Source organism: Lepidochelys kempii, chromosome 12 (genome assembly GCF_965140285.1).
Source record: "Lepidochelys kempii isolate rLepKem1 chromosome 12, rLepKem1.hap1, whole genome shotgun sequence".
Classification (NCBI taxonomy): domain Eukaryota; kingdom Metazoa; phylum Chordata; order Testudines; family Cheloniidae; genus Lepidochelys; species Lepidochelys kempii.
The window spans coordinates 30271965-30416143 of NC_136391.1; positions in this window are offsets into that span (position 1 = coordinate 30271965).

Consider the following 144179-nt stretch of genomic DNA (forward strand, 5'->3'; position numbering starts at 1 on the left):
TGAGGGATCACCCTGTGGTGATGAGTCTGTAAAGGACCCCATAGTTGAACTGAGCTTCCCCATGTACCCTCAGAAAGGACCCACCCCTCTATCCCCCAGGCAGAACCCAGCCAACGTATAACCCCTGGAGTATCTCATTTCAAGGGTTGGCACTCACTTTAGTCCCAAAGTTACCTACTTTCCAAAAAAAGTGATGTCTTTTCCCTTCTATTGTTCAAAATTATTTATAGCAGAAATAGAGAATCCTGACATGAATGTTATACCAAGAACCATTTACACCAAAGGAAAAGAATCCCACTTGACTTAAATGTTATTCTGTCATAAACTTGATGTTCTTCACTCAGGGTCTCTATCATGTGTTGCAGCCCACATTTGGGCCTTTATAACATGAGAGGAATGCCCCAGGCACCCTAGTGCCTTCCATGGCACCCAGCTGTTCAGCACCTTCCAGACACTCTCCAGCTTCCACTCTCCTCCTTCAGACAGAACTGTCAGATGTAGTGCATCTTTCATGTCTTACCCTTGCAACTGCAGGAGCAAGGCATGTGTGGAAATCTGTGAAACCTTGTCTTCAGTGAGAAACCAAGCAGGTGGCGCTGCACAAAACAGGACACTTGCGATAAAGCGCCAGGTAAGTAATCTAGACTGGAAAAAATACATATTTCAGATTCAAGAAAATAATACAGAAAGAAAGCATATTAAGTCTTAGAGAAAGAGAATATGCAGTGACTCAGTAACATTTTGTATCTGAACAGCAGCACTAAATGGCAGCTGCTTCACCACTGCTCCTGCAGTAGGGTACTCTGTCAGAAACACAATGACAGCACCGCTGCTTAGTTATATATTACCCATTTTATGTGTTTTGTGCTATGACCCAGTCATTATTGCTGTAGCATCCAGAAGTCCCACTATGGTGGGGTGTAGTACCCCTTTAAGGAACAGTCTGGAATTTACAGTTGAAGCAAGTCTGAGAGCAATGAAGATTGCACTGTGCCCGCCTTTGAGCTATGTAACCAGGAAGAGGAAGCTGAATAGCTGGCTTGAAGCCATGGGGCTGTGGGTTTGTTCTCAGGCTCCAGGAGACTAGCCTGACTGGGCTCAGAGACTTCACTCACTATAAGTTTAGGAGTCCTGAATGAGGGCCCTGAGGTAGGGGCCTTATGAACTTTATTAAGACTACTCCTTCCAGGTGACTTTCTTAAAGAGGACATAATTGTTTGAAATAGTTTGGCTTGGGTCCTTTACACCCAGTCACAGACCAGTTCCCCGTTATGCTAAGTACTGTACAAACAGCATGAAAAAGATGACCACCGCTCTAAAGAACTTACAAGCAGTTAATACTGATTCTCATGCTATATATTTTGTGTATCCTGACTTCTTGTGATATTTAACTTTGCAAGCCATAGCTTTGTATTAACTCGTTTTGGTATTTAATTTTCTGTAGCACGCACACACACACACACACACACACACACAAAAAACATACATGGTCCTAACAACTGTTCAAGAGAACTGCGGCTGTGGGGAGTGTAATTTTCTGTAGCACACACACACAAAACATACATGGTCCTAACAACTGTTCAAGAGAACTGCGGCTGTGGGGAGTATGACAGTATGACAGCTACTGATTCTGCTAGATAAAGGAAAAAAATCTCTCTTGGTTTAGAGGCAGTGAGCAAAAGCAGCCAGTTAACTGCTTTCTGAAGAGCATGGTGCCAGGGTCCTGTGGGGCTACTCCACTCAGACCAGTGGGGAATAGAAGTGGTACTGGAGTGGTAAAGGCTATTGGAATAGAGAGGGCTTGGGTTGGGGTAATTTCTGCTGCAGAGCTCCAGAAGTAGTTTGACATTTTCTGAGTATTGATTCCATCAAATCTAGATAAATGTAGATTTCCTATTCTGGATCTCAATCACCCCACAGAGTTTCATACAGTCTCACATTTTCAGACTGCCTCCTTTCTGCGGTGCCCAACTTGAGACCCCCTCTGTCTGAAAAGAAGGCCTCTTAAAGGTATCTCAAGCGGGGCACCCAGAATCACTCATGACTTTTTTTTATAAAATCTTCACTATTATTTTTAACCATACTAAAGTAAAAGTGTTTTTCAGATGTATTTCTGAGTTCTAGGCAATAGCTATAGCTTTTCCATCATCTATTTTTAAATGAAGCATTTCTTATTTTAGAAATAGGTATCATGGAATTTGCCTCCACACTCTGGCGGGGAGGAGGAAACCCTTATTTTAATTGCACTATCATAATGGCCCGTTACTAGAGAGCTTTTCATACAACAGTGATGCTGTGAAGATATTTGCTGATTCTGTGTGTTGCAGGTTAACCTTTGTATGACACGACTTCTAGCCTGTAGACACAGGAACGCAAATTCTCCCTAAGTGACTCTGAATGCTAATAACAGAGCTATAAATGACAGCTAATGCAAGAAAAGGTACCTGAAATATTCAAAGTTTCTGGAAATATTTTCCCTCTGTTGCACGTAGCTGAACTCCTCTTCCTCCTACAATGCAAGCATTGTGCTCAGTTCCATTTGTCTGTTCGAATTAGGAATAATAATCAGATGGTTCAGTTATATTTTAGTAAATAAACTAAATAGTCCCTGTAGTTGTTCATTAAAACCTCCATGATATATGCATCAATTACCAAACAACTTGAACAAAACTGAGGTAAATTAACTTTCTGAAACCCATTGTCATAGCCAAGAAGTGTGTAAAGCATTAAAAGGGATTTCATGGCTTAAAGTTCATCCAAAGTGCTATTAGCTTTACGTCCAATTTTGGACTGTCAAGGGGAATATTTACAATAGTAATTTCAGATCATTATCTTTGCATTCCAATGCAAATAGCCACAATTTAATTCATTATCACTCACATTACATCTTTATTTTGCCACCAACTGGTGGCTGACATTTCCCAAACTACCAGGAGGAAATGCTAATTAGCCCAGAGTGCTCTCTTACCCTTTCTTAACTTCATCATGTTTTTGTCTTTGTCAGAGCAACATTAAACATTCCCATGCTTCTGGTCATCTGTTCCCTCCCTCCCCTACCACCTCACTGAGATAGGTGGCAAACGGAAATGAGGATCAGGCTATTAAAATACTGCCCCTCTGTCTGTCTGTCTTTCTGTGTAGTGTCTAGGAATGCAGTGTCAGAATGGTGTTAAAAAAAAATGACCCCCTTTCCTCAGCCTACCCACCCAATTTAATTTAGAAGATCTAAAGTGATCTCTGGAGTGGAATGGTACATGCATTAATATGCAAATGAACTGCCAAGAAAGTTCAGATTTGCATTTAGACTGGACAAAGGGGAAGGAAATGGCTTTTTCATGCTGTTCCCTTGCATCACCACAGTTTCACAAATTACTAATCCCAGAAATGATGCCAGAAGGAACTTTCTCACTACATTTCATTCATGCTCAGGTGGGTTTGATTCATCTCAATATGCCTGGCATTTTACTGTAAACCTGCAAATTTTAAGTGAGACAGCGAAGCTTCTGACGTTCTAAGAATTGAACGTGTCTGAAATAAAAATAATTAGTAAGCATCAGATAAAGGATCTCCTCCTGATGGGGGCAGAATAGCAGTAAGTAGGGGGTAAGGTAATCTTGTAACTGTTTCCCTATGAACTAACAATTACATCCAGGAGAACGTCTTCAGACCATTAGGGAATAATAATATTCCAGAATGCATATGAACCATGAATGAGAAATTCATACACTGAATGCCAAATTTATTGAAGGGAAAAGATCTTTAAATCAGTGCATTAAACCTGTATAACCACTTCTAGAGTGGATAGAATTTAGAAAGCTCATGCATGTCGCCTTATGTGGAATCAGGAGTTTAGACGGCTTTAAAATGAGGAATCATTTTTGAGTTAAAACCCAGTTCCTGTTCAGTATGTTCAGGATCCCTGCTGTATAAAATCCCAGGAAATTAAATGATATGTCAATAAATACTTTTTCCAGAGACCCTCTTTAGGTCTGAGATTTACCCTGATCAGAGAAACACGAGTAAACTTCACTGCAGCAGCTGAGTCGGAGATTCTAGATCTGAAAACGGTCCAGTATTTAATTACTGTGGAGCCTCACAGGGCAGGTACTTTTCAAAAATAGGTGTTAAAAGTACCTGCCCTGGGGCATCAACAAATAAGAATTTCCAGACAAGTTTTATGTTTGCTGCTTAAGCTTTCTAGGAGAATTTTCCCCCTTCCAGCTACTGCAGAAAAGAAAAATACCATAACTCATCACATTTCTGTTTGCCAACATTTATTTGGCCTTTGGTTTCTGACGGGGGGAAGGAAGGGCAGTGCCTTTTACTCCTGGGATTACACTTTGATGTGTCCGTTTTCAAATGCACAGAAACTAAAGTATTAATTTTTTGTAGAAAGGTGAGGAAGTTTTTCAAGCTAAAGACTCAACCTGTCTTTATTTTTCCTTTTGTTGCTTTATTGGAGGAACTACTCATGGAGTAGGGAGCTCCTTGGCAGGAACTAAGGCATTGGACTCTGACCCAAAATCCGCAGCATAGACTAGTATTATATGTATAACAGAAGTTATCTCCTAAACTTAAAATAATTTGTGTTAAGAGGTAATTAGATGAGGAGAATATCCTGGGCTTAATCCTCCATTGCCCTGCATCTTGCGTCATTAAATGAGCATGTAATGAGTGCAAAGTGGATGTAAAATACTACGATGTCGTAACATTTTACTCCCACATTGCCCAATGAATGCACTTGGTTTAGGGTGATGTGAAATCCAGCTGCCTCTCTCTTCCAGAGGTTTAATTGGTTTAACAGTGAGTTGTACAGAGCTGCACGGAGGATGAAAGTTCCATGTCACGGAAGATATGTTTTCCTTCTGAATTGGAGTGCAATCCAAAAAAATTGAAATTCTGTGTAAAGGAAAATTCCCAAGATAATTTATTTTGGGTCACTCAAAATGTTTTGTTTTGACAGAAATGTGTTGGTTTGATTTTTACTCTTTTTATTTTGTATTATGTTATAATGCTAAATAAACAAAATTTCAATTGATGTTTCATAAGAGAAATCAAAACATATTCTGAAAATGTTGAAAAGGGACATTTTGACAATCTCATTTTTTTCTGATTCATGGGGCCTTTCTGTTCTGATGGAATTGCATATTCATATACACTATGGTTCCATCAAAACTTCTTTGATTAGCTCTAGGGTTGTATGCAGTGTTGTAGCTGTGTCAATCCCAGAATTAGAGAGGCAATGGGATGCAGACCTGAAGAAGAATTCTGTGCACGCTCTAAAGCTTGTCTCTCTCACCAACAGAGAAGTTGGTCCAAAAAGATATTACCTCACCCATCTTACCTCTACAGATCTAGAGTTGTGATTTAATTTCTTTGTTTTTTCTCATGACAATAGATATTTTCCCTAGTTTAGTCTTTAATTTCTTTGTACCCTCCTTTTTTATTTGATTAGTGATCCTCTGTGGGTTGCTCCATGTGACTTTCATGCTGGTCCTAGTGTTGTCCACCATTCTTTTAAAAACAGGCAAACAAAACCAATAGTCTTATTGAGGAGACTTTCGGGCATACCATAAACTGCCAGTTTTCTTTTGATCTCTAATCATGAATGCAGTTCCTCTTGTGTTTCTAATGTAGTCTGTAGAGGCAGTTGAACTAGAAGATATCCAATGACTAGGTGGCCTTAGGTGATTCCCTCAATTCACATTGTACTCAAGGTCACTCACACAAGGAAGAAGGGGATTAGGGTGACCAGATGTCCCGATTTTATAGGGACAGTCCCGATATTTGAGGCTTTTTCTTATGTAGGTGGCTGTTACCCCCCCCACCTTCTGTCCCGATTTTTCACACTTTCTATCCGGTCACCCTAAAGTGTATGTGTGTTAAAGATAGTCCTTTTTAACTGATTAAAGAATCGGGTGGGATGGGGTGAAGATTAAAGCCAATAGACAATACTTTGTCTCTCATGTGTTCCCCATTATCTGCAATCCAAGCATCTGTGAGTAATCACCTCAGAAATATTTTTGTTTCTGCCATCTACTTGGAAAACAAAGCATATTTTTTGCACCAGAAATATGTTATCAAATCAAGTGTTGTATCTGTAGATGATGTGACTCACTTGACATAGGACCTGGTTGCCTGTTCAGTGGAAAAATTGGAGAATTGGCAGGAGAAGAGGAGGAAATCTCCAAGAACTTTTCCTCACAAAAGCTTGTCCTTTTGTTATTCCATTTTAGGATGAGAAGGATTTTCCCATCCTGTCCTTTCCACAACCCTCCCCCTTTCCGCACAGGGCTTTCCCTCCTCCTCCCCCCCCCCCCCAAAAAAAAAAGTCCTGGAGCATCATTCAGAGACCTTTCGCCTTCCTGCTGTGTCTATGTCCCTGGTGCCTGGTAGCATGTCTTCACTGGGGCAAAGGGGTCTCTAGAATGGAGCAAGGAACTCAGCACAGACACTGACAGTCTTTTCTTTGAAAAAGTTAGTGATCTTTTGTTCAGGGATATAGGATGGCAGAGAATGGGGAGGAAGATCTTATTAAGTTAGCAACTAAGTGGCTGATGGTGCAAGCATGGGAGTCCAGGAGGTTGGAAGAATAATGCTCTTTGGCAAGGAATATGGTAAAATTGTGAGACCAGAAGAAATGTTTTGTGTAGGAAATTCAAGTGATTGCTTCAGAAATTCATTTGATTGCTTCAGAAGTTTGTCATGCTTTTCTTGGTCTGAAAGCATCTGGTAGGAGTGCTTAAACAATTTCTCCTCTGAACTCACTGATCTGAATGTATTGCTTCTCTGGTAAGACTTGGAAATAGATTATTTTCCTATTTACATATTCTAACAACATCACTGAAGTTAAAGCAGGACATTATGGGACACATTGTACTTGTGGGATGTGCCGCAGATATGGTACAGCTGGCATGCAATTGACCAATCTGGAAGGCACTATACACTAGTTTACCAGAAACTGGCTGGATCATTAAGTTAGAATCTGTGTATTGGTGGAATGCCCCCCACTCCCAGGGATCAGGTTTGATTTTGTGGCTCTGATTTCTTGTCTCTTTGAACCTCAAAGGAAAAAGGAGGCTTAAAATAATTTGTTCAATTTTATCCATGCTCCCTGACATTGAACCCCCAACCAACGCACAAGGCAATGTTCTCAATAGGGCTCATAATGCAGATATCTAATTCTGAATGGTGTCCTGACTTCAACAGCTCTTCTGACTTGCACAAAAGGTGATTTTCTTCCTATTTTAAAAATTCTCTCTGCAGATTTGCTCTTCATCTCTGGTTTAGTCAGGGAACCACTGCGATCTCCTGAGCTTGGTACACTTTGTCACAATTAGAATCTCTAGTAAACCCCTAGTTAGGGCTCTAAATGAACAGCGGTACTCCGCGAGAAGGCTTTTATGAAAGCTAATCGAGGTATAGTTACAGTAAGGAATACAAAGTCTGATCCTGGCTGTAACTCCTCCTCCTTAATAAAAGAGGAAAAAAAGAAATGAAAGGGAAAAAAATAAGTGACAGTGAGAGAGCGCCTTTTCTCTTCTGAGTCCCTTAGATCTTCAGGAAAGCTTTGAAGAACCATTTTTTTAACATAAAAGTTGTTCCTTTTTATTTTTTGTAAGCCTATACCTTTTAATGAAATGACCGTGACCCTTCGTTTAAACCACTGTGTCCTATCTGAAGGGCCACAGCGGTATTAAGCCAGACTATATCTAGTGGTTAAGAAGAACTCTTTCCTATTGGTTTTCTTTTATTGGATATTTTTGTAATTCTCTCTCTCTCTCGCTGCTAAAGCAAGTATTTTAGGCTAAAAAATATTCACCTGTGTCGCTAAAATTTTAACAAGTATTCCCCACCAGATACTTTCAGAGGATGAAATTATGATCTCAGATCTACAAGGTGGATTTTGATTTTAATATTCCACGTTTGTATGCATGTCTATTAGGAAAATAGAATAGCCAGCATAACTGTCATGCAGATTTGAGAGCTGGAAATTACTGTAAATAAATAAAAAAGTAACTTTCCTATCTTTCAAATCCACACTGACTTCTGGTACTTAGGCTTCAGGAATATAGCAGGCTCCACAGAAGAACACATGCTTATTTTTACCTTTTGTCTTTTGATAGCCGGACTCTTTTATGGTTATCTGTGCATGCATTCTTGAGAAGCTTTATGTTAGGCTTTTTTGGTTTACAATATGATCAGACAGATGTATGGTATGCGTCTGTATGGTCTTCATTTTGCCCTAAGGCTTTTTAGCATGAACAAAACTACTCCGGCAAGTGGGAATTTAGCACCTTTTGATCAACAGCATTTCTAAAGAAACTGCTGTGAAGTCATCATGATACTGTTGTTGTCAGTTCCTCCAAACCTATTGCACACCTTTGACCCAGATCATCCCTTCTCCACATGTGAAGAGGAATCTCTGTCTCTTACTTTACTGTTGTCCAGCCTCTCTGTCTGGCCTAATAGTATATGGTGCTATTGTGTTTTCAGTCCAAGGTGGTATTTTTTTCCTTTGTGGCTAGGGGATGAACATTTAATTCCATACAGTGTGTTAATGTGTTGAACTCACCATTGTTCTATCCCGAGTGGAAGAAAGTCATAACTCAGGCTATATTGGGTGTCACTCTGTGGGGAGCTCTTGGCAGGACAGTGCTTCCAATAGCTCCAGTGAATTCAGAAGAATCCTTACTACTGGACCATATCTCCTGGCTGGTGCAAAGTAGTCAGGATCCTGGTGCTGATCCTTTTCCTACCCACTTTGGGAGTGATGATAGTATGGTTGACATTAGCCTGAAGGAGTCTTGATATCAAGGTAGTGTAAGGCCCAGATTGTACCCACCTGATGATAATGTTGTGGGGGGGGGCAGAATGTCCTCGTGCCCTCTCCCCTCTCTTGGGCCCCCACACAGAGCCAGAGGCAATCAAGCTTATGTTTTGTTAAGTGACAGTCTTGTGTTTAATCAATTGGCCTTGATTCTTTACATTTTTATAGTTAGTTTAGTTTCCAGTGCAATGCTGTCTGAAGAACCTCAATTCTTTCCTATTCTAATTATGAAGAAAGACTTTCCTATCTCAGTGGCTGTTTGGGTATGCTGACTCTTTTTAGTGGTGACTAGTGCTTGTCATTTCACAGGAAACAGCCAGTTTTACTTCTTATCAAGACTTAAACACTTCTTGACAAACACAAGAATCTGACACTGCTAAAACTGGATGTACCCATATCATATTGTTTTGCCAAGCTGAGCTCTATAACCAGCTACCTAGAGTAGTGCCTCCACTTATCTTGTACTTTAGTCATGATATCTAAACAACCTTCTGTATGTATTTATTCCTCTCTTGAGTTTGGTGGAATGTAATCCTAAAAACTTGTCATCTGATAAAGACCGGAGTTACCGAGGACATTGGAAATGCAGTACTGGGACTTTTCCTCAGTTTCTTTAACACATACCACAAGGAGTTGGCAATTGTTAGACATATGTGAGTCAGGCAATATTTGTTCCAGCTCTGGAAATGTAGTTTAAAACACTGAATCCCAAGATAGCTCCCTGTGAAGTAATTCTGTGGGTGAAAGGGGTGGGGGGAGAGAGAGAAGGACCTTTTACTGTGTAGGACATAAGACAGATGAGTGCAGTTCTGGGACCGCTGGACTCTTGGTTACCTGTAACACACACTGAACAGGGATTTAGTGTGGAATGTCAGTGAAGAGTGAGGCTGTAGGATAAGGACCAGCTGCAAGTAAGTTGTAAGATGTAATTTCAGTAATCCTTTTAATATTATTAAATCTTGCATGCAATTAACTCGGCCAATTAAAGACTGATGTTCCTACAATAATAATCTTTCCATTTGCTTTTTGCAGTGCTTTCACCTATGCCATCTGTGGTGTTTGTATATCTTGGTGACCTTTTCAACAGTTTATTGTTCTCATTTTGCTGTCCATAGGAGAGAGATGGAATTCTCCAAGGGAAGCTACCTGAACATGACAATATTACAGTGTAGAAACTGGCATTCAGGACTGCCTGTGCATACTGTAACAAGATCGACTTAAGAATTTTTCCTAATTTTCTCTATTGGGGAGGACTTTGTTATTTTGAAAGATTTTCAGCTGGTGTAAATCAGCATACTCTAGCAGCTTTAATGGAAGTAGGTCAATTTACACTAGCTGAGGATCTGGCCTCTTTTGTGTTAAGCATGACATTCTCTCAGTTTTCAAGACACACAAAAAGGCATTCTCTGCGTTGAAGAGCTTATTGTATAATACAATGGGATTTGCTAGGAGACCCAGTGAATATGGGTTCTGGGTCAGAGTTTTTTTTTACTTCCAGTTTTATTTTTTTTTATTTTTTGAAGGAAGGATTTGACTGTTGTGGGTTACCATTTGCGAGTATCATAGAAGAAGTTTCCTTAAGAAGAATTTGAATGAGGAAAGGGTGGGATCCATGCCTTGGGGGCACCATGGAAGAAAGCATGACAATAGGAGTGGGAGAAGAAAACCCAGGACGTGATGAGACTGGTGGTGGTGAAGGGTGGGAATGTGAGGCAAACTGTTGTGGGAAACAAGACTCAAGATGAAAGCTAGGCAAGAATTGTGCAGAATATGAAAAAGATGAGGAATTCAGTTTGATACGATATACACAACATGGTCAGAGACAGAATAAAATATGCCACATAGCCTTATCAAAGCAGGTCAACCATGAAATAAAGAAGCCAACATTAGGGGTAAGAAGCCATTTCATTCTCTATACCCAATGAATCCTTGGACTCCTCACTAAAGAATGACAAATTGTGTGTGTGTGCGGGGGGGGGGGGGGGTGGAAATTAGTGATTTGTAATTGTATAGAGATCACTATCAACTGATTTCACTGAAGAGCTGGATCATAACTTTGACCATCACTGACCTGAGCAGATCTCCAGCAGATAACCTAGAGTGAAAGGTGCTGTTCACTATTGTAATTTTATTTAGTAATCCATTTCCCCAAATGCCTGATGTTTTTTGGTTCGTTCAGGAAAGCTGACAAATGTTCACTCTCCACAGTGAGGTTTATTTTCCTTATTGTATTCAAAGCTGGAACATTTTTAATTAAACATCATGAATAGCATAGTTAATGAAGTAACTGAAATTTGGATCAAAGTGGCAGATGACCTGACCTGTTTGTTGTGTTTGAAAGAATAAGATCCCAAATCAAATATGATAAAGAACCAGAACAATAATTTTGGGCTGTTCCCATCAGTTTGTAGCTCTGACTTCAAGGGAGTGACACTAATTTACAACAACTGAGGATCTAGCCTTTTAATTCTGTAACTTCAAATTCCAAATATATACTAAAATGGTGGGGAGCATGTGCTGTAGGCAAATATTTTCAAAAATAATTCTGATTCTCACTGTTTGCTTAGTCCATGGAGTTGTCTCAGAACACCAACTACAACCTGTGAAAACAAGATTCTTTGTTTCCCTCTGGAACCTGCTTGCATAAATATTTCAGTGACAAGATACATAAATTTACAAAAGTTTGAGATAAATTGAAAAGAGAAAAAAAGACAGACTGTCCTGTACACCAATAAATATTACATTGCCTTTACAAAATCAAGTTCTCTAAAGGACACAGAATTATCAAAGATACCAGAAGATCTTATACAAGGGTGGAAATGAATTTGAGAGACCATCTTGTAATACAGTTATTGATTTTATACATCTGTCTTTTAATGGCAAGCTCTGTGATACCCTATTATTTCCTGATTTTTCTCTTCTATCCCTTTATCTCTGTCATAATCTCTTCTGAATGATCATTTCTTTAAAAAGTAAAGATGGTCCTAACCATTGCCAATATCCTTGTTACTTCTTCACCCCCCATCTGATGAATTTCACTGAATAAAATGCAATGAATCTGATTGAATTTAATCTGATTTACTTCAGACCGTTTCTCCAGTTTGTCCAGATCATTTTGAATTTTAATTCAATCCTCCAAAGCATTTGCAAAACCTCTAAGCTTGGTATTGTCCCCAAACTTTGTAGGTGTACTTTTGATGCCATTATCTAAATCACTGATGAAGATGTTGAACAGAACATCACATTGAACAGAACATCATTACAGGACCCCACTTGATATGCCTTTCCTGCTTGACAGTGAACCACTGATAAGTACTCTCTGGGAATGGTTTCCCAACAATTAATGCACCCGCCATATAGAAGTTCCATCTAGGTTATATTTCCTTAGTTTCTTTATGAGAAGGCCATGTAAGACAGTATCAAAAGCCTTACTAAAGTCAAGATGTACCACATCTACTGCTTTCTCCCATCCACAAGGCTTGTTACCCTGTCAAAGAAAGCTATTAGGTTGGTTTGACATGATTTGTTCTTGACAAATCCATGCCGACTTATTTATCACCTTATTATCTTCTGGGTGTTTGCAAACTAATTGCTTAATTATTGGCTCGATTATTTGCTCTATTATCTTTCCAGGTACTGAAGTTAAGATGACTGGTCAGTAATTCCTCAGGTTGTCTTTATTTTCTTTTTTATAGATTGGCACTATATTTGCCCTTTTTCAGTCCTCTGGAATCTCTCCCATCTTCCATGTCTTTTAGAAGATAATCACTCATGGCTCAGATATCTCCTAAATCAGCTCCTTGAGTATTGTAGGAAGTATTTAATCAGGTCCTAGTGACTTGACACCTAACTTGTCTAAGTAATTTTTAACTTGTTCTTTCCCTATTTTAGCCTCTGATCCTTCCTCAGGCCACTGTCCTGACACCCAGTCCCAACCACTTCTCCAGATCCCAGACCAGGGATTCTGTAAATAGCAGCCACATGCTGCATCCCCTCCAACCCCTCATTCTACTTCCTTGGGACACTTCCCCAAAGCCCCTGCACCTTCTCCACCCTTGCCTCAGGGCACCAGCAGTTAGCCAGGAGTTGCTCTTGCTCCCGCCTATCATTGCTCTGTCTAAGGTGCTAGCTTTCTTCAAGGCAGCCGTTCCTCCCTCCTTGAGCTCCAGGGAGCAACTGAAATGGCTGTGCTCAGCAGCCCTTCTTATGTGGGCAAGCCTGGCCCTGATTGGCTGCTCCTTGCAGCCCTTCTCTAATTGGATGCCTCCTGTGCAGCCTCCCTAAGGCTCTATTAACCCCTTATGGGCCAGTGTGGGGCAGATGCCCCATCACACAGCTTTTCACTTTTAAATTCTGAGCCATTATCAGTGGGAAATGACTGCCTAGGAAGGAGTACTGCAGAAAGGGACCTGGGGGTCATAGTAGATCTCAAGCTAAATATGAATCAACAGTGTAACACTGTAAAAAAAGCAAACATCATTCTGGGATGTATTATCAAAAGTGTTGTAAGCTAGACATGAGAATTAATTCTCCTGTTTTACTCTGTGCTGATTAGGACTCAACGGGAGTATTGTGTCAGCTTCTGGGTGCCACATTTCAGGAAAGATTTGGACAAAGTCTAGAAAAGACCAACAAAACTGATTAAAAGTCTAGAAAATATGATCTCTGAGGGAAGATTGAAAAAATTGGAGAAGAGAAGATTGAGAGGGGGCATGATAACAACCTTTTATGTACTTGAAAACTGTTACAAGAAGGAGAGAGAAAAATATTCTCCTTAGCCTCTGAGAATTAGGATAGGAAGCATATTGCAGCAAGGACAGTTTCGGTTGGACAGTAGGAAAAACTTCCTAAGTGTCAGGGTGGGTAAGCACCAGAATAAATTGCCCAGGGAGGTTATGGAATTTCCATCACTGGAGATTTTTAAGAGCAGGCTAGACAAACGCCTGTCAGGGATGGCCTATATAATACTTAGTCCTGCCATGAGTGAAGGGGACTGGACTAGAAGACCTCTCAAAGTCCCTTTGAGTTCTATGATCTGTCACATTTTGCTCTTTCCAAAACTGCAGTTGTGGAGCACTGCTTTGGAACAGTTTAATTTTCTTGAGTACAGTTTATTACTAAACACCATACTGTCATCAAAACAATTCAATATGCATGACCTAAATCTCCTTTCTTTCTTCCTTGCCACTTCCAAGGTTGGTTCAGGTTTGATGACTTCTATAGCCTTCTTCCAAAACTCTTGCTTGTATGCCCGCAGTCATTCAGAGTGATCTCTCTGAGGTCTGCTAATATCCAATCCATATTCCAAGCATTTGGTATCCTGCTTGCTTATCTTTCAGCCACGATCATTGCAAGAGTCATCCTTCCGACACAGTGCTTAGGTCTTCACTGTATATGCCCATACCAGTATATGGGCTTCCTTCAACTTGTCTTCAATTGGAGCAACCCTCATTAGGCCCCTTTACAACCTCATTTTGTTTCCTATCACTGTTGATCATCTTTATTTCCGTGGTAAAAAGCATCCTGATTTCTTTTCTTGTGGCTGGCCAAGTCTGTTCCATACATAGGATGGGTTGAATTACAGTTTTATATACTCTATCTATTAACCATATTAGCATCTTTTTGTCATGAAAAACTGGGGTTGTCTCCTGCCATTTCTCTGATTCTGGGCATCACTCAGGAGAGCATGACTGTCAGAAACCATTGATTGTAGGTATTTAAAGTCTTTTTCACTCTTCTAAGCTCTCTACCTGTGATATCCTTTATGTGACTCTTTCTCCCTTAGTTATCATAGCCTCAGTATTACCAAATGTTCACTCTAAGTCCAGCCTGCTCAAAACTATGTGGCCACCGCTCAAAGTTGGCTAGTAGGGTCTCTCAGTCTACAACACATATCACTAAGTTGCCAGCAAACAGTATGTTCCAAGGCCACTTCCTTTGTATATCTTCACTTATGACAACCACAAATTAATAGGGCTTGATGCTGCTCCTGATGCAGGCCAACACTTCCTGGAGATTCTCTACTGTAGCCCCATTTAGTTTTGAATATGGTAGTTGACTTCCATCATACATATCCTGGATATGTCCTTTTGACACACCTCTCCATCACAAACTCTGTCAAATTAACTGCCTTGACCATTATACGTGACCATAGACCACAAAGACCAAGCCCAGTTGCTGTTTGTTGTTCTCTGAACATCTCCATGAGGATTCATAGTGCAAATATGGCATCAGTTGTGCTCCTTCCTGGCAAGAATCAATACTGGCACTTTACAATCATCTTCTCTCATATTTTCATCATACTCTAGCATGTGGCATCAGCTTAACTGGGCAATAATTAGTGCACAGTGTAATAACTCCTTTCTGTTTAAAAATAGGCACCACAAAGCTTTTACTCCTTTCACCTGGCATTTTCTTTTTCTTAAGAGAATATAATTTGAACAGATTTCTAAAATGCTTTCTTTCCTTCTGTAAGAGACTGCGGAAGACTGTGTTACGGCCTAGCTAAGGAACTTCCGCTTCCTCGAGGCCGCCTGGTTACTGCAGGACATGGAGAACCAGCTATAACTGGCTTTAGGCCGGTTCTGTCTGCCCTGTGTGGCCTCTTGCAGTTTGCGGAAAGCCACTGTTGGGAAGTACCTTATTATATATTCATGAGCTGCTTTTGTGTACTGCTTATTAGGGCTCGCTGTTTACCCCTTCGTTGGACTCCGTCCCAGGCAAAGCTCCAGTGTGCTTGGTTCTCCGCCTCCATGACAGCAACACTTGGAGTCTCCGTTGCGGGTGTGTCACTAACCTTCAATAAAGCCAATAACTCGCTTAGCTGCATGTGGGTCTCGTTTTCCAGAGTACCTCTGCCGGCCTGCGGTGCTTCGAACACCTTGGCCCAGAACACCTTCCCAATGACTTCAGCACATCCACTCATATTTAATCTGATCCGGAAGCTTTCTCCTTTTTCATTTGCCTAAGTGTCTCTGCAACAACCTTTTCCGCCTGTATACAATCTGTCCCACCCTCATTTGGCTCACATGTCCTTACTTTCTCCCTTGGGTTTTCCTCATTCATCACTCTTTCAAAATAATAACTCTATAATTGTTGATTCACCATTTGTTTGCAATCTACCATTTTCATTTCTAATATAAGCAAACTCATTGACGTCCCTTGTCATTTTCTCTCTTGCCATGGCATACATTTCCATCTCTCTCTATCTCTTCCTAATGTCCTTCTCTTCAGATTAATAGCTTGTCACAGGTCATACTTTTAGATTTTGGAATGCATTTTTGGCCTCCCTTTTTGCATCCTGACTTTATTTCTTCTCAAGGAAAAAACAAAGGATCCACCACCAGATCTTGCTTCTTATTCTTTTGAGCTCTGGTTTAATCACTCCTAGGGTTTCATGTGCCATCTCCAGCAAAGTTGAGTTTAGTTTGTATCAGTTGTTCTCCACACATCTTTGTGTGTAATTAGGAAGCCTGTTTATTACTCCTTGCTTGAAGGTAAGTTTTTTAATATTATTATTATTATTTATTATTCCCATCTTTAAGTCTCCACCACTTATGCCTTTCCAAGGTCCTGAGGTTCAGGTTCTTTTGAGGTGTCTGCATTCTGAAGTTCCTAAGGTGAAGTCTCCTGTCTCTCAGTACACTTGCTGGGTATTATCTTATAATCAGTTAATCACGATCTACCTTCCTTTTGTTAAGAAGAGATCAATTTGAGACTTGTGTCCCCCACTGGCATATGTTATGAGGCAGCTTTCCCTCTTCTGAAAGTGTTTTGTGATCATCAAGTCCAGTGCCAGACAAGTCTGTAGGACTGTTTTCTCCTTCAGAGTTTGTTGTTCCAGTGCCATGCCCTTCAAATCCAGCCTTCACAGTATGAACGTGTGCATTTAGATCTGCTCTGATAATTCTGTTCTCATTAGATAGTATGTTTCCAAAAAAGAACAACTCATCCAAAAACTCCTCTTTTGCCTTTTGCTCCTCTCCTAACTGATACGTACTTAGTATATTGATAGTGCCCTCTTTCCCACACAGTTTAACACTCACCAGTTGGTCCGACTTCCTGGTAACCTCTATCACATGTCTTTGCATACTTTCATCTAGAGTAATTTCAGCACCATTTCAGGAGGCTTGAACTCCCTGAGTACTAGCCCTCTGCCAGCATCTTGGCTTTCCAACCTTTCCATTTGTTTGTCTGTACATGTGCCACATTTACTCTTTTCCTCTTTAAGTCCACACATAGCTCCAAATTTCTTCCAGAGTTCCTGCATTCCAATCTGCACATCTCAGATCACTCGCTTCTTGTAATCAGGCAAGGGATGCTAAAGTAAAAACAATCAGGCAAGACTTGCAGAGAATGCCCTAGCCCTCTGGGGTGCATTGAGATCACATGAGCATATCTATGGGCTGAGCTTTACAGATCATCTGTCCAAGTCTGACACTTTGGTATAAAATCAGTTTTTCTACCTGCCTCAACAAGGCTTACTTTAAGGAGGCCTTGATATCCTCATCATAGGGCCTATGTGACATATTATTGATGTAGCTGTGCCACCAGCTACCTTACCATGCCTTGCTAAGAGATGTGTGACCTAACTCTATTTGCAGTTAAACAGTAAGGTCTAGAGGTTAATGCGAAGAGCTGGAGCAAGCCGTTCACAAGATATTGCAAGAACTGTGGAAAAGATCACAGATCTCCAGCCATTTCCCCCCATTAGACTCAAGGGGGGAAAGCAAGTAGAACAGTTATTTCTATCCCATTATTCCTATAGCAGTGTCTAGAGAGATTCCATTGTTTTAGCCAAAGGCTAGGTGAGTGGGGAAAGTGACCAGTAAAACCCACTTTACTATATAAAGTTTAGCTGATTTTGTTTTTCTTGGTAACTTTCCTTTCATCTTTTAACTGAAATCTCAGCAGGTTGGGAATATGGGTTGCGTGACCAGGGAGGAGAAGAGAGCTAAATCAGCTTTCAATTCAGAATTTTAAGTAAGCCCAGCCACTTCTCAATTGCTGCTGAGTGTCACAGCAAGAATCGGAATGGAAGTGGCACCAAGCAGCTCCAGAGAAGTGGCCAGGCTTATTAAGTCCTACTTTAAAAAGTTGATTTCAAAGCTAATTTATGGCTCTGCTTTCCTGCCTTTAAGGATGAAGAAAACCTTAAAAGGAGTCTTGCTGGCGGTAGCAGAGGCAGAGTGGCACTGAGGGTGGAGTGGGAACGGAGAAGGTCATAGGAACTGGTTACTTTTGGAGAAAACACCTGCACATTTCTCTTAAATGTAGAATTGAAATAGGGGAAGGTGAGGGCTGAAGGACACTTTAAACCAACCTCCCTTGATTTTTCTACCCACTAAACCTAATGGGCCCAATTTTTGTTATTCTAAAATCCCTTTACGGCTCTGGCACTGTAAAGGGGCCTTAAGGTGGGTGTAGAGGTTTCGTTAATGATAACAAAGTCCCATCTCTGTCCCATTGACACCAGGTGCATGGCTGTAATATCACCATAAGGCCCACCTGGACCATCAGAGTATGACTTTGGAAAGTATGGTACGTAGACTAATTTATAATTTCATAAAATTATAGGGTGAGAAGGGACCACAAGTGGTCAACCTTAAAACTTGGTGTCTCAAACTGAATGTTTTCCCATTGTGAACTCCCTGTCCTTTTAATGGAATTGTCAGTCCTGTAGAAAGCTTTTGTTTGAGGAAACATTGGGTAGATAATTCTCCTAATGAAGATCTCCTTCCTTTGTCTTCATGCTTGCCCTCTCTTTTGTTTTGCTGCACAGAGACAGCAGCCAGGACTCTTAAATTATGAAACGGCTTTTCATTTTCACAGCTGTTTTTGTAGACCTTCCTGCTAATGCATTTTGTCTGCCTTTGTCTTCCAGTCTCCCATTTCTTTTGTCTTCTTTTAAAATGACAGCAGCTAGGGCTTTCTCATTAGGCAAAGAGCTAGGAGGAGTGAGTACAGATCAGGTCCAGTTTAGGAGAGAGAATACAGCCTTAACTATTTAATTTTAAACTTGTTACAGATACTTTTTAAACCAAATATTGTTTTATGGCCGTGAAAGATTTACTAATTGGAAACATTTTTAGAGCAATGAATTTGAAATCTGTCTTGTAGCCTTGATTCTTAAGTCTTTTAGCACAGGGCCTGATCCAACAATGATTGAAGTTAATAGGAGTCTTGACACTGAATCCTAACCCTACTGTTATTAGTGCATATGCCTATTTCAATAACATTCCAGTAACATTGGTCAGTTATGTACCAGTATAGTAGCTTTTAAAGTTAATACATCACTCTGGTGCCCTGGGAACTGGCAGAGTCTCCACCCACCCAGTGCATGTGTGCACCAACATTGCCCATCTTTGTGATTCTTCCTATATTCACAATTTAAGAATAACATGACATAACCCATAGACTGAGCTTTGTCCTGTGCTTGGCTGCTCCTAAGGCTTCTCCCTGCAAAATCTCTTCCCTCTCACAGTAATCCCTCCTCTTTCCCCCTTCCCCCATGGTGTTCTGCAAGCCCCTTTCTTAGGCTGTTGAGGCCTCTTGTCACTGCTCCTAGGATGAGCCAGCTGAATAGTTCTGTCTTCAAGGTCACTGTCAAAGCACCCATATCCATATTCTGCAGCTATCAGAGGACAAGCCTAAAGTATACCTACAGATGGTTGATCTTTACCATAACACACCATGGTTACTTTTTCTCATAAGCTGCAAACTATAAAAGAGGATACGTTCCCAATACCAAGCATTAATTGAAGCACCTTAGCCTGTGATTAAATAATGCCACCAGGTGTCTGAAATTTAGACATAATACACCATCTGCCTTGCATCAGGGGATTCTTAAGATGGAAGAATTGCCTAAAATGCCTTGTAGTGAGTGAAAGTTTACACTTCATTACATGTAGTAATATGTGTATCTGTAAACTCACACTCTTTGCCCTTTAAGGTAAGACTGCACAAGCCCAAGTACGGATTTTTTCCCCTCGGTTCCAAAGTACAGAGTGTACAGTTAAACCTACAAGCTGAACCATGGAAAATCAGGATTCAGAGTAAATAGAAAACATATCATTCTGTCCCTGGCCTATCACCAAGAAAATAATTGCAGCTGACCCCTCCAAATATCAAACACTGTGCTCGCCATACAGAAAGAAAGGCTTTTATTCATAACAAGAGAAGCCACTTGATCACAGACCCATTAGAAAAATCAAGTGAGTTAACCCACTCTCTTATGGTATGAAACTCTGCATTGTCTTCTCAGTTCAAAGCCATTTTGGTAACAAACTCATTATTTGTATTTATTATTATTATAAGCAGGAAGCTGTTTTCATTTCAGTTTAATTGCTCCCATTAGCAGTTTCACTTACTTTTACAATATTACTGAACCTGTCTGAAAAGAGAGACAGACTAACTTTATCGTTAATGATAAGTTGAAATGGATAAAAGAAACATTATTCCTTCAATGGTTCTGGTTTAAACAGCTCCGCAAAATGTTGAATATGCAAGACAATCCCCTGCCATTGAAAAAGTGACTTCCAGCTGTGACCAGCTTAGCATATACTTAACACCTGCTGGTTTACCCAGTGGGAGGCTCCCTTTTGACTCCTCAGGCAGAGCTGCTTCCAGGGCACCACTTGAATCCCATTTCGAGAGTCAGATGCACTAATGTGTAGGCCAAACATGCAGCGTGACCTTCCACCAGATGAGGGAGGACTCCACTAATTGGTCAGTCTCCCCTAGTTTCTGATCACCAGTTGACAGACACAATAACATCTCAAAAGGAGGAATGGCAATGTCAAAATGAAGCAAACTGCAACTGCTCACAATGGTTTTCCAGCATCACATTCCAAATTTGCACAAAATAATAACCTCTTGTGGGCTTGCGCTCAAGAAGTACCTTTTTGAATTCACATATTACTCCTACTTCTGTCTGGAATCCAGGCTCTGGGGTTTACTGGAGCTTCTGTGTCACTGACTGCTTGTCCTCTTTGGAAATCTAGACAAACTCTAGGGACAACTATATTTGTCCTCTGTAACTGACAAATAGTGTCAGCCTGGGTGAAAGTGTCTTGGGTAATTGTCTAAGATGCCACACTGAAGGGAGCACCAAAATTCCCTCTTCTTTATGCTACACTTCTCCTCTTCAGTAACACTGTTTTGGTCTATGCTACTGTACTACCTCCTGGTCAGATGACTATGATAAGTGTTTCTCCCATCTCATGATCTGCTTAACTGGATTAATCTCAGCAGGAAACAAAAATGTGCAGGGGACAGAGTGAGGGAAGCATAGATGGTGAAATGTATCAGAGAAGGGAGACTAAAAATGAGGGAGAGGATGGCAAGACAGGAAAGCAGAAGACCTGGAATGGGAGCATGATGCAACAGGACTTAGAAAGGACTAGAAGAGGGAAGTAGACCCAACGTAGGGAGAGAGTGTGTTAGTAGAGAAAGGAAAGGAAACAGTGTGGGAATGAGATCTGTCAGGCATGGGGGGAGGAGAGAAGTGAATGAGGCCAGAGTGGAACAAGAGGAGAGATGAATATGACCCTTTATCCAGATCTCGCTTACAGACAGTCTCCCAATCTGAAGCAAATACTCTCCAGCAACCACACAACAAAAACACTAACCCAGGAACCTATCGTTGCAACAAAGCCTGATGCCAACTCTGTCCACATATTTATTCAAGTGACACCATTATAGGACCTAATCACATTAGCCACGCCATCAGGGGCTCGTTCACCTGCACATCTACCGATGTGATATACGCCATCACGTGCCAGCAAACCCCTCTGCCATGTACATTGGCCAAACCGGACAGTCTCTATGCAAAAGAACAAGTGGATACAAATCTGATATCAGGAATCCTAACATTCAAAAACTAGTAGGAGAACACTTCAACCCCTCTGGACACTCAGTAACAGACTTAAAGGTGTCAGAGCAGCAGCCGTGTCAGTCTGTCTTCGCAAAAAGAAAAGGAGGACTTGTGGCACCTTAGAGACTAACCAATTTATTTGAGCATGAGCTTTTGTGAGCTACAGCTCACTTCATCGGATGCATGCCATGGAAACTGCAGCAGACTTTATATATACACAGAGATCATAAAACAATACCTCCTCCCACCCCACTGTCCAGCTGGTAATAGCTTATCTAAAGTGATCATCAGGTGGGCCATTTCCAGCACAAATCCAGGTTTTCTCACCCTCCACCCCCCCACACACAAACTCACTCTCCTGCTGGTAGTAGCCCATCCAAAGTGACAACTCTCTACACAATGTGCATGATAATCAAGGTGGGCCATTTCCTGCACAAATCCAGGTTCTCTCACCCCCTCACCCCCCTCCAAAAAACCACACACAAACTCACTATCCTGCTGGTAATAGGTCATCCAAAGTGACCACTCTCCCTACAATGTGCATGATGATCAAGGTGGGCCATGTCCAGCACAAATCCAGGCTTTCTCACCCCCCCCCCCCCGCTTTTTTTTTTTCCGGGGACACACACACACACACACAAACTCACTCTCCTGCTGGCAATAGCTCATCCAAACTGACCACTCTCCAAGTTTAAATCCAAGTTTAACCAGAACGTCTGGGGGGGGACGGGGGGGGAGAAAAAAACAAGGGGAAATAGGCTACCTTGCATAATGACTTAGCCACTCCCAGTCTCTATTTAAGCCTAAATTAATAGTATCCAATTTGCAAATGAATTCCAATTCAGCAGTTTCTCGCTGGAGTCTGGATTTGAAGTTTTTTTTGTTTTAAGATAGCGACCTTCATGTCTGTGATTGCGTGACCAGAGAGATTGAAGTGTTGTCCGACTGGTTTATGAATGTTATAATTCTTGACATCTGATTTATGTCCATTTATTCTTTTACGTAGAAACTGTCCAGTTTGACCAATGTACATGGCAGAGGGGCATTGCTGGCACATGATGGCATATATCACATTGGTGGATGTGCAGGTGAACGAGCCTCTGATAGTGTGGCTGATGTTATTAGGCCCTGTGATGGTGTCCCCTGAATAGATATGTGGGCACAGTTGGCAACGGGCTTTGTTGCAAGGATAAGTTCCTGGGTTAGTGGTTCTGTTGTGTGGTATGTGGTTGTTGGTGAGTATTTGCTTCAGGTTGCGGGGCTGTCTGTAGGCAAAGACTGGCCTGTCTCCCAAGATTTGTGAGAGTGTTGGGTCATCCTTTAGGATTGGTTGTAGATCCTTAATAATGCGTTGGAGGGGTTTTAGTTGGGGGATGAAGGTGACGGCTAGTGGCGTTCTGTTATTTTCTTTGTTAGGCCTGTCCTGTAGTAGGTAACTTCTGGGAACTCTTCTGGCTCTATCAATCTGTTTCTTCACTTCCGCAGGTGGGTATTGTAGTTGTAAGAAAGCTTGACAGAGATCTTGTAGGTGTTTGTCTCTGTCTGAGGGATTGGAGCAAATGCGGTTGTATCGCAGAGCTTGGCTGTAGACGATGGATCGTGTGGTGTGGTCAGGGTGAAAGCTGGAGGCATGTAGGTAGGAATAGCGGTCAGTAGGTTTCCGGTATAGGGTGGAGTTTATGTGACCATTGTTTATTAGCACTGTAGTGTCCAAGAAGTGGATCTCATGTGTGGACTGGACCAGGCTGAGGTTGATGGAGGGATGGAAGTTGTTGAAATCATGGTGGAATTCCTCAAGGGCTTCTTTTCCATGGGTCCAGATGATGATGTCATCAATGTAGCACAAGTAGAGTAGGGGCATTAGGGGACGAGAGCTGAGGAAGCGTTGTTCTAAATCAGCCATAAAAATGTTGGCATACTGTGGGGCCATGCGGGTACCCATAGCAGTGCCGCTGATTTGAAGGTATACATTGTCCCCAAATGTAAAATAGTTATGGGTAAGGACAAAGTCACAAAGTTCAGCCACCAGGTTAGCCGTGACATTATCGGGGATAGTGTTCTTGACGGCTTGTAGTCCATCTTTGTGTGGAATGTTGGTGTAGAGGGCTTCTACATCCATAGTGGCCAGGATGGTGTTATCAGGAAGATCACCGATGGATTGAAGTTTCCTCAGGAAGTCAGTGGTGTCTCGAAGGTAGCTGGGAGTGCTGGCAGCGTAGGGTCTGAGGAGGGAGTCTACATAGCCAGACAATCCTGCTGTCAGGGTGCCAATGCCTGAGATGATGGGGCGCCCAGGATTTCCAGGTTTATGGATCTTGGGTAGTAGATAGAATATCCCAGGTCGGGGTTCCAGGGGTGTGTCTGTGCGGATTTGATCTTGTGCTTTTTCAGGAAGTTTCTTGAGCAAATGCTGTAGTTGCTTTTGGTAACTCTCAGTGGGATCATAGGGTAATGGCTTGTAGAAAGTGGTGTTGGAGAGCTGCCGAGCAGCCTCTTGTTCATATTCCGACCTATTCATGATGACAACAGCACCTCCTTTGTCAGCCTTTTTGATTATGATGTCAGAGTTGTTTCTGAGGCTGTGGATGGCATTGCGTTCCGCATGGCTGAGGTTATGGGGCAGGTGATGCTGCTTTTCCACAATTTCAGCCCGTGCACGTCGGCGGAAGCACTCTATGTAGAAGTCCAGTCTGCTGTTTCGACCTTCAGGAGGAGTCCACCTAGAATCCTTCTTTTTGTAATGTTGGTAGGGAGGCCTCTGTGGATTAGTATGTTGTTCAGAGGTATTTTGGAAATATTCCTTGAGTCGGAGACGTCGAAAATAGGATTCTAGGTCACCAGAGAACTGTATCATGTTCATGGGGGTGGAGGGGCAGAAGGAGAGGCCCCGAGACAGGACAGCTTCTTCTGCTGGGCTCAGAGTATAGTTGGATAGGTTAACAATATTGCTGGGTGGGTTGAGGGAACCATTGCTGTGGCCCCTTGTAGCATGTAGTAGTTTAGAAAGTTTAGTGTCCTTTTTCTTTTGTAGAGAAGCAAAGTGTGCGTTGTAAATGGCTTGTCTAGTTTTAGTAAATTCCAGCCACGAGGAAGTTTGTGTGGAAGGTTGTTTTTTTATGAGAGTATCCAGTTCTGAGAGCTCATTCTTAACCTTTTCCTGTTTGCTGTAGAGGATGTTGATCAGGTGATTCTGCAGTTTCTTTGAGAGCGTGTGGCACAAGCTGTCAGCATAGTCTGTGTGGTATGTAGATTGTAATGGATTTTTTTACCTTCAGTCCTTTTGGTACGATGTCCATCTGTTTGCATCTGGAAAGGAAGATGATGTCTGTCTGTATCTGTACAAGTTTTTTCATGCAGTTGATAGATTTCCACTCCATACGGCTAAATGCAGTGCCTTGCATAATGACAGGTTTCAGAGTAACAGCTGTGTTAGTCTGTATTCGCAAAAAGAAAAGGAGTATGTGTGGCACCTTAAGGTGGCAATTTTGCAACAGAAAAGCTTCAAAAACAGACTCCAGGAGAAAATTGCTGAGCTTGAATTAATATGCAAACTAGATACCTTTAATTTGGGTTTGAATAGCCCAGCCACTCCCAGTGTCATTACACATATTGAATCTATTTCCGCATGTTAAGTATTCTCACACCTTCTTGTCAACTGTCTAAATGGGCCATCTTGATTATAACTACAAAAGTATTTTTTCTCCTGCTAATAATAGCTCATCTTAATTAATTAGCCTCTTACAGTTGGTATGGCTACTTCCACCTTTTCATGTTCTCTGTATGTGTGTGTGTGTGTATATATATATATATATATATATATATATAATCTTCTTACTATAAGTTCCATTCTACGCAGCCGATGAAGTAGGCTGTAGCCCATGAAATCTTATGCTCAAATAAATTTGTTAGTCTTTAAGGTGCCACAAGTACTCCTGTTCTTTTTATAGAAATGACAGGAATTCTCTAACATAACATGTTCTGTTAGTGCATATGTTGAAATGTCCTTATTATTTCAATGATTAACTTCCTTTCTGGCATCTATCAATGTATGTTCATAGCAACTGCAAGCAATATCTTGTCAAAAGCAATCTACTGTAAGTGATCCTAATCCATTTTGCAATCCTATTCAAAGCCTCTTCACTTGACTGAAAAGATTGTTTTGTTTAGAAAAATTCTTACTAATGTGCAAAATTGCCCTTCGTTAAATCCCTTGTAGGAGCTGAAAAGGAGCACTAGTTTAATGTTCCACAGCTGGAGTACAGATAGGCAAGGCAGTGTGGCTGTAACTTACACTCCTCATTTTTCACGAGCAGCATATGCTTGGGGAGTCAAGAACAGATGCAACTTGCTTAATGGGGCAAGCCTCATCCATTTTACTTTAATGACTTCACATTTGGACACTGCACTCCCTCTTTATATAAGTCTAACGTAACCCAAGATGCAGATGAATAGCAATGGCAGAATATCAACAGGACATAGTATACATTAGAAAATAGAGGTTACATGGTGGTCCTGTTTGGAGTTCATTAAAAAGGTATCATGTGGCATACAGGTGGCAGTAGAATGCAGCCCTACGTTTTTTGACTAGGATCAGGCTCATGACACAGAGGGCTTAGCACTAGTGTGAGTGCTCTGTTATGATCATCCAGGGCAGGAGGCCATGGCTTCACCTGCTGGTCTGGTCTCCTGCCAAGCAATATCTGGCACCATTTGAGGCACTCTTCCATGCTCCTTCCTCCACTGGCAGATTGGCTATGTTGTTGAGGGAGATAAAGGCAGACCAGTCAGACTGCATGCAGACTTCTACCAGCCAGGAGTCCGAATAAGCAAAGCAGCTGCAGTGAACAGGGTTCCCACTATTTTCAGAGGCCTGCTCATGAGGAATTTGCCAAAGTTCATGACTGGTGGAAACCCAGCAGATATAAATATCCACTTTCCTCACGAATCTAGAATTGGAGATTGCTTCCACAAAGCTTCAGTCTGAGGATGGGAATTTTTGTCTTTCCCCCAACCTCTTGTGTTGAGGGAGGGGGAGGGGCTTGGGCTCAAAGGGAGGGACAGGATAGCCCTACCCACAGTAACCGAAAGTAATGTTAAAGCACTCTCAATGCAAGATATCTTGGGCCAAATTCTGCTTCTAATTACACTACTATAAATCTGGAGTACCTCCATGTGCTTCAGTAGCAGTGCTCTAGATTTACAGCAGAATCTGACCCTTTGAATATTGCCTTCTCCTAACTAAAATTTCATTGTACTGTTACAAAGTATAAATAGCTACACTTTAACAATGGGGGATATGGTGTATTAATTTAGTGGCTGCATTACACTACGTGATATGGGTTTAAGGCCATTAAATGGAACATTCAGGGTTGGGCAAATGATTTGGCCTAAATCATGTTCAATTTTCAGAGATTTTCTTGGATTAGGAACTGGTAACACTGGGATAATTTAACACAAAATGTTTTCTTGGCAGAATTCCAAATGTAAAGCTCTAAAAAGTTATATTTTCTATCTCTCATTTTGTCTTCCTTGCCTTGCCTGTTGTTGATGCACATAATAAAGCACTAGGAAAAAAAAGACAAATCCACCCAAAAGGTCAAAATCAATGATCCTTTTACAGATGGCACCTTTGGGAATCTTAGTACTTTACCATTAGCCTGTGTTTGAGACTGTTACTTGAATACTTGGTTTTTGATGACAAAAATCAATGACTCCTTTAAAGAAGACACCCTTGGGGCTAGAGGAATGCAGACTTTGAAATGTTTACTAGTCTGTGTCTGTCTGTGAAAGACTAATAAACATATTTATAAGTTTATGAGCTTCTATTTAATTTTATGGATTGGAAACAGTGTACGGATTTGACAAGAATTTAAAGTTAATGTGTCCCAATGAGCCTTAACTCTCTGATGTCTTACAAGTTGGCGTAAATTAGCACATAAGAGCTGCTGATAGAAAGACCATTGGGGTCAATGGAAAGACTCACAATTTTATCCTATAGTTGTGTAGGATAAAATGTGTCCCTTTGGCAACTTCTTTGAAGTCCAATAGAATTACCCCAGTAGTGCATATGGCCCAATATGCCAGCTACTGAATTAATGCTGTAAAGGCTTAGAGGGAGACCAGTACTCTAAGAATAACAATCCCGCATGTAACCTCTTTTATTCCATTTCTCTATTGTAACATGTATTTTTATATTTTCACATTTTGACATTCCTCTGAACCATGAAACCATACATTTTAACCAAATTATTAATCTTTTTTTTCTTTGCTCCTAATTTGGCATCACAATTATTTATGGCACCATGACTTATTTTGATACCAGGGCAAAATTTCCTTGATATTCCTGAGTGAGCTGGATTATAATAGGCTCTTGTAACTCAATAGGACACTTGATCTGGATATCCTGTGATGTGGTGAAGCAGCAGTGCTGGAGTCTGGACAATCAATTTTCTCACCAGCTGTGCAGATATCGGTTTTGCCAGAAATTCTCCTCCTCCCCCTCCCCCACTCCCCTCAGGGATTTAGCATTGTTTTAATTGTGTATTTTGTGAGCCTGCTTCTGAGGAAGCAGCTACAGAGATGTGTTTGGAAAGAGACTGTCTAGTAACCTTGCTGTAATTAGACCAAACCCCTTCATTTGTATTAATTTTCCTTTTAACTTTAGATCTAATCAGCAAATACAGTCATGTAGGATAAAATGTCAACCCTAAACAAACAAGTGCATTGAAAAGATAATGGTAGTTAATGTCTCATATAAATTGAAAATTGAGAGAATATACATGAGAATAAAAGGGCTAGCATATTAGACAGTCCACCCCACAGTTTACTGATTCTGACTGAAGGCTACTGATCTCAGTCTAATAAATCAGCATTAATCTGAACCCCTTCACGAACACTGCACACATGCTTTGCTCTGGAGTACAGTAGGGAGAACTTGGACTAGCTAATGGCTTCTCTGCCACAGCAGTCTGTAAGGGACAATGCAGAGCCACACTACCATGATAAGCACTGGGAAGAGAGACTTTGCTACATGCTGGCACAGGGAGGGAGTTGAGTAAAGTCCAAAAAGTCTTATGCTTCCACTGACGCTACTCTGAGTCACAAAGACCTCTCACAATCTGACCCTCAGTGAACAAGCATCCTCTGTTGTCCATAAGCCACCCTGAAGAGAAACCACATTTTCTGTTATTTTGGAATACACTAGTGTCCACTATGAACCATGTCAAAGCTAGCAGCATTCACAATCCAGAATCTTACCTGGGAGGCTGTCATCTGCCGAACCTATTATTTACAACAGAGGTCATTACTTATTCCCAACAGGTAAAATGGGGATATTAATACTACTTTTCTCCCATGCTTTGTCTATTTAGACTGTAAGCTTTTTCAGGGTAAGAAATGGTTCTATGTGTACGTACAGTGCCTAGCATAATTGGCTTGCGAGATCTGGTGTGGGGTACTTCTAGGCATATGCCATTGTATAAGAAATACATTATATCATAACTCTGCGATTTATCACTTGGATATGACCTCTGTGTATAGATATTGCTGCATCTGTGAAAATCTGCCCAAATTTGATGACATTATAAGCCTTTGAAAGGCAGAGCAGGGGGGAAGTTTTGGGGGTGAAGAGGTGAGACTAATACAACTTGTTAAATTAAAGAGGCCCTTAGTATCTGATGTTTCTCCCTATGAAGATACTTAGACACACTAATCGAGTCACCTCTCAATCTTCTTTTTGATGAGCTAAACAGATTTAGCTCTTTCTCTCTCACTGTATGGCATTTTCTCCAGCCCTCAAATCATGTTTGTGTCTCTTTTCTGCATCGTCTCCAATTTTTCAGCACCTTTTTTTTTTTTTAATGTTACCACCAGAACTGGACACAATGTCATATAGAGATGAGATCACCTTCCTTCTCCTACTCCCTACTTCCCTGTTTGTACAGCCAAGGATCACATTAGTCCTTTTCCCCACAGCATTGCACCCCAGCAATTCATGTTCACGATGAATCCTAAATCATCGTCAAAGTAATTGCTTTCCAGGATACAGTCTCCCATTCTCCAAGTATGGCCTGAATTCCTTACTGCTTGGTTTGGCTGTTTTAAAACCCTTGTTTGAAGGGCCAAACTCACCAAGTGATCCTGATTGCTCTGTATGATTGCACTGTCCTCATAGCTTAACATTTTGCCAATCTTTGGGTAATCCACACGTTTCTTCAGTGGTGATTTTATATTTACTTTCAGATTACTGATGAAAATGTTGATTGGAGTCCAGCCTAGTACCGATCCCTGCAGAATCCTACTAGAAATAACCACATCCAATGTTAAATATGATACGCATTAGATGGTAAGTAACTTCTATATTTGTTAAGCCGTTCCTTGTACTAGGCATAGTACCTTCGAGCAGTTTGCTTTTAAATCTTTCAATCTCAATCCACTATACAGACTAGTATTTGTTCAAAGAACTAGGTGTTCTTTTCATATGCAATAGGGGATTTGTTTTGTTTGTTTTTCAAATTGGATTTTCATCTATTTTGTTTTATTTCTGGTGATGTTTGTTTTCTCCCTGCTCTGAATTGGGCATCTCTAGGGGGAAATGAAGTATACTTGAAGGTTTTTGATTGATCTAAGGGAAAAGAGTCCTTTTTGTGAATGGTAGGAATCCTCCACGTCGTAAATGGAAGCAAATGCACACATTTGCCAACTCTCTGAATAACGGGACAATGGAAATGTTGCTGTGAAGCTGAGTCCAGATTCTGATGCCCTCTTGAAGCTTGGGAACACATTATGCCATAAGTCGACCCACTGACTATTCATGGTGTAGGTGTAAATTATAACTAAACAAAGTAAAGATATCCAAATCTGTTCATGATTGTTTAAAATTGTATATAAAGGCAGCATGGTCTAGGGCATGAGCACAAGATTTCTAAATTCAGCTCTGGCGCTGACTCACTGCGTTTCCATATCTTCAAAACAGAGGTGATAATGCATCACAAAGGTGTTATGAGAATTAGTTAGGGTGAGTTTTGATACTCATGTTAAGTAGCCCATTAGTCCGCAAATGATCCCATTGATTTGAATAGATCGGCCTTCAGGCAAAAGTACTTACTATTCAGTGTAAGGAAGGGTATTGGAATCTGGCCCTTAATGGTTTAGCTGTATTTAGAGATGATATAAGTGCTAAGTTCTATTGTTATTTAAAGGGGAAAAAGTATAATTTCCTTCCAACGCTTTCTTGAAAATCCTAACATTACAGGATTCAGCACCCTGAGGCAAGTACGTGAGCTCTTGTGTTTGTCTTCTATCTACTGTACTTTAGCTCAAATACATTGCAATAATGTCTGGAGACTGTGCAGTTTAATATCTCTGACATTATTTCCCTTTAAGAGGAACAATTGGTTGTACTTGTTTAACATTGGGGAAAGAGTTGTGAATCCCAATAAGGCCATGAATACATTTATTATTAATTTTTGTTCATTAATTTTTAATTGTCTGTCAGACAAAATCAAAGGCTGAATTGGTAGCTTCAATGTACTTTATCTTAATGTGCTGGCTTCATAACTTTTTTACTAAGGTAATTATTCCAGACATCATTGGGAAATGAATGGTACAGAGGTCGGGGGTACCCAAATCTTGTGGTGCATTAATGTATATAGTAGTCACATCATTGTGTAGGTCCCTAGTTCATGCCTGCAACTGTTAGTTCACAACCAGACAAGATGATAAACAATTGTTTATTATTATTATTATTATTATTTATTATATATTTTGGAAGCATATAAAGCTCTGGGTGGGGAGAAAGCACCAAAGATTATTGTTAAAGAATTCAGTCAGTTGGAACCAGCAAAGAAGTTACAGGATCCTGCTATCAGGGAGCAGGATGACTCATTGTCCTATGAAGAAACAAGCAGAGAATATTTGTGAAAGATCAGGTTCATGCCTGATAGCTTTTGAAGGAGACTTGATACAGTAGTGTCCATATGTCTGTCATCCCCTTAAAACAAGAGTGAGTAGTAAATCTGACCCTACAACAGGTTTCTTATATATAGGATGAAATCTTGGCCTCACTGAAGTCAATGGCAAAACTCCCAGTGATGTCAGTGGGGCCAAGAGTACTCCTACAGTGTATTCAATGAATAATCCTACTCCAATAAATTTTGAAGGATGGCTATCAAGTATACAGCAGATGGGGAGAATCAGGAACTGATGGGGAAGGAGTTGTTCAGGAAAGGAGGGCCTGGGGGTAGATTCCATAGGTCCTGACAGACAAAAGTTTTGTTTTTTATCTGAATAAAAGTCTGTACTCTTTAAGTTTGCCACTAGTTTATATATGTGGCACACTCATTTGTAGCCACATATTGACCACATGTACATTATCTAAGGGCATCAGTAGGGGGTTCTTCCACAAATGGAGCATAGTAGTTGTTCCCTTCAGAGGATTAGTCTGTATACACATGTGAAAATGCTATGCTTTCCCATCTCTTGCTGGTAAGAATCTTCTTCATTTTCTTATTTCTTTTTTGCTGATCTTCCAGCATCCACTGAGATGCTGGCTGGACCAGGACACCAAAGCAGACAGCACTGTCAGACCTGATATCTGAATTTTCATATTTCAAACCTATATTCTAAAGTTAAGAGTTTCAGAATCTTCTTGCCATGTACACTGAATTATTATTGTCACACTTCTTAACACTTAGCTTCCTTATTATAACAATGCAATATTTTAAATATGAGTGATTCAGTAATCAATACTGCTTTATTTTAATGCTGTAGGTTGAGCAAGCATCTGTTTGAAAGCATTTAGCCATGTGCTCTAGAGACAAAATTTGATCCAGTCTTTTTGTTGTCTAATCATTTCACTGATGAGAATCCTAGCTTCGGAGAAAAATAAATATTGTACAAGACATCATAAAGTTTTATTATGCAATTATTACAGATATAATTGTTCAGAGTTGTAGAGGTCTATAGATGCCTCACTGTTCATAGACCAATGCCCTTTTATACTCCTTTTTTATAGTTAATGCAATGTCTCATTTAATAATTTAAAAATAATTTATTGGAGTTAAATTGCTTTTTCAGAAGGCACAATCTTATCTCTCATTTTTTATAAGAATCTCATTTTAATTTGTTTGCTGTGCCATTCTAACATGAATTTAGGAATTTAATGGAGTGAAAATTGAAGGCTGATGGCATCAGTGAAATTATTAATTTGGTAACTGAAAGATTTATTTGGTTGATAGAATTTTCAATAGTCAATTATCTTTGGACTCTATTAAAAGATGAAGCCCGAGACAAATAACAGTTCTCATTCAGGGTTCCCCAGGATAAATTCAAAAAGGCATCTTCATTATTGCTATTGATGTTAACATGCAAATCGCTTACCGTTAATAATCCCAATAGACAGATAAATGCTTGTTTTTCCACTCAAGAAACAAGATAAGAAACCCTAAAAATGTTATGCTAAGAAATTAATAGGACCTGAAAATAGCAGATTTAGCCATGCATAATATTTTAAGTTTATCTATACCAAGTCCTAATAGAATAACTTCACAGAGGTGGTATGTCTTTAAGTCATTCAAATAAGAGTGTCTGATTTTATTTTTCTTAAAGTGGACTGTGTTGCAGTATGAATAGTTTATCTCCAAAAATGATATAGGCATATGCATGCAAAAGAAATGTTTGTTCCCTATTCTGTTTTTTTTCATGAACATTGCATCTGACAAGTTCAGTGTTTCAAACGAATTACTTTGAAAGTATCATGTTTGCCAATATAAAGATTATATAATTTTGTTCCTGATTTAATAGCAAGCAATGATATGTCAATACATTCTAGTGAAAGGGTCATAGGTTTTTTTGTTTGTTTGTTTATTTGAAAGAGGTATCATTGGCATATCTATAATGTAGTGAAAACACATGTGCATGAGATGGTAGGATTGATAAATGTAAATAGAAGAGAAAGTACTCCAGATTCAGCATTAATTCAGTCTTAATGTTAGTTTCACTTGTTAAAAGCTACCATAGTGTATTTAAAGAACACTTTCAATTGTTTACCAAATGGGCTAGATAAAAACAATTGTGATTTAATGAATTCTATAGGTTATGGTCTAAATCCCATTCATACTGAAGTCAAAATGGGATTTTTTCCCAAGTTGGGGCAGAACTGGAACCTATGAGAGCAATGTTTGTGAATATTGAAACCATGCGGTAATAAGCTACTTGCACAGCAATTAGATATGGTCCAGAAATATGACATGCCAGGGTACAATCTAGACTAATGAGTAGCGGTGTCGACCCTGCCCTGCAGCCGTGGGTGCCTTACAATATCTTGCTGAAGTAACTCCCACTTGGGTCGCACACAAAGAGCCTTCCAGCATGTGAGCCACACCCTAAGTGTCTGTGCAACTGCAGCCTGCCAGCCACGTTTGGGTTACACTCTGGCCCTCACCAGCTATGGTTATACTGCAGAGTGACCCCAACATACCCCCAGTCTTAAATTCCCTGCCCACCCACAAAATTTGTCTTGTACTTTGTCTTCTACTCCTAGACAATACAAGTTATGTTAAGTCTGTTATTTCTTTAAAAGGAATAATATGCACACACCTTGTCACTGCAAATAGTTTCCTAGATGCTTCAATTTCAACACGCTGGATTAGATAAAACAATAAAATAAGTTTATTAACTATAAAGATAGAGAGATTCTAAGTGAGTACAAGTAATGAGGCATAAAAGTCAGAAATGGTTACAAAAAAAAAAAGATAAAACACTACCGGTGCCTAACTTAACAAACTATGTTACATTCAAAGCAAAGTTTTCTCAGCACATGCTTTCAGCAGTCTTACTGGCCAAACTTCTTAGGCCATAACCCTTCCCCCAGTCCAACAGCTGCTTCCTTTGTTCCTTCAGGTGATGGGCGGGGGTTGAGAAGCATTTCCAGCTGAAAGCAAGGTGACAGGCAGTCGGTGTGGAAGAAAACTCCATGCTGTTTCTTTGCTAAGATTTATCTTTTTGCCTCTGGTCCATTTCCTGCCAAAGAATGGCCACTTAGCAGGTAATGGTCTATCAGACTTGTTTACACCTGTCTGAGGCATCAGCTTGCCCTTTGTCTCTGAGGATTGGGTTTGGCCACTCCCCAGACTTCTCTGGAAAACATTCTGTTAGTCATCATCTCAGCTTATGTTTGGAAGGTAACATATAACACCGCTACGTGCATTTAGCCATGATATTATTGATCAGCAAATTGAGTTTTTAAATGACACCTCCCAAGACATTCCTGGTATAAATATTACAGTAGTGTGTAGGGTGTGAACCCAGGGGTACATTCTGTCACAAGCATTAATAACCTAGTCCCCCAGGTATTCATGATTGACAAATTACATTACCTTCAAACCAAAAAAAAAAAAAAGAGTACTTATGGCACCTTAGAGACTAACAAATTTATTTGAGCATAAGCTTTCGTGAGCTACAGCTCACTTCATCAGATGCATTCAGTGGAAAATACAGTGGGGAGATTTTATATACACAGAGAACATGAAACAATGAATACCATACACACTATAAGGAGAGTGATCAGGTAAGCTGAGCTATTACCAGCAGGAGAACGGCGGGGGGAGGAATGGGGGGGGACCTTTTGTAGTGATAATCAAGGTGGGCCATTTCCAGCAGTTGACAAGAATGTCTGAGAAACAGGGGGTGGGGGAACGGGGGGAATAAACATGGGGAAATAGTTTTACTTTGTGTAATGACCCATCCACTCCCAGTCTTTATTCAAGCCTAAGTTAATTGTATCCGGTTTGCAAATTAATTCCAATTCAGCAGTCTCTCGTTGGAGTCTGTTTTTGAAATTTTTTTGTTGAAAAATTGCTACTTTTAGGTCTGTAAGATCAGCGACGGATTGTAGTTTCCTCAGGAAGTCAGTGGTGTCTCGAAGATAACTGGGGGTGCTGGTAGTATAGGGCCTGAGGAGGAAGTCTACATAGCCAGACAATCCTGCTATCAGGGTGCCAATGCCTGAGATGATGGGGCATCCAGGATTTCCAGGTTTATGGATCTTGATCACTCTCATTACAGTGTGTATGGTAATACCCATTGTTTCATGTTCTCTGTGTATATAAATCTCCCCACTGTATTTTCCACTGAAGGCATCCGATGAAGTGAGCTGTAGCTCACGAAAGCTTATGCTCAAATAAATTTGTTAGTCTCTAAGGTGCCACAAGTACTTATTTTCTTTTTGCAGATACAGACTAACATGGTTGCTACTCTGATTTCTTCAAACCAGTTATTGTATCTGGAAAGTGAAAGTTGGCTATTAAATAACTCATTCTAATGCTCAAATGTCAGCATGAGAATCGAAACTTTTTTTGTGGCTGAGAAGCATCACCTAAGCTGTATACCCTCCTCTAAGTCCACTCCTTATAAAAGTTATGCTCCATGAGCATCAAATCAACTTGTACAACATTTTTCAAGCACCACCCCAGTTGATGGCCCAGTGTGCACACTTCTGGGAGGATTTGTCAACCATAGATTTTGGCAACATAGAGCTAGCCTACAGGAGTTTACATGTGCATGGTTTCTCTGTTCATATTTACTAAATTTGAAATGAGGAAACAAGAACAAGCAGGTTGAAAGGTTTAAAATAGGTTTGAATGCAGCTAAATATCTATTACAAAAAGATACAACTGCTGAGAAAAAAGAAATGAACAAGGACCATGCGTTGTTCTGTTTCAAAACTGGATGTGCTACCACAATGAACTTTTCATGAGAAATATAATAAAATGGGTTGTCCTGCTGGACAAGCCCAGTGCCTCCAGTCTCAAGAGCTGTTCACCTCTTATGCAATCATCACCCAAAGGATTATAATTCCTCCGCCCTTTCCAGTGCTCTCATTTCCAAGATGCCTGGTCTCCATCTTTATCATTCCACTAGCAGCACCTTTCTGTTACCCTTGAACTTATTCCAGCCTATTTGTTCTTAAAAAAAAAAATCTTTACTTAGTTCTCCGTTCAGGAATAGCTCTACGGTTTACAACTTCAATCAACTCCTACCTCATCTATCAAATGTGGGGGAGAGACTTAAGCGAAGTCATGCTGGGCTCAACAGGGTTTAAAAAGTGTGACTCATACTGTGAACCAATGCCGGTCTCTGATGGCCACACATCCTGTATCCGCTGTCTGGGAGAAACACATATCTTCCAGAAATGAGTACACTGCAGCAACTTGAAGTCGAGAGGAAGATGTGACAGGGATCTCACTTTGAAAATGCTTTTGATGGAGAAATCCCTCCAACCTCCGCAAGAGATGTCCTCCAGGGAGTCTCATAAACCAAGATCTCTAAGCAGTGATAAGGCTCCGACTTCCAAAACTATCAGGAAGTGAGCCTCGACCTCTCCAACAAGGGAATCTCACAAAAAGAGAGCTTCCCCAGAGACGGCTTTACCCTCAGTGTTTAACTCATCCAGAGAGAGCACTTATGAGAGGGCTCCTCCGGCACCGTCCCTCAGCGGACTTCTGCCAAGCCCCAACGCGCAGCACCAGAGACAAGATGTCAAGTCTCCTCCATGGCACTGACGACCCTGATGCGGAGCGCAGCACAAGCATCAGCACCACGATCAATGCTGCAGTCACCGGCACCAACTCCTGACTCGATTCCAGCTAACAAACCGAACCCGGCACCGGTCAGCACTCCAATGGTCGACCGCAACACCAAGGCGGGACCAGAGCAACTCCTAAATCAGTGACATAGCGGTTTCTTCCTCACCGCAGTCACCACGGCTCGGCACCGAACACTCCCCAAGCTACATAACACGGTACTATCCTTCATCTCCTGCACTGATCTCCATGCATAGTGGCAGGGAAGGAGACATGCAGGACAACCGCTTCTCCTCCCAACGTTCATCGCCATGAAACCTAAGCCTCATCCCTCCAAACACTCACAGCCCTGGTATGCACAACACTGGCCTACGCATTACCACCTTACCCCATGTAATGGCCACAGTGGGATCCTTGGGCCACATACCAGAACCCATATTCTGCCCCCCCTTCCCCAGCCAGAAGGGGATTCAGAGTACCTCCATCCTTACCACACAGAGAAACCTCTGACCCTCCCCCACCCCGAGACAGAGACAGAAGAGGAAGAGATACTACCACAGGCAGACCTGGATGATTCACCACCTGCCCCACACTCCTCTTCCACACCAGAGGAAGTACTGATACCATCTACCCTGATGGCACCAGATAACCTGAAACAGTTCCAAGAACTCTTCAAAAGAGTAGCAAACAGCCAAGACATCACCGTACATGAGGTTCAGGAGAAACATAAGTTGTTAAAAATCTTACAGCTGGCATCATCGGCCAAGATCACCCTCCCCATGGATGAGGCTATAATGGAGCCTGCGGAGACCATGTGGCAAACACCAGCATTGGCACCACCCACCAACAAAAGGGCTGACAAGAAATACTTTGTTCCAGCCAAAGGCATGGACTTTTTGTTTTCACAACCTCAAGCCAGCTCTCTGGTTGTAGAAGCTGCCAATCAGCACAGTAAGCAACCCCATTTCTGCTCCACACCACAAGATAAAGAACACAAGAGACTGGACCTCTTTGGGTGGAAAGTTTACTCGTCAGCCACCCTTCTGCTCAGAGTTGCCAACTATTCTGCTCTACTAGCAAATTATGACTACTCTAACTGTAGTAAAATACAAGAACTCGTGGAGGACCTCCCCAAGCACAAACATCCTCCATTCAACGTCCTTATTAATGAGATTCAGATAATATCCTGCACAGTGCTGCAAGCTTCAATGGATACAGCTGACACAGCTGCCCGAACAGCCACAACAGTTGTGGTTATGAGAAGAGCATCATGGTTGCAAGCTTCAGGAATTCCAAAAGAACTGCAGTTAAAAGTGGAGGACCTCCCCCTCAGTAGGGATAAACTATTCTTGTCTCAAACAGACAACATGCTCCTTACCTTGAAGGACTCCCGAGCGATGCTGCGCACGCTAGGCATACACCCACTGCCTAACAAACACCCATGGTTTACACCATACCAGAGGTCAGGAGACACCTCGTTTAATCATCAACAACCACGGTATTTTGTCCAGAACAGAACCAAATACCGGGCTCAGAGACAACATGCTCCACAGAACCAGGCCTCATCCAACCGCCCATCTACATCTAAGCCACAATTTTGAATTATTGGTCGGGGGTATCCACAACCACCCCACACCTCTAGTGCCAATGGATACCCCATCCCACACTTTTGGTCACCACCTATGCCCCTTTTACTAAGCCTGGTCTGCGATAACGACAGACCAATGGGTATTGGAAATCATACAGTCTGGCTACACCATCCCTTTCACAACCATTCCCCCACCTTCCCCCCTGCCCCGTCCCTCCTCAGGGACCCTCTCACAAGCACCTTCTGCAACAGGAAGTAGACCATCTCCTACTGCTGGGTGCTGTAGAACCAGTACCTCACAAATACCGAGGGAAGGGTTTTTACTCCAAATATTTCCTAACAGTGAAGAAAGGAGGGAGATGGAGACCAATCTTAGATCTCCGAAAACTCAACAGGTTTGTACGCAACCACAGGTTCAAAATGGTCACTCTGGCCACAATAATCCCAGTGCTAGATGGGGGTAGACTGGTTTGCAGCCCTCAACCTCCAAGATGCATACTTCCATATTACAATACATCCTGCCCACAGATGGTTCCTGCGGTTCACAGTATGACCCAACCATTACCAACACAGGGTTCTTCCTTTTGGCCTATCCACTGTTCCCTGAGTATTCTCAGAAACACTCGTGGTAGTAGCTGCAGATTTATGACGCAAAGGAGTCATAATAGTCCCCTATTTAGATGATTGCCCACTCAAGGGTACCAATTGACAAGAAATGGCATACATGGTGAAGACCACAATAGAGCTATTTCACGAGCTAGGTCTACAGATAAATGGAAAGAAATCCACCCTAGAACCAACTCAGCACTTGGAGTTTATTGGAGCTGACCTAGACTCCATATAAGCCAAGGCAATATTACCAAACCACAGATTCACTACATTGGTCAATCTCATTTCCACAGTGACCATCAGCCCACAAACTTCAATGAGAACATGCCTTCAGATTCTGGGACATATGTCAGCTACAACTTTCATAGTAAAGTATGCCAGACTCCATATGCGCTGTCTGCACCACTGGTTGAGCACTGACTTTGCACCCCGCAAATACTCTCTCAACAGAAGAGTGACACTACCACCAAGGGTCATGCTCTCACTGCAATGGTGGACACAACTAGGGAATGTATGCTCAGGGATTCCCTTTCAACAAGACATGTCCCCCCATCAGTGACTATGACAACAGACTGCGGTGCCCACTTGGGTCACCAAAAAGTACAAAGCAAGTGGTCGACGACGGAAACCCGACTACATATCAACCTCATAGAACTCCGCACAGTACACAATGCATGCCACCACTTCCTCCCACTCACACATCAGACCTCAATCTCTATTCTCACCAACAATGTGGCATGAACGTTTTACATCAATCGCCAATGGGGAGACAGATCTCACTCACTATGTGTAGAAGACATGAACTTATGGAACTTATGCATCCGCAACTATATAAACATCACAGCATCATATCTACCAGGATGCCAAAACACTACAGCTGACAATTTCAGCAGGCACTTCTCATGGGAACACGAGTGGGAAATCCATGACAGTGTTCTGAGCATGATATTCCGAAAAAGGGGTCACCCAGCAATTGACCTGTTTGCCTCAGTGACAAATCACAGATGTCCACTCTTTTGCTCCAGCGCAGGCCTGGTGCCTTCCTCATCCCGTGGAACGCGTTGCTCATGTATGCATTCCTGCCGATACCACTGATCCCATGGGTCATCCTCAAGATACGACTCAACAGAGCATTCTCATTGTCCCCACATGGCCCAGACAGACTTGGTTTCTGTACCTGTCACCCCTAGTAGTCTGTGCCCCACAACTGCTGCCCTTACGGATGGACCTCCTGTCCCAGAACAAGGGCCTGACACTCCATCCAAACCCAGTGAAGTTCCATCTCAAAGCGTGGCTCCTGTGTGGTTCCAACATGGAGAATTTAACTGCTCGGAGAAAATAAAACGGGTATTACTAAGTAGCCATCGCCTCACCACAGGAATACTTACCGCTACAAGTGGAGAAGATTCTCCCTTCGGTGCCAGCAAAAACAGCTGGACGTGACCAAGGCGCCTCTATCTATGATCCTAGACTACCTACTAGAACTGAAGGAAACCAGGTTAGCCATAAGTTCTATTAAAGTACACCTGGCTGCCATCATGGCCCTCCATGAGCACATAGAAGGGGCTTCAATATTCACTCACCTGATTACACAGCGCTTTCTCACAGGTATACAGAACATGTACCCAAAAGTACACCAACCTACACTACCATGGGATCTCAGTCGTGCTCATATGTCTCACAAGACCACCCTTTGAACCTCTAGCAACCTGCTCTCTCTTACATATGTCAATGAAGGTTGTATTCCTGGTAGCAATCACATCTGCAAGACATGTCAGTGAAATAGGGGTGTTAATGGCTGAACCACCGCACATGGTATTTACCAAAGACAAAATCATGTTATGTCCTCACCGAAAATTCTTGCCCAAAGTGGTTACAGTTTCATATTACCCAAACCATACACTTACCTGCCTTCTATCCCAAACCGCATAAGGATTCTTGAGAAGTAATGTTACACATGCTAGATGTCAGATGGGTCTTTTACGTGGACAGAACAAAACCATTTCACAAGTCACCAAGACTATTCATCTCTACAGCAGAGCACTCCAAAGGCTCTACAATATCGACCCAGAGACTCTCCAAATGGGTCTCTTCCTGTACTCAAATTTGCTACCACCTACATAACAAAGAACCCCCTGCGGGCATCAGATCCCACTCAACATGAGCCATGGTGACATCGATCACATTTGAACAATGTTCCCTTAATAGACATTTGTAGAGCTGCAACCTGGACATCACAGCACACTTTCACAAAGCATTACACTATCACCCCAGGCCTTATCTCAGACTCTATCATTGGCCTCACAGTGCTCTCATCACACACTTATACATAACTCCAAACCCTTACCACCCCTGGTGGGGCACTGCTCTATAAGCACCTAGAGTGGAGCACTCACAGGGACACTACTTGAAGAAGAAGTTACTCACCTTGTCCAGTAATGATGGTTCTTCGAGATGTGTGTCCCTTTGCGTGCTCCACTACCCACCCTCCTCCCCTCTACTTAGGAGTTCACACAGCTGACATCTGCGGTAGAGAAGGAATGGAGGGGACAGCCGGGGGTGCGCACGCTATAGGAGGTGCCAATGGCTGCACGAGACAGCTCCTACACACGCCCTTTCCCTGACCGAGTACTGCTGCAAAAAATCTCTGATCTCCGGCGCAGGAATACACTGACACCTAGAGAGTAGCACCCACGGGGACACACATCTCGAAGAACCATCGTTACTGCACAAGGTGAGTAACTTCTTCTTTCACCATTCAGTAGGTATCACCTTTACACAATGCAAATAATAGTAAAAATCAAGGGGAGCACAAATTGACTATCACACAATGATAGTCAAAAACAGCTTTCCATAACCTGAAAAGCCCACCAATGTTTGTGTCATTCCATTGATTTAAAAGGGCTTTGGATCAGATCCTATGCCTGCTTCACCCTCTAAATAAAACTGCTTAAGTGTGTGTGGAGGGGTGGGGGCAGCCTGAAGTTCAAGTATAAGGAGATCAGTATTTGACATCTCCAAATGAACCTTTCAAAATGTGATCATCAGTGTTGTGAGTGCACCTGTTTGCTAATGTAAAACTCTACATTCACAAATGCAAATTGGTTAATTGAGCATGAAATGCCTGTTAGCAAGTGGAAATGTGAGTTCTGCAAAAACAAAATGGATGCAGCAAGCGGCTGCAAGGTTTGGGAATGGAATGAAATGGAGTATCTGATAATTTGGGCCATAGTGCAGCAGTATTTATTATCTGATGTATGCTGTACAGCCAAGTTCACGTGATACTTTTTGGATATCAGGGGTCAGATTTTTAAAGTATTTAGGCATCTAAAGTTCAGACAAGCACCTAGTGGGATTTGCAAAAAAGCAGTATAGGTGCAAACTGCTATTGATTTCAGTCTATCTGCATCTTTAGGCACCTAAAGACTTGAGGTGACCTGGCGTCAGATTTATTGTATTTTTTGTTTGTTTGTTTTTGCATTGGGAATAGAAATAAATAACTAGAGCTATGAAAGGCAGTGACTTGTTTCATGCACCCTCATGATGAAGTCTTTGACATTTTGTTTGTCAATTTTGTGTCCCTCAAACGTAATGTTTCTATTAAATAGTTGATAAAGTGGTTATTTTCATGGGCAAACACACATGTTGGCCTGTTTTTAAATGCAAAGCTACCTTCACTTGAAAAGGACCAAGTATTTCACAAATGGTCTGGTGTCTGTGGGATTTAGCTCTCATTCATTCTTTCGGGCACCCTTGTAAAACAGTGTAATAATGTGGTTTATTTTGATCTTCTGTGTTGAGATGGGGGTATGTCCTCTGTGATGGGAAGAGAATATCAAATGTCTCAATAAATAGAGACACCAGTCCTTTGATGAAACAACAGAATAGAATACTGATTTTTCTCAAGGGAATGTTTCCCTGTAACTCCAATATAATAATAAGAAGAAATGATATCAAGGTTAGTATCACAAATACTGGAAATGTACATTGATTTCCAGGCTGTATACATGAGGGGCTATCAAATGGCAATAGGGTAGCAGACCATTCTCCTTAAAGACACATTATCACAGTGGTGGTTTTTGTGACTGAGCAGAGAGAACACGTTCTATGCAGCTTCTTCCTCTAGGGACTGTTTGATAGTTTTTGTACTGGTATAAATGTATTGGTTTGGGGTATCATTTTTTACTGATAGTTATAATGGAACAGTCCTTGGTATGGATGCAGACATACCAGTATAAAGATGCCTTATACGGGTGTAGATTTCAGAGTAGCAGCCGTGTTAGTCTGTATCTGCAAAAAAGAAAAGGAGTACTTGTGGCACCTTTGAGACTAACAAAGTTATTTGAGCATAAGCTTTCGTGAGCTACAGCTCACTTCACGAAAGCTTATGCTCAAATAAATTTGTTAGACTCTAAGGTGCCACAAGTCCTCCTTTTCTTTATATGGGTGTAGTTTGCTCCATTTCCTTTACAGAGTAAGCTATACTGCTGTAAATACCTGCATCCTGGTATAACTGTGTTCACGCTAGAGAGGTTGTACCACTTTGTACTGGTATAGTTTATACAGAACAACTTTTGTGTAAATCAGACATAAGAAGGTGAGTCAAGATGGCTTCTGCACATCTCCTTAAGTACACATGGCAGGCTCGGGCAGCCTGGGAACCAAAATAAATGCTGTTTCAGTCAATCTAATGGGAATGCACCAGTATAAGATGCCTTGAACACTTTTTTGTAGACATCCAGATAGTACAAAATAGCCTGTCCTTCCTGGAGTCAACGAAATAACTACTGAGTAGAAAAGAACCCTAATAAAATGTTGCATGTTCCCATGAAGCTAGAACTTGAATTAAATCTACTGTTGAGTACTTGTTAAATCTTAATCAAATACTTTTCACACTTCTACTCCTTCAGATGCATCCCAGTAACATCATGGATTAGTATAGCTGATATCTACTGCATAGTTAGAATCTATTCAGCACTGGAAGATGGTGTTTCTCAGGCTGATATTTCAAAACCCATAAATCAGATTTCAAGTAGTGGAACTTACATATTTCCTTTTACTAAATTCAGCAATGAACCCTAGGAAACAGAATATCCCAATGCTAGCACTGGAAGCAGTTGCTTTCAGTCTTTTAGTCCCGAAGCTATTTCAGTTTTATATTGGGATGAGAGAGAGAGCAAAAGAATAAAGAAAGTTACTGTTGTCTACTGCAGGGTCCTTGAAATGTCTTCTGAAGCATCAAATACTGGCCTCAGTCAGAGAGAGGATACTGGATTAGATGGACCAGTGGTCTGCTCCAGTCTGGTAATTTCTGTGGTCCGAAAGATCAGAGTAATTTTTAGAGCATTTCAAATATCATTTTGGGGGTCATCCTTATCCATAAAACACACGGATGAACAGATTGAGCGCTGAACACTAGTGCAGGCTTCTGTGATACTTCTCATCTAATGTATTTACAAGTAAAATCCCACAGTGGCCACTTGTGCACAAATGAAATAGATTTTGGCCATGTCTCTGAAAAGATAAATCTGGTCTTGTCCCCAAAGTCTAAACAAAATACATTAATACAACCCCTAAAGTATTGGTTTCCGATAGTTGCAATATAAAGAATAAAATTGAATTAATTTTTAATGTTTCTTTTCTTGTCTAGAAAAATAATTTTGGTTCAGACAGGGCCAAAGACAAAGCAAAATAGAGGTACTGAATATATGAGTACTAGGGATGTGATTTCTTCAGCAATGATAATCCTGTCAGAGCTGTTAGAATTTACTCCTTTATCCATATGACATTTTAACAGGCTGGAAAGCTGTGTTAGAATAAGCAAACTATAAAGGACTCAGTCCACAATTACTGACATCAGCAGGCTCATCCATATAATATACTGTTTACAAATTTCAGCAAAATCGGTTTACCAACTACTAGATTAGCTTTTGTTGCTCCAAAGCTTAGACATAACTCTTCTGTTTCATTATGGCAAAGTTATAACAGGCAGTTAAAAATGTTGATTTAAATTTCACTTGGGATCCAGGGAAAAAGAGAATTCTGTAGGAAATATACCTTTTTGACCTCATGGATTTGCCCATGTTATCATTAATTCATTAAATAGGAACAGAAGATACAATATCCAGGCCCATTTACCTCAGCTTGCAGAGAGCTCGATTGTGCAACCCACACACATTGATTCCAAACTCTGGGAATGTCTCTGCCCCTGAGACTTCTGGTGAGACTTCTCACACATGTAGCTGCTCATCCGTGTACGTAAGGGGTTCACAGTCGGACCCAGGGCTATCAAGTGATTTCATGCATAGCTATGCTGCTTTACTAGCCTTAAGGCATTATGCATTCAAACGGCAGCAAAACATATTCCTTAATGGTATTTCAGGTTAAAGTCAGACGTCTGGCTGCTGTTGCTGAGTTTCTGGTCTGACTGGAAAAAAGGAATCACTAGGAGTCTCACTAAAAAAAACCATTCTCATGAGATTCGTCTTGCAGGATTGGATATTTAAATGGTACAGAAACTTCAGCTAAGGACGGAGATTTTCAGCTTCTCGTATAAATTGGTAGAGCTCCATTGAGTTTATTCCGCTTTCTTGAGGTCAGTGGAATTATGATTTACACCAGCTTGAGAAACCCCATCGGATGCTTCCTCAATTCAAAAACTTTAATAGTTAGTTAGTCTATAATGTACTTATGCAGGTGGTGGTACTCACAGAGGTGTTGATAACACCCAGGGTATCTTTTTTTTTTTTTTTTGGTCAGGACATGTCTTTACTGCAGACTAAGCTTGGAAAAACCCTATGATGGAGCCTATTAACACACACACTGTTTTCAAACATCCATATGCCTCTACCAGTGCTATACAATGAGGTAACCACCATTCCTTGAGCTATAGGCAGACCCTGAGGTAGCCGGTTGTTAATGCATATTGCTACCTTGAGGTAACTGCAGTGAAGATGGGCAGTCATGACAGCTTAGCCATAATGGCCAATAATCCCTCTGACCAGACATGTATTATAGTGGCTCCTAGAGGGGCAGGAGGCTGGCCGTGCTCTCCCCTCCCAGCATAGCACAGTATGTTCATGGCCCGTAGGTGATTGGAGGCAGGGTGAGTAGCTGGTTTACTGGGTTCTCTGCTCCAGGACAGAGTATGAGGGGCAGAAAGGAGAATTCCAGGAGGGGCAGAGACATTCCCAGAGTTTGGAATCGCTGATCTTGGATTTCCCAAGTCATAGGAGGGAGGCCACTCGCTCAGTATTTGATTGGATGGTCCCAGTTTTTGATTGGATGGTCTCCTATCTGGTATTGAGACAAAACTGGACGTGGTCTTGTCTGGTATTGGATGCAGGGATACCACTCTGCCCCCCTCTGCAACTTCAAAATGGCGCCCCCTGTGCGGCATGACCTTGCAGCACCAGGTGTACAAGTTCACGCTGGCAGGAGGTAGGGTGGCATGCTCTTAAAGACTGTGCCGTGTTGGTGTGACCTCACTCACACTGTCAGGTCAGTGGAGCCAGGGTCACTCTGGCAGGGGCAGGCCCACACCATTCCAGAAAGTACTGGAATGTCCTAGTGTTCGGAAACAAATGGTAGACAAGTGACCCCACTGGCACCTGAAGGTCATACATGGGTGTGGGACTGGGTGTGGGCAGCAGCCAACAGAATACAGGCCTCCCCAGCAGACATCAAACACCTCTGATTCTCCTCAGAGAGGAAATGCAGGACCATTGAGAGAGCTCCCCTGTGTGGAAGGGGGAGTATGGTGTGGTGAGCATTCCCTTTAGATAATAGTCTGTCTTCAGTGAGGCAGATCTAAACATTGGCTGCTTCATGCTGATGACTCTGGGGCAGTGGGGAGGGGGGAGGAAACCTACTCATATCCTTATAGAGACGAGCTAAGTGCCTTCTTTTACAAGGGAAACTGTGGTACATTTGAGTAGTGATGTGGCTAAGACCCTGGTTGAAATGGGGCAAACTGACATATCTCAGTGTTTGCTGTACCTCAGATTTCAGTTGAAAGTGGGAAAATTGAGGCAGCTAAGGGGAGAACTGCATAATATGTGATTCCTATTCAATTTCTCACCCTAGGTGTAGTACTCAAGATGGACATTGTGCATATGGCTGCTTCCTCAGTCGTAGCCAGATCTCATTTATTATCCAGGGCAAATTAAGAGACCAAGGTTCTACTGAGTGTTGGACAGTCCCATAATCAGTACAAACAGGGTTTCCTTGAAGAAAGGATTGGATGCCATAGTCAGACCTGAACATTGATTTGAATGCATTAGAAGGACATCTGGCATGAAAAGGAAACACTGACTCCATTAAAAGCAGCAGCTGTTAGTCCAAGTTATTAAGGAGTGCAGGATCCATATTTCTGGCACATACCTACACACCACGACCACTGCACCAGCATGGATCCTGCCAGAAAATGAATTTTGCAGGCCTAGACGTTTTCTTCTCACAATTTCCAGGGTGGGCACACAAATTGTTTCATAATACCCTGCAAATCCAAGCAGAGTAGCACAGTTAATTATGAATCTTGGAATATATGCACAGCTTGCTGTATTGGTTGTCACAGCCAGATTAAGCACCAGGGTGGACATGGGGTATGACAGCACAGTAATGTGATCGCACTATAGTGGATTAGGCTACCACAGGTTAACTTACTGATTTGCATACAATGAAGATATAGCTTTAGATCTAGTGTCTATTTGTCTTAAACTAAATCCACCTTTAGAGGCACAGAAACCAAACTGTCTAATGATGCATATCAATAAAACTGGATTATTGTCACTTCAGTGAGCGTTCACCATCCTCTCTGATTGTCCTTTTGATGATGTATTATCTATCATACTCTTTGGCAAAGCAGTCTTTGGGTGATATTTCATTGGGGCTTTTTCTTAAGACATAAAATTATAATATTATCATTGGAGATTCTCTAGGCAAAGAATGACCAATTTTGTCTTGGAAATAAGCCAAGAATTTCACACATGCTCTTGTCACTTCTAGCATGGATTATTGGAACTCTTATTTTGCTGGAGCCATTGCCAAACCATCAGAAGGACTTTGAATTTATGTATCTTTGTAATTCCTCCACTCCAAACACATAGCCCCCTTACAAAAATTCAAGGCACTTCTCTACACAGCTAACAAAGCAAAACCAAACAGATATTAAGATTGTAGGTCAAGCATTTTTTGAGACATAAGGAGCCAAAAAAGAAAGGAAGGTTTTCTAGCAGTGAATGACAGTGAAATATTTAAACCCTATGGGCCAGATTGTCAGGTGGTGTAAGGCAGTGTAGCTCCATTGACTATAATAAAGCTGTACTGATTTGCACCAGCTGAAGACCTGACTCCTTCATTTAAAAAAATAGATTTTTTTTTTTAGCCCATTTGAATCTGTATTTTAAAGTACCTCTAGGCTAAAATCTTGACCCCATTGAAGCTCATGGCAAAACTTACACTGACTTCAATGGGCCCAGGATTTCATTCCTAGTCTTTAGTCCTTAAAATATCCCTGGGAAGAAAAAATATAGCTAGAAAATTAAACAAATTATTTCCTTTAATTATTATTTAATATAAATGTCTCCAATTTTGGCTTTGAAACAAATATTTTAATCAGCTTCTTGTTAGAATTATCAACAGTGGGTCAAACCTGGTGGCTTGGGAATAGATTTTAGGCCTCTTCACTATCAGCCCTGAGCTTTTTCTTTTTCTTTTTTTTTTTGGTCAACCCCCCCATTTTCTGTCGGCAAAAAGATTTAGATGGAAAATTCCTAAACAGCTCTTTTTTCCCCACTGAATTTGTTGATTTCAGTGGGTCTGTCCATGAGTCAAGATATTATTCACTGGGAGTATGTGGGGGCAGAATCTTAGAGAGCTGAATGAATGAGACAAAGTGGAGAAGTCTTATTTAGTATATAACACCATGATTTCAAACAGGAAAAAAAGTTGTCATAAACTTGTTTCTCTTCCTTTCCCAAATTATATTTTTATTTATATAAACATATGTAATTAGAGACATCCCAGGTGAGTAAGAGAGGCTGTGGCTGAGTCATTGCTAGCTCATCGTCATCCCTCAACTGTGCAATACTCATAAGGGCCACTGAAACCAGGAGATACATTAGGGATACTCATTGTTGTTATTAAGACATAGGTTGCCAAAATCTCATGACAATTCTGCAGGGCTGTTTCTACACTTTTTCCCCCCTAATCCTTTTCTAGGATGTATTTTAAATATTTTAAGGGACTTTCTCCTTGCTCTGATCTTTCATCTTTTAGCTTTGGAAAGGATGTTTTTCAAGGCTTAATCTGGCATTGGTTAATGTACTTCATTGTACAGTATATGACAGCTAACCCTGCCAAGTTTTTTTAACCTGCTTCTAATTTTACAATTTACTAGATCTATTAGAAAATTCAGTTTTTCTTCAAACTGGATGCTTCATGTTATGTTCGTCAACATTAAATTTTAAGTGTAATGCTGTTTTATGAGGTCAGTGTTCCCCTGAACTTCACATACCATTACTTTTCTTTGGACAAGTTATAGTTGAAAATAGCTTGAAATTGAAAAAGTACCATTTGAGCAATGAAGTAAATTATATGACTGAACTATTAAAAATCTACTTTCCTTTCTAATATATAAAGTGCTGGTGTTTTAGTTAATTAAATCTGCTGTTTATTAAATCAGCAGAAGATATCAGTGCCTCTGTGTTGCCGCCTTCTATAATTATAAATATTGAATTTTTAAAAAATGAAATCTTGACAAAAATAAATGATTTAATCAACTCACCTATGCATTTGAGGCTCACAGAAGAGAGGAATCAGTTGATGGGGAAACAAGCCAATGACATTGTGCAGCAGTTAAAGGTAACCTTGCTGCACACCTTAATAATGCAACAAACACACAAGATATTGAAATTAAAAACAAATTGCCTAAGTGTGGCATCGAATAAAATGCTGCTGATTTTTCCCTTCTTGAGCTGTTGAGAGAATCCATTTCAAACTGTAACTAAGTCATTCTCCTAACATGTCCTTGTATTTTTTTTAACAGAGGGGTAGTCATGTTAGTCTAGATCTGTAAAAGCAGCAAAGAGTTCCGTGGCACCTTATAGACTAACAGACGTATTGGAGCATAAGCTTTCGTGGGTGAATACATGCACATGCATCCGACGAAGTGGGTATTCATCCACGAAAGCTTATGCTTCAATACATCTTGTATTTTTTGTTACTCTGACTGGCAATCCTGCAGTCTCCGGCAAAACTCCTTTGAACTTCAATAGAATTTTATCCTGTGTTAGCACTGCAAGATCAGGCCCTCAGTTCTTGTGCAGATAGAAGCATAAAGTAATGAGTGTTAAACAGAGTCTGTTTCCCCCACTTTGCTGTAGAAATCCCATTCACCTCAGTGATCCTTAAATCAGAGATACTGTTTGTTAGGCTGGAAGCTTGCTGATTGTCTTTAATGTGATTAGATCCATAAGATAGTAATGTATTTACATACTGGGATTTTGGAATGATAATGGCTGATTTATCATAGAGAAAGAGAGATGAAAATATAATTGTACTGCTATCAGAACACACATCCATCCACCCAGAACACATGGGTTTTGGAACAACTGTCTGAAGAACAAATGAAGCTTAAGCTACAGCCTCCAGTATAAGCCAAGAGACTTGGCCTCCCCGTATCCCTCTTTATCCCATCTTGCCAAGTATTAAAAAAGATAGATACCCTTTAGAACCATGGTTTGGGACGTACTTTATTTGTATGTTCAGAGACATGTAATTATATTTGCTGTTTTTAGTGTACACTGGAGACAGATTTCAGAGTAGAGACAGAAAGAGAGAGACAGCAAAAATTAATTCTCAATGGAATCCTTCTGAGAGCTATTACAAAGAGCCTGATTGCCTCTGGGCATAGTCAGAAGGTCCATAGTTGCTAAACAGTGTGTAAATTTCCCCTGAGGAATTATGATTATCCTCAGAAACTACAAAGCTCAAATAGCTGCCACACTATCCAGGATGACAGCAGTCATGAAGGATAAGGATTTATTAATGAATGGAAACCCAAATTAGTGTGTGTATTACACATTATTCTTGAACATTATTTTCAAATTATTGAGTTCCCCTGCATTTTGAAAGACAGAAGCACTGCAATGAAATGGCAAGGGTTTGCATAGGAGAATTGCATATATTCTTTTGTAGTCACGTGAGCTGGTCTTATTTGATGTCCAGAAATTCACATGCTGGGGACTGTGCCTTCTGAGAGATGAGGCCTCGTCTGTGGAGATCTCTTACGCTCTGGTTTCTTTACAGAGCACTGTGGTTTCATGCTGTGGCTCTCAACATTTCCAGACTACTGTACACTTTCAGGATTCTGATCTGTCTTGCATACCCCAAGTTACACCTCACTTAAAAAATATGTTGCTTACAAAATAAGACATAAAAAAGTGTCACAGCATACTATTACTGAGAAATTGCTTACTTTCTCATTTTTACCATATAATTATAAAAATGTCAATTGGAATATAAATATTGTACTTACGTTTCAGTGTATAGCATATAGAGTTGTATAAAGTCATTGTCTGTACAAAATTTTAGTTTGTACCTGTACTGACTTTGCTAGTGCTTCTTATGTAGCCTGATGTAAAACGAGGCACGTATCTAGATGAGTTGATGTACCCCCTGGAAGATCGCTGCATACCCCCAGTGGTACAGCTACACCTGAATGAGAACCACTGGTTTAGTGGGTAGAACACTACCCTGTGACTCGGGAGCCATGAGTTCTATTCCTCTGTCACTGCCCTGCTTGATGATTGTGGGAAATCACATCACCTCCCTGTGCCTCAGTTTCCCCATCTGAAAAATGGGAATCTTTATACTGACTTCCTTTGTAAAGCATTTTGAGATCTTTTGCTGGAAGGTGTTATATAAGATCTAAGCACTGTTATTTCCATCTACCCGTCTGTGTAGCTAGAGGAGGAGTTCAGGATCGGAGGTCTATAGGCAAGCATTTTATTTGAATTTACTAACACCCATATGTAAAAATTAAATTTTAAGTTTAATTAAGTTCTCCCTCTTTGAGTACTTACTGAAATTAAGTTCTCTCTCTTTGAATACTTACTGAAATTTTTAAATAACAACTAAAACCAGAACCTTTATGCCCAGACTTTTTGGTGGCAATTTCACCAGTTTATCAGACTAAAAAGACTTGCATTGCCTTGACAATGTCTCCTAGTCAATTTTGTTCACTCTCACCTGCCACAGTAGATTTTGGAGAACCCAAGACAGTTGTACGGCATGTTTACACATGCATGACTAAATAGTATAGCCCAGTACAAAGGCTTATAAGTTATCATTAAGAAGTAAAGCCTAGTCCCTCTGTACAGCCTGAGAAAATGGGATATGTGCAGGGGCAGTTCTGTGGAAAGTGAAGAAGAATGGAATCTCTAGCAGCTATTGCAGCCTTATGCCTATAGTAGCTATTCACCACCTCTCCATGGAGTACTTGGAAGATGGATTTTTGTTGGGCTAGAAGACATAGCTGTACCAGTAGGGAGCTCGGAGTCCCAGATGCAAAAGTCTGAAGAACCAATGGATGCATTTACTAGAGTCTGAGAACTACTGCTTTAAACAAGTCCCTATTGATTGGTACCAACAGTATTATTAAGAGATGTCCGCATTGCATAATCTTAGCAAATATTCCTTATATAAATACCTGATAGAGAAGCATCAGCATTGATAGCAAATTGCAGTGGTGGGACTCCGCCATTTAGAAATCATTATAACTGCGACCAGGTTTCAGGGTCGTCATGGCTAATTTTTTAAGACACCATGCTGATGAGAGTAATTGCCTTTAAGATAAGCTTTATGCTACTTAAAACTGATTGCTGGAAGCTTTATTATTCATCTAAAATTGCTTGAAAAGGGACATAAAATGTTTCTTAATGAAACTGATAACTATTGAGGCTTGCAGTTTGCTTTGCTAACCACTTTTCCAATACATGTATTCCATAATCTGTGTATTCAAGTGTTTTTAAATTCTCTGCTATTGAGCCAAATCTCTTTCCAAGTTATGGTCAGGCTTGAAAACTCAAATTTTCTCTTATTTATTTTATTGTATTTTTTAATTTTACAAATCACCAATTAATCAGAGAACACTAGGAAAGTAGGTACATAGTCCTTCTGGCATTTTTTACAATGTATTATCATACTCATTAAATAGTTACTACTTCCAATATAGGCTGCCATGAATAAGCACGTAGCCAAGTTTGTGAGTGTTAAGAAGCACAACTTCCACAGCTAAATAGTATGTTTCTTCCCCCTGCATAGTCCTTTCCAAATGAGAATTCTACACTCAATCAAAATGGCAGTCACATTTTACACACACATGGGCAATGCAATGGAGAATCAGATCCTATTTCTTATGATTAAGCACTGAAGCTCTTTGCTGTTCACTGTATGATGAGGTGGATTCAAACATTCTCGAATGAAAGGGTACAGAGGGAATTAGTAATCTGAATTGTGTCAATCATCAGTCTTGTCACATTTTAGAGCCTTAAAAGATGGTTATGGTTATGAATCTTTGTATTGTGGCAGTGTCAGAAGTCCTAACAAAATTAATTGGGCTGCACACCTAAGCAAGGACTGCAGTATCAATCAGACCCTATAACTTTGAAGCTTAAGGGCTTGATTGTGCCTAGCCATGTGCAGGTTTGAAAGAGGGGGATGGATACCAGATCATTTCCCCCGGCACACCTGATGCATAATATGGAGGTCCTTGTCCTTGCCTGGATTCAAGGACTGTTCTAAGCTTACATGTCTGTCTGTACTAACCTCCTATAGTTAAAGCAAGGACCATGACCTTGCCCCCCCCACTCCCCCAACACCAACCAGCACAGCTGGCAATGTGTGTGGGGGAGAAGCGTATTCTGCACCTGACCAAAGAATGTCAGACACGCTCTCCATTCCTGTTGTGGAAAGCATTGTATCTTCCTTAGGCACAGTACCTCTAAGCATCTGAGAGAGTGCATCTCTGAACTACCCACAGCCTCAGCCTCTGGCCTGAAGCCAAAATGAGCCCAAAATGTACATAAGAAAATGGACGATGATTGGTGATTTCTTTTTAACATACTGAGGAAAAAACTCAGGAATGATTTGTGCCTGTTCATGACTGTCCGGGTAATACATCTCCGCATAACGTAACCTTTTCAGTGGAAATGTCCTATATCACTATAATTGCCAATCACTAGTGAAACAAGAGACATGAAATTATTTGCATAGTCTGCTGAAATGGTAAATTGCAGGAGCAGAGTAGCCTTTACAGAAATACTTAAATCTCTTCTTTAAAGAAATATGGACTAACTGAAACAACTTCCATGACCTCTCTGGATGTTTTGGCTAATTACAATAGAATTATTAAATCAGATGTCAGCATCTAAAAGATTGTTTTTCTTCCAATATGGATTTTCCCCCAAAGAGCATTGAATTAGCTTTTGTGTACTCCTGTACAAAAGAACACAAAATCTATGCTCTAATTTATGTGGAACAGATACAATAATAAGAGGTATGTGTTTTAAAGAGCCACAGAGTCTTCAGGCCTAACATTCTTTTAGATGCAATAGTTACCCCTGGTGATGGTACTTAGCTGAAGTTTGAGTCCAATTTCTTTCTTAAATTTATATCTGAAGGGCAGGTCTTGCTGAATGGTGATATGGCTCCCTGTTTGTTCCGGCTTGTATGGCAGAAACTCATCTCTTGAGCTAAGTCTTCTAATTCATTCAATTAGAAATGCAATGAATATCTTCAACAACTTCAAAGCTGTGCATACATGCCACAAGTAGAGGTTCTGCTGCACCCCCTGGCTTGAAGTGGTTTCTATCCTACATAGGGTTTAGAGTTTGGTTCAATGGCTTTCACCACCCCCAGTATACAAATTGTTCCAGTGTCCGTGAAGCAATAATGACATTATCTTCTTGATGTTTTTTATCAAACTGTTGAGGCAGACCTCATTAGATGTAAGGCCAGAAGGGACAGCCAGGCCATATAGTCTGACCTCCTGACCACCAAGCACTTGCATGCTAAACATAACAACCAAAATTAGACCAAAGTATGACAGCCCGCAGGAGATTAGACTATTATGTTCCATAGGCAGAGAACAGAAGGGATTGAGGTGCTCCAGTGCTCAAGGCCACCCACAGTGTCAGAGGAAATGAGTGAGAGAGCAAGCCAGATAGTGCTGGCAAGTGACCCCTTACCCCATGCTACAGAGAAAAGTGAAATCCCCCCAATATGTCTGCCAATCTGACCTGGGGAGAAATTCCTTCCTGCTCACATGTATGGCACTTATCACAGTTCAGAGGAACTGGCCCTGTGTTTCTCCCTTTGTGGTCCAACAAGAGTACCCACCCAAGTCTCCTGCCTCCTCTGCTGTCACCTCTCCAGGGCAGAAACGTGTCTCTCTCTATCCCACCTGACCAGGATTTTTCCAGGGTGCACAGTTCCCTACCTACTCTGTCAATTCCCCAGGAAGGTAGATGGTGTAAATGGCCAATGTCTGCACTTTGCTTCCTCTCCAGCAGCTGTAAACAGTATAATTCCCCACAGTTATAACTTACCACGCCACTCTTTCTAAGCAAGCATATTTATTCTTAAGGTGAAAGGATTACAGAGAAAACATTAAAATAATAAAAGAGCTTCCACACACGCTATTAAGCTTCCCAGAGATTCCCCCTCCCTCCAAAAAAAATTCCAACAAGGGCTCTGGTAGGTGATCAGTCTTTCAAACCCCACACAGGGATTTTTCTCTGGTTACAAGTTTAATAACAGCTTTTGCTCAGCATAAGATAGGTTAGCCTTCCCTTTATAGTCTGGATCTTTGATCTCCAGAGACCATGAACAGGTAATCAGCCAGACAACTGTTCTCTCCTCAGGGCACAGCTTCAAAAAGTTGGGTCCAAATGTGGGAATTTGCATTCTTCTCCCTTAAGGTATTTTCTGTGAACACACTTAACTTTCTTTGTCCCCAAAATTCCTCCTTGTCTGGCACAATATTTAAAATAGTCCTTAGACTCTCATAACCCTTTCCCACGGTTACATTTTCCATCTCTTACCCTAGTTGTAGACAATCCCACAATAATAAACTTTTCATTTATAATATTCGAAAGCTATATAAACTTAATTCAGTAATATCACCCAGAAATATTGTAGGACTTTGCCATATCTGTCACAGAAATCCGCTAGACCCTGAGCACATGAATAAGAACCAGCCACCCCAAACACCTGAGAGAGAGAATGCTTTGTACCATCTCAGAACCCTTGTGTTCCTCATCCAATGTCCCATCACCAACCATGGCCATCCCTCCAATTCATCAGAGGAAGGAGATTAAAAAATAAGCACTCTATTAAATTGTCCCTAAGAGGGTCTGGATTTGGCTAGAAGAACATGTTTAAGCTTTCAGAGGTTTTACTTGTCTAATATAAATTGGCATAACTCTATTTTCCCACTCGGGGCAAGTAATTTATTTTAATATCACTTTATTCATTATAATGGTCATCATGGAAGAAGTAGGTAACTAGATGTGCCTTGGCTGGTAAATTTGCATGTAAAAATTTGCAAGCTGATTGTGACAGGGTCAGGCCAGATGGCTACAGGAGAGTGACAGAAGGCAGATATATTAGCCCCAGGTTAAGTAGATCCCTTTTCCCTGGGTAAGGTAATAGGGAAGGTTCCAGAACAATCAGGAACTTTCTGGAAACAATTAAGGCAGACAGGCTGATTAGAACACCTGCAGCCAATCAAGAAGCTGCTAGAATCAATTAAGGCAGGCTAATCAGAGCTCACTTCAGTTTGTGGTGCATGCTAGGAAATGGGAGCAAGAGGTGCAAGAAGCTGAGAGTGAGAAGGCTTACTACTGGAAGACTGAGAAGTACCAGCATTATCAGACACCAGGAGGGAGGTCCTGTGGTGAGAATAAAGAAGGTGTTGGGAGGAGGCCATGGGGAAGTAGCCCAGGGAGTTGTAGCTGTCACGCAGCTGTTACAGGAGCCACTGTAGACAGCTGCAATCCACAGGACCCTGGGCTGGAACCGAAGTAGAGGGCGGGCCTGGGTTCCCCCCATCCCTCCATCCCCCCAACACCCTACTGGATACCGGAGGAGTTGAACTGGACTGTGGTTTCCACCAGAGGGGAAGGTCTCTGGCCTGTTCCCTGATCCACTCGGTGGATCAGCAGAGAGTGTGGGGATTGTTCTTCCTTTCCCCATGCTGGCCAGTGATGAGGCTAACTGAGCAAATGGCAGATTTGAACCATGAAAGTGGCCAAACTGGGGGCTGCCGTGAACCTCTGAGGCGAGAAAATCCGCCAATAAGCGCAGGACCCACCAAGGCAGAGGAGGAACTTTGTCACATGATATAGCTCAGACTTTTTGTTTTATTTTTAATGGGTTAAGACTTTGTTCCTGCAAACACTAATCATGTGCTTAACTTTATCCTCTGTGGGACTACTTGTGTGTAAACCTTTATTTACCATTACACTATTTTTACTTTGCACATACATATTTATCTTATCTACAAAGTGCATTTTCATCACTTTTAAAACAGCTTGGTCTCCAAGTACTTCATTTTCCAGCAGTCTTCTCCAAACCTTATATTTTGGGTCCTCTCTCTTCACCAAGTGAAGAATATAGTATATTGCTTCTACTGTAAATGCAATTTAGTGGCTCCATCCAGTGTTTACTAAAGGCATATTCTTTTAAACAAAGGAAAGCCACAGAAAAACTAATTTGATTACTAGGAACGTAACCAAGCTGCCCTCAGTATGAGTGGGTAGGCTCCCAAAGGAAATGAGCTATGCATAGATCTGGTAGAACATAAAGTCACACTGAAGAGTAGGAAACTGCATAAGGAATGCAGCTTGCTTGAATACACAAAAGAAGTAGCATATAAGTAGTAGCATTGTAATACATGTGTTTGATTCATATCGTCCAGATATAGAATTTTACAGTTTTTATACAGTTTACACTTCTTGATGAAGTATAATTATATCCACTCTGTTTCTTATGTTCTTGTCTTCATATTTAACCATTTCTACTGGTATTTCTTTTCAGTATTTATCCCGTAGCTTACATTATCTCGCTTTTTCCAGGTCACCTTATCACTTCTAATGTGATGACTGTATAGTGTAATAAGTAATTTTTAAAAGTCAATTTGCTCATAGAAGCATGTATCAGCTTGTTTCTCAGCTCTGGCACACTCTACTAGACAAACTAAATTATTCCCTTCCTCCTGGGGACAATCTAGGGGTACTAGCTGAAAGTCTGCATCAGGAGTAGCTACAATTCACTTTGCACTGTCTATTTCTCAATGTACATTTAATGGAGAGTACAGCTGGTGTCCTACTTCCCATTTCTGAGCAACATAGCCAAGTATATGACAAAGACGCATGTCCAGCTACACCTAACCTCTGCCATCATTCTGGACTTTTCCCATGACTGTGAGCTAGTGACTGCATTGGTCACCTTGATGGATAGTCTTCTTATAGCAACAGATGAACATTGATCCATTGAGTTTCTCAGCAGCATGCTTCTCGTGACCAATGTGACGATGCTACAGCAGGAGTGGTTTAGCATGAAACAAACCGTGCGGTGGCATGGGCCCCCAAAACATGGGGGCTCCCAAAACGCAGGACAAATATCTGACAGGGCTCAGGCAGACAGGCTGCTTGCGTGCCATGGCTGGTGGCCCCACACTGCTCTCTGAAGTGGCTGGCTGCTGGCATGTCACTACGCGCCCCAGGTGGGGAGCTAAGGCAGCTCCCAGCCCGCTCTGTGTCCCTCCCTCCACGCCGCTCTGCTCCTGGAAGTGGCTGGCAGGGCCCTGTGGCCCCTGGGCCCTCCACGCACGGCCCCCACTCCGAGCACTGACCCTGCAGCTCCAATTAGCTAGGAACTGCAGCCAACGGAAGCTGTGGGGGTGGTGCCTGTAAGCAGTGGTGCACGGACACCCCTCCCCCCCTGCCTAGGAGCTGCTGCCGGAGGGGTGTTTGTGTCAGTTGCTTTGGGACTCCTGCTGCCCGATATAAGCGCTGCACCCCTGCACCCCAACCCCCTCCCGCAGCTCAGAGCCTCCTCCCTGCACTCAAACTTCCTCCCAGAGCCGCACCCCTCACCCCCTCCCACACGCCAACCCCTGCCCCAGCCCAGAGCCTGCACGAAGCACCCAAACTTCCTCCCAGAGCCAACCCCCTCACCACCTCCTGCACCCCAACCCCCTGCCCCAATCAAGGTACCTAACTTTATTTTAATTTTCTTCTCATTACTTATAATATAGGAAAACTTATACTTATAATATGAAAAACGAGGTGGGGGGGGTAAGAAAGAATGTTCTTTTTCTTGGCTGGGTCCCAAGGTGGGGGGACCAAAAATGAAGTTGTGCACAGGGCTCCACTAACTCTAAATCCACCACTGTGCTACTGACTCACTTTAGAAACCAGCAAGGGCTACGGATAAGGAAATGGATAAGTTTGTCCAAGTCTTTTTTCATAAGCAGATGTGCCTCTAGAGTTCTTTTTTGTGGAATTCTGCAGTGCTCTAAAATGTACCAAATATGTAAAGTCATTGAGAGAGACTGAGGCAGCACTGGGCAAAAGACATCCAGCTATACATATATATTTTACAAAGGCAAACAATACTATTTCCCAGATGTCTCAATGAGATCAGTGATTGGCTGAAGGACAGCTGGCTGAAGCTAAATATGGCTAAGACTGCACTGTGTGAAATGGGGAAACAGCTGAAAGTATAACTAGGCTGGCCGTCCAGCTTTTACATTGCTTCTGGATTACCAAGGCAGCAACAGCTGTTTGCCACCCATAGAAACAGGAAGGTGCTTCTAAGTTCTGCCCCCACTTAATGGGTGCCGACCTAGCCACAGAGATCCTTGAATTCATGCCCTCTGATCATGACCATAGGAATGCTCACAAGAGCCCCAGCAAAGCTGGTTCAGAATGCAGCCGGAACATAAGAATACTCTGACACAGCTCTTCAGTGCACGGGACATCATGTGGGCTCCTGATCCAATGCCAGACTAAGCAATCAGTGGGCTGATGTCAGGCTTTCTCAGACACTAAGCTGCCTTTCTCTCCAAGATAATTTACCATATGGGCTGTGCTCTCTAACCAAAAGAGCACTCTCGACCAAAACAGAGTTAGACTCAAAAGAGCGGGAGAAATAGTGGCTGGCTCTCTGCTATGGAGCTCTCTGCCTCTAGAACTCAGAAGAACCATGAAGAGTCTTGCCACAGGGATGAACAAATTCAAAACACACCACTTCACCAGCGTCTCCTAATGAGGATGATAAAACAAAGGAAGAGTGATATGTAACCTCCCTCTGCCTTTCCATTCAGTCGTCTTTGATCCTCAAGGCACTCAGAACCATATCTCCCCCTCAATCCCAATGTAGGCAACTCCAGTTAACATCAGTGGGGAGTGCATATTCAGGTCAAGGGCAAGATACAGCCCTAAAATTTGTCTCAAGGTTGTGGGTGCCGGAGATGGTCAAACTGCAGAATGTTGACATGCACCCCTTTAGCCTCTCCCTGGAAAAAAAAATTCAAAGCAAGATGATGATGCAGTGATCTCATCTGGATTGTTATCCTGAGGTTTCAGCTGGTCTGATGAATTTTGCATTTGAAGCAAGCTGAATTTCCCAGAGAATCAGTGGCAAGAATTTAGGCGACTTTTTTTAAAGGTCAGTTTTCATCAAGAGCCTTACAGGCAAAACAAATTTTTGACTTATTCTTTCTCACAAGTCCAGTGGGTGTACAGCACTCAGCTGCTTGCATGACTGTGAGGGCTTGAGGAGCATGAAACTCTGGTAAAGAGCTTAACTGCAGTTTTAATCTTAACCGATTACTTCAGGGGACTCCCATTTCTGCCATTTAAAAAAAAAACCCTCTTTTTCTAACTCTAGTGGATGGCTTCTGACTGTGTGATGTATCACGTCCAATTGAATCAGTCATACAACATGACAGACAACACTGGACATAATGCTGCAGGCTCAGCACAATATTAAACATCAAGTCCAGAGAGTTTAAGTAGCAAATTTTCTGAAGTCATAGTTAAACTATTGTGATTATGTTATATTATTTTTGGAGGTCAACTTCCCTCATTATTCAGTTGCTTGATTAAACCATTACCCCAAATTTCACTAATGATGGGAAGAATTAGTCAAAAACAAGCTAAACTGGGTAACTCCTATCCTGCATAGAAGTATACAGGTTATTTGTATAATGCTGACCATTGAGTTCTCTCTTAATTCATGAGGGGGGGCATTACACAATTTCGCTGCAGTTCCCTCACATCCCTCAGTGAGTTTGTTAATTTTAAACTCAAAGACCCAGGTGTAGGTCACAGCTGGGCCTTGTGTGAGGTCAGACATGGAATTCAGCACAGTTTGTTCTTTTGAGAGTTTCTTTGGTTTTTCTCAAGGATGGGAGAGAGAGTGCTGACAAGGTTGTTCACTAAATTACCTTGTATGAAGGACACATAGCGAACCTCCAAAAGTGTGTTAAGGGTTATTGGATGTTCAAGCACTTGGATGTTCACCTCTTGAGCTTCCGATGTGAACATATTTCTTTTTACCTATAAATGGTTTGTTATGCCACTGTGGTTATTTTAAAAAGGATTTTCTATGGCACTCATCATTGTAGTATCAGCACCACACATACAATAATGATTTTTTTCTTTTAACACCCAGATGAAGTAGGGAGGTATTTTTATCCCAGTTTTAAAGATGGCGAGCTGAAAAATTCAATGTCTTGTCCAAGGTCACCGAAGAAGTCAGTAGCAGAACTAGGAACAGACTCCAGATATCCTGATTCTAGGGTTTAAGCCCCAGACTATCAAACCTCAATGTTCGCTGTTTCTAATCCTGAAGGATTTTTCCCACAATGGAACCATATGCTCCTCTAAGGGAAATGAAAATAAACTTTGCTTTCAGTAAGGAGTCAATTTAATGGTAACAGGTTTGAGAGTAGCAGCCATGTTAGTCACCATCAATTTCCTCTTTTAAACTTCCATATACCTATACAACTATTTACTTTCTGAAGAAAGTGAAATCAGATGGTCTCTCTTAAAACATTTCATGGTGAAATCCTGGCCCCATTACTCAATGAGAGCTTTTCTGCTGACTTTTCAACAGAACCAGTCCCCTCATATGTAGCAGCCAAGTCACTGACGATATATGTATAATACATAACGGTCTCATCCACTTCACTTGTTTAATTCTGACTGTAATGTTAGCCTCATGAGATGGTGATACATTTATTTTGAGTCCCTTTAGCCAGGAAATAGTAAGTCCAAAGGCCCAGTGGGATTTTCTTTCATCCTAACTACTTGTGAAATGTCTCTTTTCAGCTTCAGTGACCTTGTGTCTCCCATCAGGGCACTTCTGGACTGACAGCAACAAACCACACTGTGTATATAAAGATTATAAAAAAAAGAAAAGAAAAAGAAGAAATCAAGTTTTTGTTTGTTTAAATCCCTAGGCTGTAAAAACTCCTAGGCTGAGCCTTATAAATTTGGCCAGGATATAAAGTGTTCTTATAGAGTGAAATTGTTTGGCAAGGAACAAACTGATTCACTGATGATAAATTTCAATGGGCAAAGAACTTTTGGATTAGCAAATACAAACAAAAGAAAATTATGTTCTGTTGTTATTAATGCTTCAGTTAAGAGTATGGTGCTTAATAGGTCATATTATATAATAGCTGCATCACATTTCAGTCCTAGCAATTTCAGAGACCAGTACTTTTTTGTCACCAAGATTTTAAATCTAAGGAGAGACTATAATAAGGACATGCAGTGATTCAAATTCACCGTAAACTCCTTTGGCCACATGCTGCTATGGCATTTGAGGCTTTTTGTATTTAAAAAAAAAATAGAAAAATAACCTATCAAATACAAAGTTTTCTTCTCATGGGAAAAGGCAGAATATTATCTACCAGAGCATAAAAGAGGGATAGCTGTGCTCTCTATCAGAGCTACCAAAACAGTTTGCACAGAGGACAGTGAATTTTGTTCATGCTGTGCAGATATTTTGAATTAGCTGGCAACCCAACAGCTTGGATTCTGTAGAATCTAAAATTTCAGTGACTCCAAATGACAATGAAAGAATTATAGTGAGAAGCCACTGGAATGAGTGACAAACACAAATCAATCAACTTTATTATACCCTGTTTCTCCTGTAGTGCTCTGAGACTGGCTAGAAAGGGTGCACGACTTCAAAAAAGTCAACAAATCTAGTGTCTCCAGCACGTCTGACACTCCCTAATGCAATCATTGCTAACATAGCAATGCCATGTCTGCATCATAGATGTCACATGCTGGGAAAAGTAAAGCATATCCTTAGTATGTTTTGATTAAATTGGATTTGAATATGCAATATGCTGGCATTTTCATTTGGCATCTAAATGCAATAGTTGCTGACTTTGATCCCTTCATTCCTGATTTGTTTTTTGTAATTTAGGGGTGGAGAGATAAAAAAGGAGAAAGGAGGGGTGTATGAGGAGGCTCATATGACCAATGGGGATGATGTTTCCCTGGCCGTTGGGAGGGATGGAGAGCCATATTAGGGAGGTGAATGGGAGAGGAATAGTTTGAGGCGAAGACTCCGTGGGTGCTCCGGGGTTGGAGCACCCATGCTCAGCACCCACTGGCAGCCCTGCCAATCAGCCCCTCCCCCACCCCAGCACCCACCACAATCAGCTGTTCAGGGGCAGGCAGGAGGTGCTGGGAGGAGGGGGCAGAGCAATGGCAGGGTGCGCTCAGGGGAGGGGTAGAACAGGACGGGAAGAGACAGGGCGGGGCAGGAAGAGACGGTGCCGGTCAGGAAGAGGTGGGTAAGGTGTGGCCCTGGCAAGGGGTAGAGTGGGAGTGGGGGTCGAGTACCCCTGGGGAAATGACAAAATCGGCACCTGTGAATAGTGATAGGGAGTTGGGTTGTTAGGGAAACAGGCAGAGGTAGGCAACGAGAAGGGAACGAGAAGGAGTAGGAGAGAGGTTAGTAAGCGAGGTGGGGAACTAGGAACATCAAGGAAGACATATGGAGAGGCAAATGGGTGAAGAGGCTGCACAGGGAGCCATGGCTGCAGTGCAGCAGAAGTGCACAAGGGAATAAGAAGGGGCTGTCAGAAGGGAAGGAAAGGAAAAATGTGGGAGGAGCTGAGAGCACCTCCCCAGCCATATTTCTGTGGCATGCAGCAAACCCCTTGATTTCACAGAAAATACTATTAATTGCTATAGCAGTACTTCAAGGATTAATATGTTGCTCTAAAGCCATCTACAGAAAAACATATGGAAAGGGAAAATCTTATGGGGGGAAATCCTGCAGAGACAGGAGCACCTAACAATTACTTCCTCATCTTCTCCACCTTCTGTAGCTAACTCATATGCAGAGCCAGCAGTAACCAGGAAAGGAGAGAGATCACAGACGATGGAATGCATGTAGGCTAGAGATTTCAGCCCAATGAATAGAGCAGATATGCCTCCAACAGTGGAAGCATCAAATGATCTGCTCCTCAAGCACATCCCTCTTCTTCTTCCAGGCTATAAACTTCTTTGACACATTCTTCCTTACTGGACTGGATTTCGAATGGTGGAGCAGATAGTTGCTGTATGGGGGAAGGGGAATGTACTGTGGGTGGTAACACAAAACCATTATTTCTGGTTGATCGCTTCATTTTTGTTCCCATTCTCACTGTACTTTTGGTTCTGATCTGTATACAAAACCAGGGTGAGCCAACATTTCTGAGATCCATGAGTACAAAGGATCCCACACAATCCCTATCATTCACAACAAAAGAAACCTCATGAAAGTGTTATTTTAGTGCCCTTCAATCTAGTCTGATCCCTCAGCTCAGATTCACCCTCCAACTGAAACCCCACTCAACCACAGTCTGGATCTTTAACTAGAGCTGGAGACTGTTTTCTTCAGTCCTTTGTATTTAAACACTGAGGGTACACTGAAGGAACACATGCACTGTGGCAAGAGGGTCTTTTTCCATCACCGCACAAATGCTTACCTCACACACAGCGATAATCTGTCCAATTAGTCCCTTGGTGCAAAGGAACTAATAAATCTGCTGCATTTCAGCCAGTGTAGCGAATTGCATTTTATAATGCCATATTGTCACTGGATCATTTCAACACTTCATAACAGCAGGATGTTCCATAAAATTAAGCAGTCTATTATCTATTGGAAATGGAAGTGATGGTGGTGGTGGTTTGTTTTTCCTGTGAGTTCACTAACTGGTAATATAAATCACATTTTCTGTTTGTTTCAGGAATGTGTATTTGTCCTCTTGTGATGCCAGATAAATTTCAAAAATTAAATTGTCCCTATGATAATTTTCATCCTTCTTTGTTTCCTCTTAAAATATTGATTTAGTGAATCCTCTGGATAACAAATCATTATTTGTTACCTGATGACTCCTCAGGTCTCTCACAACAAAAGATCTTTTAAAGCAGCAGGACTGATGCTTTAAGTTGGGAAATGGTATATTAATAAAGGTCAGTGTGACAAAATGATTTATTGAAATACTGTGCTGCTCCGAGCAGTTAGTATTTTACATTGTATAATACACGGCAGGTACTTTTATTTGTATTTAGGTTCCCCACTGAAACCTTATTCAAACTGTTTTAATATTTATTGTTGCCTTTTAAAGATGAAAGAAACCAATTTATTCAGCTTTCATAACCATTCCTAACAGGTACAAGGAGTTAAGAACCTACAGAAAAAAATCAATTGGTTAATAAAATAGTTAATTGACTAAATACTTCTTCCATCAGGCCATGAGCACCGATTCTGCAGAACCAAAGGAGGGCTGTTTAATTAAAATGGGCCCTTGCTGCATAAAAGCCTGCAGTGCGGATAAGGTTTTAAAATTTAAGGCTACCTGAATTTATTTTTATAGTCTGGTATCAGACCAAATCAAAGTAGCACATTTACATCTTTTAGGAAAGTCTGCTCTTTATAGATTTCCTGTTGTGGTTAGAGTGTTGTTATAACAGATGAAAAATTAAAATGAAAACACATCCAGATTTATAAATACTAGCTACAAAATGTTAGTTTTAACCCAACCTAGGAATGTTCTTAAGATTAAATGGGCCAACCTGGACAAACATACAGACCACACATCCATTTCCTGTCTCATTCTACTGGAATTTCTGGAGTTTTTCTTACTGGTTTTTTTTTTACTTTACTCATGAAGGCTAGGATTTTGGAACGTCAGTGGGAGTTGGTGCCTAAATCATTAAGCGTGAAGTCCCTTCAAAAATTCCAGTGGAAGAACAAATGAAATGAATTTAAGGGTCAGTTGTGCAGGCTGCTGTGTGCCTTTCAGCAAGTTGTTGAATGCCTTCAACTTCCACTGAGTTAAGGTGCTCAGCACTTGGTGAGAGGTCCTGAAAGCCTAGGGGTTGTGCTCCTTATATTTACCTGGCATGTACAATGTGTTTATCACTACACTTTTGAAAACAGATTTTTAATGGGCACCATTAAAACCTTGGCATTTTCCTGGCAGTAGTAAATTTACTGCATGCAAATGTGACAGAATTGTCCAGTTTCAGGTCTAATATTTCATTCCCCTTCCTGTAGCTCAGCTTAGTTCTCTGTTGCGGTACAGAACAGAGTTTAATCTATTCAGGATTCTATCTATCTGAGTTAAATCTGTGAGAGAACAAGAGTGATTGAAACTTCTTACAGGAAAATGTTTATGAAATCTATCTGTCAATGCTATAACCCTAGAAACATTTGTGAATATTGTCAATAACAACTTTTTAAAGATAAAATTTGCCATTTTTCCTCCCCCAGAGGTTTTAATAATTGTTATTACCACAAGTTCAAATGCAAAATATAATTCATATATACACTTCACTAGGGTTCGTCTCTTGGAGGATTTAGCCTTCCCAGTCTCTGTGGAATAGTAGCCAAACTCTCTGTAGGGCATGCCAGCTTCCTGAAGCTGGGAAACAATTGATAGTCCCACAGACTCCTGCAAACTCCCCTTGAGTCTTTTCAAGCACAGTCTGCAATTTGTACAGCTTGCTGCAAATTCTAGTCCTCTAGTCTGTGGTCAGACAACAGAAGGACCAAGTAGACCCATCTGGCATCACTTGACTCAGGTGTCTCTCTCTGCTGCCACCTCCTCTCCATGGCCAGTTAGTGGGGGAGAGAGTGTGGCTGGATTGTATGGAAGGACAGGGTGTGGAAAGGGAAGCTGGATAGTGGAGGATGTTTGGACGGTGAAGGACAGGATCAGGGATAACATTCCGAGACCCTGTTTGTGTTTAGTTGGCATTACATTTAGTTGACAGTAGGAGAGGATGGCTGATTGAGTAAAAAGGCTCTTTGCCTTGTGGGGCAGGAAGGAATTTTGTATGTATTGTGGAACACATTTGTAACTAGATGTGTGCAACACAACTAAGCAACACTAGAATTTTATTTGTTTCCCCTCATCCACCAGTCCTCCTATTTCCCACATGTATGTTGGAGCTCTGTAACAGGGCTGCCTGGTCCTCTGAGGTTAGTTAGCCCAATCCTGCTATGCTTGCACTGGGTATTGATCTTAAGAGGAAGAAAGCCAAGCAGTTTAGGGCTGACTGGAGGATGTCAGACTGCCTGTTCACACCCTCTCACCTGGGGGCAAGAAACCTTGTTGAGGGCCAGGAGCCGTCTGGGAACTGTGCGGGCCTGAGCCCTTTGTAGGAGGGTGGACCTTGACTTGATTGTTGGGAGGATCTGAGCCCAGAACCTGCTGGTGAGAGTTGAGGCAGGTCGTTGCAGCTGAGCCAAGCCTGTATGAAGAGGGTCTGGATGCTGATCCTGACTGGGCTGAAGATTCCTTTGTTTTGTGCTTTTGTTGCCCTTTCTCTAGAGGGGTGGAATGCTCTAAATTGGCTTGGCCAGAGGGCCAATTCATAAAGGTGGATACAGTAGGCTGAAAAGTGTGGTGGGGAAGCTAAAATTGAGCAGCTGTAGTTCCACACCGTGCTGCAAAGGGGTGATCTGGGAATGGTGAGTTTTATACTAGCTCCAACTTGTCATACCATGTCTGCCATTGCATTGCAAGCTCTTTGGGCCACGTGTTTGGAAAATACCTTGTATATTTTGGACACTACAGCAATGTAAGTAGTAAGGACAGCTCTGCTGTTACTGCCACTAGATTTTGTAAAGTGACCAAGGAAAGGCCGTATCTGCAGGACTAAGCCCAAATATTTGTGTAGCTGAATTAAACTTCCAAAATATTTAAGGTTCATCTAATTATTGTGTGGTTGGGTGGAGAGTTGACCATAAAGCCCCCAAGGGTAAATGCTCCTTATTCAATCACAAAGAAGACAATGCTTGTCTGCTAACAGTGTTACATGTTACAGCAGGACAGTCGTACCTTTTGGCATCTCACCCCTACTGTAATTATCAGGGTTTCTCTAGTTCATGTAATCTGTCAACAAGCTCTATTTTTAATTGAAATTGTTGTTTTTGCAATTCCAAGGATGCAAGTTTTGCTGATTTTGCTTAGTGCTTCAGTTGTTTGGCTCTTCAGCAAGTACACCATGATGATGATAAAGGACACTGTGTGAACGGTGAAGCAGCCTCAGTGACCTTCTCTATTGACTTGTATTGACACTCAAACAGAAAATATATTCAAACAGTTAAGGTTACAAGAAAGGTGACTTTGATTAACAGATAAATAATGCACTGAAATTCCAAATTATGTAGGAGATCATGTTCAATGTACAGTTTGTCTTATTTGTTTTTAATTTTGGAATCAATTCCGTCCAGGTTTTTAACTCTCATTATAGTACTTTTTGTATGTCTGTAACATAATTGTGATATGATCCGCAGTTTTTGTTGTTCAAAGATAGTGAAAATCTATTTTTCTTCAGTGTATAGCTCAAGATATTTCTACACACACACACAGCACAAACAGTATTTTGTACTTTAACAATGACATGAAACCGATTCTAACCTTCATGTTATGCTTGTAACCACCCCAAACAAGAACTGGGACCATCAAATGTAATGAAACTGTTCAAATCTTTCATTTGAAATTATAAGAAGCTTTGCTGTATATGGGGCTTTACAGCAGTTAAACTACACCAGTAAAAAAAAAAATGAAAACTATGCTAAGTTTGGGATTTTATACACAAAATTTCTTTCCTATCCCAACTGCCTCCTCATCTGCACATCTCAGCACATGAATTTTCCAAGAGACCCACTTTTCCCTTGATAACAAACAAACCTGATTATCCTACATGAAATCTCAAGTTTACACTTGTTTTAATCAAATAAACAAAAATCTTAGTAATCTCAAAGAGCTTGACTAGGGAGACCTGCTGAGCTTTTGTTGAAAGAAATGCATTAATCCTTTTAAGTTGACTAAAGGTTTCTTTTCTACACTGTATAGTTTCCTGCTGGGTGACAACATTTCTGTAGAATCTCCATTTGTGGAGAATGAAGGGTATAGACTTTCATAATGGCTCAAAGTAAAGGCAATAAGTGAAAATAATGCATGCTTGGTTTTAAAATTCAGAGGAGGCTTTTTATATTGATTAGAGTTAATGTATGTTGTCCATTCCTTTCTCTGCTGTGCACCCTGAAAATGAGCGTGGTCATTTCTTCTTCTCATCTAGTTCTTTAGCAAGTCCCAAATTAATCCCTGCGAAAGGCTATGCAGCATTTCAATCAATCTGTTACTGCTGATTCACAGTAGCCATTCTGCATTGTAGGTTCAGTGGAGCGCAAACCCCAATCTAAATATGAAATAGCATTCTGTTTTCCTTGTGCTCCCACTGCAGCTGCTGCAGATGTTAGTCCAGCTTCAGATAATGACAGCAAGAGGCATAGCATTAATTGACTGCCATACTGGTAACAAACAGACTAGTTAGTTTTCTTTCAAATACCCATTGACCTGGATTTATTTTGGCAGAGGTAATATTTTGTTATAACTGGACTAGGGTTGGTCATTGCAGGACCAACATGGTATCCAATATTCTTGGCTTCGCGTAATCAATAATGATTAGTTTCAGTGAATTTAGGCTCCTACCCTTCATTGATCTAGTATTATTAGTGTTTTATTTCTTTGTAACTTTTTCTTTAGTACGTGTTGCTTTTACAGACCCAATGGAATAAAACATTTCAGCTTTCGCCTGTACAGGGAGATCTTTGCTGGGGAACTAATGTGAAATGAAAACAGTGTATCCCTGTCATGGAGAAGTCTTTTTACATATATTCATTTAGATTAATACATATGTAAAATGTAACATACCTCCCCCATTCTGCTATGTAGCAGAGCAGAGGAATAAGGCCCTGTGACAGAGTGGGAGTAGCCTAACCACCCTGTAAACTTCCCCTCAGGGGCCAAACAGAGGAAATAATTAAGGACAGTTTGATTAACCAGTTAACTAGGGCATTCAGCTCATTAGCTGGGGATGGTTAAAAAAGAGACAGGAAGCGAGAGAGGGAGGCTGGAGGGAAGCATAAAGAAGCCCAGGATCTCAGATAGGTGAGATCTCTTCTTCCCTTTCACCGTGTGCTTAGCAGGTCGGAGCTTGGGAAAAGCCTTATGCTGTGGGGACATGAACTTGTATAAAACATTTAAATAACGCACACAGTGTTGGACCTACAGTGGAGCATATATGAGGATTGTTTGCAAAGAGAAATGCATGAGGAGAGAGGTCCCCCTGTGACAGGGCCCTTTCTAACAGTCCTGTGCATTTATGGTAAGACCTGGCTGAGTTTTGCCTTCACGTAGGTGGTGGGACAGTGTGTGTTGCACATCCGATACTCCTCTTTGCAAGTAAATGGTCAGAGAGCGAGCAGGATAGGAAAGGGGATTAGGCAGAGCTGTAGCTCTGCCCCTTTGGAAATCACTGGGTCAGAGAGAGAGGTACATGCTGCATCTTGTAAAGGGCTGGTGTAGTATTTTTTCTGCTGTCCTCTAGGAAAAAAGGAAACCGGAAGAAATGTGCCTTTGTTACAGAATGCATACCTGGTGTGGCTTCTAGAGTAGTGCAGCTACGGGCCACCCCATGCTCAGGGCTATGCCTGAAGGCCCAATCTACTCCGAGTTCATTTCACCTGCCCTCTACAGTTAGTGCAAAGTACTAAAGAACTTTCCCTGACAAGGGGATCACCTATGAAGGCTTTAAAAAAAACAACCTTTTCTGCATGAAATCTAGTGAAATCCTTGTTAAGTCTCCGGTTGGGAAGTGTGCACCAGAATCATACAGTATTACCATCTGTAGTTCAATGTGGACAAAATTACTGAGTGACATGTCAGCTGGAAAGTTGGGACAGATCTTGTCTCAGAACTGAAGATAAGATCAGTGCTCTAGTGGCTTATTTATTTTATAAAAGGACTTTGCTAACAGGGGTTTATTCCTCCACATTCCACCTCAGGGGTATAAAAGCATGCTGGGATTCTTGGATTTGTAGAAGTGAAAAGTTTAGTTCCTAAAGAATTATTTCTAACAAAGTAAAAACAAGAGTGATTTCCGCTGAATAGATAGGGAACTATTAGAATCATAGAATATTAGGGTTGGAAGAGACCTTGGAAGGTCATCTAGTCCAATCCCCTACTCAAAGCAGAACCAACGCCAACTACATCATCCCATCCAAGGCTTTGTCAATGCCCAAAACTACAGTAGATGTAAGCTGCTGTTCCTAATAATGCTATCAGCACAACTGTAGGAGTAAGCAGAGGACCAGATTCTTCCGCCATTACTCATACTGAAGAACATTTTGCTGTGTGAATGGCCTCACTAATTTCAGTGGAACAACTGGCATAAGTACTAATGAGTGTGAGTAAGGGTGACCCACAGACAGAGGACTAAATAGCAGGCACAGGAAGAATTTGTAATAGAAAAGAAAGGTTGAAAATAATGTAGATGTATGTTCATCAACTCCAAAAATTCTCTCAAGCTTTAGTGGCTGTAAACTGAGAATACTTCCAAATGGGCTTATTTCTTCCTGTCATGCAATGTTGCCTAGGTGCATTTCACCAAACCGTCCATTTTCTGTAGGTTCATCCACCTTACCAAAACTGTAATGGCAAGAAGGCATAGAAATAAATACATTAGTCATAAATACTGAGGGGGACCTAGGTTTGGAAGTGGAAGTAGCTAAGAAATCTAGTCTGCCACAGTGCAATTGTACAGCCCATGTCTAATGCACATACACTAACAGTACAATAAAAATAACAGTAAGTATATGTTACAGATCAGATTAAGCACACAGGGTTTGAATAAGTGGTTTGTTTTGATTTCTGAAAGACACTAAAAGGATTAAGTGTTTTTTTTTTTTCCTGTTCAGTGATCTTGCACATTTTTTAACCATTTCTGCTTTCAAAGAAAGAATAATACTAGTTCTTCCAGTCTCTCATCATATGTAAGCTCCCCCATACTTCTATCTAGATCTAAGTGAATAATTTGCAGTAAATTTATTAAATGAACTTTTCTTTTTCTATTTAGGAGCTATCCTAAAACAGATCACAATTTCCTCAGATACATTTATTATTTGATTAAAAAAAACATTATGGATTGCCTGCAAGTATTCACTATGGCTGAAATTCATCCATCAACAGCAGACTAATACAAGTGTTGCATCACATAAGGCCCATCTGAATCCACAATAGAGTTATGAGATACATATGTCACTCAGCACATGGGTGAATTTTATCCTTTTAGAGCTGTGATTCGTCACATACCTGACATGGTATCATTCCAGTTCCTTGACTGGATCAGGGCTGAAAATGGTTGTGGAAATGGTTGCCACAACTTTATGATTTTTTTTTTCTTATCAGGTAACTTGAAACAAAACACTTCAGACTCAGTCTGAAAGCTTAAATTTTATTTAAACCTCGAGGGATACATTTTTTTAGAGGTTGCCCCAGAAATTGAACTGTGGGCGCAATTAATTTAATACGCATGCATTTTGCAGGGGCAACTTGTGCCACCAGAAAGGGATTTCAGGCCTCAGCCAAGTGGAAAATATATCCCTATATTTCTATGCTGCCTAGTAAGGCAAGATGTCTTAAGCTTTCAAGATACAAGCTGATTGTGAAAGAAACCTCCATTAATATAAGCCTATGCAGTGATAAAACAATGCTGACAACCCCCACAAACCTTTAAATAGCCATTTCCAAGCTGGCAGATCTAAATTGAAGCAAAACAAAGTAATCACACAAAGAATTCTTCGCAAATTAAAACAATTCAGTGTTGTCACTCTATGTGCTGAAGCTTCAACAAATAAAAATGCAGTGCCTGAAACCATTTTTCTTATTTGCTTGTATAGTAAATATCTTTTTGCTATAAAAGTAAGCAAATGTTCTTTGTCAATAAAATAAATGTTGGGTAACAAAGCTCATTTAAAATACAACACTGCCCCCCTAACCCCCAAACAATCTTGTTATATTGAAGAAACAGTTTGTATTAATGTGTTATTGTAGCCACTTAGAGAATAAGTAGAATTGATAATTTATTCTTTAAAAATAAAGTATCCAGTGAACTTAACTCTTCTCTGTTCAGTAATTCCTTGCGAATAAGGTTTTTTAAAATTCATTATTTGTAGCTGTTCAAGGAATAGTTTGTATGAGCAAATCAGTCATTGGTTTCAATGAATATTCCTAGTTAATTTATTTTCACCATATGAATCACCTAAGTTAAAGAATAGTGTGTCTTAAACTTGTCTGTTCACAAGTCATCTATGGATATTTGTAGCTGTCTGATGAATCTATTGAAGGTACAATTCATACCTAAACAATAAGCCAGCAAAAGGTCCATGTAGATGTACCACATAAGAGATCAAAAAGGTTTACATGTAACTTGAGAGGAGCCTAGCATTTGTGCTGGCTCTCTATACCAGGATTCCCCTGGAATTAATAATAAAGCTTTTCAAAATGGGCAGGAGACCAGGTCCAGTGCAAACACCTGCATGGATATTTATTCAAAGTGACATCCTTGCACATAGAACCTGACTCAAATCTTCACTGAGATGAGAAGAAATTCTCACCAGTATAAGTGAAATGAATTTAGTTGGGGATTGGACCTGCTTTGAGCAGTGGGTTGGACTAGATGATCTGCTAAGGTCCCTTCCAACCCTGATATTCTATGATTCTATGACAATTCACAAGAATATTGGGAAAGAGTGTAAAATGTTGGTGTAACCACTTTTTCTTTTTCTTATTTCATGGTGTTCAGCAAAAAACAAACAAACAAAAAATACCTTGTTGTTGTAATTACAGCAGCTGTTTCTACTTGCTCTGTGTTGATATGGAAACATTCCCAGACAAGGTGGCAGTATACAGCCTTGAGTGACCAGACACAAGCAGTTGCTATTTCTGCACAGTAGAAGGAGTGCAGGAAGTTGTTAACCATGTTCAGTAGCTGTTTTGAAGATGGTGTGGAAGGCTTCATCAGGCGCAGAGATTCCTGCCTGTACACACATAAATCCTTAATTAGAAGCTGCACGCTCCTGACTAATGTGAGTTCTCTCAGGGATACACTTCAGACACGTTGAGCACCAGTCAGATCCAGTGCAGCCCTGTAGGGAGGAGATAGAGCTGCCTGGGGGAATCCCAGAGGGCAATCTGTGGGTTGGATCTTAGTACAATTTCCTGTAACTTCACAGAAGTCAGTGGGATTGAGACTGGAAAAACACCATACAGGAGGAAACGTGGACTGGAGGCCAAATGTCGTCATGAAGTGTATAACATCATTGAACCAAAGACAATGTGTGAACCTAGCAGCTAGAGTCACTGTCAGAGATTTTTCTTATTTGAAGTTGAGTATACACTCAATAGCATGGATGCTGAAACAGCTGGTTATGTAGGACAACTGAATGTTTTATTTAACTGTCCATAGGTGAGCTTACATGAAAGCAGAAGATCTCTGATTGTCAGAAGTCTCAGTCCCTGTATTTATTTTGTAAGGTATTATCAATATATATATTAGGGTTTAGGCCCTGTGTTATAGACTTAATTTTAAAGGAAACTACTAAGTCTGTCATTAGTGTCATTAGTCTAGCTAGGATGCATTGTAACTTCTGTGCTGTAATAGTTTTATCTTTGGAATGTTATTCAGTAAAAGGAATTTGAAACTATTAATTGTGTATAACTATCTTATGGTAAAAACTGATACTGGATTCCTTGGAAAAGAAAGAAAGTGAATCCTATTATAACTTCCACTTTTAGTATTTAGAGGGTTCCTACAGAAATCCAGCTGTAGTTTCGCACAAGGATATGAATTTGTGATGTGTGCAAATATTTTGTCAGACAAAGGAATTCTGTAGCACAGAATTGGTAGGTAAACTGACTCACCTCCCCTCTACGAAGTTACATGAGATTGGACACACAACCAGAAATACACAGCAAATAAACAAGCATGTAAAAAAAGACCTCCTCAAACGTTGAGTCAGGTGCCTAGTCTGAGCTCCATAATGATGTGTTGTGGCAGTGGGTCACTGCAAGCTGGGTGTAGCAGTGCAAACCCCTCTCTTTCACAAAGACCTTCCCTTCGGGAGTTTGTGGGTATGCCACTGCTTCAAGTATTAGTGCCTCTTGTGCCTTAACAGAGCCATTGCTTTAACAACAACACCAGAGTTGTTATCCATCATGAGGACAGGCCATTCTTGCTGCCCCCCTCATCCAAGAGGTGAGACTAGGTGGCATAACACAGGGTGAAATCCTGGTGCTATTGAAGTAAGTGGAAGTTGTGCCGTTTACTTCATTAGGACCAGGATTTCACCTATGCTCTAATAAACCAGGGCCATGGAGGTAACCATGAAAGTCTATGATACTATTGCTGAGATGGTTGCTTTTGGAGATGGAGGACAGGCCTCATAGTCACTGCTAAGGCAGACACTTGACTGTAGCTGTAGGAAAACTGACCTTCAAGCAAAGTTATAAGTGCATGTAGATGACACGGCACCTATTTTTTTCCAAGCACCGCTCCTCTGCCCTATTCCCAGAAGGCCAATAGCATCTGACTAGAATGAGGCTGTAATGGGAGGAGTTGTCTGCGGATAGAGAGTTCCCCCAGAATGACCTGCTTCCTCCATTGTTTCCCCTTCAGATGCTGTTCTTTGATTTCTGAGACATAGGCATATTGTCAGGCCAGCAACAGATCTGGGTATTGCTATTTTAATTACAAATAGAGTGCCTGCCTGTGCGTCCTTTGCATCCTTTGTGATTTACATAGATTTTGAGGGTCCAATTTTTTAACCAATATTTTAAAAAAGGAAAATTAAAATATTGTTTAAAAAAACTATAAAAGTATCCTCCACAATTCTTGAAAGAATGCAATTTTTTGACTAAACATTTTTAAAAAATCCCTATGAGCTTTGATTCCAGTGAAAGACTGAAACTAGTTAGTGATTAATTTCAGCAAATCCCTGTACAAAGCTGGAGACCAAGAACATCAGTGGTTTTCTTCATAGAAGAAAAGAGTACTCTGGGCAGCATACAGAAAAGTACCATACCAAAAGACAGTAACTGAGCTGGACTGAGAGTTGAAAGAGGAAAAGAAAGCTGGAGATGTGAAATCATAAACTGATTTTAACTGTGCAGGAATGCTAGGTGCACAGGTTAAATGAATTAGAATAATAAGCGGAAAATGTCAAAATATCTACTAACACAGAATATATTTAAAAGAGAGTCACTGACATACTATATGGCAGTTGGCTCTGCTCCCATTGAATCCAATGTTTAAAAGTAAACAAAGTTTTCTGGAGCTTCTAGGTGTAAACAATTAATGAATAACAATACAATGTGTCAGTTAGCTATTTAGAAGCCATACTCATTGACAGTAATTAACATTTGCTTTTAACAAAGAGAGAGCTACCTATTTACTGTACATAAACCGACACTGTACTCTGATTCCTGACTTAATCTGATCTTTAAAATGTGGTATAAAAACTTTATGTTCTTTGAGTCAACATTTAGAAAAAAAAGTCATATCCCAAAGTTGTCTTGCACTAAGAAAAGGACAGAGTATTTTGCGAGCTCTATTATGCTTTAAAATGGCGTAAACTGGGCATTTTCCCAATTTTACTGCTGCCGCTGATCCTGGTAGTGTCAAGATGACTCTTTTTCTTTTGGCTAATCCTTTTTGCATTCTTGACTGCTCTCAAAATAAATTATTTGTCAGACAACTCATCTTGCCAGGAAGATGACAAACAGGAGGAGGAAGTGGAGGAGTTTTATGACATGGCCTTCAGCTGTTTTTTATTTTTATTTTTGAAAGGGCCATTGAAATGTGGCGCAATCAATGATGACAGTGACTATTCCTCCCTGGCAAATGCTTCACTGAATCGAGAGTCTGATGACAATTTATTAAAACTGGTTTCCAGTGTCACTGCTTCCCTTATGGTTTCAGACTCTGTTTGTCCAGCATGATACGCAGCAGTTTTAGGATAAGTGGCAGCACGGAACACCTATGAGCATTATTGCTGCCATTTTCACAAAGGCATATGTGACAAAGAGTTTCTTAAAGCTGGTAACTGCTCTAAAAGCTGGTGGAATAGTAATCATTAAGACAAATACTGGAAAAACGTAGGCATTTTAGCTGGCTTGTGAATCATAGTCACGATCAGGTAAAAAGGGTAAACAGCAGCTTATTAGATGATTGATGCAAATCAATTGCACCAGCTTTTCTTTGACCGAATGTTTTGAAGAAGTTGCCAACATGGTCATATTATTTCATGGTGAGAGGAAGGAGAGGGGCTACCTTCCCTCTCCAGCTTGACCTTATTACTCAAGTGGCAAAATGGTTGTATGTCTTGAATGTTTGTTTTTACGGAGATCAGAGCTGTGGGAAGCACTGTAGTGATGTTTGGGGGAAGCAGGGAGGGCAGTAGCTACAATTCTACCACCAGTTTGAAAGAGGAGATGAACAGATGTCTCTGATGGAGTTTGCCCCTTCTCCAGAGACTGCCAAAACACCTGTTTTAAACCTTTTTGATACAGACGCTTTCAAAGTGATGCTTTTCTTTTTTTTTTCATTTAGACGTCAACAGGCTGTGCCAAGGTGCAGGTGGACATTTTTGTAGGAGATGCTAGTTGAAATATTAGTTTCATATCAGTGTACAAGACTGTCCTTGGCATGTCCCCTTTAACTTATGAGATCACTGAAATGACAATATCACTTGAACGACTGTTATGCTGCACTGCCTGACATTTTAAACTGACGGGACTGGAGCTGCATGGTTGATTTTAGTTTAGGAGGGGGAACAAAAATCAATTTACAAACAGCAAATATTTTCTTTCACATTCAGGACATCTTTGGCCTTCATTTGGGCAACTGGCCAGGCAGAAGCTAGCTGCTGAAAGTTCTGACACTAAACACTACTTAAATTTCTTTCAGTAGCATGCACACGGATTGTCCTAAATGTGCACAGATTCTGCAACTGGGGGAAGCCACAGTTTAGTGTATTGTGAGTGGAGTTTGGAGGCAGGAGACCTGGGTTCTAGGTCTGACTCTGCCACTGACTAATTACAACCTTAGGCAAGCCATTTTATGTTGTGTGCCTCACTTTACTCTTCTTTAAAATGGAGAGACTATACCTACCAACTTTAAACAAGCTTTGAGATTTATGGATGGCAATAGAATTGCAAAGTATTAGCATTAAATAATTTTATTTATTGTGGGCACAAGTCCAGTTTTCCCCTGCATATAGTTAATTATAGTAAAAAAGATTATTTTCTATTATTCACATGACCTCATTCTCTCTTCATTAGCTTAACTGAATTCTTCATCTTAATTCCCCCCCACACTTGTTTTTTTCCTGGTCATTTCCTAGCCACACTTATGAGGAGGGTTCCTACTCAATTTTCTGAAAGGCTTAAATTTTAAAGTAAATCTGCATATAAAACTCTACTCTTGAGTTAAAAGCTCTTAGGCCTCAGTCTCTCATTGTGATTCACACCCCCAGACTGCTGCACCTTCTTTCTGGGCACATCTCAGTATACGACTGGGTCTTTATTTTGTACTGTGTAGACTGTGGATTGAAAACTTGTGCTACTTCAGGACAATAAAAGTAGTTATGGTACCAAAGAGACACTGTTGAGGTTTTATTGTATTGTATGTTCAGCTGCAGAGATTAACAAATACAAATACTGCTAGTCTTTTTATGGGGCGATGCAAAACTATAATTGGGTTATAAATAAATATTAATTAGGAATTTTACTTAAAGAGAAGAATTTAATGAGGCCAAAATTGGGAATAAAAATAAAATATGAACATAAAACAAAGAAAATTTCCTTCTCCTAAAGGTTATATTTTTCAGAAGCGCTTGTTTTAAATTCCATTCTAATTCTCCTTTCTCTGTGTCTCTTTGCTATAGGTCTAAACCGCAAATAGTGTTTCTTCTTCAAATGGGGAAAAACACAAAGATTTTGTGTTAATAAAACATTCTAGTGATTCCCATATAGGAGCTACGGTTGCTTTCATGGACAGTGAGAGGGTACACACACCTGTAAAAGCCTTTCTCCCACGTTCAGTGACTTCTTATCACAGTGACCTCTTCTATTTCCTAAAGTCATTATTCCTTGCCACATACGGTATGGGGAAGGAAAGCTGTTGGTGTGAGATCTCATGCCTAGTTGTTTTGGGATCTGATTCTAGTGCACTGTAAATATAGATGTGCCACTGAGGTTGACGGTTTTATTCAGAGGGTGACTAGCAGGATTTATTAGGATCATTACTGGGCAGTATTTCAGGGTCAATGTGGGTATACATTTTCAGGAAAATTAATTGCTCAATTCAAGATGGCAGCCTCTGTGACCAGCATGTTGGGAGAGAATCCCCTGTGGTGTTAAATAGTCACTCTGATGACAATGACAGCACTGAAGGAGAGTGGGGGTGGGGGGAGAGGGAGAAGGCAGGGGAGGGGAAGGGGGCAGTCATAACATAAGACCTGATCCTGTGTGCAATGCTGAATGCCCTCAACATCAACTGAAATCTCTGAGATGCCCCAGCACTTTGTGGAAAGTGCTCAGCACCGTACACAATGGGGTCTCATTGATTTCATTTCATGGGTGAGTGCTATATGAGTCAGTGCTACCTTTAGATCTAACAGAGGAAAGTGGAATTTTGATCAGCAGTGATTTCTTTACTATTCCTAACAAATGACTAGTGTATTTAAGTTCTACAATAAGTATTGTTACTTTTTTATGGTAACCCCAATTGTACATTATATTTTTACTTATCTATCTGGATATTTACAAGCTATCCAATCCCTGTGCTGTCCAAATGCCTCCAATGTAGTGTGTCAGGAATGTCGTTCTGAGTAGATGAATCCCCTTACAAAGCCCTGATGTTATTCTTAGTCTTTGTAGACACTTACCTGACTCAGTGTTTGCGTTTAGTCAATATCTCTTCTGGATGAAAAGTCTGTTTTGAATCTCATATGATGTTAGCATGTGAACCTACTTGTGTTCTGAATATATTTGATTTGTTTAGAAATACCACTCTGCTAGTTAGATATCCGTCACCTCTTGGACACTAGCTGGAAGAACCCAATGGAAAATTCTTTAGCTTGTATATGGCTATCAGAATAAAAGTAATTAACCATCTCATCCTGATGATGCTACTGTCACACAAATTTTGTGCTACTTAGCACTGGTGAAAAAAATTCAGTCAAAATTGTTTTAAATGGAAAACTGGCTTTTCAGCTAAACAAATTTTTTGTGTGACAGATGTCTGTGCACTATGGAAAATTTTGCCTTTTTATCATCCCCTCCATTGAATTTACTTACTTATAGCTAAAACAGTGAACTGAACAGCTGATAAAAATTGTTTTCTGTTTTTTGAGAAAAAGAATTTTGATTTTTTTATTAATATTTTCTGGGTTTGGGGAATATTTTCTAACCATCTTCATCTCCATTGCTTATACTAGTTATTTCTGATTTACTCTGGTTGCTTTAAGCGAGAGGAGAATCAGATCTCTCATTGCCAAGCTAAATATGTGCTTTAATTACTTTCTGAATCTAAGCTATGACCCATAGCATTTTCAAAATAACAGCGAGATTTTCGGGGAAAGGAGGATGGTTATATAAGGATCCCAGGGGGAAACTTTTGAGAAGTGCTCACAACCAACTGGCAACAAAAGCCTTATAGTAATTCAGTTCATGCCCTTTGTTGCTATGCTTGCAAAGTTTTTAGAAGTTATAAAGTGAAATATTTGTCTATTATTATCAGTGGAAAACCTACCATTGACTTCGGTGAGAACAGGCCTTCATTCACCATTTACTGGGGAACAATGAGAGAAGAGACTGGGATAGGAGAGCTGCCACTTTTCTTGCATTTTTTTCTATGTGCAGATCAGCCACACGCCTCAAATACATTTTCCATCACCAAAAATGAATATAGTCAAAGCGTAGCATGTTTTTAGCATAGAGGTGTGTTGCATCCTACCATGATTCAATCCTTGCTTGAGCTGTACACTGCTACCAGGAGTGTTATTCATAATACATTCGTTACTTTAACATCTAAATTGCCAAAAATAGTAATCCAGCATTTTCATTATAATTGTGTCATTTTTCTATGCTCATGCATCATAGACAATGAAGTGGAATTGGAATAAATGGCTTTGTCAACTCAACAAACCTTAAATAAGTTTAATGCTCACTACTGCCATTGGTATTCAATATCACTAGATATTTTACCTTGAATAATCACTGATGGACATTGATTTTGTCTTTGCTCTTCACAGCACAACGAAATTAATGTGAAAGTCAGAGTCAAATGAGTCCCAGAGGTGTCCTCCACTCTGCCGAGAAGCACATTTCAGATACTGAAGAACAGGCAGCGGACTCAGACCTACGGTATCTTGTATTGCAACAATTAATGGGTATGAATAGTTCTCACTGGGGGATTCCAGTTACCTTTGTATTAACTTTAGAGGTTAGACTCCTGCAACTGTTCAATGAGATTAATGTATGGTAGTTTATGCACTGATTAATTCTTGCCTTTAAATTCAATTACATACTGTAGATTCCCTTATCTTCCTTTTTTAACAATGGTTCTCAGAGGCATTTGTATGTTGTAATAAAGTGCTAACAAGGGGATCATAATGATTATGAAGTTTGGTGTCAGAAACATATTGTATAGTAAACAGTCTGGGATTCTATTGTAAACAGAGAGGCAGTTGTTTCTAGATATTTTCCCCCCAGAGTCTAATAGCTTGGGTGTCTGTTAGCTTCAGTTATATCCATAACCACTGTATCTAGGTAAGTGTGGTGAAGTTTAGCTGTAAGAATAGTGTAGCTAGAATGCATGATTTTTTAAAAAAAAAAGTAATATGCGCAAATCAGCTATCCTGAATTTTCTAGTTCTCTCTATAGCTAGAACATATAGTTAAAATATGTAACTGTAGAAGACAGCTGGTTGGTAGATCTTACAGCATATATGCACATTGTGGGACAAATTCTTATTTTTCTCCTGATGTACTCTGTGGGTGACAGATTGAAGCTACAACCACAGAAAAAAGGGTTCCCTGAGCATTGGCCAGAATGCTTCAGGGGAACCTATGAGCAGCAATCCCTGCACCACTCCTTATAACTAATTTGTAAACAGGTTTCAGAGTAACAGCCGTGTTAGTCTGTATTCGCAAAAAGAAAAGGAGGACTTGTGGCACCTTAGAGACTAACCAATTTATTTGAGCATGAGCTTTCGTGAGCTACAGCTCACTTCATCGGATGCATACTGTGGAAAGTGTAGAAGATCTTTTATACACACAAAGCATGAAAAAAATATCTCCCCCCACCCCACTCTCCTGCTGGTAATAGCTTATCTAAAGTGACCACTCTCCTTACAATGTGTATGATAATCAAGTTGGGCCATTTCCAGCACAAATCCAGGGTTTAACAAGAACGTCTGAGGAAGGGGGGGGAGGTAAGGAAAAAACAAGGGGAAATAGGTTACCTTGCATAATGACTTAGCCACTCCCAGTCTCTATTCAAGCCTAAGTTAATTGTATCCAATTTGCAAAATGTTGGCATACTGTGGGGCCATGCGGGTACCCATAGCAGTGCTGCTGATCTGAAGATATACAGTATGCCAACATTTTTATGGCTGACTTAGAACAACGCTTCCTCAGCTCTTGTCCCCTAACGCCCCTACTCTATTTGTGCTATATTGATGACATCTTCATCATCTGGACCCATGGAAAAGAAGCCCTTGAGGAATTCCACCATGATTTCAACAATTTCCATCCCACCATCAACCTCAGCCTGGTCCAGTCCACACAAGAGATCCACTTCCTGGACACTACAGTGCTAATAAACAATGGTCACATAAACACCACCCTATACCGGAAACCTACTGACCGCTATTCTTACCTACATGCCTCCAGCTTTCACCCTGACCACACCACACGATCCATCGTCTACAGCCAAGCTCTGCGATACAACCGCATTTGCTCCAACTCCACAGACAGAGACAAACACCTACAAGATCTCTATCAAGCATTCTTACAACTACAATACCCACCTGCGGAAGTGAAGAAACAGACTGATAGAGCCAGAAGAGTTTCCAGAAGTCACCTACTACAGGACAGGCCTAACAAAGAAAACAACAGAACGCCACTAGCCATCACCTTCAGCCCCAACTAAAACCCCTCCAACGCATTATTAAGGATCTACAACCTATCCTGAAGGATGACCCAACACTCTCACAAATCTTGGGAGACAGGCCAGTCCTTGCCTACAGACAGCCCCCCAACCTGAAGCAAATACTCACCAGCAACCACATACCACACAACAGAACCACTAACCCAGGAACCTATGCTTGCAACAAAGCCCGTTGCCAACTGTGCCCACATATCTATTCAGGGGACACCATCACAGGGCCTAATAACATCAGCCACACTATCAGAGGCTTGTTCACCTGCACATCACCAATGTGATATATGCCATCATGTGCCAGCAATGCCCCTCTGCCATGTACATTGGTCAAACTGGACAGTTTCTACGTAAAAGAATAAATGGACATAAATCAGATGTCAAGAGTTATAACATTCATAAACCAGTCGGAGAACACTTCAATCTCTCTGGTCACGCGATTAGAGACATGAAAGTTGCGATATTACAACAAAAAAACTTCAAATCCAGACTCCAGCGAGAAACTGTTGAATTGGAATTCATTTGCAAATTGGATACAATTAACTTAGGCTTGAATAGAGACTGGGAGTGGCTAAGTCATTATGCAAGGTAACCTATTTCCCCTTGTTTTTTCCTAACCCCCGCCCCAGACGTTCTTGTTAAACCCTGGATTTGTGCTGGAAATGGCCCAACTTGATTATCATACACATTGTAAGGAGAGTGATCACTTTAGATAAGCTATTACCAGCAGGAGAGTGGGGTGGGGGGAGGTATTTTTTCATGCTTTGTGTGTATAAAAGATCTTCTACACTTTCCACAGTATGCATCCGATGAAGTGAGCTGTAGCTCACGAAAGCTTATGCTCAAATAAATTGGTTAGTCTCTAAGGTGCCACTCTTTTTACTTTGTAAACAGGTTCCCCAAAACCTGTTTCCAGATATTAACAAATATGCGGGGATGGCTACTGTCCGAACCACATCCCATACTCGGAAGTTTGTGGCACTTGTGATCCTCGGAGAGTAAGACACTTTCAAGTCATGTTGTCAATATGCTGTCTATCCCACTGCAGAAATCATACAGGAAATAACTGTATCATAAAAATTAATGTATAATGTAATCAGTATCCCCAAACTTCAGCTGCCACTATTTTTTCGCAGAGATTGATAGATGGTGATATCTATCTGTCATCGAGATAAAGTCTGTCTGCAAAAAAAGGAGAATGCATGCTTCACACAGCAGTATGCACAGTCCGCAGAGTTCCATTAATGTGTCATTCATTTTATTTCAGTTGTCGAACTTTTCAATAAGTAAATGATTGGAAAGTTAGTGACATGTGCAAAGAACATTTTTTTCAATTAGTGATGCCCATTAACTGAATGAGTAGAAAGGGCTGATATTTTTCCTCCTGAATTAGCAGGTATACAACTAGAATGTAGGCTATTAATCATTATTTAATAATTCACCAGAAAATAAATATGACATAAAAGATAATTAGCGAATTGTACTACCTGACTTCATCTTAATTAGGAATGAAGGAGATTTGGCATTGTGTACAGGACTGTTAAAGTTTGTTTACGTTGAAATGAGTATCGAAATAGAGTTACCACAAAGTCATTTCATGAAAGAATATAGCTGCTGGCATAGTGGGGTTTGTACATCACTTCAGGAAAGGTATCCAACAGTTATGATTTTAAAATCTAAATGCAATGTGCTGGAACAAGAACTGTGGAGAGGTTTGTTTTGCTGTTTCTATAATGACCTCTTGCCTGGCACACACAAACATGTATGCCAGCCAATTTTATTGGAACAAAATTAATATTCTATCTCCATTCTGTAATAGTAGTTAACTTTGCCAGAGCAGAAACATTTGGATATATTTTCCTGTAACGGGATTTGTTTGAGAGAGCTAGAGTTGTAATGTTTACTAAACATTTAAATTCACAATGGATTTGAAAGTTCTTATGACATAAACAAGCACTTTATGAAACACATCTTCTGTGTGTGCTTAGGTCATGCAAACTTTAAATTTTGGGCCAGATCTTCAACTCCACTCTGTCCCATTTGTGCCTCTCTTTAGCATTAAGGTGGGGATTTTGCTTGTATATAAGCAGATTGTATATTGCCCTCACCTCCCTTCCCCTCCCAGTGTAATGGGTATTCAGGAGCCATGTACAGAACAAGCTGTGCTCCAGGGATCTTGATCTTGTCAAACGGGGCCTTACTTCCTTCAGAAGTTAGTGCAGCCTCAGGGCTGCTCTAACTGGCCAAACCAACCTCTAGCCGCTCCAAGGATTGGAGAGTAAATAGAGAGCCGGAAAGGTGGTGTCTATGGCCTCTCTTTCCTCAGGTGTGCAGAGATGAGCTCTGGAATACGTGGGGAACTAGCTCAATACATGGCCATTGGTTTTACCATGTGGTAATAATCTTCCAAACTTAGGATCTAAGTGTTAAACAGTCTGGATGTAGACAGCAAGACCTAGATCAATCTACAAGCATTTCTAAAATTCATATTTCTGTAATATCTAGGGACTGTACCTGGATTATAGAAAATGGTAGGATCTGTCCATCACAGACATCTTATTCTCTGCCCTAACTTAAGTGCTACACTGGATACCTTCTGCTCTGGTTCTTTGAGCAATACTTTCTTGAAGTGAGGTCAATGTTTTCAAAAATAGGAACCTAAAGTTAGTTTCCTAAATCTATATTTACCGCTTTAATTTTCAGAAGAGCCAAATAAGGATTTAGGAGACTAACTTTAGGGTCCTAATTTTGAACATGTTGAACATGCCCTTCAAGTGTGAGCTGAAATTGACAGGGATGGGGTTTGTCATGATCTCCCTTGGCTGAGTTTCTGAAAGACTTAAGCCTACTATTCAGAAGGTTGTTCCTTTGGCTCCCTCAAGTTTATTCCTGCACTCTGTTAGTTGCACTGTGTGAGGCAATCATATTTGCCTGCTGAGTTCTGAAAAGAGTGCAAGTCTTTCAGATGCCCTGGGTCTAGTTTATTAAGGGCTGTATAGTGCAGCCTGAAATGAATCTAGTAGTGAATGCAGAGAGAATGCGAGTTTTGAAGCACTGTGTTACATACTCTCTTCAGCTCATGCTTCTTAGGTGATAGGCTGCTGCTTTATCTATCACCTGCAGCTTTCTCATGAACTTTTGTCCAGACCCAGACAGACTAAATTACAATATTTCACCATGGAGGTGACAAAGATCTGAGCTACTGTGGCTGGGTCATCACCTGAGACTATTAGATAGAAGAATTTGCTTTTGGTGACTTTAATATTACAGACTCAGTAATGAGTCTAGTATAACTCCAAGGCTGTTCACCATCTTAACTGCCATTTGAAAAGCACCCTCAGCTGAGGGTGTGAGGGTGTTGTGCAGAAATTCTTTAAAGCAACTCCCTTTTCCAGCTAACATGTATGCCTTTGAGAGACAACATATCCCCTGGAGATAACCATTTACATGTTGTTGTTTTTTCTCTCCAGTCTAATAAATTATTCTTGATGGCAAATTAGGCAGAAGAAAATACATTGTCAGTGAATTTCAATACAGTCGTTGATTCTGTTAAGTACGGTACTGCTGTTTAGAAATGGGATCAATTCACATTCACTCTTGCTGATCATGTATACATTTTGAAGTCAAGTCTTTTTTCACTGCTTCAGCCACAGGCGGTAACTCCATACAGCCTCAGTACTGTGTAATATTCTAACAAAGGTCTCATTTCTATGGTCTGTTATGTTGCCTGCCAGGCATTACAGTTGATCATTTACTGCATAGATTTGTTAGGGCGTACTATGGACAGTCTATCTTTTCTTGTACTGCCCCGCAGGTTGGAAGCAGGGTATCTGAACATCACAAAGAAAAATGAGTAGAAAAAATGAGCAAGCAATATGGAAACTCTCAGATGGGAACATGTAAGGAAAATGTATTGGTGAAACCAAAACTGATTAGGAGCGCATGCATCTCTAACCCCATTTCTTGTAATATCCACAATAGCTATTAAAATTTTACAGTTCATTCATTGATGCCTGTATAACCTGTAAGGTGACATGGGAGTTTAAGAAGTTCACCATCTAAGGCACTGAGAGATGTAATTTCAACTTCGGATATGGGTTAGAGAGATCCAGGGATTTATATACTCCACATGCAACTTAGTTATAATGGATAAGTATTTTATCTACTGCTTCCATAGTAGGCATCTTACTGCCCAACCCAAACAAATGAGGATTTCTTTATTTTCAAACTATCCTTTTTCAAAAGTGATATCCGCTCCTTGCACATTTTGCTACATTTTTGTATGTATGGGGCTGTTTTTATCTTGCTACACAGAGATCACTAATGACACCTGTAAAGCAATGGTGCTGTGGACCTGATTATACAGCCCTTTTTCATATGGGTGAGCATGTACTCCAAGAATATACTCACATTTGGATAATGTGCATTTTGCATCTTCAGTTATGCGCATTTGTCACTAGCATTAGGCACAGGTATTAGACAGGGTCTACAAACCTGACCTGCAATGGTGCACTTAAGTGAGTAGTTGAAAGCAATGGGACTACTTATGGAAGGGAGGGATCGCTAATAACTACAAAAATAAACCTTATGTGCTCCCTGCTTCTAACAGTTATGGGCTAGATTGTGATCCTCTTACTAACAGCGGTGAGCAGTTACTCACATGAGTAGTCCAAGTGTCTCTTGTTTCCTCCTCTCATGGGTCTCATTGCACCTATATACCTCTTTTTCTCAGGAAAAAGCCAGTCATAGGTACCCACACAGAAACTCTTTGTTTGATACTCATAGCAAATTACATTTCTTCTTCTTCCTTCTTTCCACCTTCCTTTCCTCACTTTATGCTTCCCTTCTGTCCCTGCAGGTCCCCTCCTCTTTTCCTTCTCCTACGCAGCTTTCGATACTCTGTCACATCACATGATCTCCACAGCATTAGATATAAAAATTAATAGCATAGGACATGCAACATGGCAAAAAACCTCCCTGTTCTCTTTCAGTAAGCTAATACCCTGCATTCCTGACAGTGGCTTGAGGAAACACCTGGAGTATATGTTCTTCACAGGCAGATATATGTTCATATATGTAAGGGGAAGCCTTTCTTTCATGGGCCTTCAAGCTGTGCTTTAGCAGCAAGGTAGTAGTGTAAAGATGGGAATGCCTTTCTATGATTGAAAGGCTAAAACAGAAAAAAGAACTATCTGATCTCCCACCAGTGAGAAAGAGCTACCAAAAAAGCCAGGACAGAACACTATCTCTAAAATGATTTTTCCATTTCTGCCGTGCTAAAAAGGATGCACAGTTACTGCTTAGTCTTAGCTTATGATTGCTTACCAGTACCAGCTGATTTTCTGAAATGGAGGATAAGAGATGCTGACAGCTGTGCCCTGTATGGAAACTGCCAAAATGCACTACATCTTGTCAGGCTGCCATGTGGCTCTCGGCCAAGTAAGATATCGATGACACATATAATGAGATACTAAAAGAACTAGCATGTAGCATAGATTCTAAGGAGAACTGGCAGAGCACAGGGATGGCCTTATGTTTCTTAGCACAGTGTAGTACTAGAAGATGGCGAACAAAAAGGATCTTTATTACAGCTACATGTATGGATCTGAAAGAAAAAAAAAAGCATGAAATGTAGCACCCTAGATAAAATGAAAGGAACAAGGAGCTACCCGAGTGAACATACTGTTGTGACACTTGACAAAGATATGAGAGTAAAAAAAAAACCCAGCAGTGGAAAAGGAGAATTGGGGAAGGAACCAGGTTAAAGGTTTTGAGGGAAAAAAGTGAAGCCGCAGAAAGGCAGAGTTAATGATTGACAAGGGGGATAAAGGAAATAAGAGGGGATTTCACAGATATATTTATGGGAGGAAAGAAATATTGGAGTTAGTGACCATATGTCCCATTTTCACTGGGACAGTTCCTTTTTTAAGCCCTGTCCCAGCTGTCCCACCTTTTTTTGCAAAAGGGGGCATTTGTCCCATTTGCTCTTGCCAACTTGATCAAGAGCAAATGACACAAATATCCACTTTTGTCAAAAAAGTGGGATGCGAAGGAATATGCACCGGGACAAGCGGCAATGCCATCCCCACATCGGGGGGGGGGGGGGGAGGCAGGGCTTGGGCGGCAGGCAAACATGGCTTGAGTGAGCAGCGACACCAGTCCCAGTGGGGGGAGACAGGACTCAAACAAGCAGCGACACCAGGCCCAACCTCTGGGAAATGTGGCCACCCTATCCAGTATGTGCATTGCTGCTTGCCCAAGTCCTGCCTACCCCATGCAGGGAGAGGGGCTCGGACGAGCAGCTCAGGCCAGCCCTGCACGAGGGGAGAGGGGTGGAAGGAGTAGGGGGGCAAAGGGGGAGAGCAGCTCGGGCCAGCTCCATGTGGTGTCTGTGACTTGCACTACACAAGTTTTATGGAAATATGCTTAAGACTGTGAATATGATGTAACTGGAATATGCTTTATGCAAAAGGTCTCTTGTAAGGTATCATAACAAAGGTTATAACCTATTGAATATATTCCTCCTATTTATATGCATGTATCCTTCTTGTATCTGAAGCTAGAAATATGAATTTGAATGGTCCTATTGTAATTATGTAAAATGTGGTCCATTAATGGTGGTTTAGAATCTTGATGGCTTCCATTGACTAGGACAATTGGTTGTAAATGGTTTTATTTACCTGCATGCCTTCCTGTGTATGGGTGGGCCAATCCAGGAAAAATGGAGACTTGGGGTCTTACAGTGACATGTGACCATGTCACATGATACTGGAATCCATCTCAATCCTTGTACTTTTCCATTGATGAGGCAGGGTGGGGACAGGCACAGACAAAAGATTTCCTCCTTGTGCCAAAGTTATAAAAGGGGGTGGAGCAGGACAAAAGTGGTGGCTAGTCATGAAAAACCCATGCTTACCCCCTGAGATGTCTGCTGGATCTAACAAAGACTGTACCGGGGAAAGGATTGGGCCCAGACTAGGGAGGAGTCTAGTCTGTGAAAGAAGCTTATTGGAACATCTTTGAAGGTGAGTTATTACCTGTAATCAGTTTCTTAATGTATTAGGCTTATGCATGTTTTGTTTTATTTTGCTTCGTGAATTACTTTGTTCTGGCTGTTATTAGTTGAAACAACTTAAATCCTATGTTTTATAGTTAATAAAATCACTTTCATTTATTAATAAACCCAGAGTAAGTGATTAATACTTGGGGGAGCAAACAGCTGTGCATATCTCTCTATCAGTGATATAGAGGGCGAACAATTTACTAATTTACTCTGTATAAGCTTTATACAGAGTAAAACTGATTTATTTGGGGTTTGGATCCCATTGGGGTCTGGGTGCTGGAGACAGATAACCTGCTGAGCTGTTTTTAGTTAGTCTGCAACTTTGGGGGCATGGCCCAGACTCTGGATGTGTGTTGCAGTAGGCTAGTGTGTCTGGCTCAACAAGGCCAGGTTCTGGATTCCCAAGCTAGCAGGGAAAACAGGCTTAGAGGTAATTTCAGCACATCAGGTGACAGTCCCAAGGGGATCTCTGTGACTGAACCCGTCACAGTGTCCCGTTTTCCCTTTGAGAAATGTGGTCACCGTAATTAGAGTGAAAAGAAAAATAATAGTGAGGAAATAATAAGGGAGATGGAATTAACTATTCTAAAATGGCTAAACTATTAAACTTTTTTTAAAGGGGTATGGTAGGTGGTGGGGGGGAGATGAGCATTATGTATTGTGAACTACTTCCTTTATATTAATCTATGTTACAGTTTTCAACAGTTTCTTTTTCTACTTGTGTTTTTCAGCGACTCTTCATTGGATGTAAATACTATATTATATTATTATAAAACCTAGAAAGGACCATCCAGTGAATCTAACTTAGATCCCTAGTAAAATAATGAAATAAGTATTATGGGACTGGGAGGGGAAAAAAGTACTTGGGGATAATGGGTCCATATCGGCACTGGCCAATATTCTGTTGGTTCTAATTCAGCAAAATACCTATGGATGTCCACCCCTCTTCAGGAAAGCACCTAAGCACACAGTTAACCTTTAACATGTACTTAAATGCCATTACAGTTAACTAAAGCACATACTTAACTTTAAGCACAAGAGATGGGTGGACTCTCCAAAATACAAATATAACCAACCTCCAGGGTCACTTGTTTTTTCTATTGTGGATCCACTTCCTGCTTCTAAAGACCATCCACTTCCTGCTTCTAAAGACCAGGGGAGGATATTGAACTTCTGTCCCCACTCACATTGTTTGGCCTGGAACCAAGAACACACTCGGAAAAGATCCACTACTAGGGCCCAATAAAGGCTTGTTTGGGAGGATGGGTTGGCACCCACTATAGTTATTTCACTAAAAGCAGTCTGGATGCCCCTTGTGTTTTCTTCATTGGAGAGGAAGCTCAAATGGGGCCTGATCAAAGGATTCTATAAGCTTTTCCATTGACTTAAACTGCTTTTGTATCAGGCTCATGGAGAAGAGATGCCAGATCCTGTCTCACATGATGCTGCATATTCCCGGTAGAATTCAGATTGCCTCTGGTGAAAGCCCTTTTCTAGGTGGCAGTGGTGAGATTTCTCCTAGAATATCATGCACCTTCTTGGCATCCAATCAGAAAGCTGCTGACAAACTGGAGAGATTTCAGGGAGGAGCAACAAAAACTGGCTAGGGGGCTGGAGAGACTAATTTTCAATGGAAGATTAAGAAGACTAACTATGCGTGGCTTGGCTGAAGAATGACAAAGGGAGATACTGATAATTATCTGCAAGTATTAGAAGTGTATAAACATCAAAGAGGGAGAGGAATTGTTTTGCATGGTCCATGGGAATATAGCTAGGACTAATGAGATGAAATTTAGCAAAGGAATATTTAGGCTGAATATCAAGGAATTCATCAAAGTATGGCATTAGACTGTAGAATACTTTACCAAGGAACGTACAAGAGTGAAGTCCTCTCCCTTGAGTCAGATGGGAGGATTTGGGGCATGAATATTAACAGGCTTGTTCAAAATTAAACACTGAAACTTTTCACAATATTCAAGAACCACTGGAACCAAACTGTGTCTTCAAATTTAGATGGGTATCAACAATTATATTTTTAAAATAAAATAAATGAATTTACTTCTGCTGATAAAATGCTGTAATAATAAAAATGATGGGCTGCTTAATACTGAAAAATGATATATTTAAATATATCATACTGAAGTATATTTTAAAAGAGGGGTTCTCAAACTGGGGGTCAGGACTCCGTAGGGGGTCACAAGGTTATTACATGGGGGGTCATGAGCTGTCAGCCCTGACCCTAAACCCTTTGCCTCCAGCATTTATAATGATGTTAAATATATTTAAAAGTGTCTTTAATTTTTAAGGGGGGTTTCACTCAGAGGCTTGCTATGTGAAACGGGTCACCAGTACAAAAGTTTGAGAACCACTATTTTAAACCCATGATGCATTGGGTTAACTTCATCTTGGGTGTAATGGCACTGAAGCCAGTGGGGTTACCTCATGGTGCATTTGGCCCATAGCTCTAATGTGGAATGTAGTTGGAAAATATATATTTTAAAATATCAAATAAATGTATGGCTACTATGATTGCAGTGCAACCAATTATTTCATAATATATTGATCTCCTATAACTGATACCCATTCAAGTTATTGAGTGTCAGAATTTAGCCCTAAATGTCTGTAAAAGCACACTAGAAAAGGTGTGACATCGCCAGTTTTGTTCCTTGGAACAAAGAAAAGTGAATTTCACTAGGAAAGGCTGGACACAGTGACAACACGAACAAGAATCTTGGCATCTGCATGGGACAGTACACATGTTAATCTGGTCACCTGGATGTGGTAATAAGATAGCTTGATAATGTGTCAGATGTCAGCCTCAAGGCTCAGTTCCTCATTGAACAGTACATCTATACATTTGACTGAGCAGATTAGTACCACCAATTGAGATGGCAGTGTGAGAAGCATTACTGAATAGGTGGTGCAAGCTGAGCGGAAGGATATCAGACTTACCAGAATTAAATGAATGAAAGTTAGAGGGCATCCCTAACTGAAGCACCTTCAACCATTTACCTGCTCAGACAACGCTCTCCTTATATCCAGCTGCCATGGACAACTAAACTTGCTTATCTTCCTTATATCAATGGATATCCAGATTTAAATGCTTCAAAATAGACTACAATGGCAGTATATATTCAGATAAAATACAAGACTCAAAACACAGCTCTGAAGCCACCACAGCATATAGGGTGGAAAGCAATGTAATACTGCCTTTCCCCAGTTTAAGCAACGCACCAGTGCCCCCACCTCCGCAAGCTAGCTCTGCTCTGTAACCTTATGTGTCTATATTGTATGATCTATTATTTGGAAATTTTCCCTGAGCACTTTTTATCCTGAAGCTAATGTCATTTGGGGAAACAGTACTCTGTGGTCATGTAATTAATGCACACACACACTAGCCAAATTAAGGTTGCATGGGCAACTGGAATTCTGTCATTTCCCAACTTTTAAAGTGCTTGACTATGTGACCTTAACATTCTTTTGATGTACTTTGTTTCAATATTATATAAGAATAATCAGTAACAATCTATATATGATAGAATCAGTAAAAAATGCAGTTATTCATCTATGTGGATGTTTACCTAAAATGCTACCTTTGATGTATAAACACAAGGGGTAGTGACAAATAGCATATCTGGGTTAAGTTACAATGGGAAGGAATAAGGAAGAAAGTAACTATCTGAGTAGAATTTAACCAACACACCTTGGCTAATAACCTGATTCTTGCAAGTCAGTACAGAACCATGGCAATCCTACTGAAATATTGGTACTGTACAGACTTCGAAGGAAGAGTCTCACTTATTGAGCACCGGCATAGTTTCTTGGACACCCTGCTTATTTTGTAAGAGCTGCCAAGATCACTTCTTCAAGTGAGATAGCTGCAACATATGGAAATAGGAGTAAATATTCCTGCTCAGACATATGTTAACTAAGATGATAGGACTCTGTAGCACCAGCAGAAGACGATCTCTCATACTGCTGTTAGATACTTGCTTGCATACTGCAATTGTCATGGTATATGTCATAAATATAAAGGGAAGGGTAAACCCCTTTGAAATCCCTCCTGGCCAGGGGAAAGCTCCTCTCACCTGTAAAGGGTTAAGAAGCTAAAGGTAACCTCGCTGGCACCTGACCAAAATGACCAATGAGGAGACAAGATACTTTCAAAAGCTGGGAGAAGGGAGAGAAACAAAGGGTCTGTGTCTGTCTGTATGCTGGTTTCTGCCAGGGATAGACCAGGAATGGAGCCTTAGAACTTTTAGTAAGTAATCTAGCTAGGTATGTGTTAGATTATGATTTCTTTAAATGGCTGAGAAAAGAATTGTGCTGAATAGAATAACTATTTCTGTCTGTGTATCTTTTTTGTAACTTAAGGTTTTGCCTAGAGGGGTTCTCTATGTTTTTGAATCTAATTACCCTGAAAGATATCTACCATCCTGATTTTACAGGGGGGATTTCTTTATTTCTATTTACTTCTATTTTTTATTAAAAGTCTTCTTGTAAAACACTGAATGCTTTTTCATTGTTCTCAGATCCAAGGGTTTGGGTCTGTGGTCCCCTATGCAAATTGGTGAGGCTTTTTATCCAACATTTCCCAGGAAAGGGGGGGTGCAAGTTGGGAGGATTGTTCATTGTTCTTAAGATCCAAGGGTCTGGGTCTGTAGTCACCTAAGCAAATTGGTGAGGCTTTTTACCAAACCTTGTCCAGGAAGTGGGGTGCAAGGTTTTGGGAAGTATTTTGGGGGGAAGGACGCGTCCAAACAGCTCTTCCCCAGTAACCAGCATTAGTTTGGTGGTGGTAGCGGCCAGTCCAAGGATAACGGGTGTAATATTTTGTACCTTGGGGAAGTTTTGACCTAAGCTGGTAAAGATAAGCTTAGGAGGTTTTTCATGCAGGTCCCCACATCTGTACCCTAGAGTTCAGAGTGGGGGAGGAACCTTGACAGTATATTATTATTATTTCCTGTTGAAAACTGCCAAAAAAGACATGGACTCTGGAGAGTATGGTCAGGCTGAAGCACATAGAGGACAAACAAAACTTTTGAAGAGACCTACATATGCATTGTACATTGACTCTATTTTATTTACAAGCATACATAAATAAGGAAAGCCCATTTTGAGATGCAGATTTGTACAAATGGATCTCTCACAACAGATGGAGATGTATGTTGCCCTGTGTTTATATCCTGGAAGGGGGGATACCTACTACTATTTAAATTCTTCCCTTTTTATTCAAGCACATATCAGAACTGAGCCCTTAGCATGCTTGAAATGAGTAGAGCTCCGATGACGATGTAAGAATCCACAGTGTAAAAATCCACATTTCCTAACTGTACAAATAGCAAGTACTAAAATAGAATCAATAGAATAACACTCTGTAGTTCAGATCAGTCAGCATAGGAAGCTGCTTATGGTGAGACCATTAGAGAAATGCACCTGAGTAAGAGCAGAGTCTCATTAGGTGGAGATATCTGTGAATAGAGAACATGTGCAAGAAATGTTATCTTCCACAATGAGCTTATAAGCTAAGTATTGTGGCCTAAACAATTCAATTTGAAAATCTAAGCCATATTAAACCATAGGGTTAAAATGTGCCCCAAACTAATAAACTTCAATTTGATTTGCCAACATGTTACCTAAATATGAAATTTTAAAAGCAGCCGTTTCAAAAAGTTTAGCTGATGGGTAGAGCTTAAATGTTCCATGCCTCAGACAGAACTAACTGGTTTCCTTGGAACCAAATATCAGCAGGTTCAGCTCTCTCATTTAGCTTTTGAAATAGGTATATTGATGTTATGTCCTGGAACCATCCCCTCCAGAGTCCACATCCTTTCTGTTGTGGGGGGCTCAAAACTGGATGCAATACTCCAGATGTGGCCTCACCAGTGCCGAAGAGAGGGGAAGAATCACGTCCCTCGATCTGCTGGCAATGCCCCTACTTCTACAGCCCAATATGCCATTACCTTGGCAACAAGGCCACACTGTTGACTCATACTCAGTTTCTTGTCCACTGTAACCCCCAGGTCCTTTGCTGCAGAATTGCCCCTTAGTCAATCGTTCCCCAGCCTGTACTTTTTTTTAACTTGCAGGCAAGAATACTGTGGGAGATGGTATGAAAAGCTTTGCTAAAGTCAAGATATCAAGATATATCACGTCCACCACTTTCCCCACATCCATAGAGCCAGTTATCTCATCACAGAAGGCAATTGATAAGTGGGTAGAATCGAAGAGAGTCAAAGTATGTCCAAAAAAATCTAAATATGTTTACTTTTAAAAGTGCCTGGAAGGAGTCTTATTTGTTGTAAACTACATTAACGTTGCCTCTCTTTCTATTTCTTAATTTAACCTCTGAATTGGGCCCTGACTATCAGGCTGGTCCTAGTAGTTTACCATATGGGCTTTTCAGCAGAGACCTAAGAAAAAGAAACCTTGTTTGGACCATAATACACTGCACAACAGCAAGAGTGTGGAGGGAATATTGGTTCAGGATACTGGACAAACATTATAATTTACCAAGATTAAAAATCTTTAATGTCCATGAGGGTCAATTGGCTACCATTCTTCCCCCTTAGCTCAGAAGTGGCTGCATTTCAGAGGTGATGACAGTTTATAGTCTGTGAAGTGCTTTGTGTAGCACCTGTCCTTTCAGAAGGTCCCAAAGTGGCACTTGGTATGTGAAGCATCAGCATGAATTGAATTGTTGCAGCCAAGCTGTAAACCCCTGACAAATAGGGGCTTAAAATTGAAACAATGACAGCCCCTTCACAGTAGTGATGGCAACATGTGATATAGTAGGAAAATGAAATGTGAAATTTATCATTTTGCTATGAAACAGCAGGAAGGGATAGATAATCTACAGAACTATTTTTAAACATTTAGCGCACACATTTTCCAGAGTGCTTTCTTCCTAATAGCATTCTCAGTGGGGAAAAGGAATATTTTCATCACGGGACCACTTTAAGCATAAATGGAATATCACTGTTTGTAAGTAAAAGCTGCCATATCTTTCGGTTTTAAGTGCAATGAATAGAATTGATAAACATCAAATGAAAATAAGGGTCTCATTTTCTTTCAGTGTGGGAGCTAAAGCCGTACACTAGATTCTGGATGAGGTAAAAGGCTTTAGCTGTCAAAGATTTCTGACATCCCAGAATTCCTATCACATTTCCCAAGGTTAAATGCATCGCCTCAAGGCAGCTGCTTAGAATGATAAAAGGGGCACCATAGGACAGCCATGCTCTTTGTAATGTTAATAAACCTTGATTTTGATATCAGATGCAACCCTGGGAAAACCTGCCAGTTTTAGACTTAAAAATCTAGCACTGTTTAGTGGAAGTTAGTGTAAAGAAAGTATTAGTTTGGTCGTGGTGATGGGCTAGTTTGAGTGGCACATGAAAGCAGCAGGTACACTACCTTCTCTTCCTTGCCAATTCTTTCTTTGGTTTATGAAGAACAAAAGGAATTGCCCAAGTGCTAATTAAGCTGAGTGCCATATTAAAATGCACTGTGATGTTTCCTATATAATTGCATCTGGAATTTTGCTTTCGAGGTTAACTGTCATTTGGGCTAGGTTGTCACTGCAAAAATAAAGTTTTTAAAGAGAGTGTTTTTATATTGAGCTAGTGATCTCAGTGTAAGATCCGAGTAGAGGCAAGGTACTTTTGTAATTTTTTACTTGGTGTAGTGTTGTTAAACCCAGGTGTGGGGGTATAGAGTTGATTTCATTTCCTTTTTTTTTTTTTATCAGTTTAGGTTTTTATTCACAAAATACAAGTTTTGGAAAAAGTTTACTCCCTAAAATGCTACTTTAACATAACGAATAATTAGGAGCAAATTAGCTCTTGACTCACTGCTAAATATATATGCACACAGTTTTAAACTTCGGGGGATGACTCAGAATGAGTAAAATTAAGCTCATGCTGGATTAGGGTTTTCATCTAACAGATCTAAAATCACTATGAACAGTGAGATTTAGGTCAAATTTTAGCCTACTGGGGCTCTGCAGTATGGAGTCAGTCAACTGAACTCCACAGCCCAGCCTGGTCCTGCGGGTGAAACTCTGGCCCCACTGAAGTCAAGGGCTAGTCTCCCATGGATTTCAGTAAGTCCAGAACTTCACCCTGGGAGTTCAGCTGAAATGTGGATATAGAGATTCCTCCCGATGCAAGGGTTGCGATGTTACTCGTGAGGTGACCTCACAATCCTGTCCTCCAAATCTGTCATCAAGACCCGCTTCTGCTAAGACTAATGGTAGCAAGGACTGTCTCCCAAAAACCCAAACAAAACATTACATTAAATTATCTCAAATCCATCAAGTTGTGTACTTTGTTGGCTTAAGTAACTACATAACCTCATTACTATTAAGAAGGGGCCAAAACACGAAAAAGGGAAGAGGCAGGCAACCAAAACCCACTTTCTCTTCCTTACTTTTCCCTGCTTTTGAAAAATGGATATTATTTTTCTCCTCACTTTTACAATGGAAAAAAGTGTGAGAAAGAGAATAAAAAATTCAACAAGAACATTTTCAGAACAAAAATTCTGAAATTTTTAATTGAAAAGGGAGAGAAGTGAAACATTTCAAACAAAACTAAATCTGTTCATTTCCTTTCAAACATTTTCACACACTCAAAAAAATTTCAAGCAGTTCTGCTTATGAGGCAGAAAGGAGGTTTAAGGGAAGACAAGTTTGCAAGAGCTACAGCTGCAGCAGAACAAGTCATAAGGGTCATAATTAGTTAACTAAACTAATAAGCAATGGATAATGCAGCAACTGTTTCCTCTGTGCTATGCCACAAATGTAAAAAAAACCCAGTTACTTTAGCGGCAACCCCAGCAGTGAATAAGACTCCTTGTATAATTAATAGTTTCATTGGTTGTATCCATGAGGAAAGTGTGTGATGGCTCCAGGTGCATATTAACAGTGTGTGTCCAAACAATTACTTTGTCATGCATAATGACATGCCAACTTAAAATCAATAACAGGCAAGGCAGGATTTCACATCTGGCTATCAGCACAAACAGAAGGGGATGGTGAGGTGGCAAGGAAGAATTCCTCTATTTTGGGCAATCATTTTTGTTAAAACAAATCCATCATACAGAACAATAAGTATGTTCCAGGACCTACTATGAAGCTTGTAATTCTAGACAAAATAGTTATAGACCCTTTTCATTAGAACAATGGTTCTCAGTCTTTTTCATAGCAGGACTAGAACTGGGCAGACACTTCCTTCCACCTGCACCCTCCTGGAAAAGTTTGACTGTGAAGAAAAGTGTAAATTTTGCTTTCCATGAAATTTTTCGTTTTGTCAAAAGGTAGTTTCAACAGTATTTTTGGCCATCGCTAACAGGGATCATCCTCACTGGATCCCCTCCCATTTAACAATAAGGGAAGGGCAAGATGGTTATGATGCCCTGACAACTGTTCGCTATCGCCCCAGGGTCACAAAGTGATTATAAAACATTAAAATTAGCTAAATGGTTTTAGCTACACAAACACAAGGACTTTAGAATAAAGGATTCCTGTCCTTTACTTTTTCTTGTGGAAAAGGGAGGTAACTGCCCCAGGAGGGCAAGTTAGTCTTATTTCAAATATTTTGTAACACTGGAAGAATGAGATGCTCCAGTTAAAGCTGGGTAGCAGTTTCAACTTGTGTGACCAGCACTTACTCAGCAGATCATCCCTACAGCAGCTCTCTCTCTTTCTTTGGCAATCTCACAGAGGTTGTATTTTCATAAGGTTGAAATGCTCTTGAACAATTTCTCTAATGTATTGGGCACCTAAAAGCATTTCCTCAAGGTCAGGCAGACTCACCTCATTTCTCAATTATTCCAAAATTGTTTTAGAGGGCACAAAACACACACAAACATGTACACATACATTCATATTTAAGGACACACACGTCTATATATTTTGGACCAGTTCTTCCTTTTTATCTAGTTTTTTCTACCCTTTGGGAGCGTACCATGTACTATATGCCTAGCCACTATCCTCAGAAGGAGACAAAGACTGTAAGTCAATAACTCCATTGCTCAGATATACTGGAACTTTTTATCACAAGACTAAACCTTGTCTATGCAAGAGACAGCACCTTCTCAGGGGCCAGTCCTAGGCTATGGAATGAACTCCCACGAGAACTAATGACCATCACAAGCCACATCACATTATGCTCCAAGTGCAAGGCTCACTTCTTTAACTTTGCCTTCTCTAACACAAGCACATAGCAGCACATACATTTATTTTTTATAAAATCTACCAAAAAATACACTACACTGCACACACATTTCTCCCCCTGGGGAAAGAATGAGAGACGGAATGAACCAGATGTTAGTCACGTCACTTAATGCGTAACTGGAAGTCACTCAGATATTATGGAGACGAGGGCAGTATGAGAACCTGAATAAAAGAGAGAACTTATCAAATTCTAGGGCAAGAAAATACTGAACTCAAGTTATTTGACTGGGAGAGTCAGCAACATCCACATTTTGATACAAATTATGTGAGAAATTTCAACTTATGGAAATAGAGAGGAACCTCCAAATTTTAAATTGCTTTTTACAAATTTTCTTTTTTTTTTGTTTGGTTTTCTGTTCTCCTAACAAAACTTCTTTTCATGTTATCTTTGTTTGATAGCCTAATAAATTTCTCAAATCACCACTGATCTTCCAAAAGTGAGCCATAGTATGGCCAGTTAGTTGCGGCACTGCTCTTGCAAGAGACTGCATGCAAATGCAGGAGTGGGCACTAACAGTTTCTGTGGGATTATTCAAGCAGACTGCTCCTTTGGGTCTCATCTCCCATCCTTCCGTGTTGAGTAGTAGATATGGAGTAGTAGCAATGGGACTATTCTAAGGATGTTAGAATCTGGCCCTTAGCTGCTAGACAATTCACGTTGTAATGGTGTTTCAAGTATAAAGGATTGACTGCCTAGGACCATACTGTGTTCCCATATTGCACTGTCATTACAATAACTGTATAGGAAGTAAATTTCCTGGTGTTTCTGAAACATTTTAGCTGTATATCATGAAAATTCCCACAAAATTGTGAAAACTAGAGGTTAAATATACTGGTACTGAGCTAATCTGACTCCTTTGCTGGTATTCACAGTGCTTACAGCTCTCCCAAGTGTTTAAAGACCAACAAAACATCAGCATAATAGGCTCACTCAAATATTCACTTCTTCATCGTCAACAGAAATACCGAAAAATCAAAATCTGTTTTATTTCCCCTCCTTCTTTTTAGAGCAATGTTTTATTATAGGAAGAGCTTTAGAAATCATTGCCCTATGAAATACTATTCTGTCTCTCGGAATAAAGCACTCTGGCAGATACGTCCAGAACTACCATACACATCACTAATACAAAGTAACAATCATTCTATACAATTGAACTTTATTTGACCATCACGAAAAATAGTATAAAGCACCAGTATAACAGATCTGGATATTTTTCTTCTGTTCCAACCTGCATACTTCAGCTCAGACATATTCCCAGCCATAATTTAAAATCACTCATCATAACCTGCCTCCCATTATCAGCCACAGTTCATTCTGAGCTTTCCTTGTGCAGCAAATAGCTTTACAGCTCCTCCAGAAAGCTGGATTGCAAAATTTATGGTTACTCTACTTCAGACACTTGAATTTCCCACCTGGACAATAAACTCCTTTAACTACTTTAAATCTTCATGATGTTCTTTCTGTCTTGTTCTCCAAGGGCTAGATTGTCACTGATACTGCATACCCATGCAGTGGAGTAATATCCTATCCCCATGCAGGGTGCAATCTCTGGAGTTTGGGGATATGAAGCAGTAAGCAGACATTGTATGTTCGTTTACTCCCTTCCCCAGACCACTTGGGTGGAGAGGGCAAGAGAATGGACCCAGTCTTGTCTCCCCTCCCACTCTACTTCGTATCTGGAGAAATGTTGTAATCTGTAGTTGATACAGGACAGCAGGGAACTTTTGTGAGTAAAACCACCATTTAATAGACCTATCAGCAATGAAAAAATTGGTTAGTTACAAGTTCAGAAGACTGTTTCATTACCCTTTACTGTGTTTAACTACATTCACTGATCTTATTAAAAATATACTAAACCTCCTTCATACAAATGAGTTATAGAGCCATATTTAAAACAAAATAGTTTGCATACTCTGGTGTTGCTAGAGAGTGCAGCAGACGTCTTTGTATAGACACAGCATTTTCGCAGGTCAGGCTACAGATCAAGACAGTAGGACCTAGATCCTCAACCTAGAATGATCAAACTGCGTGTACTAATCAATGAGAAATTGGTCAGTACACATGGACTGGAGAATGGGATCCATGGTCAATAATAAAAGCTGTCCAGATTTCAGAGCTGATAGTACTGGACAACCAGCCCTTTCTTCTTGTCATATTTATTTGCCTGGCTTCCAATCATTGGCCTAGCCTCACCAACCCAATTCTGAACAAAGGGATACTCACCCTCCAAGAGGCACAGACAATGCTAGTGATCAAACCCTTCTAGTGGATTTTCTGTATTACTTTCTCTGTCTTGCGGGGTCAACATGTTTTTACTTTTTGTATACACACAATTCCCTTTCACAATTTCAGCGGTATTGTATATGCAGTATGTTCATGTAGCCACTAGAAAGAGTGCTTGGAAGATAGTATCAAGACTTCTAAGATAACCTCGATCTTAATGAGTTTTAGGAGTCAGAGTCCATTTTTCACTTCAGTACTTGAGACTATGTGCCTTAATCACCTCCCCGAATGGCCACAAATCCACAACAGACATCACAGAAAAAAGCAGCATGTGTATTAAAATATCTTTTAATCTGTGTATTAACAGCCCTACTGCTTTATAACAGCACTTCTAGAAGTACCTCCTCGGAATTTGAGGAATTACATTGCAGTGTTTGTAGGTAAGCATTTTTCCATCTTTGTTTTTCATTGGCCCATTTCCAATTTTGAAATTTCCATGCAAGGTGTTAGTCACTTGGTCAATAGCTCTGAAGTTTCCTATCACAGAAGCAGCTTCAGCTGCTAGGTCTTCAACATATCTCCATTTATCTTTCCTTGTGTTGCTTTCCACTGCTTTATCTGTTTTTTTGTACTCATAGCATTCAGGAATTTTCCTTTTGCTACTTTTTCAGTCTTCGATGAGATGCCACATACTTTGGCTTATCCAGTTCTTGCTCTATGTTTATATCCAGCTGTGGCTGCTACAACTTGAATCACATTGTCTCTAAGCACTGCTTATTTTTTCTTCAGGTCCTGTCTGTATCTCACCTTCCTCTGCTTCTGGCAGTGTGTCAAATCTGTTCCTCAGTTTAAGCTAGAATTTCTTGCAGTTCTCTTTTGTTTTCATTTTTTCACTCTTGATTTTCTTTACTTCTTTCTGTTTTAAGTTTATCTTTCTCATTTAATATAGGTTTAGCAATCCAAAGATTATGGTTGCTGCTGACATCTGTTGCTCCATATGCCCTTCCATCTTGGACTGATTACCTGAATCTCAGACTAATGCAGATATGGTCGATTGGGTTTTTCATTTTGCCATCTCGTGAATTTCATGTTTCTTTCTGTATCAATTCAAATGTAACTTCAGCACAAGTCTACAAGAGCTGAAGATCTACAAAATTTTAGACAGAAAACTAGACATCTTTAAAAATAAGTGTCTGCAAAAGATTCTGTTCAATCGTTGGAAAGGCTGTATTATCAATGAAGATAAATCTGAGTAATGGCCAACCAGCAGCTCCATTTCCACCAGAATCAGAAGTAACTGCTGGACGTGTTTGGGCCATGTACTTGGATGCCAACACAAGACTTCCACATGAAGCTGTGAAGTAATGAGGAAACAAGGACACCCAAGATAAACCTTAAAAAGAACCAGTATTGCCAGTCCCAAATGTTCAAAAATCATGAGTCAGGCTCACCAAAAATAATGAGATTATGTAAAAATAACAGATCTTAGGTTCTTTCTATTTGCCTTCTGCTTTTTGAGCCTTTAGGGTGCACTGGGGTCACATTTTTAAGCTTTCTCCACAGCCACAAGGGCAAGAAACATACTTTTTCTTTAAGAATGAAGGCTGAAATCGTTACTTGACTCCAGGAGCTGGGGCTTTAAGGGAAACAATAATTATCATGAGACTCATGACAAAATCATGAGAATTGGCAACATGGATTAGCAGGGAGGGCAGAAGAGTCAATCTCAACACCATATAGCCAATGGAAGCAGCAAAAGCAAAGGATAAAGAGGAATGGAAGAGGCTACTTCTGCTCTGTGCAGCAACAGAATGGTATGGAAAGGATGTAATGTAATAATGTTTCTAGATAAAAAGAAAAGGAGGACTTGTGGCATCTTAAAGACTAACAAATTTATTTGAGCATAAGCTTTCGTGAGCTACAGCTACAGCTCACTTCGTCGGATGCTGTAGCTCACGAAAGCTTATGCTCAGATAAATTGGTTAGTCTCTAAGGTGCCACAAGTCCTCCTTTTCTTTTTGTGGATACAGACTAACACGGCTGCTACTCTGAAACCTGTTTCTAGATAGGAAGCCAGCTAGTCAATCAGCTTTGAGTCAAGAAAAACACCTACACTCAGAGACATGGGCAGGTCAGTAACTGTGACATCCCTAACAAACATAATACATCCTGCAATATCTTTCACCTATCATTTCATATGAATAAATTAAAAATAATTCCTACAGCTCTGCTCAATGTATGCTCCATATGTCATAGAACTTATTACAACAGAAAACTATTCTGTGTGTCTTAGCACCTGGGCATGGCTCTGATGAAGAGATGAAGTGGAATGGCTCGAAGTGGCTTGGATACTTAAGAAGAAGTTCCTGTATGCTTTCTCTTTCTGTTTCTCCCCTTTCCACAGCAGTAGTTAGCTGTGTCAGATCAGGAGACATAATATCCAGATGGGTTTATTCTATGAGACATGGCAGTACGGTTTGCAAATGAAGAGTTAATCCCCTCATAGAAGGGATGCCTCCGAGTGTATGTTACTATTGCATGGACCAGAACATGCTAATTGGAAATGCTCCAAGTTCCAGGCATTTGCAAGTTGAACAGATGACAATCTATGTAACTGGTGATAACTGAAGGCAAATTATCTTAACTGTGAATTAGCTCTCAGGTGTTCTGAGCTAAATAAAAGTAGAGACTGGGACAGCAGCACTAGTTGTTTATGGTGAAAGAGTTGGCAGGAGCCACAGTGGTATAAAATCTAACAAAACACTGTGTGATTGTTGTGGTTCAGGTTTTCACAATTTTGGAATTTTGGCTGTCAGGCAACGGAGGAAATACCAGTGCAGAGTGGTTGTGATTTGCTTGTGAAAAGAAAACTCTTTATTTTTGTTCTCTTATGAATGTTGTCAAGATGAATAACTAGTAGACCAGTGGCCAGTGGAATCAGATCATTTATCTGTAGCTCACCCACCACCCATAATCTGGCCTATTACAACTTCTCCTTGTTTTGGTTCTTTTGGCTGTCTTTCAACATTCTTACTTCTCTCTTCTTTGTAACAGTTTCCCTTCTGCTTTTTTGTCCTTCTTCCATCTGTACTGACACCAGTTCTTTCTCTTCTTTGTCTCTCTGATTATCTACCTCTGTTACCTTCCTGCTTTGATTCTGACAAAAATGGGGAGTAGTAGGTCCTAATTAAAAGAGAAATTATTATTTGTTATTCCATTTAGGGGCAAAAATCTCTTTGCATGTTATGGCTGAGAAAGCAAATTTATTATTGATTCACACCTTGTATTATAGAAAAAGCAAAATTATATGCATATGAGCACTGATATCACAAATTAAGCTGTATATAATATCATAAATTTTACAAGTCACAGAATTTCATGGTTGGGTGAAATATACATAAAGTACACTCTGTTAGTTCCACCTTGCCTCTAACTTTCTTTACCTTAATGCTTATCATAAAACTTAATACCTTAATGACTAGTGCTGAAATTAAACAAGGTCCCTTCGGATTAATAGGAAAATGATAAAACAACAAATGATCTGTAGCAAATTGGTTCTTCAGTTTGTCACCTTTTTCCCTCTTCCTTACAGGAATACACCCTTTTATTATTCTTATATTTTCCTTTTCTGACAGATCTCGTGAGTAAAAATGACAGCACTTTAAAAAATAAAATCAGATTCTGAAAACACTCAGAACCTCATATTGGAATTTCAGTCTTTGACACTGGAAACAGACATCCAAGACAATTGTTAGTATTCTGCATTGTGCAGATAACGACTTACGTTGGGAGCAAATTCTTCTGAGAGACATCCCTGATAAGATTATAAATTAGCTTCTACAGAGAAAGTTCACTTAAAGACAGATTTAATTGTTTGCCAATAAAAATCTCATGTTGCATGGAGATTTCAGGGCTCGTTTTAACAGCTGTTTCTTTCAAATGCCTTGTTTTAACAGTTTCGTTTTTGTTTGTTTAATGAATTTCATTGTTTTAACACAAAATTTGACTTTTTATGCCTTTTCATGACATTCTTCTTTATGGAAACAAGATTCTCCTTTTGGTATACAATAATAGAGGATAAGCAACTCTATATAACATTTTTCTATTCCAACTGTGTACAGGATACTGAAAATAAATATAAATGGTAACATCCTATGCCAAGATGTTTTGTAATGCATTTATGGGCAGCCAAATTTGTTGTGTCCAAGACCCCTGATTTGTACATTAAGCCCAAACAGTTAAAAGTTTGCTGTAGGCAAATATACAATGCCAATGCAAGGTGAGCAAAAACCTATGGCATGTATGTACTTGATGGGCTATTGTGGTGGGTTCAAATAAAGCAGGAGCTGATTCTAAACTTTGACCTAGGATTAAAATGAAACCAAATAAAAAATTGGGGCAGGGGGAAGTTTTGAGAATGTTTAGAGGTTATTGTTTGGAGAAATTCAGTTAAGCATCCAAACTTTTTGATGTTTATTTGTACCAGTCAGCCTTGGAAGTCACTAATGTGTTCAGTGATTAGGGAAACCACTCTCTCTCTCGAGCCTTTATTAAGTTCTTTGACCACAGATCAAAAAGTGGCCTCCATCTGTGTTCGCTCTATCACCGACAAATGTAGGTAAAGGCTGTTACATATGAATTGCCCATAGAGATTTTGTGAGGTGGGTGCAGAAGTGGTAGGTTATTACCTGCATGAACCAAAAATTCACTCAAGACTTTGTGCGTACACAAGAGAAATCTGGGCTGAGATTGTTCAAGCACTTCATTCCACAACGAAATAGCTCCTTACTGTTTAGAAGAATAGACAGTTATTAAAGTGTGAAGAAGAGGAGTACTTGTGGTACCTTAGAGACTAACAAATTTATTTGAGCATAAGCTTTCGTGAGCTACAGCTCACTTCATCGGATGCATGCAATAGAAAACTGTAGCTCACGAAAGCTCATGTTCAAATAAATTTGTTAGTCTCTAAGGTGCCACAAGTACTCCTTTTCTTTTTGCGGATACAGACTAACACGACTGCTACTCTGAAACCTGTAATTAAAGTTTGAGTTGCTTTACATCTCTCCCAAATTCAGTGAGGAAAAACATACACCTTCTAAAAACAACTACGTTTCTGAGTGCATTCCAGCTATCACAAAGTAGCTTCAATCATAAACAAAATCCTTTCAATGAAGAAATATATTTTTCTTTCTGAATAGGTAGCTAGGTTTTCAAAGAGGACATTTGAGCACAGTGTACTGCACAGTAATTCTTATCACTGACTACTGTCATTTGAGGCCTTATCCAAAGACCCTTAAAGTCAGGGAACAGACTCCTGTTGATTTCAATGTGCTTTGGATCAGGTATACAAAGAACACCTAATATCTTAGTAATCAGCATCTTAGTTTGTAAATAAATGGTAATTCCCGCAGAGAATCCACTAATGAATACAGAGAAACTACTGTAACCTCCATTTCTGTAGGTTCATAGTGAACATCAAGCTGCACTTATGCTAAAGATTTAGGCAGATTTCCTTCACACCATCACTGCATCCTTGCAAAAAAATTTTTTTACAGATTTAAACTTTTGTTTCTAACAGACATTGCTCTTGGCATCAAAGGGCTTTAGGACATGTATTTTTGCTGGCATGCCAGTGCAGCAATTTATTTATGCATTGACTAAGTATAGTACTGCCCGAAAGGTGCACGACCTTCATCCCTTTTAAGTCATTTCCAGACTAGACCAATATCGTCAAAGTTCAAACACTGACCCATGTAAATAGAGGTCTATAAAATTAGAAAAATGCTGAACTAGAGTATATAGAAATGTCTGACATTCCCCTGCTGAGAATAACAATTCCATCTCTTTCCACCATGACAAACTTGGGTTGGATATATTTTACCTGTTTGTAATGTACATAAGAGCTTACCATTGCTGTCACTGTGCAGAAAAATTAACATTAGTATGTGAATCATGTAGCAACAAGAATAGACTCCTTGCAAGGTTAAACAAAAGGTCAGAACACTCTTAGAACTTTCATGTGGTAATTGTTATTATGTAACCCACTTATTTGGAGGATATGTACATTAGTGAGTATATTTATAGTACCTGGCTTTGTAGTGACCATATAAGCCATGGGAAAACAAAAAAGAAGATATAAAACATTTATTAATACCTTTATTTAAAAAATATCTGGAACTGTAACTAAACATAATTTTATCTGAGAATTTAAATGTTTAGGAAACGAGTAATTTTGGGGGGAGTTTTGGTTTGCGTTCATTTCACAAGTAGCAGATCAATTTGCAAATAGGGTGGATAGATACTTTGTTTATTTGTTTCTAGGTGCCTTTAACCCCAAGGTAGCAGAATTTTTTTTTTTTGAATTTTCAAAATGTTCATCAAAATTTTTAATTTTTCATTAAAAATTTCATTTGTTTCTCAATTGGCTAAACTTTGAACTAACAGCCAAGGGCAAAGAGGAAGGCATATGAGAGAATTCACTGATTCTGATTTCCACTCAAAATCATAACTACTTCTCTGTTCCAGGTTCACTCAAAGATGTGCCCACTCTCACTTGGAATTCAGCTAAGATTTGCATAAAGCTTAGTAAGCCTGAGTGAACTTTCAATGTTGTTTAACACAAACAGAAAAAAAAATCCACCAGAACCAAGTCCAACCCCCTTAAAAAAGCAAAATGGCAACAGAAAATCAATGTGTTTGGGCTGGTTTAATGTTTCCACACTTTTTGCATTAGGTTTGCAAAAGCTGAAAAAACAGTGGTCCAGTTTGCCCTGAAAATAGCAATTGTCCGTAAACAATGGATTGTAAATAGTTAAACGTCCAAACTATGGCCCCAACCCTGAAAATGTCTAAGCATGTGCACACTTTTAGCAACTTCAATAGTGCTACTCACATAAGTAAACTTACTCACATACGTATGTGTGCACAGGATCAGGGCCTATATGTGAAACTGGGAGAATTCCTTCCTGTTACACACTAGTTTACACACAATTGAAAGTTTCATTTTCCAAACCCAGGTGGCTTTCATTTGCGGTGGGTAGGTGTGACATGTCTGTTTTGTGCTCACCAGGATAACAGGTGAGTCCACAGAAATTGTGTTGTAACTTTTGCCATGTCATCTCTAGATGCTCTGGATTTTAGCATTCAATGGAAAACAACAATAAATTCATGAAGCTTTACTGCTTCTGCCAAATTTGACATCTTTCAGAGTATAACATTCTGAAAAGCCTGAACAATCCCTGCCAACTGCATGATTTAGCTGCTATAAAATCCCTCTGAATCAAACCCATTTAGAAATAAAAAAGAACCTGCCTGAGAATTTCATTGCACTGTTGGATACCCTCTCAAAGATCAATCACCTGTCCTCATTCTGTATTCCTGCTGTATTTTCTAGTTTAATCTTTTCAGCAGCTTACCTATTTCATTAAGGCTAGAATTTTAAAAGACTAGTCATTGCACATGGAAGCAGGGAATGGAGCTGGGAGAAGAGTGTGAAATCTGGACAGCACATTTCTTTATAAACTGTACTGTTATTTGAAAGGACAGGTGGGTTTTTTTGGTGTGGTTTTTTTGTTTCTTTTTTTTTTAACATCTCTATGGTGTCCAATCTGTTTAGTATGTGAGGTTGCATGGTTTGCCATTCTAATATAATTGCATTCTTTCTTGTACCTAGATCCACTGAGCACAGAAAGGTGGGTTAAAGCTCCCTGGTTCTCTGCCATTTGCAGCTCTAGCCCCAGTCTGAGCATATGTTCCAGCAACCTCAGGATTGACTGCAACTGAGAATTAGCAGAGGGAGTTGCATTCCCCTCCCACTGTTATACCAATAAAATAAAAACCAGCAGGATTTTATTAAAGGGAATAAGGCAAAATGCCACATTTATTGTGAATACAGAAAGAATCATAGTAAGCAGTTAGTTATAGCTAGAACATTCCATTCAATTTCATATTTAGTCACACATTCATTCATACACACACACACACACAGGTTCTGCAAGTATCATTGTTATCATTGTTATCATAGTTACCAGCCTTAGAGTTGCTCATGCCAAGCCACTGGCCAGGTGGCCTGGACATGAGGAGGGAGCAGGGCCTGTCCTGGAAGCTGGTTTGCAGAATCAGACCCCAAGGTGCTCAGTTTCTAGAGTCCATTTTTACAGGAATTTGTTCCTATGCCAGTCTATGGGAATTGCTTCATCATGCTGTTGCTGAATCAATCAGCAGTTGGCACATTTGTGACGGCTCCGTGATGTTCTTCGATTCTCCCATCCTTGAGGCTGTTGGGTGGATTCCAGACTGCCCTCTGGGGATCCTCTGGTTGTTTTCACTTGGCGCCTTCTTTGGCCGATGGACACTGGATTCTTAGGCTGGCACCTCCCTGATCATTTGTTTATTATCCACACCAAGCATCCATCCACATACATCCTCTATCTCTATTTTAACCACAATTGTTAACAAAGCAAGATAAATACAACAAAAGGGCGGGGAGTCTCTGTGTGAGTAGTTGTTCTTAGAAAGTATTGCTTTGAGAACAGACTCTGTTTTAGGATGTACTAACACAATTAGCAGCTTGCATTTTCACACAGAGAGGGAGAGAAACGGTAAAAACAAGAGACCAAAAACCAAGAGACCTCTTAATTAGTAATACCCTGGAATTTAAACTATGGGGAATCAAACTCATTTGTGATTTTAATACAGAACTTCTTTAATATGATCCAACACCACCCCAGGCCTGTCTCCAGTATACCCTGGAAGGGGTGGCATAGTAGCCGGCTACCATGGCTTTACATCAGCTGTGAGCTCCCTTATGCCATGTGAATTCTCAGCTGGCCAGCTGAGACCAGTACACACCTCCTTTGCACCGCCTGCGCATTGTTGGAATTACCAGTACAACCCCAGCTAGTCCATTTGGGCTAGATTGTAATTGGCCCTGGAATGGGTGCACAAGGAGGTTAGCGAGTGTATAGAGCCCCCCTCTGCAGTGGCTGGCCCCAGTCTCATCCATGTCCTCTCTTGTATGTCTCCCATCTGTTACATGGCTGTTCAGATATTCATTCCCCTAAGCACTGAAACCCACCTTCCTTCCATTGTATTGCCTTTGAGGCTGTGCAGTTTGCCCTCCATGGTGGATAAAGCTACTTGAATTCATACTCTCTGTTCTCTCTGAAAGCACACTCTTGGGGAAATGATCCTGCATAGTGCTGTAGGGTCTGGCCAGATCATATCCCTATCTTCTTCCTTAGCTTGGCATGCTCAGTCTGAGAGCCCTGTGGCCATGCACTGCAGCCCAAGCACCAGTGTGTTCAGGGCTGAGTTCGAGTTTTGGTGTAGGGTGCATGTTCACTGGTTTATGCCCCCTCTGTGCTGGCTTCACCCATTCCCCTCCCCTGCCCAACCACTTGAGCAGGAGGAGGAATAGCAGCCGTGAGGAGCCTGCACTGCCCCCTGCACTGTGACTTGCAGTGCAGGTTGTTCACAAAGTGGGGGAAGGAAATGAATTACAGCTCTTGCTCCCCTGTGCACAGGACAAGAGACAACTGTGCCCTTAAAAGCCTTCCATTGTCGCCTTTTAATCTCCTCCCTGCCAATGAAGGACAGGCGCAACTCCCTTCAGATTTCCTGATAACGTTTCGTAAGAAAAGAGTCTCATTTTATATCCTTTATTCTGCCTCCCATCTAAGTTTTCTCCAAAAATTATCTCTCTGGCATAATAACTATTAATGGACAAACCCTGAAAGGTTTAGTGGTTCAATTCAGATAAGCATAGGAAAGCTTGGCTGCTTATCTGAAATTATCCCAACTGCTTTGGTCTAAAGATCTGGAAATCTCACAGGAGGAGGCTTTCTCCAGGGATTTCTCGTTCTTCTGAGTCCCGGGTGAGCAGAATGTAATACAAAAGAGCAGTCTCTGACAGTGCTTCATTTCTCCTCCAGGACTCAGCTGACAGCAGAAAGTGCAGAGGTAGATGAGGGCGAAGACAAAGTTAACTGAACTGTGACAAGTTCTGGCCCAGATTCTGTTTGATTTCCAGACGTGGTCCTGATCAATTCTTTGCTTTCTGAAGTCGTTTGCCCACCTCCAACAGGAGTGCACAGCATTCCAGAAAAGGTCTAAAATGTGCAAAGAGTTTTTATTCTGTTTTCTTCTGTTTTCTCATTTATTCCTTTTCTTCCAGATATAATCACTGGCTTCATGATTCTAAAGGTGTTAGCAAACCAGCTCCTGAATACTGATGACAGCCCTTTGGTTCTGTATACGAATGACCTCTGGTTGTTTTTACAGATGCTTAGAGAAGAAGCATCCATAGGCTAGATTGTGAGTTGTCTTTACTTGTGTGGTTGGGGAGGAGCATGTATAATTATAGTCCCTGAGTACGGGGACACAGAGACCTTTTTGTCCATGTGTCCCCAAGGGTGCGCAGAGCCTTCAGAGAATGTGGGGAACAGGGGAATGGATCCAGTATAGCTGTAGGGTAGGTGGACTAGAGAGAATCAGGCTGCATCAGCCTTACTGATCTAAACTCCCTCTTTGAAGCAGCAGCGATCACACAGGAAGGAATTATACCTCTCTTTCCTGTGCCTGGAGGCTATGGGTATGGGAATATGGACAATGACATATAGTGCGCACCAGGCTGCCTCAGGCCTGGTCTACTCTAGGAAATTAGGTCTGTATAGCTACATTTCTTAGGGGTGTGAAAAATCCACACCCCCTAAGCAACACAATTAAACCTGTCTAACTCCTAGTGTAGACAGAACTAGGTCGACAGGAGAATTCTCCCCTTGGCTAGCTACTGCATCTCTGAGTGGCCTCCCGTCAGCCTAGATAGCATATTCATTGAAGCACTACAGCAGTGCTGTTGCAGCACTTTAAGTGTAGACAAGCCCTTAGTGTGCCCATACAACCACCCTGTGCTTTTGTTTCTCTTAATGATCCCTTGACCTCCTAGGAGCAGGGAGTGCATTTTTATGTACTGTTTAATGGATCGAGTATTCTTTACTGTGTTCCCCATTGAAGTTTTGATATTCCATCACCTCACTCCAAAAAGAGAACTTCTTTGTGAAACTCACTGTGTGCATGTGTGTGTTGAGGATCACACTAATGTATACAGCCATCTTTCCTGTCATTCCTGTAATTACCTCTACAATTCACCAAGATGCCCTTTTCAAGATTCAGTGCCTGGACTCCCCTTCATGAACCTTCCAGGACTATGAGTCCATGTTCTTCAAAGTCTTGTAGAATACAGAGCAAATTTTGTTCTACAGAAGGGGAGTTCTGGTTAAAGATCAAAAGCTGAATGTTATTATAAACATCTAATAGGTTGTTTTTTTTGTTTAGGGTTTTTTTTGTCAACCCAATATCTGTCAAATCTCTCTATCTTCACAAAGTCATTCTTTCTTCACAGGATCACAGAAACCAGAAATGGAAAAGATCTAGTAGGTCAAGTCCATCCCATTCTTTCTCAGAGGGAATATGGTTCTGTCATAACTTTCTTGTGCACAATGTTGATAATGGAAAGAGCGGGTGGGGAAGGGAATAAAAAAAGCAAAAAGGCACACAACTTTTTTCTCCCACACAACTTTCTGGAAAGAGAGAAAAAGTATGTTAGATGTAAATATTCTTAAGCCTAAATTTTTAGAAGGGACTAAGGACTTGGGGTGCATCAATTTTTGGATACCTAAGCTGTAACATTTTAAAGTATCATGAGGGTGGGTACTCAGCATTTGGCAAAAATGCAACCCCCTTTAAGGTGTCCCAAACACCCAAAAAGTCACTTTTGGAAATTCAGGCATTCGTTTTTGTAGAAGATGCTGTTTGATGTTAAAGATCATCCCTCAAGCTTTTTTGCTTCCATTTTTTTTAAAATTAACCTGAATAAAAATTAAGATTCAAATTCTGTGACGATATAACTCCACTAATGTCAGTGATGTTATGTCAGCTGAAAATATGGCCCTCCTGAAAAGACACTTGTGCATTCTACAACTATAATAAAATTTTAATTAAACAATATAGAATGATGCATAATATTTGAACCATGAATAGGGAATTATTAGATATTATTTTGTTGGTTCACTTGGTGAAACATTTATTAAAAAAATCCACTTATAGGACAGCCTGTTAAAATGATAGATTATCACTGCAAATATATGACCAAAGATTCAGTAAGTTAATTAAAGTTCCTTTGTTCTAATAGCTCATATAATGAGAAAGAAGTTTGCTAAATTAAGCGTAGTAAAAGGTTTTTGTCACCAGTTACATGTAGTTTGTTCCATGTATTCAGATGCTGTTAGATTTAATAATTTGGAAGAGGAGGAGGAGGGGGAAGGATGTGTGTGTGTGTGTGTGTGTGTGTGTGTGTGTGTGTGTGTGTAATTCACCAATTAGACTCCTGAAGTCCTCTGACTATGATTCAGGCTGCTAGCAGTAGTTACCCAAATTATTTGTCATCACCCATTTAGAATATTTGATTACAAATTTACATAGGAAAGGCAACAGCCTATAATGAGAGTATAAATCACCTTGGAATAGTGCCTTGTCTGGAATGAAAGTGAGTACCCCCTTGTATTCAACCTGAGCATGCTAATGGCGGTGCATATTTATTCCGAGGCCCTGTAATTAAAAACAATTTGAAGAACTAATGTTCCAGAAAACTGAATAATGTCTGGATAGAAAAGTATGCATAAAAATACCATCTTCCTCATTTTCATGATGAAGTGTTTCATTTTTTACTTTCCCTTTTCCTAAGATTTGTTTTATGATCATGTGGTTTCTAAATCTGACTGTCCTTTTCCTATTTGGACAGTTCTGAGAAACTAATTTAATGTTGCAGTGTAGTTTTATTTTTATTAAATGTAAATTTGTACTTATGACAGTCCAAGTTATTTTCTTCCACATGCCATAATGGAAAGGGAACTAGATAGATGAGATCAATGATTACAGCAAAGTTAGGAAGTGTACAATAAATATTCAGATTCCTTATTAAATAATTTTTTTAAAGAGACATCAAATTAGATTTAATTTTATATAGCTGATCTGAACTGTAAGATGAAATGAGCGTTGTTTAACTTCCACATGCATCTGGATTTGTTTGTATTCCATTCACAGATAATACAATATTAATGTATCGTGGAGCCCCTCCCCTCAAAGCATGTCTCCTTCCTGGTGCTTGCGATTTGGAGTGGCTTCTCCCCTTTCCTCACCTGGGTTGGGTCCTGGTTTCTTTTTTGAGCAATATGGTGCCTCCGCCCAAGGTGACTCCTCTCTGGGCCTGAGACACAATGCTATCACTGCTTGCAAGGAGTATAAAAACCAGTACACAAGAAATAATACAGTATATTAACAAAAACCCCACAGAAATGGCACATCCAAAAGTGACAGTATAGCAAAGGGAGGCTTTATTGGAAGCAGGAAAAAAAAGGGAACTGAGGAAGGGAAAGGTTAGGGCTAACCATTACGTATTACAATTTCCTATCTCCCAACACTCACAACTTTTCCCAAACTCCAGGTCCCTCCCTGGCACCATCCTAGGCAGATGGTATGCCGAGGGTGAGTCTGGAGAGGAGTATTGCAGCTCTGTGAAGGTTGACCACTTTAAGCAAAGAAAGGGGTCCTCTGATAGTGTCTTCACCACTGGGTGGGTCAAAGTCTTCTCCTGGCTCCCTGCTCTTGAGTTCTGTGGAGGTGTTGGCTGGCTCTCAGTAGCTGGAACCTGTTTGGGTCTCTGCAGGCCTGGAACTGCCAGACCTATGCTGTAGATCCCAAAGCTGTTCAAAGGCTCCATTTGTAGGGAGGGGAAGTTAATCAGAGATTCCGTGACTATTCTGCTTCCCTCTTAGCTCCCAAACTCCAAAGTCAAAACTGAAACTAAACCTAGTTTCTCTGTGTCTGAGTCAGGCTGTCCCCTCCCACTGAGTAGCTGAGCAGCCCTGGCTCAGCATTGGTCCAGCAAACTACTTGGAGATGAGGCAAGAGGAGATTTATAAACTTTCATAACACCTTCTCTCCAGACAGCTCTCTCTGGGGAAATAAATAGAATAGCAGATATAACCAAATAGATAAATATAGATATGACTGAGAAGTGTGAAGCTCCCCTACACCTTATTACTTAATTAATCCGAGGTGTCACCTCTAAAATCCAATGCTAACATTTGAGTGTCAATATTAATTATTTCAGTGCTGATCATTTTGGCAGATACAATGGGGAAGCGGTGGCAGTGAATCCCACAGGAGGTTGGAACTGTGAGTAGCTGCAGGTATTAAGAGCTGGGTCTTTAAGGGTTGAGCTTCCCAGACAGAGAGTGAGGGTAGGTTACTGTGAAACTCTTGTTGTTATGCACAGCTACTTGGAACCAGACAGTGAATAAGATAGATCTCTTGCAAATACTTAAGCTGAACACCACACAGGAAATGAAATACAGAGGGAAGAACAGAGGAGAGACAGATAGGAAAGAGAGAGATAAATAAAAAAGGAGTTTGGGGAAAGAAAAGAGACAAAGAACAGAGATAGAAGTAGCTGTAAAGGGAAGTGTGTTTTCCTACTGATTGCTGTTGTATGTAACAAGAAGATGCTGAGTAAACAATACCTAAAGGTTTAGTTACCACAGAAAGGCCAAATTTGCCTCCCGATCTCTCTCTGTGAACTGTCCAATAATGGTAGTAGGTCACTGTGGTTTGAGGGGAGCGGGACTGAGGCTCCATGAAGCACAATTTACATGATTAGGCAGAAGTACTGCAGCAAAGGATCTTCGGGGGGGGGGCGGGGGGCGGAGCTTATAGTGAATCACAAATTGAATATCATCCAACAGTGTGATCCACAGTATTCTTGCTAGCAAGTTGAAGAAGTATGGATTGGATGAATGAACTATAAGGTGTATAGAAAGCTGGCTAGATCGTCGGGCTCAATGGGTAGCGATCAATGGCTCGATGTCTTGTTGGCAGCCGGTATCAAGCAGAGTGACCCAGGGATCGGTCCTGAGGCCAGTTTTGTTCAACATCTTCATTAATGATCTGGATGATGGGATGGATTGCACCCTCAGCAAGTTTGCGAATGACGCTAAACTGTGGTGAGAGGTAGATAGGCTGCAGGGTAGGGATAGGGACCTAGACAAATTGGAGAATTGGGCCAAAAGAAATCTGATGAGGTTCAACAAGGACAAGTGCAGAATTCTGCTCTTGGGACGGAAGAATCCCAGGCACTGCTACAGGCTTGGGACCAACTGGCTAAGCGGCAGTTCTGCGGAAAAGGACCTGGGGATTACAGTGGACGAGAAGCTGGATATGAGTCAACAGTGTGCCCTTGTTGCCAAGAAGGCTAACGGCATATTGGGCTGCATTAATAAGAGCATTGCGAGCAGATCAAGGGAAGTGATTATTCCCCTCTATTCAGCACTGGTGAGGCCACATCTGGATTATTGCGTCCAGCTTTGGGCCTTCCACTACAGAAAGGATGTGGACAAATTGGAGAGAGTCCAGAGGAGGGCAACGGAAATTATTAGAGGGCTGGAGCGCATGACTTATGAGGAGAGGTTGAGGGAATTGAGCTTATTTAGTCTTCAGAAGACACGAGTGAAGGGGGATTTGATAGCAGCCTTCAACTACCTGAAGGGGGGTTCCAAAGAGGATGGAGCTAGGCTCTTCTCAGTGGTGGCAGATGACAGAACAAGGAGCAATGGTCTCAAGTTGCAGTGGGGGAGATCTAGATTGGATATTAGGAAAAACTATTTCACTAGGAGGGTGGTGAAGCACTGGAATGGGTTCCCTATGGAGGTGGTGGAAACTCCATCCTTAGAGGTTTTTAAGGCCCGGCCTGACAAAGCCCTGGTTGGGATGATTTAGTTTAGGCTGGTCCTGTTTTGAGGAGGGGGTTGGACTAGATGACTTCCTGAGATCTCTTCCATCCCTAATCCTCTATGATTTGCAACAAAAGAAAGAAAGAAAGAAAGAAAGAAAGAAAGAAAGAAAGAAAGAAAGAAAGAAAGAAAGAAAGAAAGAAAGAAAGAAAGAAAGAAAGAAAGAAAGAAAGAAAGAAAGAAAGAGGCTGATATTCTAGGTGTGTTAACAGGAGTATCATATGTAGGACTTGGTAGGTAATTGTCTTGCTCCACTCAGCACTGGTGATGCCTCAGCTGGTGTAGTGTGTCCAGTTGTGGATGCCACACTTTAAGAAGGACATGGACACATAGGCCTGGACTCCATGGGTGTTCGGGAGGTGAAGCACCCAAGGGAAAAAAATAGTGGGTACTCAGCACCCACCAGCAGCTCCGTGGATCATCTCCTTCCCCTCCCTCCCGGTGCCTCCCACCTGCCGCGATCAGCTGTTCAGCGGTGTGCAGGAGGGAGGGGGAAGAGCAAGGACAGGGTAGAAAGAGGTTAGGTCGGGGCGGGAAGAGGTTGGGTAGGATAGGGCTTTGAGGAAAGGAGTGAAATGGGGGCAGGACCTGGGGCAGAGCACCCCCCAGGAACTCAGGAATTCAGCACGTATGGGTGGGCAAATTGGAGAGATTCCAGAGGAGAGCAACGGAAATGCTAAAAGGTTTCAAAAATCTTACCTATGAGGAAAAGTTTAAAAAACTGGGCATGTTTAGTCTTGAGAAAAGAAGGCTGAAGGAGACCTGGTAAGTCTTCAAATATGTTAACATTATAAAGAGGATGGTGATCAATAGTTCTCCATGTTTACTGAACATAAGAGAAGAAGTAATGGGCTTAATCTGCTGCAAGAGAGATTTAGGTTAGTTAGATATTAGAAAAACTTTCTAACTATAAGGAAAGTGAAACACTGGAATAGGCTTCCAATGGAGGTTGTGGAATCCCCCTCAGATGTTTTTAAGGACAGGTTAGACAGACCCCGTCAGGCATGGTCTAGGTATAGCTGGTCCTGCCTCAGCACAGAGGGTGGGACTAAATGACCTCTCAAGGTCTCTTTAAGCCCCACATTTTTTTGAGTCTATGGAATTTGGTCCATATGAATTTGACATCCCTTCAATGTATGGCTTGTTCCAATGCCCGCTGAAGTCAGTGGAAAAACTTTTGTTGACTTCAGTGAGCTGCAGTAGTGAGATACATTTATTGTGGTATTGCTTATATATATATATATGGGGGGTATTAGCAATACCAATAGCAATATATATAAAAATCACTACTAATTTATTTTGGTTCAAGTTTTAGTAAATGACTAACAGGTTCCTATGGAATATACAAATGCTCATTCCAGTGCAGCCTATCAGAAAAATCTTCAAGGATTAACATAGGTCACCTCTGCACCTTAGTATAATCTGATTAAGGTATTAGGGCTGAACTTGGAAGTGCTTTGCAGTTGTAAGTAGCAAAGCATCATATAATTCCCAACAGAGTGGGAATTAGGCAACAATACATAAATAATTGATTATCTGTGGTCAAAACACAGTCCATATAGAATTCATATCCATTATACCTTTTTAATTCCATTCTTCTCATGTCTACAGTGCTGATCACAAGGCAAAAAGAGAGGGGGGAGTATGAAATTCATCAGAAAACACAGCAAATCGATTCCATCAAGATGCACAACAAGATTGCCTAGCCCTAACTGGCTGCAAGTTTCAACAGTATATACAATTGGGGGTCTGGTGGAACTGAATTGAGAGTTCTGGGTACATTCCCACTTCTTTATTATTGTAAGTTTCAAATCAGCACTGATGCTATGCTGTTCTTTGACTTCTGAAATGGAAGGTTCTATCTTTGGATGGAGGGTTGACAGAATACTCCTCTAACTATAATTATAGATAATAAGACAGAAAAGATCATGTTGCCTCTATATAAATCCCTGGTACTCCCACATATTGAATACTGCATGCAGATGTGGTGGCCCCATCTCAAAAAAGATATATTGGAATTGGAAAATGTTCAGAAAAGGGCAACAAAAATTATTAGGGGTATGGAATGACTTCCATATGAGGAGAGATTAATAAGACTGGGAAGAGGGAGGATATGATAGAGGTCTATAAAATCATGACTGCTGTAGAGAAAGTAAATAAGGGAGTATTGTGTACTCTTTCTCATAACACAAGAACTGGGGGTCACCAAATGAAATTAATAGACAACAGGTTTAAAACAAACAAAAGGAAGTATTTCTTCATGCAACACATAGTCAACCTGTGGAACTCCTTGCCAGAGGATGTTGAGAAGGGCAAGACTATAACAGGGTTTAAAAAAGAACTAGATAAATTCATGGAGGATAGGTCCATCAATGGCTATTTGCCAGGATGGGCAGGGATGGTGTCCCTAGCCTCTGTTTGCCAGAAGCTGGGAATGGGCGACTGGGGATGGATCACTTGCTGGTTACCTGTTCTGTTCATTCCCTCTGGGCCATCTGGCATTGGCCACTGTTGGAAGACAGAGTACTGGGCTAGATGGGCCTTTGATCTGACCCAGTGTGGCTGTTCTTATGTTCTTGTGTAACTCTTGTGTAGTTGATAGGCCAAAAGACTTAGAACTGTCTGGGAGTGAGTGACACATAGGACTGACCACTATAATATGCATATTTCCTTTTGTGGCAGTGTATTATTTTGCTTATTTATTATTGACCTAGTAGTATAATTGTGCATAGTGTTTTATAGCAGGTAAAATATGTTGGAAAAAAGAACAAAATCCCTACCTCAATGATCTTACCTGAACCAATAGAGAGCATATCATTGAGTAATACAAACAAATAGTGCAATACTCAAACATGCAGTACAATACAGAACATGGAATAAGATAGATTCGTCATAGAAATTAGAGGTAGAAAAGGCCCCAATGATCCAGTATGACTGTATCCTTGCTAGATCATAATTCTACAATTTTGTCTAGTGTTCTGTAGCCTAAGTACAAACCTTCCAAGTTTCCTTAGGGAGACTTCCACAGGATAATTCAATTCATTGTCACAAAGTTTTTCCTGATATTAATACTTCATTTCGTCTTTCATTTAATCGAATCACTCCCATTTGTATCCCTGCATACCACCTTAAATAAATCCTCTATGTCCTTTGTAACGCTGAGGTGTGATTGTTAGAGAGGTGGTGCATATTTTCAGATTTATTTATTTTTTGGCAGTGGAGGAGGGTGAGTATATGTTGCTTGGAACTATCATCCAATTAAAAGGAATAACATAAAAATAGGCATGGGAGTGAATAATGAAGGGAACAGTTAGAAGGCGAACAACAGGCAGAAAGGGCAGGTGTACCACAGGTTGAAAATGAAGGAAGAGACACAGGTATGTCAAAAATAAAACCATCTGCTCTTCTCTGTTTTGCTATGTATTCAGTATATATTGAGGAAATTTCTAATTGTTTCATCACCATAGTTTGGGATGGAAATTAAATGAGTGTCTTAGTAGGCAGTGGTAGGAATCTGCAATGAGACCTACTGGGCCAGAACCGCAGTCTGTTTCAGACATTTTGGGCTGCTCTATGCAGACAGTGCAAAGTGGCTGGGAACCTGTTCTAAAGAGGAGGACGGATTTATTCGCCTGGTATAAAACAAATTCCTGAATGGTGTAAAGTTCGTATAGCCAGTTCTCTTAGTTACTCTCTCTTCTCCATAAAGGCTGTGCCAGAGGCAGGGAGAAGGGCACACTGGGGCCAAGGCTGGTGCAATAAACATAATTTAGACCAGCCCTTAGGATGCTCTGACTTATCCCAGAAGCTATTCTGGCTTCCAGGGACCCCAGGATTGTGGGAGCAGAAGCTGATTTAAATGTAAGATTCAGCCCTATGTGTCCAGAGGTTACAGGTAAATGTGATGTCATGGAAGTGTTCAGGAATCAGCTTTGTAGTTATAGTTGATAGTCAGTGCATGCAATTTTATTTTGGTTTGTTATTTGTTATCAGGAGCAATTTTCCTTATTAGCTATCAGGAAAGGTATAGCTAATATGCAGCAACGTTGTTTGTTTATAGTGCTGCTTGGAATTTCACCTGAGACATTTCATCAGTGTTCCCTGATTTCACAGCACTTTCTTATTATATGACTTTAAACCTCACTTTATGGATTTTTTCCCCTCTAATAAAAAAGCAACAGGTACATTTTGTCTCTTTCTTAATGGTTGTTTTTACTCTAGTTATTTATGTCCTTTACAGGAGCCAAGTCAATACCATACAATGTCAATATTCCTCCAACATAGTTATGCTGGAGTTTTACATCTGTGACCTTTTTCCATGTAATTAATTGCAGCTGAAATTAGATTCAATGTAAGTCTTGCTCCAATTAAGGTGAAATCTGAATAAAACTGATTTGACAATGGTTGTCTGCAAAAACCATTCCAGTTTTGCTTTGGATAACTAGGTAACATTCCTCACATCTCTGCAGCACTTCTGTACTTCGGAAAAGTGAGAAGTTTTTAAGGACAAGCTCTGTAGAGAATAAATCAAATCATGGCTCTGCCCTTGACCTCAGCTCCTCAAGCAAGACACCTCTTCACCTCTCTGTCTCTCTCTTTCCCCTTTCACCCTTGAGCTGTCTTGTCTATTCAAAATGCAAGCTGTTTGGGGCAGGGACTGTCTCCATTCAACTGCAGCCTCAGCTGGGGCCTCTAGGTGCTGCTGTAATACAGATAATAATGATCTAAGGGGCTTATCTACACAGAGCTGCAATGTGCACTATGGGGGAGTATGATTTGTAAAGCACACCAACATACTGCTCATTAATCAGTGGAACATAGTAGGGAATTTTTAGTGTGCACCAGCAGAGTCTACACTGACTAATTAATGTGCAACACATTAGTGTGCTTTAGAAATCACACACCTGTGGTGCTTATTACCCCTCCATGTAGACAAGCCCTAAGATCTTTGAATATGTTTCCATTATTCTCTTTCTGCATACCATGGTGGAGTTACTTTCAATCCAAAGGGGTATTTTGTTTTAGACATCAGAAATACTATGAAACCATCTTGCCATCATCTGAGATATTTATCTGGGATTAAATTTTGTTTAGTCCAGATGGACGTGGAGTCTGTTTTCTGAACTTTCATAACATGCAGATTGGATTACTATAATTCTTTATTTGCACATTATCCAACATCTTTTTTGCAGCAATGGCAGCTGGCTCATCTCAGATGGCCAGAGATTGCTTTCTGGCGCTCACAGGAGAAAATGCATCATATTTATACTGATGTCATCCTCTTACTGGCTTCTGATTCCAATCCAAATTGGTCTTCAAATTAGACTTTAAATTCATAAGGGCCTTATAATGGAGCCACACCACACAACTTCTACCAAGCGGCTGTGATCCCAGAACCCGTTTAAAAGGGATGGAAGAGGCAGTTGCACAGCGCAGAGAGAGTCTCAGAAGAGTTAATGCGGATCCAGTTCCACTAACTCTGTTACCTTTTCCATGAGCTTTGAAGGGTGACAATGCACAACTGCCCGCCCCTACCTTTGGCCTTCCTCCTTCACCTCCCCCTCCAATTTGCTGCAGCCGTGGATCCCTGGCCCTACGGAGGAGGCTTTGTGGGTCTCAGCATTGGAATAGCGCTGAGTCTCTGAGACTTCAACACCAAGTCATGGGATGTAGTAGAACAATCCTGAGACACCAAGTGAGATTAATTAAAGTTATATATTAAAAAGTGACACTTTAAGGAATAGGAAGGAATGTTCAGCAGAGGGGAAACTGAGAGAAAATGACCCATTATTCTCAGTGCCCCTCAGCGAAGGAGGAATTGGACCCAAGGTAGTGGATGGAAAAGCATTTCATTTCTAGCCTTCTCAAGCACTTGGTATTTCAGAAGTGATTTATCTGGAAATATGTGTGAGTTATTTTGAGGTTGTTATGATTATATCATTTGATGAGATTTTTTTTTCTTTTTTGCACTGTGGACTTTAAAGTGAGAGAGACAGCCTGGAGATAGCTTGTGATTTGTTTAATTAACTGGCTTTCTTTTTATGGATGGTTGCTTGCAAGGCTGCTCTTTCATTTGGTGATTGTTTTTGTTATTAATGATTTCAGACAGAGCTCTTCACATATCAAGTGCAAGTTTCTGCCAAGCCAGTGAAGAAATCACACAAGAGGAATTTTATTATTATTTATTTCATTTATTTCCTGCAGCTCATTTTTGTTTTCGGTGGCACTTTTCTCCATGGTGCACTGTGATTGTTAGCACTTTACATTTAAAAAACATTTTTAGGAGATCAAAGCTTTTCATCTGAAGTTTTGCAAAAGGGGTATTTGTTTTCTAAAGGTGCTGAGAAACTTTAAAGTTAACCTGTTTTGAAATTTGCACTTGGAATTTACATTAGTGTGGTATGTTAATTTGTAACTGACTTTACTGGTCCCAAAACATGCTGGATGAACTGCCCTGGAGATTGAAATCCTGCCTTTTATCCACAGGCTCAGTATAGCAAGAGAAGTTGTAACACAATGGACCTTAGTGTTGTGCTTTAACCCTGATTTTCATGCATGTGCCAACCTAAACCTATTTGCAAGAGAGAAAATTAGGTCCAAGTGAGATGGTGGCTTCGTAATATGGGTGCTGGTCCATTCACTTACAACCACCAACTCAATTCTGATATTCGTGTGAGAAATAGAATGGTCTCGTGGTTAAGGCAGTGGCTTGACTTCAGGAGATCTGAGTTAATTTCCTGGCTCTGCCAGAAACAGCTGTGTGATATTGAGTAAGTCTCTCTGGGCATCAGCGCTCTGTATGTAAAACAGGGAACACAATACTTAACTGCCTCTCTCTTATCTGTATAGATTGTCAGGGCAGGGACAGGTTTTTTTACTATGAATATGAACAGCACTTAGCAGAGTGAGGCTCGCTTGGAGCAATCAAAATACAGATGATAAATCATAAGAATAACAGGCTACTGAGATTTTTATTTTCTGCTTCCAATTTTATCAGCCATGCAAAACTCTCATTATAATTGCCACCTGTTGAACTAGTTTATTTTTATTGAACAAACTTACTTGATGATTTACCTACTTCAAGTCACCTTCATTATTTAAGGTTAAAAATGGTTCTGTTGGACAGTGCTGCCTCTTTCCTTCCTTTTTGAGTTTTATTATTCATTCCCTTTTTTCAGTAGACTGTACTGGGGCAATATTAAGGAACAAAGTAGTGAATGGGGAGGGATAGCTCAGTGGTTTGAGCATTGGCCTGCTAAATGCAGTGTTGTGAGCTCAATGCTTGAGGGGGCCATTTAGGGATCTGAGGCAAAAATTGGACTAGATGATCTCCTGAGGTCCCTTCTAACCCTGATATTCTATGGATGGAGAGAGATTGCTTTGGGTAATGTATTTTGCTACTGTTATTCATGATGGAAACATCCTGCAGGGCAAGTCCTGAGATCTTTATGCACAGTTTTATGACTACCTACACCCCATTCAACTTAATGGGAGTTCCGAGTTTAGCCAAAATAAGGCCCTCAGGATATGTCTCTATAATGCATATTGAGCCATATTCTCTTGTGGCATGACACCATGGGAATCTGACCCACTGCATTTATCTCTTTTGTTTCTAAGAATCTCTTGTCCTTGCCTGTTCTCAGTGTGTGTGTGTGTGTGTGTGTATCTGTTTCACCCAGGTAGTGAAGAATTTAAAGACAAAAGCCACAAAAATCAGTGCATAGGGCTCCTTGCCAGAGAATAGGAATAGACTGCTATTATTGTGTGTCGTTTTGGGAAGTGGTAAGGTGAAAATTTTCCAGCAAGAAACTCTTAATACTAAAAGTTTGTTTTAAAAGCATGGGAAATAGAGAGGAGCTTGTCAGAAGTACATTCTCTCATCTTTTTTCCCATAATGGCTGAATCATGCTATCATGTCTTCAGATTCTGGCCTCAGACAGGCTCTTCAATGCATTAAGTGGCAGAATGTACTTATGGTCACTCATTGGAGCACATCTTAAAATCTTGTGTGAAAGTTACTTGCAGTTACAAGGATCCAGGGTCCCTTAACACAAACAAAGGCCCCAGCAATAATTGCAGAGACACTCAAAAACATCTGCTCCTCGACAGGACATAGAGCTGTGATGGGGAGTTATTTTATAAAGGTGACTCTGATATGGAGATGAACACCCTGAATGTATCCGATGAAGTGAGCTGTAGCTCATGAAAACTTATGCTCAAATAAATTTGTTAGTCTCTAAGGTGCCACAAGTCCTCCTTTTCTTTTTGCGAATACAGACTAACACGGCTGCTACTCTGAAACCAGAATGAATGTTACATCATTGTATAAGCCTATGGGAGTCTGACATTCAAGAGTTGCTGGTGGAAATTAGAACTGAATTCTCCAGAATGATAGTTGATAAAACAAGAACATACTGTGACAAGTGAAGGCAAATGCTGAGAAGGAATTATGCTCATGGAGTGATTTAAGACAAAACCTTACTGAGACAGGAAAGTTACAGGAGACTGTGAAGTTGGAGTAGTACTAAAGAAACATAATTCTCATATTTAATAATACTTATAAATGAGTGGTTTAAAGTGATAAATGCACAATGGGGAAGGTTGCTGTTAGATATAAGGTTGCATGTTAGATATTAACCCACAGCTTTTGAGGTGGACCTTAATATCTTAGCCCATGAAAGATTATTACTTATTTAGAACATAGAATCCAGTGAAATATTATGCATTATCTCTCATTTCCCAGCAGCAATGTGAGGGCCAATGGAAATTCTGTTAGTGTGGAACTGTTCTACCTAAAGGCCCTCGCAGGGGACTGATTCTTAGGAAATGTCAATATTGATTGATCCAGAGAGGTGCTGAGCACCCTCCACTCCGAGGTTTCGCTACGGGAGAAAGGTCTTATATTTCATTCTACAGGTGCAGAGATCTGTGATAATTGTGAGGCCTCATAGAAAAGTGCTCCAGTCCAGGTTCCTGCTTCAGAGAAAGCCCAGTCCCCTTGTCATGTGAATTTCACTCTAAATGCAGTCAAGTGCACCTTATTTTAAGAATACAATTACCATGGCAGGTCACTGTAACAGAAGGAAATGGCATTCCTAAAAAGCTTTGGTCTAGTCTGTTAAGGTCCTGTAAGATCAGCATCAGCCCCTTATATATGGTTTGTTATTAGCCAGTGGGTCAGCACAGTGTCCAGATTAGCAGGGTGATGTGTTCTCACTCCCCTGCCTTGGGTTATGCAGGTAATGGGCTTCCACATATTGTAGCATCTGGAGCGTTTTATGACATTCACTTTCAAGTCAAGGTACAACACATTTCAGTAGCCAAGCATGGAGGAGTAGAGTGAGAAATGTATATTACCATGGCCAGTTCCACATCTGACAGGAAGGTGCACAGCCACTTGGACAAGTACGATGTTAGAAAAAAAATTGACCACTGCTCTTATTTTGATAACCAGGAGTAGCAAAGAGCCTAGAAGAAATCTGAGACCAAACTAAAAGATTAGGAGCCAGATATCCTTGAAGGAGAATAGTGTTACGATTTTGGCAAGTTCCTCAAAATGCTTCCTACTCATACCACCCTTTATCTTGTCTTCGTTTTAGCTACTTTTCATTAAGGTGGTGATAATTTACTGGCAAAACTGGGTGACGATGTTCCATGTAATTGATGCAAAGAAAATATATATTTCCATATCTCTGACCCTAAAGTCCAGGGCATCCTCAGGGTATTAATGTATATGTTGAATAGGATGGGAGATAGGACAGAGCTTCGCAGAGCTCTGCGGGTGGATGAGCTGCTGATCAAGAATGAAACTTTAGACATTGGGTGGTAATTGAGGAGATTGTTTGTGTCAATAGATGGCTTTTTGAGCACCCAGCTAGACTATTGCATGTTTCAGGTGGCCTGTACACTGTCCTCTCACAAAGAGTTCTTGAGAATCAGTGTTACAAAGTGATCAAGAGCTTCTTACTGTCTCTCACTATTCACAAGGGGCATGTGTCTGAGTCAAATTCGGTGGCCTAAACTTCCTTCAGTGCTTGAAAAGCTCCTGGTTGCCTGAATGGGGAAATAATCTCAGGAGTGTGCTTTGTTAGCTGCTTGGTGCAGAGTTTCTCCGTCCTTGGGTCCAGAGAGCTTTTCCCAGATCTGGGAGATCTTACCTGCTCTAAATAGGCTGAGACTTCCTTGCAGCATGTGGTAGTAGTGTCTCACAATATGTGAAGGCACTCTAGATTGCTAGTCAGTTCATAACATGGAGCATGGATGATTTTCATGACTAGAGATGGTTGGAAATGTTCCCACAGAACTTTTTTTCCGCTGAAAAATGCCAGTTTGTCAAAAGTGAAATGTTTCACAGAAACTGATTTTGGTCAAATTTTATTCTGGGGGAAATGACTTTTCATGTCATTGTTTAAAAATGTAATATTACAGAATCTAAAATAAAAACAAATTGAATTCAGAATGAAACTTTTCAATTTGATTGAAACAAAATGTTTTAATAAACCAAGATTATTTTTCCCCAGAATTTTGTTTCACTGGAAATTTTGATTTTTTTAAATCATTTTGTTTCAGAACAGAACATTTCAAAATTGTGGAATTTCCCATTAAATGGAAAATCTGGTTCCCACTCAAATGTCATCATGACTTTGCAGAAAGGTCACTCATATCTCCAATTCATTTTTGAAGGATAAGGACATTTTAGTAACAGTATCCTGTTTAGCTATTGCCTTGCTTATGTATAGTCTCTTTATCTTACTTTTTGTGAAAGTAGAAAGAAAACACAAGAAATGTGGGCTATTTTTTTTAACATAATGATCAAATGTAATTGTTTCCATTTTTAATTCTGCTAAACTAAAATAGATTTTGCCCTTCTATTTTTCATTATATTCACTAATCAAAAACATAATGTATGGTTGGGCTTTCAAGTGAAGTTCAAGGAAAATTTGAGAACTCCTGGGAATCTGCAAACTGTCAGTAGCGACAAGCATTAATAAACTGAGTGAGTTTTAAGGCAAGAGTTTATACTATTTTTGTGATGGCTTTGTTTCAATTATGTGCCATAAAATACGATCAGGAATGTCTTGTGAAAAGTGAAACTTGAACTAAAGCCAAAAGTGCATGAAGTTTTCTCATTCATAGCTTCATTTATTCATGGATGAAACATACTCACTGGCTTTGGTAGCATAAAAGCAGTGTTGCAACAATACACACAATACAGTGTTCCTGAAAATCACAGTGGAAAGAAGAAAAATCAAAGAATTTTAATTACTTGGTTGAAAAAGGAAGTCCTGGAACACTGATGCAGTTAAAGAAATGGGAAGAAATATCATGCAATAAAGAAATTAGTTCATCTAATTGCACAGCGTTTGCAAAATGCGGCTGTAATAACAATAGAGGTCAATGGAAATGTAGCTTAGCAGTTTATAATTACCCCCTGGCCTGTTGATCAATTTTACATTTCTTTTATGACTCTGTGAATCATGCTATGAAAGGAAAAGCATACAGCTGGCATAAATATCACCCACTACACAAATGAAGGACAGGAAGAAATAAAAACTTTATGCAAAAGCATGAAGATAACATAAAAATTCAGTACAATTATCTCTGCCTCACCACGAAAGTGATTACTCTCCTGGTGGATGTTAGTAAAATAAAGCTTTAAAACAGAGATGCCAGGCTGTAAATTACATTTTTGAATTATACATCTGAATCAGTTATGTCTCTACAAGAAAAGGCTATAAGTACACAGAATGACCAGATGTGTAATATTTTTTTACACTTGAACATTTGCTGTGTTTCGAACACTTAAGTAAGGATGTTGGGCTAATCAACAAATTTCATGGATTCTTGTGACATGAAAAGACGAGAAAAAAAATTCGCAGGAATTAAGACTATGATGTGCCACAAGGAGAGTTCTGTAAGGACAAGGTCAACTCAGAGACTGGAAGACTGAGACCTCTATAGGCTTCAGATTTCTTTTTGTATTCACTGAACATGTATGGTATGGGCAGCAGCATATAGCTATCTCTTATCTTAATCTTGAGCAAGACTAATCTGCTGAAGTTATGGTGTGTGTATCTATTTTTGAAGGAGCCATAGGTATTTCAGTAGGTTGCACCTTTCTGTGTGAATCAATACCCCAACCTGGAGCTGTACTGTAGGAAGGGTTGTTGAGAAGAAAGTGTCCATCTCTATTGAATTACCAAGTACATCTGTGTTAGTGCGTAACTAAGTGCCAAGCAGAGTGTTTGGCACTAACAGTGAATTGCAAATGCTGAATATTCTAAGCAGTAGTCATAGGGACTAGTTCATGAACAAGACTCAGGCTGAGATGTATTCACATTAACCATTTACCAAATCATTTTGAATAACAAATACATCTGTAAAAATCAAAATCTGTCTGCTGCTGATTCAAGAACAGAAGAAGAGTCTGAATTTGTCAAACAAATCATTTGCTATGAATAGTTCATCCAACTCCCCCGGAATACAATAGTGTTAAGTGTGTGGTGTTTGTTATTAAGAAAATGAATAGACCAAGAATGTTCCCAAAAATCTCAAGGGGTGTTCAGGTCTTAGGTGAGCTCCTTCTCAAATCCCAGAGCATACTCTGTCTGGGTGTGCATTTCATATAAAATTTGTTCACTATTTTAGACTCCCAATCTATAGTGTGTGCACACGTTTCCTAAGCTCACACCTGGATAAGCACTAACATCAGCACAGAAAGGTGTGAGTCCAGCAGCTTCATGCATAGATATCAGAATGTGCACAATTGAAACCCAGTTGTCTAAAAGTGTTTTGTACATACAATTATAACATCTGCACACAGAGGTGTTAGGACCTTTTCAGCTGTGCTCATAGGTATTAATTGATCAACTATGTATAGACAGGTGCATGGATGCACAAAGTTGTGTATGCAGAAATGGAAACCGGGGTGAGGCACCACTGAAAATCATAGTTTGTTATATTTTGGACTGGTATTGACAACATAAATCTGGACTGTTACTCAATCATGATATACAGCTATCCTACAAATACTAATCCATTAAGAACTGTAAGTATTTCTCTTTTAGCAGGTTGAGAGGCAATGAAAGTGTGACATGAATACATTTGCTTAAACTGATTTTAATGCATTTTGTTAGTAACTCATATTGTGTATGTGGGAATGTTAAAAGATAATTCAATAGACTTTGTTAAATTATTTCATGCTACCATTGTCAGTGTGACTTACTTATGATGGTACATCACGTTGCAAGCAAGACTGCACTACATGTCAAATCAAAACAAGACCTTTAATATTCACACAGGTATTGTCAATACTATTATTCTCTGTGTAAAGTCCCATAAAGACAATTTTTATTTTTCTTCATTAAAGTAACAACTAGAAGAGTGTCAAGCTTCCTCAAAGATCTATGATCTTGACACACAGCACATCACAGAGTCTTGTTATTTACACATTCAAAACTCTCCTTGTTTTGCTTTCAGACAAGGTGTTTTCTTCACATCCCAGTGGCAGGTTGACAAACAGACATTCCTTAGAGTGAATGCTAAAATTAAAATGCTTATCATGCTTTTTGAACTGTATAAGGCCAATTCCTGGGAGGTTTTTGAGGCTGAGAAACCTCAAGATTTGGCCCACATTGATTAACATTTGGGAATATGGAAACAAATTTACTTTTGTAGGCATGGTTCAGCCTAGGTGAAAAGGAAATTGATACGTGCAGAGCTTTTAATATGCCAACACACAAGAGCAGCTGTGGGCAATTGGAATAGGGTACAGGATTTGTCTGCTCCAAAAAAATTTCCCATGATAGATGTAAGGAGTTAACTTTGTGGAGTTTTGGAGTCTGTCTTTTCAGATGGGAGATATCAGATTTTCCAGAGAAACTGAAATTATATTGCAAAAAGTATGGGAGGGTGAAGAGGGGAGGAGTGCTTTGTCTTTAGAATGGGATATGTCTCCAATAGTAGGGCAATCCAAGGGATGATATCATGTTTTTGAAGGAACCATAGGTATTTTGGTAGGTTGCACCTTTCTGTGTGAATCAATACCAAACCCAATACCCCAACCTGGTGCTTGTACTGTAGGAAGCGTTGTTGGTAATTCAATAGAGATGGACATTTTCTCCAAGTACATCTGTGTTAGTGCGGGACTAAGTGCCAACCACAGTGTTTGACACTTAACTGTCACGATAACTATACACATATATTAGGTGCAGTATTGTACATATTGTTTCAAAAAGTTATTCCTCACAACTGTCATTTCTGTGTACAGGACTGAGTGCCAGGAACTACTGCATTCTAGTTCTGGCTCTGACAATGACTTACCCTTTGCCCTTTGGCATGACATTTAACTTCTGTGCCTTCCTCCATTTACCTATCAGTTAAATAGGAAATCATACTTCCCACTCACAAATGTTGTGAAGATTAGTTTATATTTGTAAATTGTTTTGAAGGTGTAAAGTGCTAATGTAACTACTTTGTATTTCTCCAATTGACAAGCTCAGGGAACATTTTCTAGATGTAACTTGAAAATACTTATTTACAATTTAGGTTGAAAAGTATAGAATTTGTTCATCAGCCGTGACTCACACATTAAAACTGAATTGTTCTTTTCAGTGTTGTAATAGAGGCTAAAACCAGTGCTCATGATTATCCATCCAGCTTTGCCCTTTGAAGTGTGAAGGATGAGTATTAGTCTCAGTGGAGCCCAGACTACAGACATTCTTCTAGTTTTGTTAGGCACTTCGCTCACATTAATTAGGAGAAAATGTTTGAACCATTTCTAATAAATCAAGTTTCTAATGTCTGTAGAAGCATTCCCATTTTCTTGAGCACTGCTTCATTTCAGTGCTTCTTGGAGACCTATATTCCCCCTGCTGAAAATGTACCTGAGGATTGAGTGGATAAAGGATGAAGTGGATATCGGTTCTAAATAAAAAGAAGATTACTACTTTTAAAATGTAACATACCAAAGATGCAGTGCTAATTCCACTCACTGGGGCTTGCTGAAATCCTCCAGTAGGCATAGGAAGATAATGCTTATGTACGGAGTTCCACAAGAGAAGCCTCTTTTGGACAAAAGAACCAATGATATTTTTCTCATAGTAATGTTTGCTTTCTGTATTGCAGTCCTGCTTGCCTCAGACACATCCAAAGGTTCTTTGTAGAAATAACAAAGAAACAACTACTGGAAAACTGCATCTGCATACTCAGAAATATCTTTCTTACATGATTTAAAGTGTCTGAAAATGTATTGGAAATTCAACATACAGACTTTTGAGCAAACACAAGTTCTCCTCCATTCAGAAGGATCAAAAATTACCTACTAGAATCATATTCAGTCTTACCTAGAAATACATATTGTTTCCTTTATTGTGGATACAATTTAATGATGATATATACTTTGGGGACCTGATGATTACTGGGGCCTATAAGTCATTTGGGATCCACAAATAACTTATTTAAATAACAAATAATCCACGTTTTGGATTCTAAATAACTCATTCCCTCTGCTACGTGGTGGTACAAGCAGTTAGAGCTAAAATAGTGGTGTATATGTAAATATGTGCTTTTGCACTAGCATTTGCTCTTCACAAAAATTAATATGAGCAAAATGTTCTTGCACAATGTTCATGGAAAATTAATATCCTGGGGGAACAGGCACAGCTGAAGCAAGCCCAACCTATACTTTGCATGAATGGTTCAAGGACACATTCCCCTCCACCCCATCAACCCAGCTCCATTGCTGAAGTTTATTGAAAACTCCTATTTCATTGTGGTGATGGTCCCATTTCTGAACCTCCTCCTTGGCTGCCCCTATGTTTTAGTTCACTTCCTGCTTATATGGAATTTCTGAAATGCAGCCAAACTAAGGGTAAGGCTCACGATTAGAAGGTATATCTAAGGCCATTTTCCATTGTTACCATAGATATCTGCTGTATTGCATAAAGACTGACTTATTACCATATATGAGAAGAATATCCCCCTCCTACAATGAATGCACATCACATGTTGGCAGCAGCTTTACTTTGCAGTAGAACACCAACAGCTTGATAATGAAATGTGATTTCTCTAGTAGTATGATATTTAAACACATTTGGCATATTCATTAGGATATTTTTGTGCATAATACCAAAATGTGAGGTCCAACTGATGGTTAAAACCATTGTGACTTAATCTGATTTGACAACCTATTCATCACAATCAAATTTTTTTTTTTTAATTTTGCTGGAATCTTTTAGAGAAGGCTTGAATAAGGACTTTGTGAAATACCATATACAAGAGAAAATCTACTAATCAATAAGAGGTGCTTCATCATGCGCTCTTGTTACAACCAGTATTTCTTGGGATCAGTCACTCTCTCCTGCTGAATTTGATGATGCTATCTAAACTAATAGAAATGTTGCATTTCCAAGATATTACTTGTGACGTGTCTGGATGCATATATAATAGGAGATACTGCAGAGTGTGAGTGTTAGGACTGACGTTAGCCAGAGAAAACTATTCAACTGAGGATAACATTGAATGAAGAAGTATTCTGAGTTACACAAGTAACATGGACGTTTTAACTACTGCCCCGCCTTTGAATTAGGGCATGTCTACAAAATTAAGTCGACCTAACTTACGTCAGCATACAGCCACCGCAAGTAACTACATTGCTTGTGTGTGTCAACACATTGCTTCTTGTGTCGGTGGTACACATCCTCACCAGGAGCGCTCATATCAACTGTATTCTCAGTGTGGGGGTATTGTGGGATGGCTTCTGAAAGCCAGAAAGAGTTGATTTAAGTGACACAGTGACTACACTGACACTGTGTAGCCCTAACTCCATCAACATTGGTGCTACGCCTCTCGTGGCAGTGGAGTTATTAAGTCGGCGTAGAGGGGCAATTACATCATCAACAGGAGTGAAATTTTAATGTGGACACTTCCCTAGTTAGGTTGATGTAAGCTGCCTTGACTTGACCTAATTTTGTAGTGTAGAGACCAGGCCTTAGTCTACAGAGGCACAATAAGAATTGAGGTTACCAACACCTGGCAAAAACCAGGCCCTTATTTGCAGTTCTATATGAAGAGAACTAATATGGAAACTCACAAGTGGCTGGGTGGTAACTGTGGGCATAGATGACTCAGGCCTCCCGATAATGTGGGGGCACAATCTAAAGGGAAGGACATGTGACTTCCCCCTTCCCCCCCCCATGTCACCTCTGCCCAGCAGCCTCCCTGACCTGTGCCCAGCCCAGGGCTGCCCCGCTCTCACCTCCCACCAGAGTTACCTGCGGTGGGCAGTAGTCTATTCTTCTCCCACTCTGCCTCCCCCCGCCCTGGCACATTCGGCTGCTCTCCCTGGCTCACACCAGCTGAAACTGGCTGCTTCAGGTCGCTGCTCTGTGCAGCGTGTCTGAGAGAGAGCCCAGCTACGGCAGCAGCCCGCCTCACCCTCTCTGCTCCCTGCCCTGGCCCAGCTAATGGGAATAGGGACCGAGTGAGCCGGAGTCCCCATTCTCTCCCCGCATGTTTCCAGTTAAATTGTTGTTTGTTTAATGGTAACCACTGTAGATTGACTCAGGCTATGGCATGTCTCTTTATAGCTCTAATAATTAGTGTTTCTTTTTCAAAGTCAATTAGCAGGCTTTTTCAGAAAACTCATGCATCAGATTCAGTTCTTCTCACATAGGACATTCAGGAGGTTCATGCACTACCTAAGGGTGGATAGAACAAGAGGAAGTTAAAAGGCTGTATGAACACCTGGGTACAGATCCTCATTTGGTGTAAACTGACATAGCTCCAGTAATGTCAATGGAGACTTGCTGATTTACAACAGTGGAAGATCAGGTCCATTGTTGCCTCCTGGAAAGATGACTAAAAGTTTACACTTAATACAAATGTCTACAGTGTCAGACATCTGGAAATGAAGTCAGGAGACTTTTGTGGAATGGTTAGAAAACCTTTACCACAGAACAGAACTTAGCATTATTATTAATTATTATTATTATATTTATTTGTTATGAAATAGAAATGTTAAACTACAACTTTTGCTTTTCTCCCACTATGACTCAACCCTACATGACTGAACTGGGAAATAATCTGCACCCAAGAAAAAGACATACACCCACTCACATTTGCATGGCCTCCCAACATCTCTGCTACAGGCATGGGAGGGAAATAAGGGTCTATGTGCTCAGTATGTAGGACTATGGGAACATATACCGCTTTTAAAAGTCCTGATTTAAAATATCTCAAAATGCACTACATATTTGGGGAGTCATCAGTTTAAATTACTTTTAGGTGCTTATATACCTTGATGATGGGTGTGGTATACATTCCATATATAATTAGATAGATTTATATTAGATTTTGTGGGGAAATGAGTCTGCAAACAGATGTAGTAATGGGGTGTTTCTTCTCCACTGTTAATGCCTAGTTCCTTGTTTGTCATACATTGACTGTTGTTAGAGTTCTTTTGCTCATAGCTTTATGGTTGAAAAATACTTGCAACAGATATGTATTAAGTATGATACTTTGCAGCATATGACCTGAATAACTTCTAGTCATTTTGCTTTCTGTCTGATGTGTGTTTTAGAACTGATTCTCACAAGAGACTGGGAAACCTGCTATCAATGGAGTAGCAGAGTGGTGAAGTCACACTAAAAAACTTTTATTTGTTAACAAGAAATTGCTTCCCAAACTAAAAGGTAACCCACTCTGAGTATCATGCAAGTACTTCTGGAGGACTTATTTAGCTTTCTTACACCCTTTTAGTTATTGTAGTAGCATTTTTGTTTCTATTTCATTTTTGTGATTTCAAACGAACATTACAGTTTACCACCGATTCAGGTCTCAGAACACAAACCAGTGTTCACATCATCAGAGACTGATTACTGTAGCAGTCCTACCTGGGCCTTAAATACTTAGTACCCTGTCCATTGGCTTTACGCCACTTCACCTGACTGCAATGGCACAATCACAAAAGGTGGTGTCAGGGTTCAAAATGAACCAACCACTCTACCACCATGTCAGGGTTCCCTCCCCACTCTGAACTCTAGGGTACAGATGTGGGGACCCACATGAAAGACCCCCAAGCTTATTTCTACCAGCTTTCTAAACTTCCCTAAGCCACAGATCTTTGCCCTTGGAGGGTACACTGCCACCACCAAGTGACTTAACAAAGAATCAGGGAAAGGATCACTTGGACCTATTCCCCCAAAATATCCCCCCAAGCCCTTATACCCCCTTTCCTGGGGAGGCTTGAAAATAATATTCTAACCAATTGGTTACAAAATGATCACAGACCCAAATCCCTGGGTCTTAGGACAATAGAGAAATCAGTTAGCTCCTAAAAGAAACAGAACTTTATTAGAAAGAAAAAAAGTAAAAGAAGCACCTCTGTAAAATTAGAAGGGAAGCTAACCTCACAGGGAAATCAGATTTAAAACACAGAGGATTTCCGTCTGGGCAAAAACTTTAAAGTTACAAAAAGAAAACCAGAAATACACCTTCCTCTCAGCACAGAGAAAATCACAAGCCAAAACAAAAGTAAACGAACGCATTTCCTTGCTAGTACTTACTAATTCTAATGGAGTTGGATTGCTTGCTTTCTTGATCTCTCTCCGGCAAGCACACAGAACAGACAGACAAAAACCTTCCCCCCGCCATAGATCTGAAAGTGTCTTGTCCCCTTATTGGTCCTTTTGGTCAGGTGCCAGCCAGGTTACCTGAGCTTCTTAACCCTTTACAGGTAAAAGGATATTGTGCCTCTGGCCAGGAGGCATTTTATAGTACTGTATACAGGAAGGTTGTTACCCTTCCCTTTATATGTATGACAGGGGGAAAATGGTATAACAGAAGACGATGTACTTTTTGGTTTGTTACCTTATTATCCTACTCAACCTAACCCTATTTGTCTCTCTTGTCCATCTGTTGCATCCTGTTCAACACTTAGGGCCTCATCCAAAGCCCACTGAAGTCACTGTAAGACTTTACATTGACTTCAGTATGCTTTTGGATCAAGCCTTTTGGCTCTAAATTCTTGGGATTAGGTAAATTGTGGAAGGTGGGGGTGTCTTCTTCATTATTTGTGCCTAACGCAGTGCAATCATTGATTGGGTTTCCAAGGCACTCTTATAAAACAAATAATACAAAAGAATAAGAATATATCAAAGTCAAAACCAGTCTTAATATCTCCTCCCCATTCCCTCAGTTCTCTCTCTCCTTCTCTCTCTCTCTCTCTCTCACCCCTTTATGGGAAAGTCCTATAGAATAGTGAATTATAACATTCCTACAGCTGAGATATAATTTTCTATTATGTTTGTTTTAAATATTATATACAAAGGACATATTTTCTAGTCAATCCTATAGATCTCTAGAGGAATCATATTTAATTTCTTTAGAACCCTATTAGTTTAATTCCTTATTAATTGTATATTCCACTTAATAATGTACTACTGTCACCAGACTCTTGTCTTTCAATTTTCCATCATCTCTAAAAATTGCAGAAGTTGTGGGTATAGCATAATATAGGACTTTGTTCAAAGAAGCTAATGGATAGGTTCTAGCACTGCCCTTCAGAAATTAGAATAATAGAATATGAGGGTTGGAAGGGACCTCAGGAGGTCATCTAGTCCAACCCTCTGCTCAAAGCAGGACCAATCCCCAATTTTTGCCCCAGATCCCTAAATGGCCCCCTCAAGGATTGAGCTCACAATGCTGTGTTTAGCAGGCCAATGCTCAAACCACTGAGCTGTCCCTCTCCCCTCAGGGACAACTCCATTAATAATACAAGTGACCTCTTTCCAGCTGGGGACTGAGAGGGGTAGTAGACTTTGCTTTGCCTCATCATCATTCACCAGGAAACAAACTAGTGTGGAAATGAATCTGAGCCCTTCACCATGTTACTCTACAAGTATCTATGCCTGGTTATCTGTGCAATAGCCAGGGGATATTTCCAACATGACAGTACAGTCTGCTCTGATGATTTGTGAAGGAAAATTGATGAAGAGAATATTATTCATTCCTACAAGGCCCTTAAAATTAAAAACTCTAAAAATAACATATACACCTTGCAATTAGTTATAGGATTAAACAGATATTCCCTCCCTTATGAAAAAGTCCTATACAATGATTTAATAAATAAAGGATAATCTTTTTGGAATCAGCGGAGAGAATTTAATAGTGAATTATAGCGTTGCTAAAGCAACCTGTAGAAAATTCTAATATGATCCTTTATTAAATATATGAAGGGATTTTAAGAGTAAGTTCATAATTTGAGTCCTGTTGGCATCATTCCCTGTGAAATCCTATATGGCTTTTCCAAAAGCATACACATTGTGCTGTACACAATAAAAATGACCTGCAATTACAAGAAGAGGAAGGATGTGTCAGTAGTTAGCACATTAGCCTAGGATTTGGGGGAGACAGGTTCAATGTTCTACTCTGCTACAGACATTTTTAGTGACCTTTGGTGAGTCATTTAGTCTCTCTGTGCTTCAGCTCTCTTTAAAATGGAGATAATAGTGCTGTCTTACCTCACAGGGGTATTGTGAGGTACTTCTACTATAATGATAGTATCTAAGATAGATATAAAATGTGATGTTACTGTTGTTTTTCTAAACCACCTTTTCAAGTTTTCAAAACAAAGTGTGTTTTATCACCACAGCTGCTATCTCAAAAAGGATTGTGTGAGAGGGTAGTGGCTACCTACACCATTATACGATGAGACTCCTTCTGTTGCTTTTGAATGGCAATTGCAAGACCTAGATGCCAAGTCACAAAAGAGATTGTCTAGCAGCAGCATCTGTCTCCTTGGCAGATGCAGTCATGATAGCAGCTTTGAAGCTGCCTATGGGGCTGTCACATGTTTAAGCCACCAAGAGACTATCTTGGATTCTTTGTCCTTATAGATGCCATTTTCTATTAAATACTCCTTGATTCACAGAAATTTATCCATTGTGCATGAGTCTTTAATTTAAAAATATGAACTGAACAGTTTCATTTTTGTGTGGAGAGGACGACTTTGGTCTCAAAGAAAATGCCGTAAGTGCTAGAAATACTTGCTACAAAATAATGCATTTTAAGCAAATCAAAGTATTTAGGCTTTGGAATTTTTCTTTTTAAAAAAATTGGTAACCCTAAGTTAAATGTTAAAAAAAAAAAAAGTTTTAAACTACCTCTAGTGCTCAGCACTTTCTGAAAATCAGACCCCTTTAAATGTGTCTCCAATTGTTTTCCCCATAATTAAGACTAGTCTGTTTCAAAAATTTACCACTTTGATTTTACAGCTGCAGTATGTTACTGTGGCTAAATTGATAGGTTCCAAATAATTAAAGAAACCAGAATGTCATTGAAATTGTTTTTTTAAATCATGAAAGAAGGCACTATGTGGTTAAGCCTAAATATGAAGCTTCCTATTGCAATAAATAAACATGGCATTTTTTCAGAAAGCAATTCATATGAGTGGATACTGTTTGATTTGTCAGAAATGACTTAGTAGTCCACCACACACTTTCTGCACTGAAGATTTTATGTTTTAAATGGTTTTGGACAGAACCATTGAAAGGTATTGTTTTATGTATAGGTCTTTTATCATATGTGCTATTATATACAGATTTGAGGACTGAATTTGGTTTCCTAATGGACAAGATTTTCATGTTTAAAAACTTTCATATCCTTTTTGTTTGTTAGTCTGTCAATCTCTGTCTAAAAGCAAAATCTACAATGAAAAAAAATCTACTGGTTGTTCCTGTTAACATTTCCCAAATGGAAACAAACATGAATTGTTTGCATTGCCCTAGAAATATATCAGCCTGAAGACAGCTTCAGTTTTAGGATTCAGCTGATTTCAAAATGGTTCTGGGTTTTCATTTGATTAAAGAGCCAATGCCAAAGTTTCCCCTGAGATGCATGTACACTGCTCCCATTGACTTAAATACATGGTGTGCAGATATCTAATGGCAAAAACTTTGCCATTAGGGCATAAGGTCTGAAAATCATATTAATTAGTACATAGATATTAGTATTGCTAAGATTTTATTTTCACTAGGCTTGAGTGAAAATAAAATCTTAGCAGTACTAATGGTTTGGTGCTCGGTTAGTGTGGACAAGCATCTGAAAGTTCAGATGCAAGATCCTTAGCTGGTGGACAATGGCAGATCCATTGTCCTAGGTCCAACATCAATGGAGCTAGGACAATCAACAACATTTGAGGATCTGACCAGTTAGTGCTTAGTTGAGTTAAATCCTATCAGTCTGTGTAAATGAGATTAAAATCAATACTGATCTGGTCTTTTCCAGAATAAAATATCCAAATGTTTCAGAATTTCAAATTAAGGTCTGCATAATAGGGTTAGCCTTTAAAAGTAGGTGAAGGTATCGAATTGGGGTTATCTGTGTAGCCCTCTTGTAGCCTGAGCTAGGCACTGGGAAATCAAGTAGAAAATGTCATTTATTGAAAAGAGAAACATTAGAGACAATAAGAAAGTTGGCAGGATCTTGGCCCCTAACAGCTTCCCACCTGCCCTACCCAAATATTCTAAACATATAATAAAGTAGAAGGGGCTTGTGCTGGGGGGGGGGGAGTTAAAGTGAGTGAAAGTCAATTTCCGTAAGAAGGGACTGTGCCTGTGAGAGATACCTGTGACATTCTCTTCATAACCTTCCCCAAGGCACTAAGTAAGGGGCCAGGTGTGGGCTCTTCTTCAACCTCCCGCCAGTGCAGAGAAAGAAGCTGGTGGGTTTTCTTCTGTATCCTCCCTCCCTCTTCTTGGGCAGTAGTGAGCCCCTTTTCATCCCATGTCCAACCATCAGTATGAGGGCAAATCAAGGAGCTCCACTTCAAACTCCCTTCTTATAGATGAAGGGGAAAACACGGGCACCCAACCTACTGCTCTGAGCATGGTTAATCCCTCTACTGGCACTGCCTGAGTTCAACACAGCTAACAGATCATCATCACTTACTCTCCACACATAGACTCAGTGGTGAAAGGTACAGGTTACACTTCACAATAAAGTAAAGAGACTTGTTCTAGTTACAAGACCCCGGCTCTGACCCCAGCTCTTCTTAGACATGAAATCCTCAGTGTTTGCAGTCTCATGTGAAATAAAACTTCGCTGGTAAGAAATCACCTGAAGCAGAATTTAAAAAACAAATTCTGGTGAAAGCATTTTCACAAGTTCATGCATCACTAAGGAATACCATCTCCAGCTTTGAACTGAGAAAGGAATGAGTGGGTGGCTGACATATGTGTGAATTCTGACTGCCATCTTTAAAGATCAGAAGTGGGATGTCAGCTATGTCCCTCAGAACAGGCATAGGTTGTACACATTGAGTTAAAACATCTTACAAATCTGTTTCACCATTTTTCCCCCTATAAGCATCTGCAGCTGGCTTGTAACTAAAGTGACCCAAGTGACAGAAGTTGGGAAATGACAGTTTCAAGTTTTTGTCTCATCTCTATTCATCTCTAACAATTTCTTTGGAGATGTTCCAGAAAAAGAATATTAAACCAAACCTGTCTCTGGAATTCAGATGAAGCTACTTCCTCAGACACAAATCCCATTGGAGAGGCTTGTAAAGAGGGCTCTGTGGCACTAACAGTTGGAAAATTAAAATGTTTCATAATTTATTTACATTTCACAAGCCTTAGGGAGCCTACTTTAAGGGGAGGATGGAAACAA